The sequence below is a fragment of the Oreochromis niloticus genome, linkage group LG16 (assembly GCF_001858045.2).
Source record: "Oreochromis niloticus isolate F11D_XX linkage group LG16, O_niloticus_UMD_NMBU, whole genome shotgun sequence".
NCBI lineage: Eukaryota > Metazoa > Chordata > Actinopteri > Cichliformes > Cichlidae > Oreochromis > Oreochromis niloticus.
In genome coordinates this window covers 35,034,499-35,178,677 of record NC_031987.2, presented here as the reverse complement: position 1 = coordinate 35,178,677, position 144,179 = coordinate 35,034,499, and the positions used below count along the sequence as shown (strand labels likewise).

Here is a 144,179-nt window from a genome sequence, read left to right as displayed (position 1 = left end):
AACTGGTCTCTGGATTTCTCAGATGTTTACAGACTGTTGTTAAAAGAAGACGAAATGCTCCACTGTGGTAAACATAGCCTGCCCTTTTACATTTTACACAGCATGTCATGTTTTGGGAATTGGTTTTCTATCTTATTTTCCATAATCAGAAGCTATAAAACTGTTTTTAAATGACCTGACTAAGGTCATTAATTAAACATTAGCTAATGACTAATTAAACACTAGCTAATGTGTGATGGGATGTGGGCTAGATTGTCAGTGCAAAATCACAAAACTAAACAACAATCATAATATTGATACAATGGAAAATGTAATTGTACAGAACTTGTCTCCAAACACATATCTGTTTGTTTCAGTTTCAACTTCAACTTTTTCGCCACTATTAATAACCACTGAGTTTTACATAACACACAGAGACATGCACACCTACATGCACGCACGCACACACACATTATTATTAAGAGTCTCACCAGGCTCTAAACAGTTTGTGTGTAGCCCTTTAATTGCTGCTAATGACTGTTTGACTCTGTAGGTAATGACTGTTTTCCCACATGCTCTCATTAGTGATCAAATGATGACAGTGCTCAAATTAGAGGTGTTAAATGTTAATGTCAGTCAAAGCAAGGTGGGATATCAAAGGATGATGCAACTCTTGCTAAGTTGTCCAATGAAGTTAAGAGTATTTAAGTTTTAAGGTTTTTTTGTTTTTTTGTTTGGGGGGGTTTGTGTCTGTGACCCAGCATTTGTGTTGGAATTTTTCAAATGTTGTTAATTTATGACTGTTTTGGTTTTTAGGAATGGTTAATTAGTTCCCTTGAGTGTTGCCTTCCTGTTCCTCCAGTTTTGTCTCTGGTTTCCCTAGTGTCTTCCATGTTCTCTAAGTCACATCTTTATGTCTGTTTAGTTTTGGTTTTTGTTTTTTTTTTGTAAAATTCATCTGTTTGAGTCCTTTTTTTTAGTGTGTTGGTGATTTCCTGTTTTCATTTTGGACTAAGCACTTGTCCAGTGCTTAGTCCGCAAGGATATTTGGTATGTCCACATGCCAAATATCCTTGGGCAAGATATAACGCTAGTCTCTACATGCATCCACTGAATTATGAAAGTGTGTGATTGGTACATTGAAGGGTTGCTGAATGAGGCATGTAGTATAAAGTGCTTCAAGTGCCCTGGGAGAGTAGAAAAGTGCTATATACAAATCAGTCCCGTTACATTTTTAATTCTTTAACACACATGGAATCACAGCTTAAGAAACTGAAATCTCAGCTCCCTTATTCCTGCAGGACTTCACCCAGTTGACTGCAGCCTGTAATCTTAAGTGTTAAGGCTGCTGCTTTATTCCAATTACTGTCATCACTGGCTTGTATTTAAGCATATTTGTGTAAGCTGTGAGTCAGGAGGTAGAGCACATCATTTACAAATCAAAAGGTTTGTGGTTCAATCCTTGGCTTCTCTAGAAAACTTATGTTGAAGTATTACAGATAAAGCCACTTAAAATGACCATGATGGATCCCTTTTGGAATCCTAACCGATTCTCAGGCTGATGGGTGGCCATAACGATATCCTCTGCCCATGATGTGGATGATGCAACCATGAGTAATAACTCCCCTAAGCGGCATTAAGGAAAACCTGTCTTGTTTACTCCAGGGGAAGCAGTGTGGAGGCGCATTCATTTACACGCTTGCTACACTATATATTTATACCTTTTAAATTTGTTCAGGGATTTTATAATTATGATACAATCCGCATTTCTATTAAATATTGATATAGATATATGTTTGCAGCAAATAAAATACAGATTGTGTACACCGAACAAACCATACAGAAAGTGATGTGTGCATTCTGTGGTTATTGCTGACTTGTGTTCCTGAACAAAAAAGCATAAAAAATAATTTCATTGCACTGCAATGTTCCTATGTAAAATGCAAAATTCATATTTAAACACATTCCCATTGCGCAGTAACACGAATGTGCATGTATTCCTCCTAGCAGGGCTGGACTGGGACAAAAAATCGGCCCGGGCATTTTGACTAGAGACCGGCCCACCAGGTAATAAAGCCATAAAGCCTTTGAATGAAACGCTGTTGTGACAGTGATGTACACTGTCTTGTTGATATATGTATGATTTCGATACATTTTACATCAGATGAAAACTTTGGTTGTAAGATTCAGATAATTACTTATTAAAAGCGAGACATTTTAAATGAGAATAAGAAAGAAAAGTATTTCTTTGTGCCCCCTTTTCCCAGTTAATGCCCTATCTGGCCCCCTGGCAAAACTTTGCTAGATCCGCCCCTGCACAGTTACCAGCTATCAGCTACACAGAAAAGGATCCTGGTGTTATTTGTCTCTCAGAAACAGTTCATAACTTCCCTTCATTCATGTCACCTAAAAGGTAAACCTGTTTCTGCATCACCAGTTCAGCTCTGATGATTCAGTAAGGACATCTCCTGGTTTCATCTTCATGTTTCCCTCTCACCACATATCCAAACCGACATCATGACCAGCAGCTTTACAGCTGTGGCTCCAGCAAACATCAGATGATACTAGAAATTAATATTAAATAAATTCTAACAACAGCTGATCAAGCTTAAACGTGCTGCTGTTGTTTAGCGCGACATCCACTGGTTTCCTCTTTCTGGCGCAAAGTGGGAGATAAACAAACAAGAGAAAAGCCGATCAGCTGATCATTGCTCAGTTTCATGGTTGAAGAGGCAACAGGAGAGGGAGGGGGGAGAGAATGAGAGGAGAAGAGGCAGCTGTGCAGCGTCAAGACGCAGAATAAATCCAGCTTCATGTCTTTTTCCATTCTAGCTGAAGTCCGGGACAAACTGTTCCTTCTCAGCTCAATACGAAACGCGTAATATTTTCTCTGAATACGGGACGATTCCGTCTTTTTACAGGAGGGTTGGCAACTCTAGTAATTAATCTTATGAATAAAATAGAGTTCACTATCAGTAACATCATAGCACCCACCCAGCTGTATAGAAACTCCGTCATGCTAGCTAGCACGCAGTACGAGTTATTGTAACTGACTGTAAAAAGTCAGCATAACGAAAATAAACTCCACCTAAACTTGGTTTATATCTGACCCGGATAGACTGCAGGTCATAACTTCTTACCTGAAGTTCAGTTCACCTGACACTCGGACCGGCGGCCGCCTCGAGTCTCTCCTCCTCCTTCCTCCCCTTTCCCTCATCCACCTGCTGCCTCTGTGGAAGCTCTGTGTCGCGAGATCAATCAAATGCAGACCAGAAAACAAACGACGGAGGCTTCCAGAAAAGTGCAATCAAGCGGTGAGTTTATTAGCACAGGAGAAGAAATATCAGCATATGTCTTCTGACAAAAATACACTGAATGCTGATTTTATAGCATAGAGGATTTACGCCCCCACGTACGTCAATTACAGGTCAAAAATACATTGTTTACAGACAAGGGTACATCTTGTACATCTTTAATAACTATAAACAGACATATAACTTCTCTTTTCTATAACACTTGCCTTTTAAGGTAATAAACTTTAAGCTTCAGGGTCTCTAAGGGCTAATTATTGACCCTCGTCATCAATCACTAAGTAAACTAAAGTGCAGCAGGTCTCAAAGAGAAGCAGAAGACACTTGGGCCTTCGCTCAGGCCTGTTGCTAGATTTATGTGTACTGTAAGCATGTATGCAATCAACCTTCTATGTTCTCATCTTCCCTCAACATGTATCACCTGGACACTCTCACCAGTGAAGCTTAAAACCCTCTTGGATGGAACATCAACTCCTAATCAGCACAAATCTGCAATGTGTATAAAATGATCATACCTAAACCTGTGAATAGAAAGGTCAATGTGATGACAAACATCTTTAATGCAATATGAACCCTGTAAGAAATATTACTGATAAAATAATGCTGTAAAACATGTTATGAATGCATTTATCATAAGGCAGGTTAAATGGCAGCAAGAAAAGAATTTCTGAATCTCCACATCCGCCATAGCCACCACCAAACAACTGAGTTATTTTTACACATTTGCCAGCATCTGGCCAATCCACCACCTCTCATTGTTTATACCATTAAAAAAACAAACAAACAAAAAAAAAAAACATCGCCCCATAAAAACGAAAAATCACCATGGGCCCACCGGGCAAATGCCTGGTATGCCTGATGGCCAGTCCAGCTATGCCTGCTAGTAATATGTAGCGTTTTGTTCTAAATATTTCTGATGAATAATAACATCAGGGAAATGCTACTATAGGAGTTATCCAGAAAGGTCTGGCACCGCACTTAAAACCCTTGTGTTGTCCTCAGGTCAAAAATTACCTCTAGGTAAATGGCAAACAAGTTTATGGGAATCCCGAGGACAACACAAGGGTTAAAACTATCAGTAAATTTTGCCATTTAAAAGTCCCAAAATAAATTAACAGTCCTGGCGGGAATGATCACAGTCACACTTGCTCAAGTTGTCTGCCACTAATCTTAGTATATGACATCTGCAATTTATTTTAAAACTCAGGTTAAAAAAATTTGCACTGTGAAGCAACACTCCAAATCCAACAACACTGAGCCCTCAGTTCCCCTGATTCATCAGTGAAAAAGAAAGTACTTATGTAAATGGGCAAAGTAGGCTTGTATTAATAAAGTGCTTTAAGTGCTCAAATAGAGTAGGAACAAGTATACTAATGTGTGTCAGTCACAGGGTGGAATAAATAGGTTCCTTAACTGAGGTCCTTGTGATGCGTTCTTACGCCAGCTTCCTGCTGTGAGAGATTTAGGTTTAGTATTCTGTGAACCTGGACGATAAGCAATAGAGAAGTTAAAGCGTGGGAAAAACGGGGCCCCGTCTGACAGGAATTGAGATGCTTAACGATTTGAAAATAAGTCAAGTTCTTATGGTCGATCCAAATCCCAAACATGTGTGCAGCTTCCCTTGAGCCAGTGCCTCCACTCCTGCAGCATTAGTTTAATTGCAAGTAGCTCAACATCATAGTTGTGCTCTGTTGGTGATAGGCAATGATACAAAAAGCACAAGTATGCATTTTGTTATCTTTATTCTGTGAGAGGGATGCTTCTACCCCTGAAACACTAAAATCAATGATAAAGGGAAGAGATCAGTCGGGCTGTGATGAACAACTGTTCGGACTTCACTGGAAGATGGCGGGGGCATCAATGAGCCCAAAGGGCTTAACCAGATCCAAATGGTCCTGGTGGTTGTTTAACGCTGTCTTACACTCAACCTTGTTTGGATCTGGGACAGTGTTATTTACATTATGGAGATCTACTTTTGAGAATATGGTTCTTCGCTGCAACCAGGCATCCAGGTAATTACCATGACCTGGATGACAGAGAACCTACTCAGAGATAAAATAACAATGCATTTTTCCCTGTTGTTTATATTTTGTCAAATTTATGGGTAAAAATCATTTATTGCAGCGTGACGTGACATGCTTTTGACTGTATACAGTTGATGTGATGTGTAGATTATTTGATTCACATATTGGAGATTATGTATCGGAATTTCAGGAGCGGGACAACGCCTCCAAACACGCTCCTTCCGGTGGAGATCTATATAGGTTCCCCCCAGTTCTGCAAACTGTTCATTCTCATTTACGTGCCCCTCCCTCCTTGTTCTCAATTCTTTAACTTCTTCACTCCTATCTAGTACACGGGGATCTGCCCGGCCCGGGAGCCATCGCCAGTCCCCTTCGAGGACTTCCCCAAACCGCAGCTCAATTCATGTCAAAGCCATCCACCTTTACCTACTACTGCTGTCAAACCTAAAGTGAGGACGTGGGCCCAGCTAGTGAATTCAGTGTGTTGTGCATGCAATGAATAAAGACAACCATGACTTCCTTGCGTAAAATAACAGTAGTGTAACTCATTGAAAATAACTCCTTTAAAGTCATATTCAGATATATAGGGATTTGTTTCTTAAACAGTGACAGCACATTGCCAGGGAATTAAAACCTGCAGCCTTTATCATCACATTTCTCTCTAAGCCATTCCCCAATCAAGGTGTCCACTTATTTTACCTACAAGTAATATAAGACTAAAACTGGCCTCTGCAATATGGCAAGAACCTAAATCTACTTCTGAACAAATTATATTTTGTGTGAACCAAAGTCACTGATCAATTGTTACAGAAAAAAAATTGTCAAACGTTTTGTATATTAGTATTGTTTTTAAGTAATATAATTTTTATAATAATTTTTATAATACACTGTGTTAAGGTTCATTTTGAGGAGAGAGAGGTGGAGGAGATCGGAATAACACACTGACCCTGTCAGTTGGAGTCAAACAATGATTTTAATGAAACACACGCAGCGTGGGAGATGGACACTGTACGCAGACAGCATCAAAATCTCATCTCCAAAACTTCAGAACACAGTTTTATACATCGGGGTATTAGAACGCTCCCTCTTGCGTAAATTACATGGATATGTCAACTCAAAACCACAAATGTTCTATTTGACAACTTGTGACACAATTAAAAGAACATTCGCTTCCCTCTTTTTCCAGGTGCAGTCCCCGCAACCACAGCCCTAACATAGCTGTTAGACATCCTGTACTTGCATCAAACCGTCACGTACACCAACATAAAAACTGCAACCCTAGCAAAACATGCTTAAACTTTCACCTGTGGTCGCAAATTTTGAAGCCATTCTGATAACCTTCTTCCACCAACGATGTGGAGATCCAAATCCAATTAAACTCAAGACACTCAAAAAGATGCTCTGTAAAAGAGTAGAATTCTTGGAACAGAGTTTAATACACTGAACCATATGAACAGCAGGAAAAATACATACAGACATTTAGCAAGAAAATTACAGAGCAGAAAACAAGCAAAGCAAAACCCCGGGGTGTACAGCCTTAAGCACAGACAGCAGAGCAACACGGAGACGGACGGGTAGCAGCAGCAGGAGGAAAAGAGCCCTGGGGGCGTCCTCTGGTCCCCTAATATAGGGACCAGTATCGCCGCCCCCTGCTGCTGGGTAACTTTCCCACACGCCCCGCACAGCTGCTGGGGTCAGATAGCGGCCAAGGTCTTGGCCAAAGGCCAGTCAGGACTCTGAGTACCCCTGCTCTGGCTTATCACAATAGGTCATGACACGGTCAAAGGTCAGATATTAATCCTAATTATTAAATCTTATTCAGCAAGTGGCACAATCTTATAACATATAATACATAGGTTACATGCTTAAAAACACTTCAGTTTGGGTTCAAAGTGTGTGTGTGTGTGTGTGTGTGTGTGTGTACTTTGTATGATATTTTATCGTTATGTGTTCAGGATCTCTGTTACAATGTTACTGTTTTGGTTGTGCTGCATTAAAGATGTTAAATTAATTAATTATTAAGTAAATTATTCAAGAGAACTCTCCCCCTACATTAACTGCCCTGTTACAGTACCAACTTAATAAACCTCGGTGAAGCAAAAATGTCTTGTGCTTAAGACTCTACATGAACGTTAAATATATATGTTCAGTGCGCATAGATATATAGTGTATATAGTTACATAGTTATACATATCAAACAAAAATCCACCACACACCTACAAAAATGAACTCACTGCTGTATGTGTGTGTCTGTGCTAACCAAATAGGGTGCTAACCACAGTTGCACCCTATTTCACCTCGCTGACTAGCTCCTGACCTCTCAACAGACAGAGAGACATAAGCCACTCTCATATATGTAATAACCGAACTGAAACTATGTATATGTAATCTACTGAATAAATGTTTTAATCAAGAACCTCTACTAAAAGCTTAATCAAAAGATATAGATACATAAAAGATACTAAAGAATAACCTGACTGTTCATAACCTGCTCAAAATACTTGCACTCAGACTCTGCTTTCGGTTTCACTTTTGCAAAGCATGGCGTTTCCTGTCAGCCTGCAACTCAGTCTTTCACAAGAGTATAAAAACATTCAAAAGCATTTGGGATTATAGATTCAACTCAAAGCTGATATGATACCAGTATGTTTGAACATCTGAATGCAATATCAAAACTGTTATTAATGAAATGGTAATGATGATTATAAAAAATAGCAGCAAATAATAGCAGCAAAATATCTTTCTACTCTTCACAATTCCCTCTCTCGACCTCTGGCAAACCAGAGGTCGCCATACATTGTGTGGGGTCACTCCTTGGCCCATTCAGCTGCTCCCATGTCCATCCATGGCATCATGGACATCCGGGTCACTGTTCCCGCTCTGACCCTCTCAAGCCGCCCTCGGGCTCAGCAAATCAGACAACAACCTCATGTCATCTAACTGGTCCAGTAATAAAACGCCAGCTCCCCCCTAAGAACACTCATGTTTAAGTGGTTGGTCCTCCTCTTCTAGGGTCCCTCTCTTGTGGAAATCTCCTGTAAAGGATAGAAAACACTTCCTCCCTACTACGCTCCCCCAACTTATGTCCATCAATTTTCTCTTTATTCAAACCTGGGTCAAGCTATCATTTTTAGAACTCTCTACTCACAAGCATGAACCTAATTATGTTTTTGACTTTCTGACTTTTATTTATATATATATCTATATATATCTATATAGATATATATAGATATATATATATATATATTTCAACGTTACTCATCTCAATACACATCATTTTAACAGTCTTAAATCGCTGCTTTCACGCCCCTGCACACGTTTCCTGTCACCCGCTCTATTCTCCCTTATCTGATCATCAACATCCTGTGCTGTCGCTGCTGCAAGTGCCTCCACTCTGACCTAAAAGTCACCTTTCACAATAGATCACAAACAAATCATTATACGTGCCTATTCTACTAAAGGATCAAAGAGAAAACAACCATTTTAATCAACTAAGTTTAAGCATATAATCAATCACTCCTGAATAAATTTTATCATAGCTAAATAGTGTGGAATTACAGGGATTATTTTACATAACCATCATCTTTATCGTTGCATTAATTATCATTTCATCCAAGCATTTATTGAAGTTGCTGGCATTATGTTATAATTTGTATTACAGGGGTTATCATAATCACATATTAACATGTTTAGTCTGAGCAAAGGCCTGAATGTATTCAGCTTCTTGTTGCATTTGAGTTTGCCTAGTAACAGGTGACAGAAGGAGAGGTCCAGTCCATGGTGACCTCAAAGGCCTGAGCTCATCACCATATTCGGAAGAGGATGCCAGAAAGAGGAACCTCTGTGTTTGCATTTAATTCTTAAAATACATGAATGTGCTGTACATGCAAATTATGTGCTTGTAAACGCATGAGGGGGCGTCATAATACCCTGATGTTATAAAAGCAAATTGAAATGTATTTTTGGGTGGAGATCCACGCCAATTGTGTGCAGTAATGGTCTCCCCGCACGTGTGTTCATTAAAATCAACTGTTTGACCAACTCACTTATACTATGGTTGTTTTGTTCTCACCCTCAATATTCTGATCACGCGACAATAGCTACCTCTAAACAACTCCTGTGTGTTGAAACTAACTTCATTTTAAAACTCACATTTCCTGTGTTATAACCTGTTTTGGTATAGCATTTTATTTAATTTTGCTGCTCTTAATGTAATGGTACATTCTAATTTATACTTCATCAGACTTAACCAAAATATATAAGCTTTCCCCCCTTTGCTCCTGGTTTAAAGCAAGAAACCTTGGTCACTTCGACAAGCGTTCGTTATTCTGTAACTGGATTTTATATAATAAGACTCATGTGGAGCTGCATGTGTTATCTCAATGTCTGTGAAGGTTCTCAGTCATCCAGGTCATCGTAGTCAAAGGAGTTTGCAAAGAAAAGCGTCTGGACTTCTTTAAGTTGCTTGAAGACGTTTCACCTCTCATCCGAGAAGCTTCTTCAGTTCTAAGGTCAAATGGCCGAGAGTCCCAGATTTAAACCCAGTGTTATCTCAATATTTTACATGTCACACAGTTTAGTTACAAGCGAAACTCCTATTCGGCTACAAGCTAAATGATTTTCAGGCCTTTGGCCTGGAATCAATATTATCATGTATGTTTATGAACTCTATATGTCTGTAAGCACGTACGGCCTTCCATGCTCTGTCATCTTGCACAATAAATTGCCTGGACATAGCGCCAAAAAATGCAATGTGTATGAAATCATTTCTATGTGTGTAATCTTGAATGCTATTCATTTGGGTCAGCGGCACTTTTAGCATTCTCATAACAAGCTCTCCTTTACCCTAGAAATAAATCTATTTAATACCTGATTTTTAAAGCCTACATTATAACAACGTATTCTAAAAATCAAAAAGAAATCAAAAATGTTCTTGTCGTAAAATCTTGACTGGGGAAATATGCTTTTCTCCCCAAAGCATGTCTTCTATTCAAAGTGTCCCGCAATTCCCTTTAAGTTTGGTGTACAGCTTCTTATGAACACAGCATTTTATCTTCTAAACCGAATTCAGTTCATTTTACTTTAAAAATAACTTTATTTAAAAATAACAATTTCTGCCTCAGTACTGCCATATCTAAATTATCAAAAAAAAACAAAATAAATGTCATTAAATGATCCTAAAACTTATTTCAATCCCCCTTTTTTTATTTGGACTTCACATGTGTGTCCAAATAAAACTCAAAATGCGTCACCCGGGCTTAAGAAATTAAAGGGAAAAACAACAAAAGGTTAGTCATCTCATCTGTCCAAGCACCTCAGCAATCCTCCTCTCAGGTATATTTGCTCCGGCCCTGAAAACCTGTGTTTAAGGAATAAAATCAATTTAATCATCATTCCACATCTCCTCGAACTCCTTGCTCCATTCAAAGTCTGGATCCTTGGAATTTCCTGGAAACAAAACCTGTACTTTACATTTCATACTCAACTCTCCCCCTTTATGATCCAATCTGTGTCATAACAAAAATCTTAAAACAGAACAGTTATCAATCATGTGTTTCTTCAGTTAATGGTAACATAAGTTATATCAAAAAATGTTTCCCCTTTAGCATCAAGCATTCACCCAACAATATAATGTAATCTAACCCCAGTGAATAAAACAGAAATTCCCTCAAAGCAACTCAAACATCAGCATCCCCAGAATTAAGTCTTCCACTCGTCCTGCTTATGACAAAAGCAAAACAAAGCATCCCATTTTCTTCCTGGCATGGTAAATTGTTTGTCCACATTTATTCATCCCCACCTTGGTGCAGTCACACACATTCACTCCCATGCGATCGTGGCTCAAGAGTTGGGAGTTCGCCTTGTAATCGGAAGGTTACCGGTTCGAGCCCCGGCTCGGACAGTCTCGGTCGTTGTGTCCTTGGGCAAGACACTTCACCCGTTGCCTACTGGTGGTGGTCAGAGGGCCCGGTGGCGCCAGTGTCCGGCAGCCTCGCCTCTGTCAGTGCGCCCCAGGGTGGCTGTGGCTACAACGTAGCTTGCCATCACCAGTGTGTGAATGTGTGTGTGAATGGGTGAATGACTGGATATGTAAAGCGCTTTGGGGGTCCTTAGGGACCAGAAAAGCGCTATATATAAATACAGGCCATTTACCATTTACCATGCATTCACACAAGATATTTTGCTGATAGTGGAGCCTCTTGTGCAAAATCAGATGCTCCACAATAGCAAATTGAGCTCATTCATTTGTTTTATTTTGTTTTCCTTTTTAGGAAAATAGTTCTTTATGCTTTTGACTGGATTGAATCACTACAATCCTTTTAAACAGAGACTCACAGCCAATCAGGTCTCCTCCTCAGCCAATTATAATCTGTAAAGCCCACCTTATGTTTGTTCTCCCAAGAATTTTGTCAGCGCTGTTAGTTCACTCTCTTCCAGGCCTGCTTAGAACAAAAATGAGAAAAAAGAGAGCTGATTATTAGCTCATCAAAACAAAGTCACCTGACAGGTTTTTTCTAAGTGCACTGTTACAAAACTAATGGGCCCTCTTAGACATGTCCATGTTTATTAAAACTCCCTCTATTAAAATGAGAAAACTACCCAAACCTAACTGACAAAATCAACCCATCTCTACAACATCTTAAATTTCACCCGTTCAATACACCGAAAACCTCGTCAAAAGCTGCACAGTTTCCACACAACAATGGTCCCCTTAGACACTTCACCTTACTTAGATTCAGCCTAGGATATAAACACGTTATAACAATGTGTCAACACTAAATTGTAAATTTCTGGTCCAAATCTGCACCTCTGAACAATCTACTTTGCTTCCTTTCTTTAAGGCCTCCACCACACACAGGAAGCTCCTCTGTCATCACTCACTCGAGCTAATTTGCATACTAAGTCACATCTCAACATCAGATTTTAAGTGTACTTTTATTAAACCATTCACACCATTATATCAATCATGAAATTAGCAATCTGATTTAATTGCATATGTTTGTGTACTTTAGCCAAGTTTAATCACTATCTATGCATCAATCTTCATGAGCTTGTCTTTGTAAGGTTAGTGCATTTTCTGTTTATATGTGTGATTTTGTAAATGTTTCTTTTCTTTTTTTTCAAACTCCTTCACAATTCTCCACTTAAACAACCAGTTTTCTTTTTCCCCAATTTGCTAACCCAAATTTTGATTCCCCACCTTAAATAACAGCATCCCTTGTCTTCAGCCAGGAGTCATGGCTTGCTTTTCAGGACACATGACGCTGTAAACAATTTGACCAGAAACTTGCCTAAGCGTTTCTAATGATGTTAACCTATAACTTTCTTCCGACCGCTCCATGTGGAAATTGATCCAGGTCTGCTCCTGAAAATAACACAACTGACACATTTTCATTATTATCATCAGTGTTTAAACAACCCATTTCTCTCTCTCTGATCAGAAATACCTACTTATGTCATGCATGTAAGCATGTTCTTCCTTGCGTCATGTGGTCATGTTAATGGAGTGTAAGCTGCTTTCATCGTTGCAAGTGTTCATCACAATAAGGTTTAATTCATGCATCTTTTCACTTAGCTCTGGATTCAGACTATCTCACTTCTGATTCTTTCCAAAAAATAATTTCACATGTAACAATTTGTGTATGTGTGCTTTCTATTCTTTAAGGTAATGGCAGTTATTTTCTTTCATTATATTTACCTTTTCTAATGTTTACCTCTTTGTTGTGATGTGGTGGACATCCCTAAACCATCATGAGTTCAGCCTTCAATTTCAATCCAATTATATCCTGTACTCTCGCACTCGAACTTGTCCTGGCTTCACCTGACACCGGTCCTTGTCCCTTTTTTCACAGTGTCCTGTGTGGCCTTCAAAGCTCCAATAAACACAGCCTGTTTCTTCTCTGTTTTGATCTTTCCAGTATTCTTCTTTTAAGTTAGGTTCCAGCCTGGCAACATATCACATTCAGTGCCTTTGAATCAGTGCCCCCCAGTCATGTCACACTGTTTTTTACCAGCCTCCAGTTTCCCCATGCATGTTTTATCACGTGGTTTCCTTCATTCTGCTTCTGGAGTCATTAGTCAGTCTTATTTTTATTTGCTCTGTTTTTCTTCTCCATTCAACTTTTCAGTCTTCTCTTTCAAGATTACTTCAAGCATGGCAAATATGAAACTCAATGCCCAGTGCTTTTCCACAGTTCTTTATCCCAGTGTTCAACTGCCCAGCCTGTAATTCACAGTACATGTCGTCAATCTTCGTCAGTCTTAATGGTTCGGTTCCACTGGCTTTTGCCTGCTGTTAATTCTTCAAGTCCACGATGTTCTGTCGGTCTTCATCATGAAATTAACTGCCCTTTAAGTTTCTTCTCAGGGTCCGGACAGAGTGACAGGTGAAGCTATAAACTTTTAGCCAAAAACTGGCTTGTTTTTCCCAATTGTGTTAATCTATGCTTTTGCCGCTGTACTCAGGGTTCCAGATTGAGAGAAGTCCACCTGTATTAACACACTAAAGCATACAATTAATATTCTTTTCATTTCTTTTCTTTTCTTCGCTTCCTCTACCTAGAGTTTAACTCCTCTTTTCTCTCTCGGTTCTCCCTTCACACAGTCAGTTCCTTTTATGGGCATGCAGTTCCTGTCACACACACACTTCCTGTCACCCGCACATCAGGCACACGGAGCCATATTTCCTGTTTCTTCAGACTAATCGAACTATTCTAGTTTTTATTTTAAGGTCTACAAACCCTCTGTAATTCTACTAACTCTAGATCTAAAATGTAGCATCATTCACACAATAATTTCATAATCGTCTCACACACAATACCTTTTAAATATACTAAATTCTTTGCATTTCTACTCACAGCATTCACACACTTGAACTGCGACAAGAGTTCAGGAATATAACTCAAAATACGCTTTCCTAAGAGTATTTTAGACATGCCTTTCATATTCAGAAAGAGCAAGTCAAAGAAAAACAATTTAAACCTCTACTAATTCTCACAGCACACACATAAAATGGAAAGAAAAAAATTAAATAAATAAACACACCAGCATATATTGCTTAAGAAATGTTACTATTGAAAGTAATATGTTAGTCTTAAGTATATACAATGCACTCCATATATATATATATCAAAACTCAGTCAATCACTATACATCCACAGTAATGAATTCAAACTCTATTTATACAATTGTAGTGAGCAAAACCAGCATCTCAGTCACAGGCATTTAGCAACATTTGCAAACAATAGTTATAAAGCTCAATAAGACTCTAAACCAAAAGCAACAATCTCCATGCGCATCACCGCTCCTCATTTGCATTCACACACACCATCTAAAAATAGAAGTCAGCAGGCAGTGCACTGTTGACCCAGAAACTCCTTTCACACAAAGATCTCTTATTTTATATTACACAGACGTCTTATAATTACAACTGCACAGATTTTAGGCCTTTTACCACCTACACAGTTTCGACAAATTTAATAATAACCGCCCAGCGGATAAACTCCCAGAGTTTTTTGCGACCAATTTAGCCATTATCCCGTCCCCAACGGTGGCCCAATTGCTAGTGCCCTAACTGAATTTAAAAGCGTTAACCAACCCAAACTTTGCCTGAAACTCTATCTTTGGCATTTCACAGCCAAGGCTTTCTCGAAGTGTTAAGTTAAAGTTTCACACCCGAAACCGGGTTTCTCTAACCAAAAAAGCGCAATGTACTGTCCCGGACAGTAAAAAGTGACCCGGTCACTTAGCGTATTCTGGGATGCCCCAATTCCCACAGTTTGCCAAACTGACTATCCCTCATAAATGACGGAGCCTGAGCGTCCCCGGCCCCGGCAAGCGTTACCTCTGAGCGATGTGCTTCCTAGGACTATCCCATAGTCCCGTCCTAAGAAAATTTAATTAATTTGAAAACACCACATAAAATCACACACGCAATTCTATTGATGTCCAAGCCCGGCTTTATGTTCAATTGAGACTTAACTGTCACAAACTCTCACCAATTACCGATCATACTAAATTCACTCTGCAGTCCAACTGCTTTAAATACACTTATTCTCTTTACCCAGTTCTATCATTTTCAACGTTTCATTATTTTTACTTCAACTTCAACTTTAGTTCTCATGAGATTTTCACCAAAATCAAAACAGACATCTACCAGTAATTTCAGTGAGTAGACTTCTAATTTTGTAATATCCAATCTGGCACACTTTGAAATTCAACAGGTGGTGCCTACCTTTTGATGTATGCCGGCTTGTCACTCACTTTCGACCACTGACCAATGCCTGCCCGTCCGACTCCGTCTACACCTCCAAACACACTCTCTCTCTCCAACACCGGACGAAGCCCCCAAATGTTAAGGTTCATTTTAAGGAGAGAGAGAGATGGTGGAGATCGGAATAACACACTGACCCTGTCAGGTGGAGTCAACGAAGATTTTAATGAAACACACGCAGCGTGGGAGATGGACACTGTATACAAACAGCATCAGATCTCATCTCCAAAACTTCAGAACACAGTTTTATACATCGGGGTATTAGAACGCTCCCTCTTGCGTAAATTACATGGATACGTCAACTCAAAATCACAAATGTTCTATTTGACAACTTGTGACACAATTAAAAGAACATTCGCTTCCCTCTTTTTCCAGGTGCAGTCCCCGCAACCACAGCCCTAACATAGCTGTTAGACATCCTGTACTTGCATCAAACGGTCACGTACACCAACATAAAAACTGCAACCCTAGCAAAACATGCTTAAACTTTCACCTACAAAAATGAACTCACTGCTGTATGTGTGTGTCTGTGCTAACCAAATAGGGTGCTAACCACAGTTGCACCCTATTTCACCTCGTCGACTAGCTCCTGACCTCTCAACAGACAGAGAGACATAAGCCACTCTCATATATGTAATAACCGAACTGAAACTATGTATATGTAATCTACTGAATAAATGTTTTAATCAAGAACCTCTACTAAAAGCTTAATCAAAAGATATAGATACATAAAAGATACTAAAGAATAACCTGACTGTTCATAACCTGCTCAAAATACTTGCACTCAGACTCTGCTTTCGGTTTCACTTTTGCAAAGCATGGCGTTTCCTGTCAGCCTGCAACTCAGTCTTTCACAAGAGTATAAAAACATTCAAAAGCATTTGGGATTATAGATTCAACTCAAAGCTGATATGATACCAGTATGTTTGAACATCTGAATGCAATATCAAAACTGTTATTAATGAAATGGTAATGATGATTATAAAAAATAGCAGCAAATAATAGCAGCAAAATATCTTTCTACTCTTCACAACTGTAACAGTGGCAACATAAATCGTGGCATCAGAAAAACCACTACACCTTTACAATGTTTTATGTTATGGTCTGTCTTAACCCAATTCCCTTTGTTGCTCATTTTAATGAGGGACAGTGGATGATTTTCACTTCTTGCATGGCAGTCAAAGAGTGTCAAGAGCGTTGTATGCAGTGCACTGGCAGGTGAAACACTGGCCATGTCATATAGCATTGACAATGCCATTTTCCTATCTTTTGTGTTGCACCAAAGGACTCACTCCACCTTTTGAGTTTGGATAAGTTCTTTGATGCTACTTATCTCAAGATGCAGTCTTTTCTCAGTGACGGATTTTGTAGACTTGAGTGAATCAACCAGTGAGTGATTATTGGTGACACAGGTTATAGAAGTAGGATGTTTTTCATCACCAGTGGTGAGTTCAGAGCGTAGCGTGGATAGGAAAATGGCATTGTCAATGCTATATGACATGGCCAGTGTTTCACCTGCCAGTGTACTGCATACAATGCTTTTGACACTCTTTGACTTCCATGCAAGAAGTGAGAATCATCCACTGTCCCTCATTAAGATGATGAGAAGTCCTCCCTGTGTGCCTAGACATTTTTCCTCTAGCTGTGATCCTCGTTTCTGTTAGTCTTTTATACCACTATAGAAAGGCATCAGCCAGACCATACACACACACTTAATTATTTATTTATATAGCACCTTTCAAGACAGAATCACAAAGTGCTGCACATAAGATTACAAGTCCTAAAAAGACTTAAAAAGAGAAAATAAAACAGGCAAAAAATTAACCAGAAGCAGTTTTAAAAGGTGAGTTTTGAGTTGTTTTTTTAAAAACAGCTACTGAGTCCACAGTTCTTAATATTTGGGGGAGAGAGCTCCACAGTCTAGGGGCCACAGTGGCAAAAGCTCTATCACCCTTAGTCCTCCTCTTAGTATTTTTTAAAGCAAGTAAGCCCTGATCAGATGACCTCAAAGACCTACTAGGGACATAGGGCTGTAGCAGATCAAAGATGTAGGCTGGTGCCAGTCCGTGCACAGCTCTGTAGGTCAAGACCAGGATCTTAAAATCGACTCTAAATTTAACAGGAAGCCAGTGTAACTGAGATAACAACGGTGTCACATGTGAGTACTTGGAGGATTTTGTCAAAAGCCTAGCTGCAGCGTTTTGCACAACCTGCAGATGATCCAGAGAACCTTTGCTTAGACACATAAACAGCGAATTACAATAATCCAAGCGTGACTAAATAAATGCATGTATAGTGTTATGGTTCAAAAATATAGGGAAGGAAACACAGGAGGAATGCAAGTAACCACACTGGTCCAAAGGGTAAAGACAATGATTTTAATGAAATGACACGCGTGGGAGAATGAGCGGACTCCGTAAGCAGACAGCCCCACAATCTCATCCTCCTAACATCAAAATACAGTTTTATATGCATCAGAGTATATTTAGTGACGCCCCCTCATTGCGTCATCACATACATCAGCTTCAAAACCACAAATGTTCTATTCGACAACTTAAGGCACAATTAAAAGTACACTGGCTTCCATCTTCTCCCCGGTGGTTTCCCGTAAGCCAGCTCAGCTCTCGCATCGTGCATCTACTGCTTCATCAGTCAACTTTCACCTACACCCTAACAGTGTGTGTGTATGTGTGTCTGTGCGTACACGTGCGAGGGCGCGTGCATGCTGTGTACTGCGTACGTGTCTGGATGTGTATGTCTCGGCCTTAAATGCTCTCTTTGCTTTCAGTTTCACTTCTGCAAAAACATGCTCTGCAGACGCGTTTCGTTTCCTGTCTCATTTTGGCACAGAGTGTATTTTCCTGTCTCTGCCCTCTACACAGAGATCATAAAAGCATTAATAACATTTAAATTATAGATTCAACTCAACCATTTAAAATGGTTCTTCTTTGGACCTGTAATAAAGGCTATAACCATATATTTGAACATCTGAATGCATCTAAATGCAACATCACTATTAATACAGAAATGTTAATGATGATTATAAAAATAGCAGCAACTAATAGCAGGAAAATATTTCTATTCCTCTCAATAGCAATCTCCAGTTCAGAATGAGATAAAATCGGGCTTAGCTTAGCCACATTTCTTGAATGATAAAAACAAGACCGAACCAGAGATTTCACATGCCCATCCAATGTGAGACTCGAGTCAAAGGTGACACCTAAATTCCTGATAGAGGATTTAACATAGAGTGAGAGAGGACCAAGGGCTTTCACTATCTGCGATAAAAATCTATCAGGGGCGCATGCGAGGACTTCGGTTTTCCCCTCGTTGAGTGGGAGGAAATTTGCAGCCATCCAACGTTTGATTGAATCTAAGCAATCATTCAGACGCTGAAGCTTAGATAAATCCTCGGGCATAAAAGAAACGTACAACTGAATATCATCAGCATAACAGTGATAAGAAATGTCCTCAAAAGAGCCCATTATATGCTGGAGGGGAAGAAGCTAAATTAAAAACAATAAAGGCCCCAAAACTGACCCTTGAGGGACACCATAAGTAAGGGAGGTAGAGGATGACCTAAAATCAGAGACTGCCACAGAAAAGGATCGGTGATGGAGATAAGAGGAGAACCACTCTAATGCAGTTCCAGATACACCAACCCAATTTTTCAGCCTTTCAATGAGGATGTGATCATAGCTGGACTGGCCATTGGGCATACCGGGCATTTGCCCGGTGGGCCGCTCGTGATTTTTCGTTTTTATGGGCCGATGGGGTTTTATTTCTTTTATTTTTTCAACGGTATAAATGAATAGTGGTGTATTGGCCAGTTGGTCATGATCGACTCTGGGCTGGACCAATTACAGCCGAGGAGGTCGAACTTAAAGTTGAGGTGAAAAGCAACGCGATTTGTCCCGATCAGCTGATCAATGATCAATGATCAGCTGATCGGCTTTTCTCTCTGCGTCAGAAAGAGCAAACCAGCGGAGGTCGCGTTAAACAACAGAAGCACCTTTTAAACTTGATGAGCTGTTGTTAGAATTTATTTAATATTAATTTCTAGTATCAGCTGATTTTTGCTGGAGGGATGAAGGGTTGAAGGGAAGTTATAGCTGTTTCTGAGAGACAAATAACACCAGGATCCTTTTCGAAGTAGCTGACAGCTGGTAACTGTGCAGGGGCGGGTCTAGCAAAGTTTTGCCAGGAGGCCAGGTAGGGCATTAACAGGGAAAGGGGGGAACAAAAAAAAAAAAAAAAATACGTTTCTTTCTTATTCTCATTTAAAATTTCTAGCTTTTAACAAATAATTATCTGAATCATACAGCCAAAGTTTTCATCTGATGTCAAATGTATAGAAATCCATTATTGTACATAATAATTTTTTTCAGGGTCCCAACATAATTTCTTCAGAAGCAAGTACTGTATATGATGCCAGTATTTTCCCACATTTTAAAGATACTGTACCAGTACTGTGCGTAAAATACCATCAAAAGTAAGTTTTGATGGTAAGTTTTGAGTGAGGAAGTTTTATTCTTTCTCACCTTTCTGTCTCCTTTCACTTTTTAAAGGTTGCCATGTTAGAAAAAATATTTTGCCCTGCCATGCTGTTTATTGATGTGGTAAATAAATAGTTTATGAAAATATCACTAAATCTGTCATTTATTATTTTTAATATTCAGTAATGGTCATGTCTCACCTCTAGTCTTCTCGTCTTAATTTCAGGTTTCCTCCATGTGTTGTAGAAAGTTCAGGAGGTAAACCAAGCAGTCTTTGGGTTTCGGCTAAGTACCGTTTAGAATACCAGAATAGGGAGGATGGTGTAGGTTTAAGTTAAGTTCTAGATTGATACATATATATACCAACAAGACAGTGTACATCACTGTCACAACGACGTTTGTTTTCATTCAAAGGCTTTATGGTTTTTACCATAATACCTGGTGGGCCGGTCTCTAGTCAAAATGCCCAGGCCGATTTTTTGTCCCAGTCCAGCCCTGGATGTGATGGTCAACTGTGTCGAAAGCTGATGTGAGGTCCAACATGAGTAGAACCGAGCATTTTCCTGCATCATTGTTCATCAAGATATCACTTGAGACCCTGAGAAGAGCTGTCTCCATGGAGTGAAATCGACGAAAACCGGACTGAAACTTATCGTAAATGCCATGTTTATCTAGAGCTGCCATAAGTTGCTTAGCCACAACCTTTTCTAGAAGCTTAGCAATTAACAGTAATTTAGAGATAGGTCTGTAGCTGCTCCAAAGAGAAGGGTCAAGCTGAGGTTTTTTCTGTATTTTCCTGTAATTTTACCTGCACGTTCTAAGACTTTAGCGGTGTGTGAGATACCGCTGTCTCTATTCTTATACTTCACAATCTGCCCTGTTTTAGACTGACATTTATTTTCTGCTCTGTTTCAATCCATGCCTCTTCATCATGGCTGGGGAGACATCCAGTTTCATTCTCCCCCCTTGTGGTCATTGCTTGGTGCTCTGTCTCCTTCAGCTCTTGTTGTACCTCAGTTGTAATGTTTTCTATTTCCCAGTGTTTTCATCAGCTTGACGTTATTCATTGTGTGTGCTGTTTGCATGGTACCATTGATGTCAAGTTCTGGTTTGTCTGAGTTGACTTTTCTGAGTCTTATGTGATGTACTACATGTTCCTCCATGTCTGACGAACAGTACTGCTCCGTCTTGACCAGTAACAACTCCCTTCCACTTAGGGCAGTCCACTCGCTTGTAATACACCTTGTCTGTGGCAAGAATGATGGACCCAACCACATTCTCGCACTTTCAAGACTTGATTACAAATCCTCCCCAACATCAGACACTTTCAAAACCTGTTTGAAAACCCATTTTTATTCCTTGGCTTTTAAATCAGAATGAGTATTAACTACTTTTATTTGTCCTTAGACTACGATGACCTGGATGACTAAGAACCTTCACAGACATTTCATTTGTCTCATTTCTTACTCAACATCTTCTCATTTTATGCTTCTTTTGCTTAATTTTTATCATGTCTTCCTATGTTTTTCTCTCTTTTGATTATCTTAAATGTACAGCACCTTTGTCAACAGTTGTTTTTTTAAATGTGCTATATAAATAAATTTGACTTTGACTTTATTACGGTTGCTGTTCTCACACTCTGCTGAAGCTCTCCAGCTGTCAGCCACACATACACAACAACAACAGCTCAGGACTGAGTTCATTCTTTTTAAGCAGATGAGGCATGATTGCTGATGGCGCTCCAGTGTGTCGGTTTCCCCTGCAGCTGCACACACCACGCCTGCCACATACCCACATCGCCCAACTGAGACCCGCAAGCAGGAGAGGGAATCAGCCACAACCGTCGGCATCCCCAGGTCATGGACCAGCAGCAGGGATGAATGGGATCTGGGGGCCGCCCATGGAGCTGGACCGGAGGCCGCTGTGTGGCAGAGCCAGGGTTCACAGGCTGCAAGGGGTTAGAGGGGTTAGCGCAGGACAACACAGGGCACTGACCTCTGGCAGAACCGTGGGAGGTCCAGATTGCGTGCTGGCGTCTGGTGAGGATGGCACAGCGACCTCCGACTCAGGCAGAGCAGGTCCTCCTCTTCACATGCTAACCACCGGCCCAGCCTGGGCAGGTCCCTCCGGAAAGATGCGGGGGTCTCCTCCCTCCCCCATGTGGTTAAAAGACGCCGGTGGTGCCGGCAGGAGTGTTGGCAAGGAACGGAACTGACCGAGCCGGACTCGCTATCAGCTGCTTGGACCGGTCCTGCAGCTGTTCCATCTGTCGGCAAGACACCGCCGCCTACTCCCTCCATGTGGGTGCTAGCTCAGCCACCATTCGGGCTAACACCTCCGCTGGCTGGCCCGGTCGTGGTTCCGCCATGCTGCCTCCTGGGTTTCAGTACCAATGTGGCAAGAATGACGGACCCAACCACATTCTAGCTCTTTTGACACTTTATTACAGTTGCTGTTCTCACACTCGGCTGCAGCTTTCCAGCCACAATAACAACTCAGGACCCAGTTCATTCTTTTTAGGCAGGTGAGGCATGATTGCTGATGGGGCTCTGGTGTGTTGGTCTCCCCTGCAGCTGCACCACAAACCACGCCGACCACACAGTCCATTACTCCATGGGCTGTATGCAGTTGCTGTCTTTATCTCGTTTTTGAAAATTTCTGCGGTGTCTCTCACTTCATCTTTGGTAAACTCTCCCCTGTTGTCACTAAATAGTTTTCGAGGCGGCCCAAGCATACTTATCCAGTCATGGTGTGTTTGACTATTTCAGAATATGTTTTTGAGTTTAGAATGCTGCATGCGCTAAACCATGTAAACTGGTCGATGATGTGGAGATACCACAGTCCTGGTTCAAGTTCATTCAGGTCCTCAGCCACAGGCTCATTGTATTTGTAGCGCATTTTGTGTTGTTGTGTACTGAGTTTATTAAAAGTCTCTGTAACCTGTCAGCAGAAACATGACCAAATTGCTTGTGCAGCTTCAGTAAGACTTTTTGTTTTGATGCTGGGCTCATTCTTTCATCATCGTTCAGTTTTCTTCATGCTCATTTTGTTTTTCTTTTAAAGTGCCTTCTTCAGTAGTTGCCAGATATAACACGCAGTGAAATGTGACCTGACACCCTCCTCGACTGTGCAAAAAAGAGAGACAGAAGCCTACAAACAGTGAATGATTATGGTAAATGGCCTGTATTTGTATAGCGCTTTACTTAGTCCCTAAGGACCCCAAAGCACTTTACACGTTCAGTCATCCACCCATTCACACACACATTCACACACACATTCACACACTGGTGATGGCAAGTTACATTGTAGCCACAGCCGCCCTGGGGTGCACTGACAATATATACATTATATACAAAGAGGACATCATGTCCAGCAAGTGGGTGAGTTATATACATTATATAAATAAAGATAAAATTTAAATAAAACAATCTGGAAATTTACAGGTTGTGTACATTGCGTGGGCTGGGTGTTAAAGTATCTTGTGCCGTAGTGAAGCCAGAGGATCAGGGTGATAGGAAAATGTGGTAATGAGTCCTGTCTCAGTCACTTATGGATGATTGGGGGGGCATGATTCAACACACGAATGGCCTGAGGATAAAAACTCCTCTTGAGCCTCTCTGTTCTTGTTTGGATGGTGCAGAACCTCCTGCCTGATTGTAGAAGCTGGAACAGTTCGTTGCTGGGATGGAACGGGTCCTTCAAAATCTGAGCTGCTCTGGACCAGCATCTCCTGGTGTAAATGTCCTGTAGGGAGGGGAGAGCAGTCCTGTGGCAGCGTTCTGCCATACAGATCACTCTCTGAAGAGCTTATCTAAGCCTCGCCGCGTAGAATCTCAGTTGTAGTATCCAGTGTTGGCAATAAATGAATTTGTTAGTTAGTTTACCTGTGAGCCCTCACTATGAACCACTGTCTACTTGCATCAAAGCTTCACTCCCTGTACTCCTTGCTGTTATTTCCCCACACTCATCCTGCTCCCCAATCCACCTGCTGCCCTTCAGTTCCCTCCAGAGGCCTAGTTATAAAATAAAAATACATATAAAAATAAATTTAAACCTATCCCTTTGTTTTATTTGGTTTCACTCATTGCCATAATATCACAAGATATACTTATGAATGATTATTTATGAGTTTCATCTCCCTCTATACTTTTTTTTTTTTTTTGCCATTTCAGCTTTAATGTCTCAAATCAGAGGGAAGTCATTTTTTCAGATCAAAGTATCACTCTTAGTGCAGGGGTTTGTGTTTTTCACTGGATAGTACTGCCCTAAACACAACATGGGAGACACTGTAGAAGAAAATTTACTTCCCATAATTATGTTTTGGTTATGAATATAAATAACTGAAGAACATTCACATGTAAATATATCTATTGTAATTTTCAGAGATGCATTAAATGTCTTTAACCCTCTCAGGCTCAAATTAAGTTTTTTGTTGCTAATGCACAACCAAGTCCTGCAGTGGTACTTCTGAGTAAAAAAACCTCATAAAATATGTATGTGGGGTAATCAGGTTGTTAGTTTTTAACTGTTGCAAATCTGCAACGCCTGCCCTGAGAGGGCTAACAGTGCATTTCAAGGCTCTGATGACAATGGAGATGGACCCATCAGAAACACTGTGCTGGTTTCTACATTAATGTCCTGTGACTAACAAAAAAACAGAAATAATTATTTTCCTGCCTGTAATAAGACAAATAATAGAATATAATTACTAACAAGCTTACAAAAAAGAATAAACCTCTGGTAGTAGTCAAAGTTTAAATAAACGAGCAGTTAATGTCTGTCAGATGTGTTCCTAAAATGAGCCTGGCTGATCTCAACAAGCAGCTCATTACACATTTTAGGAGTCAAAGCTGCAAAGGTTCCGTCTCTTCGGTATTTATAAAATGTATTGTAATGTAAAAAAGCAGCTGGTTAGCTGATCTAAGACACATGACGGCAAGAGTGAAGCAGCTCAGCCAAATAGGAAGGGGCAAGAGCATTAAGAGGCTTTAAGAAACAAATAAAAGTATTTTGAAAAAAATGTGCTCTTGTTTCCTTGTACCAGTTAAAAATCACGCAGCAGAGTCCAAACAGGGACAGTTCTGGTGGGCAGCCACGCAGCCAGAGGCTGAGGTGACTGAGCGGGTCCAGTAGCCGACCACGCAGAAGACGGTGACTGAGCGGGTCCGGAGGCCGACCACGCTGGCGACAAAGTCCAGTCAGTGGCCTGAAAGGTTGCCGCTGATGCTGAATCCGACGTGGACGAGGAGATGGCGGAGGAGAAGCAGCTGCAAGTGATGACGTGGGAGCCAGCAGAGGCGGAGGAGCGGCTGCGGGCAACGGCATAGGAGCCATCGGTGACGGAGGAGCAGCTGTAGGGCCAGCAGGTGCGGAAACCCCTGGCTGAGGAGCGGAAAGCTGGATCAGGAGGTGGATGAAGTGGAAGACTGACAGGTGAACAGGCTAGCTCTTCCGAGCCTCTAGAGCATGAGGACATTAGCTGGAGAGCCTCAGCTGAGCCACTAGGGGGGTCAGGTTGGATTCTGGCTGCACCCACCAGGGGTGCTGGGACAGGCACGGGAGGTGGCTGGACACCAGTCACCCCCACCCGAAGAACAGAACCAGGTATGGGGGTAGACTGGGTCACAGCTGCCCTCGTCCTAGGAACTGGCACAGGAGGAGGTGGTACAGGGACAGGATAAGTCTTAGCTGCCTTCACCTGAGAAGGTGAAACAAGTGAAGGGGAAGGCCCAATCTGAGCCGCCGGAAATGGCTGAGTAATGGGTGAGGAAATAACGAGTGAATGGGAGAAATAATCAGGTTTAGAGGTGATAATGTCTTTAGCAGTGGCCTGTGATGCTGGAACAGTCTCTTCGGAGGCAGGATGGTGAGTATTAATAGAGTAGTCCAGTCCCCTCCATTGAGCTGAGGTGGGAGGCGGAGCCGCTGTGCCATGGCGAGGTGGAAAAGCTGGTGAGTGAAGTGGCTGGCGGGCGAGGGAGGAGGGGAGCAGCGAGAAAGCGAGTGGCCGAAGCTTGGACAATGATGCCCACTCTCCGCGGTGAATGCTCTGATGCAGGTGAGGCAGCAGGTGGAGGACCGCGGCGTCTCCGAGGCCCGCCCAGAGCCAGACGAGTCCCCTTGAAAACATGCTCCCTCTCCAAGAAGAGCCGCCGTTTCCACCTGAGCTTCTCCGCCCAAATGGAGAGTGCTGCCACCTGCTGCTCTAAAAGGTTGAAGTCCGCTGGGTCATACGTGTGTCTTCATGGCACGGGTTGTGGTATTCTGTCAGGGCTTCGTGTGAAATGAGAAGAGGTGACCCAAACACTGGACTCGTGGTGAGGATTAAGGGTGTTTATTGCAATGGACAAATGAAGAGAACAGGAAATGGCTGACTGAACTGATCACACGGCAAAGACAAAACAACATCAATGACACGACAAAGGAAGAAACTGAGGACTTAAATACACCGGCTGAATAATGACTGATGGGAGACAGATGAGTGAACACAATTGAACTAATGATACATGGAATGAACTGGAACACAATACACTGGTAGACAGGCTGACACAGGAAACCGGAAGTGAAAAACATGGATGTGAAAAATAAACTGAACATGACAAATCTGAAAACACTGGGTCAACGACCCATGAACCCTGACACTAGGCAGGTTACTGAGGATCATGTGTCAAGTTTGTTACTTATTATAATAAGATACATCAGTGTTTTTAAGTGATCTTTATGTGTTTTAACACATTTCTGTTTATTTAGATATAAACATATTTGTTTATGTATTTTGGCTTATACCTACAGTAGTACTTCATTCATCCACTGTGTAAATCTCAGATAGACATGAATAGCCTGTCACTGTTTCACAACTGTTGTCCTTGTATGCGGATTATAAATGTACAGTCCTCCTGTCAGGAGAAAAACAGCTACACTAACTACACTAACAGCAAATATGTCAATGAATCAAATTCAATTACACTCCATACAAAGACCAGAACACTGGGAAGCTTAATATCTGAATTTTTAAAAACAAGATGGTAATCCTTGAATGCAGGAGGAATTTACATTTTATTTATGTGTGCTGATAACATACAGTCTTATCTGTTTCTGTCTTACTTTTAAAAATGCACATCAAACTTCTACGTTGCTGTATCTCATACCTTCATAATAAGTCACTGCTGTTAAAAACAAGCAAACAAACAAACAAAAACACTCTGGAGTGAATGAAGATGAGTCACAACTCTTCATAGTGACTCTGGAGCATGCATGTGCATTTTTCATGAAGAAGTTAAAGGATCTTGATGAATTCTTGATTATTATATTGTTTATTACAGCTGGTAATAATCATATCCAATTACAATATTAATACATTATTACAAATAATTGATGCAATTTTTCATTAACAGCAGAAAAAGATGTCAGATATCAATTTATTTTTTCACATTTTGTCCTTTGGTCTTTACAGTGTATTTGACTAACTGAGGAGTGATATGATTTTAATTCTACAGTATGTTGGCATCACAAGAGTCAGGCTGCAAAATCTGCAATGTAACTATCAGTTTAACAGTTTTCCTAAACCAGGGATAGAAAAAAGCATAAATAAGTGGATTCAGACAGGAATTACAATAAAGTAACCAGACCCCAAAAACTGAAAATTCCACACTGGTTGATGTGTCCTGCCCTGCGAGAGAGGGATAAAAATAAGGACAGAAACACATCAGAAACACAGCCACAACAACACCAATAGTTGTAGCTGCTTTTCTCTCAGACTTCTTAATGGCAACATGAACTGAACCCTTTGGAGTAACAAAGGCAACATGAGATCTCATAGCCTGAGCCTGAGACACAGCCACCAGAAATACTCTCATGTACAGAAATATAATCACAGCAGTGGGGCCGATGAAGGTAACTACGACATCAAAAGCACCAGTTATGAAATTAATTACAACTATGCATTCCCCGTCACAAGAATTATATCTGTCTGGCTGCTTCAGAAAGTTGTTCAGTATTGTGCCGTTATAGAGCAGTGAACAGGCCCAACACAGGCAGATACTGATTTGGACTTTTCTTTCAGTAACTTTGGTGGGGTAGGACAAGGGGTCACAAATAGCTACATACCGGTCAAATGAAATAAGCACCATGTTTCCTACTGAGGCAGATGTGAGGACAAAAGAGGCATAGTAAAACAGTCCACACGTGAAGGTGCCCAAAAACCAGCAGCCCCCTAAAAGGAGGATTCGAGGCGGCATCAGCAGGAGGCCAACAAGGAAGTCTGAGACAGCGAGAGAGAGGAGGAAGAGGTTGGTTTGGTTGTGAAGCTGCCTGAGAAGAAAGAAAAAAAAAGAAAGATGTAACATAATATTAATAAACCTGCACCAGGTGGAATGCTACAGTAATGTACCAGTTCTGAAAGTAAAACAATATACAATAAACACTCCAGTGCAACAAAGTAGGGCAAATCTCTAGTTTCCACATCATTCTGAGAGGACGAGGTCAGAATATAAAATCACTTCAGTTAAATAGTACAAACATTTATCACATCAGCTGTTCCTTTCTAAAAGAGAGCTATTACAGTTTAGTAAAGGCCAAATGTGAAGAGTACTCTGTAGTTAATCCAAGTATGCTCAAATCAAACACATATATTACAGTAAAGTTTACTTTAACACCTGAAGTGGGAGATAGAGACGATGACCAGGACGTTGAGAGTCACTGTGAGCAGAGAGATGCAGGAAAGCAGAATGTACAGAAAAATGGTCTGATTGTGATGTTGCAGCAGCTTCCTACAGGAGGTGTTGAGGAGCTGTGGAAAGCAGAATTGTTGTCCATACAGGTTCTCCATAAGCAGAAAGGGAAAAGAAGATGAAAGCTGCTGAACACTGGCACCTTTCTGACTAAAGCTATCCGTGTAATGTGGCTTACCTTACTCCTCCTACTCCTTTTCTCCATCCACCACACCCCAGAAAATCTCTTGTGCGATATTCTCTAACGCCTTCACTGGAAATGCACATGATAGCACGTCCTGAGATTTACTTATGTTTCACAGCTTGACAAAAATAAAAATAAAAACACACCCATTCCACCGATACATCATTTCATTTCCTGCTGTTTCTCCTGGATTTCAGCAGCACGAGTCTAAGAAGGGATGCCTATGCCTCTTGTCCAGCCACCTATCTGGGCTCCAAAGACATAATGTCACCAGCATGTCAAGGGTCTACCACAGGGTCTTGTGATAAACATTCCCCAAACACCTCAAGTGTCCAAGAAGCATCATATCCAGATGTCTGACCCATTTCACCGGGTTCCTTTTGATGTGAAGGAGTAACAGTTCTCTTCTCAATCAGAATCAAAATCAGAAAACTTTATTAAACTTTATTAATTAATATTAAGTAAATAATGTTGTTACAGTTGCTCCAAGAGAAAAAGAACAGCAACAGGCTGAACTAATTAAATAATACGATATATAATAGGTCTAATATATACATATAGCTCAATTACAAATATAAATACCAAAAGTACTGCACAAAGTTCTTTTTTAGTGTCTTTTCACTAGAAAACTAAAATATCGTTGATATCAGCAGTAGCTACCACTCGATCCTTGCAAAACCACACAAGGACACCCAGAAGGCTGTTGTTGATATACCTTGCATAAACTGTTGTCTCATTCCAGGTCAATTCTTCAGCATTCGACTGAGTGAAGCAAGAGGGTGATCGGCTTGCTTTCTGTTGTTGGGGAGTCGTGGTCTTGGAGAATGTTAAGGTTCATTTTAAGGAGAGAGAGATGGTGGGAGATCGGAATAACACACTGACCCTGTCAGGTGGAGTCAACGAAGATTTTTAATGAAACACACGCAGCGTGGGAGATGGACACTGTACACAGACAGCATCAGATCTCATCTCCAAAACTTCAGAACACCGTTTTTATACATCGGGGTATTAGAACGCCCCCTCTTCCGTAAATTACATGGATACGTCAACTCAAAACCACAAATGTTCTATTTGACAACTTGTGACACAATTAAAAGGACACTGGCTTCCATCTTCTCCCCGGTGGTTTCCCGCAAGCCAGCTCAGCTCTCGCATCGTGCACCTGCTTCTTCATCAAACAGTCACGTACACACAGAAACACAGTCACAGCAAGCATGCTCAAACTTTCACCTACAAATAAAACTCCCTAACTGTATGTGTGTGTATGTGTGACCCTCGCTCTGCACTTTACTTGACCTCAACTTAGGCAACCAGGCTGAGGCCATCCTGTGTGTAATGATCTTGACTTATATGTAAAATGTATTAAACAACTGTTTCAATCTAATACAACTAATTAAAACTTAATCAAAGCTTAATCAAAGATATAAATGCATAATAAAATAACCTGCTCAAAATAACTTGCTCTCAGACTCTGCTTTCAGTTTCACTTCTGCAGAAGCAAGCCCTACACACATGCAGTTTCCTGTCTCCTTTTGGCACAGAGTATACTTCCTGTCACAATGCAGTCTGCATAGAAACATTTAAGATCATAAACGCCTTCAAAAGCCTTTAGAATTATAGATTCAACTCAACAGTTTAAAGTGGTTCTTACTGGACCTGTAATAAAGGCTGATATGATACCAATATGTTTAAACCTCTGAATGCAATATCAATACTTCAATAAATGTGTCAATGCAAATGCTTGCTATATGATTATGATGCAACAGTAATAACAAAATAATAAAAATAGAATTAATAAAAATAATAAATGGAAATAATAAAAATAACAAAAAATAATACTTCCTTCCTTACAAGAATCAAAAGGTAGTGGAGCTAACCAACTATTTGTTTCATCCTGGTAGAAATGCTTTTCAGCTATTTTGAGGAACGCCAGCTTTTTTATGGAGTAAAAAGCTTTTTCATCTGTTTGTGTTGTCTGAAAGACAGTGTCTCCCACTTCATCAAAAAAACTTATATGTTCCAGACTTGGAAGAGTTTGTCACTGAGCAACCTTGGGAGCTGAAGCTTTCCTTTACTGGGATGCTGTTTTGACATGGTAAGAAATAGCTCGATTTGCTGTTTCTTTTGAAAATAAACATACTGGACAACTCGACCCATCAGTGTTGGATTTGTGGGCTCCCATCTGGAACACTTGCCTTGGGGGTGTCAGGGCTCGGTAGCCAGCAGTGAGAAATGAAACCAAAAGCAGATGTAAAAGAAAGCCTCAGAGTTGAGTGATTAGAAGACTTTATTTACAGAAACAAAGTACAACACAATGACCAAGAATTAAGGCTGTGAACCCGGATTCCAGCAAATGAACTATGAATGTGCAACTAGAGTATTAAACACATCTAACATGGACTATGAAACTCCAGACCAGGCAGACATGAGCTTAAACTGGCTGGGTGAGCAGGAAAACTGTGGTTCAAGAATCAGCGTTCTAGGGCACTGAAACAGAGGGAAAGGAGAGTCAGGGTGGTTGTAGGAAGTCGTGAGCAAAGTTCAGTTGAAAACGTCTAAGCCTTAGCTGCCTCAGAAAATAGAGATGTCTCTGGCCCTTCCTGTAAAGTGCAGTGGTGTTTTTAACCAGTCCAGTTTATTATCAGTGTGTACTCCGAAGTATTTATATCCCTCCACAATGTCCACATCGACCCGCTGGATTGAAACAGGGGTCACAGTTTTCCTGTTCTTCCTAAAGTCCATAATCAATTCTTTGGTCTTTGCCACGTTGAGCTGCAGATGATTCTGCTCGCACCACGTGACAAACGAGTCGACCACAGCCTGGTACTCTGACTCATCGCTCTCACTGATGCATCCAACCACCACAAAATCATCAGAAAACCTCTGAAGATGGCAGGACTCTGTGCAGTGGTCTGTGGTGTAGAGGGTGAAGAGGAAGGGCTGACCCTGTGTTGTTGATCACCTTATTAGACACACAATAAAGAAGACGCACATACTGTGACTTTCCTGTCAAATACTCAACAATCCAGGACACAAGAGAAGCATCCACGTTCATTGCTGTTAGCTTATCACCCAGGAGAGTTGGCATGATTTTATTGAAGGCATCGGAAAAGTCGAAAAACAAGACGCTCACAGTGCTTCTGATCCAGTCTTCTCATGAGCCTGGACATGAGTGAAAGTGACAGGTGGGGGGAGGGGTGTCAGGACTCACAGGAGGCTATGGCCATGTCCACACTAATACGTTTTCGTTTGAAAACGTATCTTTTTGTCTCCGTTTTAGCCTTCTCTCCACACTGGGACGGCGTTTTCGTTCAAGGAAAACGGAGCTTTTTGAAAACCCTCTCTAAAGCAGAAACAATTGAAAACGCTGTTTTCGCGTGGCAGTGTGGACAGCGTAACCGCAGACTTTTGGAAAGATGACGCATTTTAGTTATATGACGCAGTCATGTGACCAATTAAACCAAGACAGCGGAGCAGCAGTTGCTCTGTTTGCTCTCAGTTTTGACAGCCCTATTAAAAATTTATATCAGTCTGTACATGCTCCAGATGCTTTTCTTCAAATTCTTTAATTCTCACTCGCTTTTGCAACCTTGTACTTTTGTGTTCCTCGCAGCAACAACTCCACCTCATTGTTAGTCCATTTAAAAAACTCGGTGCTTTTCCTCGACATTTTGCCACAATGTTTCAAAGAGCTGGAAAGTAAATAAACGGCAGACAGAAATGAGGTGGGTCAAATCTTCTTACTTTACATGCATGTGCACGACTGGAACGTAAGCAGCTTAGGTCGTTTCAGTGTGGATGCACAACTCTTTGAAAATGATTGAAAATGATAGTGTGGACGCGGAGTGTTTTAGACGAAAACGCTGTTTTCAAATTTATCCGGATTAGTGTAGACGTAGCTTGAGGTGCAAAGTGGAGAGAGAGTGGCATGGACTGAAGGCTGACTACAGGTAAATCAGTAGGGAGGTGAGCATTTCAATCTGTTGAAAAACACATTCAACTCATTGCCTCTGTTCTCAGCACAGATGGGATGGCCTCAATATAGTGATTGTTTTCATGCCAGTCAACACCTCTCTCACCCCTTCCTAAATGACTGGGCTCCTTACTATAACCATCTTGGTGTCAGCCAGATGTGATAGCGTGGTGAACCTAAGACAATCACTTCATCTTCAAAAAGCAGTGATAAGATCCTGAGACCCTCAAACCTGGCACCCTTTGCATGTCTTCAATTTCTTCAGCCTCCCTTAGCATACAACTTAACACGGCAGAAGCTGGAAAAGGCAGGAAGGTAAAGCACTGGCACAAACAGGTCATAGAGTAGCAATTTATTAACAACAACCCTTGTTACATGTAAATAAGTATCAAGTCACTGACTGACTATAAAGTCACGTTACAATGTGCATCTGAGGACACAAACCTGGTTGATGCCCGTAACCAGTTTTTTGGCCCCTTTGACACCCAGGGAGGAGGGGAGACTCCTACATTCTGCTACCCAATCACTGGAGAGTCAACATTGGTCCTCCAGCATCAGAGGTATTTACCAAGCTGTTCAACCTCTCATATGTCATGCCTGAGACCCTCCACCATTATCCCAGTACACAAAACAAGAAGTGTGAATGACTGTCAGCCAGTGCCACCAACACCAACATCTATGAAGTGTTTTAAAAAAACTTATATTGTGTTATGCAATTAAAAAAAAAAACTTGTGTCTAAAATTAAGTACATTTTACCACCTGACCTGGATTAAACACCAGTTTGTTTTTCGGGCAATCTACACAGATGACAAAACAACTGCTCTATGTACGGGAAATGCTCCGTGTAAATGGCCTGTATTTGTAACATTTGAGAAATTAGATTACAGCAGAGGACATTTGAGATTATCCATACATGTATAAACACACAGAGTACAAAATTCTTCTTAAAAGGCAAAGGAATACATGCATATTCATCTACAACCATATCTAAAGTTACTGTAATCCCCTCTGAAAGGCTGCACGGTGTCCACAGCATCTTCTCACTGGACCAGTACTGGGGCCGTTGTCCTCTGTAGATCCAGACCACAGAGAGGCGAGAAGGGAGGGAGGCTTTCATAACCCAGTAGCTGACGGGTGGCGGACTCCCAGCTCAAACCAAACTCTAGCCGACTATAGACACAGGGATACTGTCGGTCAGCCCAGCAAACCCAGTCCACCGCCTTCTTCACCTGCTCCCATCGTTCCGGCCTGAATGAAAAAGACAGCCACAGTAGTGACCTTGCTAAAACTGTCATTGTGCAAACATTTCCAGACCTAACTGCATTTCTAAAGTCATGCAAGGCATAGTGAAATAAGCTTCATTAATATATCAAATCACATTTTGTGCAAAATGTTTTTCAAGCTTAATTTCAGCTGATATATTTGTAACAACTGCAGAGAGATTTTACTCTACGCTGTTGTGCATCCTGTGTTGGACAGACCTGGACTGAGAAGCTTCTTCCAGACAGAACAGGGTGCGGAGCAGTTTGCCTTCTTCCAATTTGTTCGCTTTCATCAGCTGCAGAACCAGAAGAGTCGCCACCAGCCTCAGGATATCTGCGTGGGCTGTCACGCCTTCGAACACACATGCAAAAACAATCTCAAAGTAAATCACAAAATGGTACTTTTATAACCAAAGTTTTCTTGCCAGACCGGACACAACATCCAGACGAACAGAATCAACATAATGAATCAATTTCAAACAACAGCTGCCCATTTAAATGTCGCACTAGGGAATAATCTACAGGTTTACCATGTGCCTGATTTTTTTTAAAGAAATAATGAAAAATAAGGTTAATTAACATCTGAGCTCCTAGAAAACTGCATATAAACAGCCCGTTCTCACTTCCGAGTCGTAATATATGATTTGTCACGTCCCAGACGTTCCTGAGGAATGTGACAGGTGACCTTCAGTGTTCTTATGCTATGCGTCAGGTTATGGATGAAATCCAATAGAATGACGCTTCTGCTGTAACACACGTTCAAGCCATGTATTCCAGCCCTAACCCTAACCTTACCCCAAACCATAACCAGCACTTTAATGACGTTGGATCGTGTTTTCCAAAGCGATTGAAGTAAAATAAACGTGTAGATTCATTCCAAATGGTTCTCATGTTTCCTCATTTTTCCGATCTCGTAATATAGGGACGTGTTGAGTGATCGGAAGCGTAATATATCGACGATTTGTCACTTACCGCAAAATGTTGCGCTTTGGGAGTGAGAACGTGTTATAAACGTGGTATAAAATGGCTTCATTTTCTCAATGGTTATTTTTGTTACAGACATCAAAGTAAAGTGTTAAGTGTGAGTTCATAATAATTATAAAACTAAGTAAATGAATGTTTTTAGTGAACTTATAATAACTTAAAAAAACTCAGAGCACAAATCTGTCCAACCACAGCTCAGTCTCTGGGCTTTATTTAAAGGAACAGCCTTGGCTTTTGTTTGGAACACTTTGTTTTCTGTTCTTTGTAAACTTACTTTAAGAAGTGCCGTAAAAACTAATGCAAAGAATTAGGTTTTATTTATGTGGATATACTGGATATGTATCATTTCTTTTTACTGTTTAGTAAAATGAATTTAGATATTTAGTAACAAATATTAAGTATTTAAGTAGTTTTTGATTACAAGTTTATTTTGCTTTCATAAAAAACCTGATTCAGGAACATTGTACATGCATGTGAACAGTCATGTATTTAAATGGTTATAAAGGTAAGAGGACCCAAAAAGCAGGATCTATCATTCCCTGGCATGATGTTGTCAATATATAAACAACAGCAGTAAGAAACATAGTTTATTTCCACCCCAGAACAGAATTGAACGAGCTCTCACCGAGAGAATGGATGCCTTTGTCCTTCAGGAACACGTTGGCAAACAGGTCCACGTTGACATTAATTAGTTCCCCCAGTTCTGTGGTTAGTTCCCAGTACCCTTCCTGCAACACGCATAAAAATAACGCCATTATATCAAAGTTACAGTTACATTTTTTCCAGTTACATGCACTCAGAGTACAAAGGTGTGGGTTACAGTTTTGTCCTTGGTAATTTTAATAATTCTGTCCAGCTTTTTTGAGCCTTACTAACTCTACCAAAGTACAGGAGCTAACCACATGAAATTTTCATTACGATAAAACACTTTTAACTCTGTGCTATGACCGACTTTGAGCATCACTATCATGACATATATTACCAGTTTAATATCTGTGATGTAGATTGACAGAAACGTGGATGTTTCATCTGTTTTCTGATAATTAACTGGATAAAATGTGAAAAACTGCATTCTGGGTAAACTCAACTCACCATGAGAAAGGCAGCTGGTCAAAACACGTGATAGCAAGGTCTTGTTTTTATCCCCATTATGATCCCAGACTCATTAGCTGCGATTCTTTCTGCATCAAAATAATTTTTACCCCTCAGCTGTAAAAGTGTGTCGAGGTATCGTCTCCACCCTGCTGGGCAGGTGGGCAGCATGGACACTTAAGTTTGTGAAAACAGTAACTCAAAAACAGGTGCAGCCACTACAAATCTCAAACCAGTTTGAATACCAGTGGCCTTTAGTATAAGGTAAAGGTTGGAGGTCACATTTTCTGGAAATCTTGTGAATGTGACGAGTTGAGAACAAGGTGAGGTAAAATATTCAAATTGATACGACAGGTGTGTCTACTAGGAGCCTGAGGGGTACCACTGGAAGCTTTCTTTATATATTCCTATCATAAAACTCTGAAATGTAGCTTAAAGCTTTAAAACAACAGATGTTTGCATGCTCTGTACAACATTGTTAATATATCACATAGACTAAATCCTAGTCTGAGCCTAACCTGACAGTTATGTTTAACCTCGTAAGACCCGAACTCTTACATGGCATTTTTAATTTCTCTTTGCTATTCGGGCTGATTGGGACCTGATGAATGTCAAAACAAAGAATTATGTGATTCCTTGTTTTTACCAAAATTTTGTATTTTGTTCTAGACAACCCAAAACATGATGTCCACATATTTGGACGCCAGGTCCTAGGAGGTTAAATTCTCTGTGTTATCCTTGCAATAGACTAGCAGTCTCTGCAGGGTGTACTCCGCCTTTCGCCCCATGACAGCTGGAATAGACTCCACCCCCCATGACCCTAACAATGATAAGAACAAGTCCCATAGAAATAAAACAGATGTTAACAAGTGATTGATGAAAAAAATTAAGCTTCCTTCACAGTTTTAACCTGTCAGAGAGCCAAAGGAAGCTGTTGCTTTGTCCGAGTGATAAACAGCTATGTTTGCTTAAGTGAACCCAAGACTATAAAACCACAAAAAGCTCACTGAATGTTGCATCTGGAAGATCTTCATCCATTTGAGCTTCAGCACTTCAGGAGATTCTGCTGCATTCAGTCTAGTTAACATACAGTCATTTCCATCTGTTAGACAAACACTTCTCATAGTTAACAAAGAATGTGTGTAGAAACTGAATCACTGTTTAAGAACTCACACAGCTGACTGATGATGCAGGAAAGGGTTAGTTGGGAGATTCTGATGGCCAGCGGAGAAAGATGCTGGGACAGGCCTTCTTTGTAGAACACTTGCTCTTACAGGAAGTTGTGGTGCACTGCTCGGACCTTCAGGTTCATGGTGAGGTTGTGATGCACTGCAAATTTCAACTTTGGGTAAACCATAAGAGGGAGTAAATCCTCTGTAATGAAACTGAGCGGCCATCTCAGGAGCCATTCTAGGGCCTACAGGAACATCATTGTTGGAAAGGGTGGGAGGTAAATAACAAGAGGTTCCCCTTATCCGCCTTAATGATTTTAAGCACAAGCCAGGTTTTGGTTGGTGCTCTAAATCTGATGGAGCTGACGTCACAGGAACCACTGTAGAACCCAGAGCACCATCATAGGTGGAGCTTGAGCTACCTAATTTAGAGTGAACGCCACTGGAAGTAAACTTAGCTGACCCAAAAGACGGCCCTATGGGAGTCCGCGCAACAGACAGAGAAGTTGCTTCATGTGTGTCATCAGATTCAACAACCAACTGAGACGGTACTGCTGCAGGAGCAGTGTCAGGAAGACTCCCATCTGTGCTGAGGTGGTACAATTTGGGAGGTAAATAGGACTTCACAGGAAAGACTCCACTCTTTAACTCGATTGTTTTCCCTGCCTGACCAAATAATGGCATTTGGAGGTGAGGTTCTGGTTGGTGCTCTAAATCTGATGGAGCTGACGTCTCAGGAAGTTGTTCTCTAACTTTAAAGTCAAAACTACAAGAAACTGGGCTGAAAGACGAATGTCTTGCTGTTCTTCTGTATTTGTATTTTAAAGACATAAAGTCTCCTCTCTCAAGCTCAGAGCCATAGTTTTCTATAGCAGGTGGAACCATGTAAGAAACGCCTTCAACACACTCAGATGAACTCTGTTCTGGCTCATCAGACACAGAATCAAGTGCACTGTGCAATTGATTTTCCATTGCTGAAGAGTAACCATGAATTGGGAGTGATGATCTGCTGCTGTCCAGTGTGAGACTGTTACGTGAAATGGGCCCCATCTGAGCCCTATAGATCTCTGGAAGTGGAATATTGATGTGCCCCACTGCCTGACTGTCTGATGAAAACGAATCTATGGAAGTATTACAAGGATAATCACGACGAAATGAAGAAAGGCTGGACGAGAGGGTTTGAGGGGGTTGTGGAACAACCTCTGAAACACGCTCCATAAGGGAACCAGAAGAGGGACCCATGGGTGTAGAAATTAAACACTGTGGAACATCCGCTAAAGCGTGGTGCATAGAAAAAGGATGGGGAGGGGGAGCTGGGGGTGCAGAAAAAGAAAGGTGGGGAACATCGTCTGAAGCACGCTTCATAGAAGGAGGAGGTGGAGGGGGAGCCGAGTGTCCAGAAATTGAATATAGTGAAGCATGCTCCTTAAAATAAGTTGTATGTGGAGCTGGAGGAGAGAAGTCGGGAGTCTATGAAAGGAGAGAAATGAGCAGAAATTTAAACTCCGACTCTACAAACCTCCACATGTGTAAGTGTTAAGATGAATTCTATCAGAAATACTGTTGGCAATGTCATTTGACAGGTTTCACAATATAAGAAAAGTTCTACATCAACATTAACTCAACAAAAGAATCACATAGTTTGTTGCACTGTAGGACATCTGCTACATGCCAATTTAGATATTTCTAAAATTGAACTGAATTGATTATTGTTACATATATTTGTTACATTTCCTGAATTTGTTTTACTGAATGTGCAGCATCAGCATCTTAGTGTAAACTAAAGGGACTAACCGTGAATGAATCACAAGAGTCAAACAAACCAAAGCCGCAATCAGCATCCTCCTCCTACAGCAGGAAGACAAAAGCATGAAATCATAAATGTCAGCATTTGTGAAGATTGCAGCAGCAATACAGTCAGTACGATCAATAACATGATGATCACATGTTATTGAAGAAAATCTTTAGCAAAACTACAGCTCCAGTTTATGCGCATGAGGACTAATCATGTATGAACAACAGTTAAAAAAATTCATACCGAAGACTCTTCCTCTATTAGGTCTTCATCATCCTCGGGAGAAATCCAGTTAATGTAGGGAAGGAAGTCCACATCTTCCTCTGCAATCAACTTGGGGATGTCTGTAAAACCAGGCTGTGGTTGCTCTGAGTCCTAAAAATAAGATCGATTAAATAAATATTTGATAAAAAAGCTAAAAGAATGAAAGACAAACTGTAAATTTGAAAAAGGCTGATTTGACAAACCCGTTCCTCAATGGCCACAAAGCTGGTAAACTGAGACAGGATGGAAAATTCTTTGCTTAACTCGATGATGAAGGACTTCAACTCTGCTTTCTTACCCTGTAAAAGTAGAAAATGTCAGTTTCCACAGTTTGTCGCTCACAGCCCACCCAGGTATGCTAACAACGAGCCTGTAGTGAAGACATCCATGATGAATGTGTTGTTAAACAATCCCAGCACTCTTGTACTCAAAGTCACTGTTAACTAGAGAGCCCTTTCCGCATTGAGATTAACTAGCTCACTGCTCAAGTTGCTGCTGTGGTGGTCCTTCAGCTGCATCACTACAGAAAATCTCATCCCAACTTCTGTCAGTTTGGACAGCAATGGGAATGAATGGGATCATTGTCCTGCTGCTTGACATCGTTTAGGCCAGAGATAAGCTGCTGTACAGATACAGCAACTTATAATGGCTGCTTTATTCCTGACAGGACCATAACAGGCACCTGGTGGGTTCAGCTGATCCGTCATGTAATAATATCCCCCAAATGCTAAGGTGGGAAGTAAGTAAGTAAGTACAAATACTTTGTTACTGTACTTAAGTACGATTTTTAGGTATCAGTACTAGTAGGGCTGGGCCATATCATACCGTTCACGGTAACACCGGTATAATGTTGGGCAATGATAAGAAAATGAAATATGGCGATAGAATATGGGTAAAACGTGCATGCACAATGCCTTTGTTTACATACGCACATGGCGGCGATGCAGAATGAGAAGGGCGAAAGCGGATCGTTGAATGAAACAGATGAACCAGAACTGGTTTGTAAAAATGCTGCAACTTCAGTGGTGTGGAACTGGTTTAGCTTTCATCCATCAGATACACAACAAAGCACTATTTTTGGTAGAGCATGCTAGCGGGCCGTCGTTATTACCGTGTTGTTTGGAAAATACGGCACACTTAAAATCAATCCTTTGATTTTTCTGAAAATCGACAGTGTCCCTTATAATCCCGTGGGCCTTATGTATGAATTCTGGTTGTGTTTACTGACCTCGAAACGATTTTATGTGGTACACGGCGCTCGAAAATCTGTCAAATGTTTTAGTACGATTTTGCTAAGCTACGAAGCCGCACCGCTTGATGGATTGTTGGACCAGTGCTGCCAACTCCTCAGTAAGGAAAATCGCTATTGGCTGTCCTAAAAGTCGCTAGAAGTCGCCAAATGACGTCATTGCCTAATTTGCATAATGCTAATGTAATTGTAACCTACGTTCTTGGAGAGAGAAATAACATCGTGGACATAAAGTGAGTGAAAAATGTCCTTCTAAAAATGTATTTAGAACTACAAATTAAATTTCTTTTAGCAATTATTGTTTTTTTTTAATGTCACAATTCCAACCCTGCTCCTTCACCCGGGCTTGGACCGGCAAAAGTGACACGAAATAGGCACTCTGGTGGAGTTACTTTGTGTGTGTGTGTTTATAAGTAGTTTTAAACCTTGTGGTCCACAAAACAGCATAAGAGTAAAAGAAGACCTGACTGCGTTACAGTCAGTGTGGGAGCAGCGGCTTCGCTCATGCGCGATTCATTTGCAGTTTGGACGCATAGGTGTGAACATGTCCTGCCCTGATAGCAGCTGGGGGAGGACTGTCCTCCGCCTGTGAGCGCTTTGGTACGGGCAAGGTGCCCCCGGCAGCACCGCTGCTTGTTGAGAAGAGCGAAACGCGCTTTCATGTCAAAAAGTCGTCATTAGTGATGTGAGATGCCACTGATTTCCTTTCCGATCCGATACCAAGTAAAATTCAGGGTGGTATCAACGATACTGATCTGATACCGATACAAAAACTCATTTTATTTATTGTATCTCAAATTATAGCATCATGATTACAGGACATCAGATTTCTTGTTCTTATCACTTAATGCAGAATTCATCATATAGAAATAAACAAACTGAAGTTGTGCGCTATTTGAACACGCTGCCTGCCTGCAGCACTAAAGGACTCTGTGAGAGACGTTTGTCTCACCCAGCAGCACCTTCACTCTCCTCCTCTTCAGTTCGCCTCAACATAAGCTCATCATATTCTGTGATATGATTTACTCTGAGGTGTTTGACGAGGTCAGTGGTGTTGCCACAACACTTCACTTTCTTGCCACATGTATCGCAAACCGCGTCTCGGCTGTTTGTGGATGTAAAATACGTCCACACATGACTTCAATTACGCTCAGCCATTGTTGTGAGTGCGCATGCCACGCTGGACACATTTATACAGCCGTATTTCGCACATGACTATGAAAGGCAGAAGAGGAAGTAATTCCTTCCAATGTAGACAATCCAAATGTTGTAGTTTCTTTCCACTGTGTTCCTGTTAATGATCAACTACAAATTTACCCTAAATTACTAAAATATTGATATTTTAATATGAGAATCGATTCTAGAACATAAACGACTGGTATCGGAGGAATCGATATTTCAGTATCGATCTGCACATCACCTGTCGTCATAAATAACTCTCCAATAACAACAGAAAAAGTCGCCAGATTTGTCGCTAGTCACTTTTTAGAAAACAAAGTCGCTAAGGCGGTCTGAAAACTCGCTAAATATTGTGACAAAGTCGCTAAGTTGGCAACACTGGTTGGAGCATTACGGCTACCGCAGGCAGGAGCCTCGCGGAGTGATACGTACTGTGCTTCAACATAATATTACCGTATTGTGTGTGTATAAGCTCTTTTTAAGTTTCGTGGATATTATACATGGTTATGCTGAGGACATGTTGGCCAGTTTCCACTGGAAATGGCTTTTGGTTAAACTATCAGCAAAGAATTTGCATTTGAACTGTAAAATTTTTATATAACTTTGATGCACATAAAAAACAGCTGCTTGTTTAAGTGAAAATGGATTGATGGGTTTTTTTGCACTAATAAAGTTGAGGAGTTGTAAAGTATTTTGTCGTGTCAATTATATCGTCAGATATATTGTTATCGCAAATTTTCAAATATATATCGTGATAAATATTTTTGGTCATATCGCCCTGCTCTAAGTACTAGTTTATCAGTAATTTATTTTCTGACTGCTTTTTACTTTAACTCTCTACATTTCTAAACAAATACCGTAGTTTTCGGGTCATAAGCCGCTACTTTTTCCCACACTGTGAACACTGCGGCTTATACGGACGTGCGGCTAATGCATATTTTTTTTCATGCGGCCAAAAACATTTTGCCTGGTAACAGTAGACCAATCAAAATGATAAGTAGTGTATATACGGTATATATTTGTACCCGTTGTTAAGAGACGTTGTAATGTTGTTTGTGCACTGTTCCGTAAAAAAACCATAAGCAACGTAATTTGTGTGTTACCGATACGTACGTATACTTAAAGGTAGCCGTGTTACAGGCGCTGTTCGAGGAAAAAAAGCATTTGCAGTATGTATTTTTGTATGTTACCATAACGTTTATGTTACCATGTTTATGTTACCTTACGGATTAAATTAAACATTAAAAATCCTCACGTGTAATATTTCTGTGTAAATATCTCAAATTACAAGTGAAACGCATACGGCTTAAAATCCGGTGCGGCCTGTACAAGTACAGAATTGATTTTCTTTCTACAATTAGAGCATGCGGCTTTTAATCAGGTGCGCTCTGTAGTCCGGGATTCACGGTATATGTACATTCTACTAGGGACCAATCGTATACACAGTATCGGTCCAATCCTGACCTAAATTACTGAATCGGGGAGGGAAAAAAAAGGAATCCGATCCATTAAATATCACAAAAGCACCTCACAAAACTTGTGACATGATGTAACCCAGGTAGTGACTTTATCAGTCTGTGTCACATGACAGAGCGACGATGGCGTAAGAGACCTGTTGGCGTCTCTTAAATGGACTGATTCTTATATAGCACTTTTATACTCTTTCAAAGTACTTAAAGTGCTCTATACAACATGCCATTCACCCAGTTTCTCTATAGTTAGTGCTGTCTAACTACATTCACATGCATCGGTATCAGTCTTGCCCAAGGATACTTGACATGCAGACTGGAGGAGCCTGGGTTCGAACCACCAACCTTCCGATCAGTAGGCGACCTGCTCTACCTGAGCTACATCAAGGTAAGTATCAAGAAAAACCCGCTCCCCCCGCTGGCCAGTTTACTCCGCCTCCATGACAGACAATTAGACGTGGAAGTAGTGATGTTTTAGTTTAGTGTAAAATGAGTGTTGTTACATTACCATTCAGTTTGAAGGTTAAGGCTATATTTATTGTTCTCACGTGGTATCAGACGGGATTACTCTAACAAATGAAGGACATTTTGCCTGATAATTATGTTTATCCTCCTGTAATTTGCCACGGCTGTGTTCAGCTGTAATACCTGCCAAAGGTGCTACTCTGATGAGTCAGAAGGTTAGAAAACATTTTGGTCTATAAACTGATTCCATGGTTTCTTTTTTTAGCTCTAATGACTTATTTGTACCATGCTTTCATTTTAGAGTGCAATTAGACATTAAACTGGATAATATTCAATAAAAAACTGGAAACACTGGGGTGTTCCAAACCTTTGGTAGTGTAGTCTCGTGGTTTTGTCTTGCACGCTGTCTTGTTCAGATTTTGTTATTTAGAAAGTTTTAAAGTCAACTGACACAAAAATAGGAATGAGAGATATTTTGTAGTTCAAACCCAACTAAACTAAAAGTTACATAGAATTTTTTATTTAGTTTTAATCTTTGCCAGTGTGACCAAATTTGTCACCACAATTAACAGAGGGTAATGGCACATATTTGAATTGAGCCCAAGCTGCGGACAGCGACTCTGGTTTTCAAGTCATTTCCAGTTTATGGCAGGCTTGAGCTCTGTTGGGTTGTTCCTGAACATCCGTACAAACTTCCTCTCATCTGAGGGGTTGTCTCTTCTTCCAGACCTTGGCAGAGTGGTGACACATCTGAATAATAATGTTCACCTGAACTGATGATGTTGGAATCTGCAGTTGTTTAGAAATGGCTGCAAGTGACCTTCCCAATGTGTCTAAATCCACAATTCTTCTTCACCTAGTTCTTTGTACTTTTCTATTCTTCTACTGGTCAATCTAATCAGTGCTATCAAACAAAACTTTATAGGCTGGCAAAGATAAGCATAACATCATTTTACAGCATCACTAAAATATGCTATAAGAAATGATTAACAGTTCACAATGTAGTACGAAATAGTATGAAAATAATGTCCCTGATGAGTGTAAGTAAACCTTTGACCACAGCAGTATTTATTGTATTAAGGATTTTGAAACTAAACTGAACTATAAAGAAAAATGTAAAGAACAATAAAATATATATATATCACTAAAACAACAACAACTACTGGGATGTGAATTTCAATCTTTGGTCTCACTTATCTGCAAAATACCTCGTGTTCAGCTTCACTGGTGTCCAGGTTCCCGTCTTCATAATCCCTGATGAGGGCCCTCGCGGTGAGCTTGTGAAGAAACTAAACACATGACATAACGATACACTGTCCTCATGATCATGTGATGACAATCAGCCTGCGTGAGGATTGTAGGCTTAACAAGTGAGATGTATGCACATACAGCAGGTACTGTTGAGTGTCAGTGTGCGAGTTCTTACTGTGCCCTTTGTTTTCTGCAGCTCGCTGGTTGACACCATTGTTTTGAGCTCCTGACCTCTCAGATTTCCCAGGAGAGTAGCCTGTATTAAAACAACGGCATTATCATTATTGTCTAACGGTGTTGTACTGTAACTCTTTAATGAGGTCAAAAAGCCAGAGACTGCAAAATAAAGTTCAAATATTTTTGCTCTTCACAGTTTCTAAGTCAGCAGGCACACTGATGCAGATTAGTGTTGACTCATTTGTTGTTCCCCTCAGGCCACTCGCAGTTACTGTTCAGCTGGTAGGAATATAACCATGCCTGAAGTTTCAAGCAAGTTTTCAAGCTCTGCCTGTCTCTGTCACCCAGTACTGTACTGTGTATTTATATTTATATTAAGAGTATAGTTCAATTATTGTATAGTTTTTATAATGTGCTAAAGCACATGTGCACTTTTATAGAGCTGTTACTAATCTCGTTATACTATGTATAATGACAATAAAGGCTTTCAATTCAAAGTATTACTAACTATAGAATAGAATCTTCTTTACTTCTTAGTGACTGCAGTCCTTCCTCCCTTAGTTATCTTAGGCTGTGTTTAGTCTCTGTTCCCATGTCTACTCTATGCTTTTCCTGTATCCCATGTTTCCTGTCTAGTCACCCTTGTCTCCCCAGTTACTGTGTTAAGCTTGTGCAGTGTTGGGAAGGTTACCTTTAAAATGTATTCCACAATACATGCCCCAAAATGTATTTTGTAACATATTCTGTTACATGACTCAATGAGAGTAACGTATTCTGAATACTTTGGATTACTTAATATATTATCATGCTGTTTACAACTACATGAATGTACTATTGCTGTGTGATTTATTACTATTACCGAAGGCTACTCGCCATACCAATACCAACTAGATGTTTAAATCTTAATATAAATGAGTAACAGTAGGTGGACATTAGGTAAGGCTGCACTTTTTGCAGCGATCTCGTATAGAAAACTATTCCGCGCGTATATAAAACAGGTCCGCAGCTCCGAACCGTAGTAAAGGGACCTCTGGCTAATACGTCGGGTTCGTGTCGGGCTCGTAGCTGAAAACTTCTTGGCTGCAGTGGTTATTATTATATTTACATGCTTCCAGCTCCCGTTTCTGCTCGGTGACAACTCGGACTTTTCTTTTTTCTCCCTCCCTCGCTCACAGACATATAACGGGGATGGCAGTCCATTCTCCCTGCAGCACAGACTACACTGCCCATCAGGCTACATGCTTCAGGCCTATGCTGTAACACTCTGCCTATTGCCTTCATATTAAATCATTTTTTGAATAATAATTTTTAAAAATATTTCGTCACGTCATTATGCGGCCGCAAGTAGGGGTGACATGAGCGTGAGATTGAGACTCAGACATTAGAGCCTCTTAATGTGTGTTTTGTTTGTGTTTCCACCGGTGTGGAATTACCAAAAACATATGAACATATGAAACAGGAAAAGACCGCCATGTAATCCATCTATTTCAACAAAGTAACTGTATTCTGAGTACCACCTTTTTAACAACTAACAGTAACGTAATACAGTTACTCATATTTTGTATTTTAAATACGTAACGCCGGTACATGTACTCCCTGTTACTCCCCAACACTGAGCTTGCATGTCCTGAGTCTGAGTTTCGCTCTGTTTCCTGTTTTATTTTGATAGTCCTTGTCCGACGTCAGCGTATCTACTTTTGCTTCCCCTCGTCTCATCATGTCTGATTAGTCCCAGCTGTGTTTCCTCGTGTTCCTGTCTGTGTATTTTAGTTCTCAGTCTTGCCCTGCATGTTGTCGCGTCGTACCCTCACTGTGCTGTGTGTTTTCTCCTACGAGCTCCCTGTTATCTTCATCCCTAGTTTCCAGGTTTCTACAGGGTGGGCCATTTATATGGATCCACCGTAATAACATGGGAATGGTTGGTGATATTAAAGTCCTGTTTGTGGCACATTAGTATATGTGAGGGGGCAAACTCCTCAAGATGGGTGGTGACCATGGTGGCCATTTAGAAGTCGGCCATCTTGGATACAACTTTTGTTTTTTCAATAGGAAGAGGGCCATGTGACACATCAAACTTATTGGTAATGTCACAAGAAAAACAATGGTGTGCTTGGTTTCAACGTAACTTTATTCTTTCATGAGTTATTTACAAGTTTCTCTTTGTTCACAGCCATTGACATGTCGAAGAGGTTAACACGTGAGGAGCGGATCGAAATCGTGTTGATATTTGGTGAACGCAGTAACCGGGTCATTGCAGCAGATTTCAATGCAAGACACCCTACGAGACCACCCATCTCCCATGCTACAGTCAGCAAACTGCTTGCTAAGTTTCGTGAAACTGGTTCAGTGTTGGATTTGCCAAAATGTGGAGGCAAGAAAACTGTCACTAATGAAGAAACATCAGTGGCTGTCCTAGCTTCATTCAGCAAGAGCCCACAGCGTAGCACTTGCCACATGTCACTGGAGAGTGGCATTAGTCGAACATCCCTTCGGCGGATATTAGCTACTCACAAATGGCACCCTTACAAACTCCAGCTACTGCAGCATCTCAACGAGGATGACCCAGATCGGCGCACAGAATTTGCAGAATGGGCAAAACAAAAATTGGATCAGGACCCTCAGTTCACGCAGAAGAGTTTGTTCAGTGATGAGGCAAACTTTTATGTGAATGGTGAAGTTAACAAACAAAACCACTGCTATTGGTCTGACACTAACCCACATTGGATGGATCCCTCCAAGACTGTTGGAACAACAAAAGTGATGGTTTGGTGTGGTATATGGGGTACAACGATAGTGGGTCCATTCTTCATCAATGGAAACCTCAAGGCCACTGGATATTTGAAATTGCTACATGATGATGTGTTTCCCTCTTTATGCACTGAAGCTGGCACGTTCCCTGAGTTTTTCCAGCAAGATGGTGCACCACCACATTATGGGTGCCAGGTCCCAGCATTCCTAGATGAACAGTTTCCTGGAAAGTGGATTGGTCGTCATGGGCCAATTGAATGGCCCCCAAGGTCTCCCGATCCGACCCCCTTAGGCTTTTATCTTTGGGGTCATCTGAAGGCAATTGTCTATGGTGTGAAGATACGAGATGTGCAGCACCTGAAACTACAGATACTGGATGCCTGTGCTGGCATTTCTCCTGCGGTGTTGCTATCAGTGTGTGAAGAGTGGGAGAAGAGGGTTGCATTGACAATCCAACACAATGGGCAGCACATTGAACACATTTTATAAGTGGTCAGAAACTTGTAAATAACTCATGAAAGAATAAAGTTACGTTGAAACCAAGCACACCATTGTTTTTCTTGTGACATTACCAATAAGTCTGATGTATCACATGGCCCTCTTCCTATTGAAAAAACAAAAGTTGTATCCAAGATGGCCGACTTCTAAATGGCCACCATGGTCACCACCCATCTTGAGGAGTTTGCCCCCTCACATATACTAATGTGCCACAAACAGGACTTTAATATCACCAACCATTCCCATGTTATTACGGTGGATCCATATAAATGGCCCACCCTGTAGTTTATTTCATGGAGTGTTTTACAGCCAAGATAAAGCTGCCTCTTTTAGTTCACCCTGGTGTCTGTGAGTCCTGCGTTTGGGTCCAATCCTGTCTGCCACACAGCCAATCACAACACTGGCGATCATATTCTCACCTGTTACATGGACATTTTTAGCAGCAGCAAAACGTTGTTTGTACATTTCTAAAAGGCAGAAAACAAGGAAAAGGCAGGGCTGTGTTCAGCTCAGTAGAGAAGCAGCTTACCTGAGTACAGTGTGGCACAAAGCCATAAACCAGAGTGTGACAGTCATTGAACAGAGCATGCAGCTGCTTGGGAGCCTGCAGAGGTGGACTTGTTGGGCTGAACTGCTGCCACTTGACAGACACTGAACTGCAGCCAGAAGATGCCATACGCTTCAGCTGACAGGCCACCTGTAAACAAAATAGACAAAGAAAATTTTGGATTTTATTTAACATATTTACAATCTTCTTGTAACGAGTCAACAACTGAATAACAACAATTAACAGCTGCTTATGTATGACATGAGCGCTCACCTTCTCTGCCCAGTTGTGTTTGGTTTTTGTGTCGAAGAACTCATAGGCTCCGCCCCCTGCTTGAGCCAAGGCCCTCAGCATGTGTCGGTTGGCCATCGGGCTAAAATCATCAGACACATAAATATACTTTATACATATTTAAAAGATCAAATCAAGAAGAAGCTCAGAGTGCAGAGCATCACAGAGTCCATTATAATGATCCGTGTTGTTAATGTTGTTATTCAGGCCTTCTGCTTTGTAAATTCACGTCTCTTACTGGTGACTGTACAGTTTAAACAGCACGACACACTTTAATACGACAGTATACAGCTGTGGGCAAAAGTTTACAAAACTGTGCAGCCACTTCTTGTTTTTTCAGCTCATTAAAGATGTAAACTGTATAATAATCTTGGAAAAAGAGCAGTTCAGAGAAATCATGAAAGCCTACTGTTACCGTGACGATCATGTTCATGATAAGTGGATGTAAACTTGTGACCACAGCTGTAGGACGACACACATTTTCCCACTCGAAACCCTTTTCAGACCTGAGGCCACAGGTGAAGAGGCGACTGTGCTGAGCATTGTCTCTGAGCAGCTTCAAGGTGAGCTCGGTGTTCTGGATGTGGCCGTCCGACAGCAGCAGCAGGTTCCTGATGCCGCGCGATGGAGGCAGCAGGCTGAGCGCTCGCAGGGGACGCCACATCTCAGTGCCTCCCCCTAATGGAGCCGAGTGCTAACAGGAAAGAGAAGAATCGAGCTTTTGTGAAACTCTCTGTTGAGTTTGGCTTTAAACACAACATTACCAGTGCCATTAACATCAAAAGATATTCACTAATACAACACAGTCACATTTTTATAGAAGCTATACATAGAAAATCTGTGGAGGGAGCTGAAGGTTTTAGTTCATCAGCCACGAAACATTTCTGACTTGGAGAGGATCTGAAAACAGGAGTGGGACAAACTGAGATGTGTGTAAAACTTGTGACCAACTGCACGACATGCCTGACCTCTGTGATTACCAACAGAGGATCAAATACTTTTTTCCTTCATGAAAATGCAAATTAATGTGTAACGTTTTTAAAATGCATTTTTCTAGATGTTTTTCTTATTGCTCTGTCTTTCACTGTTCAAATAAACCCACCATAGAAACTGATCATTTCTTTGTTTGTGGGCAAGTTGCAAAATCTTTTGATGTGTTACTGGGGTCATAAAAGCAAATACATGTAACAAATTGTAATAAAGGCCAATCTCCAACATTAGTTTCAGTCAGGTTTCAGAGCTCATCACAGCACAGAAACAGCTTTAGTGAAGGTTACAAATGATCTTCTTATGGCCTCTGACAGTGGACTCATCTCTGTGCTTGTCCTGCTAGACCTCAGTGCTGCATTCGATACTGTTGACCATAATATCCTATTAGAGCGATTAGAACATGCTGTAGGTATTACAGGTACTGCACTGCAGTGGTTTGTATCATATCTATCTAATAGACTCCAATTTGTTCATGTAAATGGAGAGTCGTCTTCACACACTAAGGTCAATTATGGTGTTCCACAGGGTTCGGTGCTAGGACCAATTCTGTTTACATTATACATGCTTCCCCTAGGCAGCATCATTAGAAGACATAGCATAAATTTTCACTGCTATGCAGATGACACGCAGCTCTATCTGTCCATGAAGCCAGGTAACACACACCAATTAGTTAAACTGCAGGAATGTCTTAAAGACATAAAGACCTGGATGGCCGCTAACTTTCTGCTTCTTAATTCAGATCAAACTGAGGTTATTGTACTCGGCCCTGAAAATCTTAGAAATATGGTATCTAAGCAGATTCTTACTCTGGATGGCATTACCTTGGCCTCCAGTAATGCTGTGAGGAACCTTGGAGTCATTTTTGACCAGGACATGTCCTTCAATGCACATATTAAACAAATATGTAAGACTGCTTTCTTCCATTTGTGCAACATCTCTAAAATTAGAAATATCCTGGGGGGGGTCACGTGATGCGTCGAGCTGAGCAGACGTGAGCTTATGAGCTCTGCACTGGACAGCTGTAAAATATTGGTATTTTAGCTCATTTTTGCCAACAAGTTGCCTCGAATATTTATATAATGTCTTTAGACGAGTTTTTTGCACACCCTGGATCAAGCAAAAAAGAGAGAAATGGGCAAACGAGGAGTCAAAGCGAAAGCTAGCAGTGACATGGTAGCTAGCAATTGCCCCAAAAAGGAGACCATGTGCGACGCTGAGGATGCACTAAGTACACTGCGGGATGACATGATTGTGGACAAGGTGACTTCTAACATATCAAAAGTATTGGATAGCAAGATATCCGAAGTCATAAAGCCAATAAACGAGCTCACTGAGAAATTCGACAATCTGATAGAAAGAATGGAAACAGTGGAGCAGCGGGTCTCGGACTTGGAAGATGTCACGGCTACAAATGAGCCACGTATTGCCGCTCTCGAGACCCAGCTTAAGAAGGCCATGGAGCGTCTGGAAAGCTTTGAGAATCAGAGCCGGCGGCAGAGCGTGAGGATTGTCGGGCTAAAAGAAGGCGCGGAGGGTAGAGCACCAGTGGACTTTTTTAAAAAGTGGATACCAGAAGTCCTGGGCCTTCAGCAGGGTGCCATTACAGTCGATAGAGCCCATCGCACTATGAGGCTTACCGGCACGGAGGGACCGCGTGCAGTACTGGTCCGGCTTCATTACTACACCGATACACAGAAGATTCTCCAGGCTGCCAGGGCTAAAGGTACCGTAAACACAGAGGCAGGAAAAGTGTCCTTCTATCAGGATTTCTCCGCCGAGGTGGCACGAAAGAGAAAGGAGTCTGTGAATGCGCGTAAAGCGCTCAGAGAGGCGGGGATCAAGTACTCCTTCCTTTATCCAGCCATCATTAAAATATTTAACCCCGATGGCACTAGTATCTCCCTCGCGACCATCCAGGACGTCAAGGACTATGTGAGCAAATTGCCAAGACCTAAATAAACTGTTGGTACACGACAGTGTCATTGTAACGTAAGTTACAAACTCGAGGCTTACAGCATTACAGTACTGTTAATGAGCTAATGTATAGAGCATACTTTGATTTTTGACATACACTCCAGTGCGGGGATGGTACGCGTCTGTATCCCCCTACAGCTGTACTTTAGAGCAGGGTACATCTAGATGTGTAATTTATTTTATTTTACTTTGTGTTATTTCTGTTGGGGAGGGTTGAGGTTTCCAGGCTTTGTGTTCAGGTTTTGCTGGGAACCAGTGTTCTTGTTTTATGCTCAATTATTTTGGTTAATAGGTTCAGACTGGTCAAATGTAGATTTGGTTAAATATGTAAACAGCACAATATATATATATATATTACTTTTCCTATATGTCAGTTAAGATAAGTACTTGGAATGTTAAAGGGTCCAACAATGTGGTGAAAAAAAATGTCCATTCTAAATTCTCTGAAGAAAGATTTGATTCACATTGCTTTTTTGCAAGAAACCCATCTGACAGATGATGAACACAGAAAATACTGTAGAGAATGGGTTGGTCAAATTTTTTTCTCATCCTACTCCACAAATAAAAGGGGGGTTATTACTCTTATACACAAAAATCTTCCCTTCAATGTTACAGCCACTCACAAGGACAATGAAGGAAGATATATATTGGTTAAAGGGATGTTGCATGGGGAAACTGTTCTCCTAGGTAATATATATGCGCCGAATGCACAGGATGACGAGTTTTACACGGTATTATTTAGCCAATTAGTGGACATGGACTGTGCTAATATAATATTAGCGGGTGACTTTAACTGTGTTTTATGCCCCAAAATGGATAAACTTCCCCCACAATCTACTTTGACAAAAAATTCCAAAGCCCTTTGGCAAATTATAAATGAGCTTGACCTTATAGATGTCTGGCGACACTATAATCCACTATCTAAGGAGTACACTTTCCGCTCTAACCCTCACTTGTCAGCATCTCGTATAGATTATATTTTTATGTCCAAGTGTATTAGTCAGTTAGTTCAGCAGGTAAATATTGGTCATATAGGTCTCTCTGACCATGCTCCTGTGGTCCTAACCATTCAACCCATGAGACATATTGAGCGCTCCATGTCTTGGAAGATGAGTACACTGTCTCTTTTGGATGAGAAATTTATACATTTCATAACAGAGCAAACAACATTATTTTTTAGAAATAAATGATAAAGAGGAGATAGACACGGGAACTTTATGGGATAGCTATAAGGCTTACATGAGAGGGATGATTATTTCATACACAAGTCATAAAAGAAAACAACGATTAACAAGGCAGTTAGAGATCGAGAATAATATGAAAAAGCTGGAGAAACAATATTATGTAACAAAATCAGCTGAAACATTAAGTGAGCTTAATATTGCCAGGACATCTTTGCGTGATTTGATAATGCGAAAGGCTGGAAGAGATGTCCTTCTTGCCAGACGATGGCTTTTTGAATCAGCTAATAAGCCTAACCGCTTTTTGGCTCGTCTTGCAAGGAATACTCCATCAAGTTCTTTTATCACAGCTATTGTGGATGTGAATGGTGAAAGGCAAGTAGGAAACCGTCAGATTAATGAGTGCTTTAGAGAATTCTATACAAACTTATATCAGTCTGAGATGGACATAACAACACTTAATTCAGGCTTTTTTCTAAACGACTTAGCATTCCCTCCGCTTTCTGAAGATCAGGTTAGCCTGCTGGAGTCACCCATAACATTGATGGAGGTGGATAAAGCTATATCTGCACTCCAGTCAGGGAAATGTCCTGGGGCAGATGGCTTCCCAGTAGAATTTTTTAAGGTAATGAAAGTGAAGTTAAATAGTTTATTATTAAGGGTTTTTAATAAAGCATTTGAAGAATCGAAACTCCCAGAATCTATGTACCAGGCTAATATAACATTGATAGCTAAAAAAGGTAAAAATCCGGAGTCATGCTCATCTTACAGGCCTATTAGCCTTCTTGGTGTTGATAATAAGATACTTTCAAAGATACTGGCTCTTAGGCTAGAAAAAGTAATGTGCTCTATTGTGCATGCTGACCAGACAGGCTTTATTAAGGGGAGGAATTCTTATAATAATACTCGACGCCTATTTAATATTATTCATTTTTTAAATTTTCATCAGATCCCTGGGGTTGTTGTTTCTATGGATACCGAAAAGGCATTTGATAGAATTGAATGGGAATATATGTTTGAAATAATGAGAAGATTTGGGTTTGGGAAAAACTTTCTGGGGTGGATCAAAATTATATACAAATCACCAATAGCATCTGTGTTAACTAACGGCTTGTTATCCTCCCCAATTACATTGAGTAGAGGTACAGCACAAGGTAGCCCATTGTCACCACTATTATTTGCTTTGGCCATTGAGCCTTTGGCCATGGCCATTAGACAAAATCCAAGTGTTCCTGGAGTTAAAATTGGGGATAGACAACATAAAATTCTGCTCTATGCAGACGATATTCTTCTGACACTGACTGACCCTGCTAACTCTCTACCTGTTCTTACTGGGTGTATCAAGGACTTTGGTCTTATATCTGGATACAAAGTAAATTTTGATAAATCTGTTATAATGACTCTGTGTAGTGGAGGGGACATTGAACCTTTATATGTTAAACCTTTTCACTGGGCACCATCAGGTTTTGTATATTTGGGAGTTAAAGTTACACCAAATGTTGGTCACTTATATAGAGAAAATATTAATGGATTGGTTCAAGATCTTCGAGAGATGCTGACAAGATGGAGGTCGCTTCTGATATCATTTTTGGGAAGAATAAATCTCATTAAGATGGTAATCCTACCGAAAATATTATATCCCACAGGCATGTTGTTTGCAATTTTGAAATCAGAAGATATTAAAGCAATTAATAAGGCTATGGTGGATTTCATTTGGGCAGGAAGAAAACCCAAAATTAAATTGGAGACACTACAGTTACCGAAAGATCTGGGCGGATGGGGAGTGCCAAACATAGAAAATTATGTTCTCTCAATACAAGCGAGGATTCTTTCTTCCTGGATACATGAACATTCTGATCTGCCATGGCTAAATATTGAGGAAGTATTATGTAAACCATCCTCACCTGTTAACTTTCTAGGGAAACATCTAAATGACTTACCTCACGTAATAAAGCAAAACTCACTGATATATAATGCTATGTGGACGTGGGGAAAACTGAGAAAACTTTTTAACAGTAGTCTTCCGCTTAATATTTTGTCAACGCTTATAAATAATCCAGACCTTCTGCCGCAAAACATAGGGTCGAGCTTTGTGGGATGGCATAAAGTAGGTGTAAAGAGGTTTTATGACCTCTTTAAACATGGTGAGTTTAAATCATTTGAATCCTTGAAGTCCCAGTATTCTATGTCAAAGACTGAGTTTTATAAGTATTTGCAATTGAGAAATTATGTGTTAAAAAATGCTAAATCATTACAAATCTCAACAGCCTCTTTTCGGTTGGAGAAATTCTTTCTGGATAATAGGGAGCATAAACATTTTGTATCAAAGTTTTATTCAGAGATTTATGCCCTAATTGTGGATGAATTGGCATGGTTGAGAAAATCTTGGGGGACGCTGCTTAAATGTGAAATAGATATACAGGCATGGGACAAAATTCTGCTCCTTCCATCTAAAATCTCTGTTTGTAACCGATTTAAAGAACTGCAGTACAAAATTTTGCACAATGTGTATATTTCTCCGTATATTTATAGTAAGTATAATATGGGAACATCTCCAAATTGTCTCAAGTGTAAGGTCAGAGTGGGCACTAGATTCCATTGGTTGTGGGAATGTGCTAGTATTCAATCATTTTGGAAAGAGGTCTGTGCCAATATTAGTACAGCCATTGGTCATCAGGTGACAGAAAACCCATTAATGTGTATATTGGGATATATTCCCGTCTCACTGGTACAACATGAGCATGTAATTCAGTCAGGCCTACTTCAAGATTCAAGACTCTTTATTTGTTATATGCAGAGTCATACAAGTGCAACACACAGTGAAATGTGTCCTGAACTCTCCTTTGACTGTGCAAAAAAAAGACATTATATACAATAAATCTGTTGTGAATAGAATGTTAAAGTGTTTTGTGCCATATTAGCATCCCAACGTATTGACAGAGCAGTGCAACTAAGGTGGTGAGGGCAGCAGAGCGGGCAATCGGCACTTCACTAACTCCCCTCAGAGACATCTATACTGGCAGACTTCAGCAGAAAGCCAGCATCATCATCAGAGACCCCCCGCACCCTGGACACTCACTTTTTTCCCCCCTTCCCTCTGGTAAACGCTACAGGTCCATCAGGTCAAAGACACACAGACTCAACAGAAGTTTTTACCCACAGGCTGTCAAACATGCCCTACCTCCACCCTGATTGGAGGATAACTGCACTGCCAACACTCATGGACATTACACCTTATTTATAAATCGTATTTCTGTTTATACTTCAATGCAAACAACACCCTTACCACTTTAAACTGTATTTATTATAACATTATTTAGTATAGTTCCAACAGCACCCCCCCACTCAATGTGCAATATCATCCCCCCCCCCCCACACACTCAATGTGCAATATCACTGATCACACTGCACCTCTCAATGCACCTGCTAGTTAGATGGCATGTATGTGTATGTATATAGATGTAAGCGTGTATGTGGAAATATGTGTGTGTATACATGTACGGATGCAGATATGTATATATACATATATGTATGTATGTATGTGCGTGTATGTTTGCAGGTGTATGTATAACTTGTACATATCTTTCTTGTGTAAATGTAAATTTGTCATTGTGTAAATACTTACGCTATTGTGTAGTCCACACACATGGAGAGATGCCAAACTGCCTTTCACTGTTCTTGTAACAGTGACAATAAAAAGCTATTCTATTCTAGCTATTCTATTCTAAACAAGTGAGCAGAGTTGTGTAAATGTACAAAGTAATATGTGCAGTAGTGTAGCAGCTTAATGAATCAGGCATGATATGAAATATGACCGTGAAAGAATGTGATATAAGTCCTGTTTCAGTCACTTATGGATGCTGTGAGGGGACATGTCTGATGGAGGACCTGCCAGCTGATCACAGCCAGCACAGAGAATCTGGAGCTCACAGCAGAAACTCTGCTCATTTATTTCTAAGTGATTCTTTTCCCCACACTGCCCATCTCAGAGTTACCACACAAACCAAATCCTACTTTAATCCCTGACTATATTAATTTTCCTTTTTAAGTTTGGAGACAAAGTCACCCATCCACACTGCAGCCAGACTGCAGATGTTTCCTTTTCTCTGATTTTGCTCCAGAACAGACACTCAAGCTGAGTAAGAGAATTTGAATTTATGTTGAAATAAAGTTTGCATTCCCGTGAATTTATATTATTTTATTAGATTAATATCACATGCTTCAGTTTTCAGAGTATTTTCCTTCTAGTTTCTGCTTCTTGTGCCATCTAGTGTTGAACATAGTTTCCACCTTACAACCAAATTTCCTCAAGTTTCATTAGAAAACTAATTCTGGTGGAGACAAGTGGGACCTCCAGTCTCCTGGTAGATGCACCCATAGTATGAATTTGAATTTGCATTCACGAGATTTTCAGAAAAGTTGACCTCTGACCTTGAGATCATGGTCACTAAGATTCAAACATGTCTGACACTGTTGGTAGATACACCTGTAGTAAGAATTTGAAAATCCTACATGGCTTTGTTCTCAAGTTATCACATTCACAAACTTGGGAGACGGCGTGGCCCACTCGGCAGGGTGGTGACAAAACCCCATCAGCCTTTTAGGGCTGAGGTGAAAGAAGGGCTTTTTCTGGATCATGTTAGCTAGTGTTAGCATACCTGCTAAGATAAGAATAGAACAAATAGAGCAGAATGTCGTCAGCATGCAGCCATGCTACTCAGTACCAGGAGCTATAAGAGCACAACAGATTTATAACTGACCTTGATGAATCTCTGGGCTTCTTCATAAACTTCACCAAGTGGCATCACTGTTAGGAAAGCTTCTGTGTGATCTGAAAGGCAAACGCAGTAAAAGTTAAGAAAGCTACCACTGGCTACAGCAAGAATTTGTGGGGTTTTCTCAGTAATATGTGATTAACAGCTTCATCCAAGTATTATGTGGGAAAAATGCAAATATGACAAACTGTAAATGAAACTCTTGTGAATGACACACGTTGTCTCACAGAAAGACGTGCTGTTCCAGTTATTCACGTGCTTCAGGTTGACTTTGGTATTTGTTTTAATTTGAGCTAACACTTTTTAAATGTTAACCTAAAAGCTGCCTCAGGCTGCAAGTACAAACTGACCTGTTCCAAACAAAACGACATTGAGTCTCAGGCTGCGATCCAGGCTTTTGAGAATCTGCAGGGCAATTCTGCGGGCCGAGCGGAGAGACTCTCCCTTCATGGACTCGGATGTGTCCAACAGCAGGATGACTTCATCTGCATCTGAACTGGAGCTGACCTCAAAGTCTGGATAGAAAACCAACATGCAGGCCTAAAGGGACGAAAACCAGATGGCTGAACAAAAAAGCAGCATTTTTAGAGTGAGAGAAGGAGAAGACAAAGAGACCGACAGACAAACCTGGCTGTCCTTGTCAGGGTGTTTCTCCACCCACATCCTGGGCAGGTGGACGTCAGACAGCATGATGGACAGCTGAAATCCATCTGGACCCATGATCTGTCCCGGCAGCACACTCACCACTGCCTTACAGTCGGTTTTCTACATGACCACAAACATTAAACAGCAAAAAATTATTGGTTTGCACAATAAATCCATATTTGTAAACAGCAGTTTGGTTTAAACTTTGAGGTAAAACAGCAAAATAACACAAACAACTGTGAATTAGTGGTATAGTCCACCCAGCCTTCTTTTGACTGGATAAACACAAACAACAGGTCAAATAGAAATGATTTTCAACTAAAATAGAGTTACATTAAACAAATATTAACAATCGAAATCTATAAATAGAATGAATGACTGTGGTTTGGAATGCTTTAAATAATGACCAAAAGGCATCAAGTATAATAATGATTGTGATTATTATTGTTATTACTAGGAGCAGTATTCATTTTAACGACTTTTGATTAAATCCCACATGCAGCCAGGTTGTCATTTGTTCATATGCTCGATCAGAGGGACTTCTAAATCCGAAAAGATTTAGATCATACTTAACCAATAATAATCTGTATGAACAGTTCCAGTCTGGTTTTCGCCCCTTCCATACCACTGAAACTGCACTAATAAAAACAACCAATGATCTTCTCACGGCTGCTGACTCTGGTTTACTCTCCATTCTTATTCTTCTTGATCTGACTGCTGCTTTGGACACTATCTCTCACTCAATTCTCCTCAGTAGGCTAGCCTCCATCAGTCTCTCCCATATCCCACTAGCCTGGTTTAAATCATACTTGTCTGATCGCACTCGGTTTATTCAACTTAAATCCTTCACTTCTCAGCCCTTTCCTCTGGTTGCAGGCGTGCCCCAGGGATCTGTCCTGGGGCCCCTTCATTTCATTATCTACCTACTTCCGCTTGGACACATTTTTCGTAAGTACAATATTCAGTTTCACTGTTATGCTGAGGACACCCAGCTTTATTTATCCACTAAACCTGATTCTGCTCTCCTCCCTCACCCTCTGATTAGCTGAACTAAATTCATGGTTCTCTTCCAATTTTCTCAAACTCAACAGTAACAAATCTGAGCTTCTCCTGGTCGGCACTAAACAAACACTATCAATAACTAATAGCTTTTCTATTACAATCAATAACTCGCCGTTCTCCGTTTCCCCATGTGTGAAAAGTCTGGGTGTCATCCTTGATGGTACTCTATCTTTTAACTCACACATCAATAACATCACTCGGTCTGCATATTTCCAACTCCGTAACATTAATCGTCTCCATCCTTTTCTCTCCCCACATGCCACTGCCACTGTTCATAGCCTGGTCACTTCACGGATTGATTACTGCAACTCTCTTCTTTTTGGTCTTAGTCAAAAATCTATCCATCAGCTCCAACGTGTCCAGAACTCTGCTGCTCGTATCATCACCAGGACCCCTTCTATGCACCACATCACCCCTGCTCTGCAGCAGCTTCACTGGCTTCCGGTTAAATACTGCATCAATTTCAAGATACTTTTGTACACATTCAAGGCTACCCATCATCTCTCGCCTTCATACCTCTCTGACCTGGTTCAGATCACCGTTCCTTCTCGGTGTCTGAGATCCTCCTCCTCTCTTTCTCTTTCCATCCCTCCCCCCGGCTGGTCACCGTGGGGCGCAGGGCTTTCTGCTGCTCTGCCCCCGTCTTTGGAACTCCCTTCCTCCTGAGATAAGAAACATCACTTCCCTCCCTCTTTTTAAGTCCAGACTCAAAACTCACCTGTTCACATTAACCTATTCCACAGAAACTTTTCCATCCTGCTACTTTAATTTATTTATTTGTTCAACATTTTATCCTCATTATTTTGTAAATTGTTATGTTTGTTGTTCTTATTGCTTGTGTACAGTGTCCTTGAGTGTTTTGAAAGGCGCTTTATTAAATAAAATGTATTATTAAATTTGATACTAAGAAACAAACTATTTCAGGTCCAAAAATATCGATAAATCACAGATTTGTGCAGAGACTTGTGTGCACGCACTGTTAGTACATGAGGCCCAGTGTTACTTTACATGTTCAATTTAATGACTTTATATTCTGCAAGCTTTAACTATAAGAGTGCAGCACAGTGTATATATCTGTTATGTAAATATTGATTAAAAGAGAGAGGTGTGTTGCTGTCAGCCTTTATGAAAAGAAATCAGTCAGTTCTTCCTGATTATTTGTCACTGAGTAAAACAAAGCATGTAAAAAACATCACCTTTTATTCTTACCCTTAAATCATTGACACAGGACCTTATTGGTATTTTAATGTGAAAATATGTGTGAAATAAAATCTACTGATTAGTGCTTCACAGGTGACTCGATTAATAGAAGCACCATCATTGGCCCAAAGAGACCCAATCAACATGCTCAGTGTACATTATTACCATCCCCACCATCAGGCAGCTTGTTATGTTGACGTTTGGATTATAATCTTATGAAGCTCAGGTTCTAAAAACAACAAACAGATGAAACTTTAATGATACTGATGTTGTTGACTTCTCTAATCTCTGGCTACTTGAATTTTCTCGCATGCGTTTCCAAAAGTCTTGGTAGCTGGGGATTGGTCCGCCAGGGTCTCCGCTCCGCCGCCCGGCACACAGTGCACCCGCCCCCTACGGTGCCTCCTGCAGGAGAATGGGCCCATGTCCCCTTTTCGGGTTGTGTGCGGTCGGGTCACATGGATTAAGGCCCAGCCACCAGACGCTCGCTCTCGGGCACCCTCCCCAGGCCTGGCCCCGGTAACCCTATCCTGGGCAGGGTGATCTGTTCCCTAAATGGATTTCTCATAATGGTCTTCTGAATCGCTCTTTGTCTGGTTCCTCACCGAGGACCAATTTGCCATGGGAGACCCTACCAGGAGGCAGAAGCCCACAGACAACATAGCCCTGGGATCCCTGGGACACACAAACCCATCATGATAAGGTAGCGATTCACGGAGACGAGTTTAAGTATCTCGGGGTCTTGTTCACGAGTGACGGGAGGAAGATCAATGATCCCGGAGATTGACAGACGGATTGGTGCTGCGGCTACAGTAATGTGGACTCTGTACCGGTCCGTCGTGGTGAAGAGAGAGCTGAGTGTAAAAGCAAAGCTCTCTATTTAATGGTCGATCTACGTCCCTACCCTCACCTATGGTCTCGAGCTGTGGGTAGTGACAGAAAGAACGAGATCGCGGATACAAGCGGCAGAAATGAGTTTCCTCCGAGGGGTGACTGGCCTCTATCTTAGAGATAGGGTGAGGAGTTCAGCCATCCTGGAGGGGCTTCGAGTAGAGCCGCTGCTCCTCCACATCGAAAGGAGGCAGTTGAGGTGGTTCAGACATCTGACAAGGATGCCTCCTGGGCGCCTCCAGGGGGGGGGCACAGGACAGACCCAGGACACGCTGGAGAGATTATCTCCCGGCTGGCCTGGGAACACCTTGGTGTTCCTTCAGACGGAGGTCTGGGCTTCTCTGGGCTTCTCTGCTTGGGCTGCTGGCCCCACAGATAAGCGGAAGAAGATGGATGGATGGTGTTTCCAGAAGCTGGTTCTGTGGATCCGTCTGATCCTTGGGAAACAAGCCAGCAGCTGAAAGTTGGAAATGTAACTTTTACGTTACTTTTTTGTTTACACAACACGAGCGTCTATCCCAAAAAGCTGATTCTGTTCATGTGGACGAAGGGTTCAGTGGGAGAAAGGTTTCATCCACGTGACTTCTTCAGTCTTCACTCAGAGCATCTTGTTTGGGTTTTTTGGAGGAAGAAATATTTGTCAATTAAGCCTGAATTTTATTGTTAACCTCAAAGAAAGATGAACAGAAAATTCAAGTTGCTTGTGTCAGTCTTAGTAACGTCAACAACAGTCCCAAGCTGAAGACATTTCCAGAGGCTTTGAATCACGCTGCAGACTAAAGCATTCAAGCCTGTAGCAGTTTCTAATCTGCACTCACATAAAACACAGCCCTTACTTATTCACTGATAAATATCATGACTAACATGTAAAATAAAAAGCCAAGTGACCTTCATCTTGATTTGATGAGTGATACATTGCAGGCTGGAGATCTCATAGGGCATTTCAGCTGACAGGTCCAAGGTGAACTCTCTGAGAGAAAAGGAACAGTGATTGAAAAACCCCAAACCAAAAACATGACATGATACACGAAATAATAAAGCTGTAAATACTGCAAAGCTATTGTTCAGTTCTTAACAGTTTGGAGTTGGATATGAGCAGAAGAGGTTCACGCTGACTGGTTAACAGAAATGCTTCATTTAGCTCACCTGACACTCGCAGCTTCATCAGTTACGCACACCTTCTCCACAGTGACCTGTTGAGTGCCGTTTAAAGTCAGATTTCTCATCAAAGCAAACTCTGATTCAATTATAAGCTGAACAGGACCTCTGTTACCTGTGTGGTCTGGTTGAGGGCTGCACTCTCCTGCCATGGAGCCACGCTGCCGGGCAGGGAGAAGAGAATTGTGCCGTCCCTGACAATCAGCTCAGAGACAAAGGTCACTTTGATGAGGACAGTTGCACCAGGGGGCAGGTTACCCACACTGATGGTGAACACATCCTGCAGTGAGGATAAAGACCATGTCACAACCAGTGGCTGCTAAAAAGGCCTACATAACACCAGGAGACACTAAACAGCTCTAAGCTTGGACCCGCATGATGACCGTGTGTGTGTGCTTAGACGTACAGGTGCATCCTGGTCCATGAGATAAGCTCCATGTCCTTTCTCAATAGCCTGTTTGTACTCCTTGCGAGCTTTTTCTTTCTCCTTCACCTGAGAAACAAACATCCATTGGTTTGCTCACTTTGTGTTAAACGGCACAGCATAACACCACAGGCTTTATATACAAGATAGACACAGTCCCTCAAACTGAGCAGTTTTACTATTCATCGTTCCTCTTTTGAATCCAAATGTCACGAGCACAGGCCTGTGACTGTGAAATGAGAGAACCCACGTGCTTATTGGTCAACAAATTGTGAATCACAAATCATTAGCCAATGAGCTCATGAGAACTTTAATGTCCAAAATAAACCTAAATGTTGCATTTGATAGACCATCTAGCAAAAGAGCGAGTGAGCTGAAGGGTGATGTAGTCACAGCCTGAAGTCTTTTACAAACCCCGGCTGCTTTAAGGCTCTGTGATGTTGGCAGAACTTTTTTACAGTCTGTGGAAAACACTAAAGAACGCTTTTCTATTCCCTCCAACGTCAGAGTACGAGGTATTATCAACAAACTGCTGGGCTTTGACAGAAACAAGAGGAATAAAAAAAGATCCTGTTATGCTTTGGTCAGATTTTCATGAATATGTACAGAGATATATATATGTGTATATAAACAGAGAGAGATACAGGTGTTTGTATTGTAATTCACAGAAACAGGAAATGAAAACTTTCAGATGGTGAACTAGTATTTAAAAAGTGGATGCTAGTTACCTGTCCCACGACATGCTTCCCGTTGATGAAAGCTTCGAACCCACACACTGCAGCTGAATCATCTAGAGGGAAAACATACTTTGCCTCAATGGGCACTGAGCTCAGATTTGTGTATTTCTGGAAGATGATGACCTAACAAGGAGACAGACGATCACATCAAATGTCAAATCGTATGTCAGCAAACTAACAATGAAAAAAACTGAAAAGACTCGATGTGCCACTTTTACCTGCGAAAGCAGATCCATCAGTTTACACTTCACATGAACGGCCTGCAGAGGGAGCTGCTGACCAGTGCTGTCCAACAGTCCGGCGGTCACCTCTTCCAGAGGGTTTTTACTGCTTTCAAACATATCATCGCCTAAACTGAGCTCTACACACAGAAACATGGGGAAAAATCAAGAGACAAAACAGTGCAAAATCACTTGGTTAACTTCATTTCTATTTTTCAGCTTCATAATTATAAGTGACACATAGCAGACCGTGCTGAAAAAGGATTTCCCACTGATCTCATAACTGTTCAGTGCTTAGAGACTGTCAGTCCCATCTTGACCAATAAACACAGTCCTCTCATTTAGACGAGGAAGAAGCCACTGGAACAGGATTTTGACACTTCTTTAGACTCAACCTGCATGGCAACAAACCTGTAGCTGAGGGCCACAACCAACATCCTGGAGGTACAAACCAACACTTTGAAAAGCATTTCTAGAGCTTGACAAAAAACTGTTGTTGTGTAGTTTCACCAACTCTACATGCAAAGGTTTTGTGTCTTTCTACGATAAACTAAAAAGTGCTTTGCGTAAAAGAGTCCACCTGTAAATTATAAGCTACATCTAATGAATATAGTTACTTTTTACCTTTAAAGAAAGCTGTGGAGCAGTGCTTGCTACACTATATGTTATATCTGGTGGTTTTACTGGTTAATCCCACTTGGGATCAGTCTGGGCTTAATGTGAGTAGATGCAAGTATGGAATAAATGTCATAATCCTGGGTGGCTTCCTTTTTGAGTTTTCAGACCTATGAACTTGATCTTGAGGTCAAGGTCACTGATGATTTTTAGCACTTGAGGTTCAAATTTCTACGTTGCTTCATTCTCAGCTTATTGGAATTATAAACTTGGCTGTCCAGGCTGCCAGCCCAGCCAGGTGACGATACTACCACATGAGCCTTTTACAGCTGAGGGGTAAAAACGTATGAAAGCTCAAGTTCAACCACTAAGCTGAGTGCACTGTACTCTTACGTTCATCACCATAAATAAGAGCTGATCAAAGGCGCAGGTGTCCAGTGCTCACCTTCAGCAGAACAAGGAAGACAGAGCTCAGGTGACATGTTCATGGAAGGAGTGAAGTCCTTTAGCTGGTCTCCTTGGATGCTGAACTGAACCACATACTTGAGTTTCACCTGATCAGGACTGTATACCACATACTCATCATCCTGGAGGACACAAGAGTGGATGTATGTTTGTGTGCGTTAGTGTCAAATATGAGCCATCATAGTGTGACAACAGTTAAATATTCAGCAAAGAACAATAATTCAGCTTATGGGCAGTAACTGTTTTATTCTGTCTGTTTATCTCTCCATGTACATTTAAACTCTCACACAGTCCTACTGTACCTCAAACTCAGAGGGAGTGTTTGGAGTGCGGCGGACTCCGCGCACGCTGTCGTATCCATCGGGAGCCTGCTTCAGCAGGATGTCCGTCTTGTAGACCTCCCTGCAACGTCCCAACGCAACATCACACACCAACAACAACCGGGAGCCGTCTGTCACGCTGGGCTTGGAGTATTTCAGACTGGTGCTGTGGATGGAAAACGTGACTGTGTTGCTGCCATCTTGGTTCAAAGATATCAAAACTCCAATAATAACAAGTGAAATCGTTTAGCTTTTATTACTGCTGTGCAGTGTTTCCTTAACATTCAGAGGAAACTCTACAACCAGAGGACTGAAAACACTCCACAGCATATGAACCTTACAGTCCATTCATCCCCAAGCCATTCTTAGGCAGAAAGAATCAGGGAGAAAATGCTGAGGTGTGCCAGATTACACAAGATAAAGTTAACATAAGTGGCAACAAGTCTCATGAACGTATTCAAATTTGAACGTTTTGGTTCAAAGCGTTGCCGATACGCACGGTAGTCGGGGGAGAGGTGCAACACTGAGTGTCGGCAGGCATTGGCATTTTCAGCCAGTGGTGTTGGGAATCGAAATCAATGTAATCATTAGATTTGCATCCAGATTGTAACACCAACTGGAACACGTCTCTTCTCCTTGAATTAGTTATTTATATTTGCCTTATATGTCGTATTCTCACCAACGTTTGCACACTTTTCACTCAATGGCAAAATTTCAATGAATGAGGCTCAAGACTTTTGCACAGCAAATGTGTGTCAGACAAACAAGCAAACTGGTCAGATTGAGATTTTCGACTAACCTCAGGGAATCACTAAAGTAGATTCCACCACCCAGTTTCCCGAAATCCGTTCTTTCTATCCCGTGGTGCTCGACTCCCACATGGGGCAACAGCAGGCCACTAAAGAGGAGAACACAAAGACAGCTCAGCTGCTGTTTCACTACATACATTAAAGACACACAATTCATATGAAAGTAAAGATATCAGGATCGTTATGTTAATAAAGGAAGTCTGCTCAAATCGAGCTAAATGATTGGACGGCGTTTCCTAATACAGATGGACACAAGACGTACAGCCAGAGCACCCCAGGAGTTTATTCAAGCAAAGAAGTGGAATATTCTTGAAAGGCCAAGTCAGTCAGCTGATCTTAACCCAACTGAGCGTTTCACTGGCTGAAGACTAAACTTTGGCTCACAAACAAACAGTGATTGAAAGCTGCTGCAGTAAAGGCACAGCATGACAAATTTGTCCTGTGATTTCTAGTCCTTAAGTTTTGTTTTTGTGTTTCCCTTGTTCAGTGTCAAGTCCATGCCTTTGTGTTTGTTGTGTGTTTCCTGTTTTATTTTGATGTAAGCCGTGTTATGATCCCCAGTCTAGTTAGTTTTCTGTTCTTTTTCCTGTCCAGCAAATAAAGCTGAGTTCTGAGTTTAATTTTGGCATCTTCAGTCCTGCACTCGGGTCCTCCATTCCTGCCTGCTGCACACACACCATGACAGCAAGCTGTTGTTTCCAAAAAGCAACAAATGCCTTTGTTGCTCTTCTTAGAATCCAAGTACACAGGATTATGTCTCATTAAGTTTCCATTTATTATTCCCACACACCATCAGATCTGAATATAAGGAGCTTGCAGCAGTACACAGGCAGAGATGTCCTGTTAGATTATCGGTTAAACTAGATGTAAATACCAAGGATAGAGTATTTATTGAAATACAATACAGAAAATCTTTGTTTTTTCCTTCAGTCTTTGGTCTGATTGGTCGACACATAAACCAAACGTGTTCATGCAAATGGACTAAGACGTCCACATGGTTGTGTTTTATCCCCAAAAGTTGAATAAAATTAAATACTGACGGCCACAAGTCGCCCCCTCCCTAAAGACGCATTAATGCTCCTCATTAATTTTCAGGTGACCTCTGACCTTCAGGTCAAGGTCACTACTAAATGCAGCTATGGTATCAATTAAAATTGTCTTTCTCAATTTATCATGAAGTTTCCAAACAACTTTCACCTCTTACTTTGACCTTGAGGTCGACGTCACTGAGATCCAGACTCATCGAGATATTTGGTAGCTGCAGCTAAAGTCTTTAAATTCCCCACAGCGCCTGGTTCTTGACTTGTTGTCCACTCCACCCGCCTGCCTGCTCACCTGCCCACGGCGGGTAACTACAACACCTTGACGACATTCAGACTTTGTTTCATTGTATATGAGAGTGTCAACCACAGCTTGATGCGATGAGATGAGCTAAATCTCTGAATGGACTGCTTTACAAAAGAGTTTTGTCGATGTGGGTTTCAGCTTGAAGTCTGTCCGTTTTGTTACAGTATATCAGGTATGAGACAAACGACGGGATCAGTTAACATGTTCTCACCGAGACAGGATTCCCACAAAGTTGTTGGGACTGGAGGAATGGAGGAGTGGCTTAACATTCTCCAGCTCGCTCTTAAAGGTCTGAAGCTCCACCCCTCGGCCGACACGCACAATCTGCTGGATCTGCACCCTGCTGCGAAACACAGATTAACGCGAGGGAACATCTGTGAAAGAGATCTTTGTGTCGTTGCATACAGAAGACATACGCCAGAAAACTGAAGACAGATCATTGTGAACACGTTGGCTCATTTACCTCTGCAACTACCGACTTCTTACAGCTGGGATAATAATACATTTTATTTAAAAGCGCCTTTCAAAACACCCAAAGACACTGTACAGCAAATACAACAGGTATAAAAACATGAAATATACACAATAACAAGAGTAGCAGATAGAAAGTTTAAGTTCATGCATGAGTTATATGGAGTAGACAAATTTAAACAGGTGGGTTTTGAGGTTGGACTTAAAAAGAGGGAATGAAGTGGTGTTTCTGAGGTCAGGGGAACTCCACAGTGGAGGGGCAGAGCGCCTAAAAGCCCCGCCCCCCCACAGAAACCAGACGAGAGGAAGAGAAAGGGAAGAGGAGGACCTGAGGCACTGGGATGGGATGGCGATCTGAACCAATCAGAAAGGTGTGGAGCAGGAAGCCACCCCCATGTTACATCAGAGGCCAATAAAGCCCACTTTGATCTGATCTGGGTGGGACCAGTGAAACTCTGACACATTTAATCAGTTGTATGTAAAAGACAGAGGAGCAGAATTTCAACAGCATGTCTGAGTCTTTGTACATGATAAAGAAATGCTGCTGTAATGAAAGAGCTGTTTTTAGAAGTAAACGTGTAAAATGACAGAAACCTATAATGTGATCATCTTGATGTAGTATGAACGGCCACGAGGGAGATCTTTATCAGGAGGACAAGCTGTCTGTTCATATTTTCCAAAGCCATCCAAAATGCTGGATTGGAGTCTTTGGCCCCCAGTTTGACACCCCTGTGTTAGGACAACATCTATATTAAAATGGCAGGGGTGTGGTCTGTGGCCTGCTGCAGTGGAGGGGCGGCACAGAGGGCAGGTGTGAGTGCTCAACGTAATGATCTTCTTCTTCTCTGCGTATATATAGTGACGGCGGAGATGGAGGAGGGTGTGTGGAATGGAGCAGCTATTCCTGAGTGACCGAAAAACATCCAAACAACATGAAATCCTGTGTGTGTGTTGGGTCCTTGTCACAATATATCAGCATGAATTTGAATGTGGTGTCACTGTTACTTAATCCTCGTTTGGAAAGTAGACATGAAACTACCTGTCCTGCAGGAGATCGGTCACAGCCTGAAACTCGGAGCTACTGGGGGGAACCGTCTCAACGCTGCACCTCAGAGCTCGATACTTCCCCACAGTGGAAGGGGCGGGGCTCCTCAGAGTCATCTCGCTTGCATTCAGAACATCTCGGATTAACTAGAGGAAATCAAATCGTTGTGTTTTGTGTTAGTCTAAAGATACAAAGAGAACACAGAGGCTGAGCTGATCGATATCATGGACTTGTGCACTGGAGTGGGGGAATTTGTGTCGTTGTCCAATCATCATCCTCCTCTGGCCCTTCAAACAGCTGACAGACTTTTAACCTTTGAAGTCATTGTGTATTTTTTCCTTTAATGTTTCCTACAAATGTGTAATGAAGCATTCAGCTTACAGCAGTGCTGCAGCGCTAGCTTAGTTAGCATTTTACTATGTTAATATGTTTTAGTAGCAAAACAGGAAAAACCTGAAATGTTCTTGAGAGGAACAGTGAACCGGAGCTGAAGCCCAAACAAGACCAAACATCTCTGGATAAATGAAGAAATGCATGCTGGGATTGTTTTGGGTAGTCTGTAGTGTATGTTGCAGTGCACAGGACGGTCAGGTTGACTCTGTCGTTTATCCACCTGTTTGACATTTTTATATTTCAGCATGAAAGCGATCAAAAAATTGTGAAATGTTTTTGTGAAAAAGCGCCATCTCCTGATGGAGCCGAGTTAAAGGGTCATAGTTCATAGTGCAACGTTCCTCCTTCAGGAACACTCCCAGCAGCTGGGAGAGGCGTTATGTGTACTTTACATCACGTGCATGCCTTTGTTTCCCTCCTTTCACATTGACCTCTAAGTTTTATGGAGCTGTTTCAGACATGGTGCCAAAGCAGTGGAACCAGTCGCTGCTCTCTGTCTTATTGCAAGTTGTATTCTGATAGTTTTGTTGGTTTTTCTGTCCTGGCTCAGTCACACTGCATCTCTGACACAAATCACTCTGCAGGATATTTTTCTCAGTACGTGTGATGTCAGTGGGCGTGTCTCAGAGCCTTCTGCGTATGAACGTGTACATGTTACCTGACAGAGGTCCAGTTTCTGAGAGATGAGCTTGGTGCTGGGAAACATGGAGGATTGTCTGTGTGGCAGCAGAGTGTAGAACTCCTGCAGGAGACTGATCGGCTCAGCGTGGTTTCCCTCTGTCAGCTTCTTCTGAGCCTGAAGCAACAAGCCTTCTGCCCTGCTCACCTGCACACACACACACACACACACACACACACACACACACACACACACGGTCCTATCAAAATCGTTTCTGGGATGTGAAACAAAGGTCAGGCTGATGGGAAAGCTGCAGTTTCTGTCAGTGGTCACCGTCAGCAGCTCCACGTTTTACAAACAATCCACAGAGAAACTCTTACATCATTCAGGCTGAGCTTGTCAACTGAAACTCTGAGGATGTTGTCGAGGCAGCCCAGCGCCTCAGTCCACAGCAGCTCCACAAATACACCCACTTCTTGTGATAAGCTTCCTGTGTTGAGCTTCTCTTCCAGGAGCAGCTGTCAATCAAACAGAGCACGTATCATCCAACTGATGAGCAGCACAGATGGAGGTCTCAGACGTCATATGTGCTACTAAGAAACAGGATTTCCCACATGTTCTCTCAGTAGTCCAGCTCCAAATTTGGTCCAGAAACATGAATTCAGTCATTTTTAGTTTGAAACCAGATTTTGACACATTTCCAAAATGCTTGTGTTTTCCTTCTATATTACTTTTAGAAAACTTTCATCTGTGCACAAATATAAAATGTGACACGAACACATAAAGCATCTGATGTGACATTCTTAATAAATCTGTACTGAACTTTCATGTTATTATTCATGCTGTGAGACCCGACCCACCCACAGCTTTGTACTGGAAACTGCTGCAATACAACTTAACAGAGAGAAAGACAGCTGTATTAAAGGTTGATGATTTAGCCCACAGTGGTTGGTGGGAGTGTACTTTGTAATACTGTGTCCTCTTAATATGTCAAAAATTATAACCAGTGTTTTGGTCAGTGTTGATATTCAACAATATTCCTCATTGGAAAAACTGATGATTCATTAAACCTCAGAAAGAAAGTGGGAAACATTTTTATTAAACTTTAATTCTTCAAATAAAAAACGAGTGAAGTAAATGAAGGTGAGTCTAAAAGCTGAGAGCAAAGAGGAAAGATGTGATGAAATATTGAAACTGGTTCTTTCATCAGTGAGTGTGTCAGACCTGCTGGAGGGGCGCAGAGCCCATCTCACGGGCAGAAGGAGGAAACCTGCTCTGCTTCCGGAGACCTGAAGCCTCCAGGCTGTCTCTCAGGGCCTGGAACACCTCCAGAGCTTCCTCTGAGGTGGACAAAAACACCAGCTTGTCCCTCACGGCCTTCTTCTGTGAAACACAAGTATGTGTGCAAAAAAAGACCAAAAAATCAAAGGTCTAAGCAACCAGTGACGTGTGATTGTGCTGACAGTGCACTGTGGAACATGTCTTCCTATTTCAGCGTCCTGTTTCGCAACTCGGAGGACATCTGAAGAATTGCACACGTCTCAAAGCTGCTCTCCATCTGAAGGACCCGGACTACGATAGTCGTCCTGACTCTCCTGCTGAGGTTATCAGTCTGTCAGCTGTTTGAGGTCACACTGAGTAAAAAGTCTATTTTGTAAATATTTGGTAGTTGAAACCATCTTTTATACTGTCTATGCACACACTCCTTCAGCTATGAGCAGTGACAGATGGGCTGCTATTGTATGGTGTGTGGGGTGAGCAGATGTCATTTCCTGGAGTAACAGGAAGTCACCAGGAGTTGGTCGTAACCCTTCTAGGTTTGGCACAGGACTCGTTTAAGCACTGCTGATGATTTCGAGCTCACGGTTTAAAGTACAGATGAAACTGAAACAAATACTTGGAGTTCCTCAACTCTTACAAAGGGGTGGCTGTGGCTCAGGTGGTAGAGCAGATCAACTACTGATTGGAAGGTTGGTGGTTCGATTCCTGGCTGCCCCAGTCTGCATGCCAAATATCCTTGGGCAAGATACTAACCCCAAGTTGCCCTCCGATGCGTTCATTGAAGTGTGAATGCTTATTAGTTGCACTTGAGTTTAGAAGTGCTTGTATGAGTGGGTGAATGAGGCATGTTGTATAGAGCGCTTTGAGTACTCCGGGAGAAAAGCGCTATATAAGAATCAGTCCATTTACAAAATCATATTAGAATAGCAGACTGTGTATTTTCAGCGCTAAAGTCACAGTGTCATCAGGTCACAAAGCCAGCTCAACAGAAGGTCTAACAGTGATCCTTTGAAAGTGTTCCAGTCAAAGATTTTGGCTTTAATGGGACGTGAGGTTAAATGGTAAGTGGCCTGCGTTTGTAGAGCGCTTTACTTGGTCCCTATGGACCCCAAAGCACTTTACACTACATTCAGTCATCCACACATTCACACACTGGTGATGGCAACATTGTAGCCACACCCTGGGGCGCACTGACAGAGTGTGCACATGACCCAAAGTATTTCCCCAGCACTGCGTGACACTGACAATAAATCTGTCACCGATTCTCAGCAGATTTCATCTCACTAATATTTGTAGGACCTGAAGACGAGCAGCTAAACGGCAGATGTATAGAAGAAACACTACGTTCTCTGCAGGGATCCAGCTCAGCTCTCATTTTAAAGACAAATGTACATTCATAGAGTTTCACACCAAGACAGAAAACATGAACCAGAGTGGAGTCGAGTCAATCTCACACATGTATACACATATATATACACGTCTATTGTTTGTGAATATAAAGCCACTTCTTACCTCACAGAGTACATCATCCTTCCAGTATCTGACCACACGGTACTGCCGCCCCTCCTCCCCTTTGAAGCTCTGCAGCTCCAGCACACACCAACTGTTGCTGTTTACCTACAGTGCATATGTTTAATACCAGTAAGAGTCATTACAGTAATTATTGCTGTGGGAATATCATTAGTGGTAAGCTACAAAAATGTTCTTTTACCTTTTCAAAGATTGAATACTTTGCCACTTGAAAGTCACTTTGGTCTGACGGAAGATCCGAATCAGTTTCTCTATAAATTCTGTCAAAATGAACATTTCAAACATCAGTTGTCTTCTGAGGCGCCATGACTGGAGAAAACTTACCAGAGCAGTTATCTGCACTATTAAACCAATCTAATAACTACAGCAGCTTAGAGAACAAACAGTTCAAGTTTTTAAGCAGGCCAATCTTTCCAGATCTGAATCCAATCTGCTAAATGAGCCAACGTGGGCGGGGCTGACAGAGAAAGCTGAAACTATGACCATCTGTCTATGCTGCAGTTCAATGCAGTACCAGCAGATGGAGACACCTTATTTCAAGCCAACATGACAATAATCACAATCTGTGTATTACTGTAGGCTCTACCAGCAGCCCAGCTTTATCATTTCTGCCACAGAAGGACGCTGGGTTGTACTTCGTGCCTTTACTAGTGACTCTTGGCTTTAAATATATTGTCTCCTCCTGCTGGTAAAGCAACTTCTGCTTGTGTGTCCACTTCACACTTGGCACAGGCAAAGTGTGAAACGCACACGGTGCACCTATTACACGCCTGTTACACGCCTATTACACGCTTTGCCGCGTAATCGCTCACATGACCCCAGTTTGTGTGTAAATCAGAGCAGAATGAACTTGGCCCACTGTTAACCATATACCACATCCAGGTTCTTGAACCAGAATCAGACACATATTTGATCCAAAATATTAGATCAGTGCATCCCTGGTACTTTGTCCTGTACCGTGACAGGTCAGAGGTGTCTTCATAACTCAGGGTGTCGACATTAACAGGCAGATGGTCCTAATGTAACTCACTAATAGACAGATTCCCTCTAACTGCTGATGGCGTCTCTCACCTGAACCTGTCCAGCACATTCCCACTCCTCTCAAGACTCTCTGCCCTCTGAGTCCCACTGACACACTCCATAGGTTGGGCCTGGCCTTTTGACCCTGCAGTATGGACACACACACACACACACACACACACACACACACACACACACACAGTTTAATAATTAACTCCATATCATATCATGTTGTGCACAGATCTTTGCACTGAGTAGCAAACAGGTTCTTATGAATTTGCACAACAGTGCTGCATCAGCTTTAAACACAACGTGAATGTGTAACGCTGCACACACCCATGTTCATCTGACCTCAGCCAGCAGGTTGAACTAGTTTTATGAGTCTCCTGAACATTTTTAATGTGAATGTGTTTAAATCAGTGTGGGGGGACGATGTTACTGAACAGTAACAGTAAAGGAAATATCAGTCATTGTGCTGCATGTGGGTAGAATTAGCAGCTTGTCTGTGTCTGTAACACAAATTCATGAAAAAAAGAAATAGAGAAATAAATGAAACTGTAAACATCTGCTTAGTGGTGCTTTCTATGCAGACCTATCTGCTGAGGTGCGAGTGAAGCCAGTGGAGCCATCTTGAAGGAAGAGCGATGAAGAGGACCTGATGAGGCAGAGGACGTGTCCAGCTTGTATTCATCTACCTGCAGGAGAACTCCTCTCTCCACACACCTGTACACATAATCCACCCCGACCACAGGTGTGTGGTATTTCTGAATGCTACGCAGCCTGTTGGAGCTTAGGTTGGATACATCGGTTGTCACTACCAAAGAGCACTGTGGGAAATGTAGGAAGAAATGAGAGAGAAGTCTAAGATTTTTAAATGTATTTATTGGTTTTTGGTCTCTGAACATAAAGCTGCAGAATGCACACACTGTAGGTTTGTAAGCAGAAAACAATCCAAAAGGCATTTTGCACTGCTGGCCTGTGTTGGTCAGTCAGTGTGCAAATATATACTTTTACAAAAACAATAAATTGCTGAAGCGTCCCATCAGAAGAGAACGTAGTTCTGTCAGGTCAGACTTCAGCATCTGCATCAGCAAACTGCACCACAGTCACTAACACAGAGGGACATTCTTCTGCACAATAAGCACTTTTGCTCACTTGTGTGCTTTTGTTGGTAACAGACTGTCCTGTGAGACTGCAGGCTCTATGGAAGTGCAGCCGATTCTTAGTTGATCAGAACCAACTATTAACTACATGTTTCTATAAATATGTGGGAGGATTCTAGTTTTGAATCACTTCCATCATTCGTGGTGCAGTGCAGCTTTGCCATGGTTTCAAAATCTGAGAATATGTTGTGAACATTATACGGAAATAGTCACGAGCTGCAGCTCGATATGGACGCAGCAGTTACCAAAGAAAAAAGTTGTTTTTAAGTAAAGTTTTTTAGTAAAGTTTCATTTGAGTATTCAGTCTCCCCCCCCGCGCGCGCGCTGACAGCTCTCTGACCTGTTTGTTGACCACAAACGAAAGGTTGCCTCCATGATCTGTGACTGCTGATTTCACTTTCTTCTTCTCCTTGAACGACAAACCTTTGAGTTCGAACAGCACCGAGCAGCTGTCGAACACCGCCATGTCTGGAAGCAGAGGGAGACGTGGATCACACAGCTGTGCTGAGAAAAACCCTGCTGGCGCTTCCGCCAACTCCTGTTAAAATGCGGAAGTAACTCAAAGCAGCAAAAAGTATCCAATGTAACAGATTAGTTAGAGAACAGCCACACGGGAATCATGCTCGTTAGTAACGACAAATACAACAAAGCATCGACACGATCAGAAACAGCAAAGGTACTGACGAAATACCCGAAGCACGCACTCGTCCAGTAACTAACTTAAAGCGAGCAGCAACATTTAACTTCCTGTCTGGTTCGGTTTTCAAAATAAAGGTCGTGACGTTTACAGACTCGAACACGTCCACGACAAATCAGTGTCGAGTCAGACTGAAACGTCACAGATATTCAGACATTAACACATTTCATCAGATATGACAGAAGCAACATGTTGTCAACTTGATCGTGTGGAGCCATCCGTGTGCTAATAATGAATGTGTCAAATATCCGTATTTTTGCACTGTGAACTGTGATAACCTGTTTATATGTCACATCTCTGTCCTTGCAGTTTTAAGCATGTACAGAGTTTCTGACTGTTGTCTATGGTTGCTTTATTATACAATGAACTGGCTTATACTGAGATTGCTTCCTCTCATATTGTTGTTTAAAAAAATGTGAACTGTTTTTTGTAACTTTTGACTCTTTTTCCTGAGGTAGTTGTGGCACAGCTTGGACCTCTTTTTGGTATCATTATCCTGCTGTAGGATGAAGCCCTGACAGACTAGGTGCATACCAGAGGGTACTGCATGGCGCTGCAGAATGCGGCGGTAGCCATTTTGGCTCAGGGTGCCTCTCACTCCGTACAAGTCACCGAAAACAGCCCCAGACCATCACACTCCCTCCTCCACTTACTACGACCACCATTAAGCTGTGCTTGAAGCTGTTGTCCTGTGAGCCGCTTATCACGCAAGCTGTTAACTACAGTGTGTCCCAAGGGCGTAGATTTGGTTTTGGCATTGGTGGGGACGGATGATTCAACCACTGAACCCCGCCCTGTTTCTTTTTTTCCCTTTTTGTCTTTGCTTCTTGATAAAAAAGGAGAAATATACTTGCCTACATGTGCTATTCTACATGCTTTTAAACCATTTAAAATCACAATTCATAGTTTTATATGTGAATTATATAATGTTAAATTACTATTAAACAAATGACTGACTAAGTATTTTAGACTTTAGTTTACTTCAGCCATATTCCATATAAATCAGGTATCATACAAAAATAAAAATAGCTTCAAATACAGTCATGACAATAAAAGAATATGACTTTAAGGACTTAACAACATTAGTTCAGTTATAGTGCACCAACATCTGTTATACATTAGCACTAAGGGAACACTGACTGACCTGCTGGTTTTTGTCCATAAAACTACTCATCTAAGATTAGCACAAAGTAAAAGATCTCTCAGCAACATTATGCAACATTTTAGGCACTGTTGCCCCGATCAACTCAGTGAGCTGGGATTTTTTATTCTAAACATGAACTACTGTTACAGCAACAGACATGGACTACTGGTGCCCCACACAACAACTCAGTGTCCAATATGACATGGCAAGACGTTATTCATGGTTACATACAATTTTAGACTGGTGTGGGCCAAAGCCTCGCACATACTTGCCAACCTTGAGACCTCAGAATTAGGGAGACATTCAAAAGGGCTGTTGGGCATTGTAAAACTTGAATTTTACAATGTTTATTTATCGGATAAAATAAGTTAAATGTCACTGTTATTATTGTCCGGCCAGAAACAGGCCGGGGGTGTCCAAATTCAGAGGCTGCGTCCACCTGAGGACCAGGTGTTGTCCCAAAAACTGATTGCTTGTATTTAAACTGCTATAAATAACTTGTTGGTCTATAATATGTGTCTAATATATCCCTCATGAATTATGTCAAGTCATCTTGAGCAACAAACAACATTCCTGTAACAAGGTAGAAGCCGCAATCAGTTTTTGGCAGTGACTTTTATGTATCCTTTATTTATGCAGTTAAAAAAATTCTTGTTTACTTTAAAAATGTTTCTCTTAAGAGTAGTATGGCCAAGAGGACAGCTGAAATTGCAACAAATGCAAAAATAGTTCTGTAAATATATTTTAGGTGGACAAAAGGGAGTTGATTGATTATAATGTAAGTACAATAACACAGATATTTGAAGTTTACACAGCTACATTCTCGCCTGAAAGTATGTTAAAAGTTTATTTTGCGACCCAGAAAGAGTAATAAGAGTAATATTAAAACTAAGTAGCTGCAGTAGTAGTAGCCATTGTTGGAAACTGGAATTGGCTGAGCCAATCTGGGATATGGTTTTTCAATTTTGTTGTCCGGGTGGAAAATCAGGAGAAATTCGGGAGAATGGTGGCTCCGGAAGATTGTCGGGAGAAGCACTGAAATTCGGGATTCTCCCGGAAAAATCGGGAGTGTTGGCATGTATGGCGTAGCATAGCCTGTAACGTTATTATGACGGACACATTTTATGAGTGAACTTGACTTTAAGTGACTTACAGGTTCCTTTTAAAAATACTTTCTTATATCCAGGTTCTTCCTTTTTCCTCGTCTCCTCCTTGCAGGTCCTCGCAGCGCAGGATTGTCACTGCTAAAACTAAACAGAGCTCCCTGAAAGGCACAGCCAATCACATTGGCCGTATTTGTCACATGAGGCAGGACTCCAGTAGAGAACGTAATTTAACTCTTTCTGCACCGCTGGGTGAATGAGACGTTGACAGATCGTTTTTTTTTTTCTTTTTATCGGTTTTGTTTTCCTTTACTCGAAGAGATCAAATTATTGGTGGGGACAATTCAATAATCGCTGGATATTGGTGGGGACATGTCCCTTCCGTCCATGCCAAATCTACGCCCTTGGTGTGTCCAACCCTGCAGAGGGGGTTGGAACAGAAAAGTTGGAACAGCTGTAGGAGTTAGTAGCAGCAGCTTTCAAGGCCTCATCCACCTCCATTACTGCAGAACAGCTTTACACTGTTAACCAACATTGTGTTCCCTGAAAAAGGCCTTTTTGTATAATTCTGAAATGTACATTATTTTACAGTTTTGGGTAACCTTACCCTTTTTTTAACTTCTTGTAGTTTGCCACTTTTGTACCATTTCAAACTATTCATTGGAAAATATAACTGGCAGAATTGGGCTGTTCTGAAATTTTTGACCAGTTGTGTATATTCTTTAAAGTTTTCATACAAAAAATCAGGATGGATGACTTTTGCTCCTAAAGTATTTCTTAATAATAATAATGATGATTTTTATAAGTATTGTAACGATTGTTGAGGTTATTTTACTTTGACAGGTTCACTGTCTCTGCACTGTTGCTGCTTCTTTAAGAGACGTGTTTTGGTTGCAGGAAAAGTCATTGAGCGTGTGTGGGAAGGGGAGGGGGCTCTTGTTGTTGTTCGGGAGCTGGGGAGTGAGTTGCCTCTCCTCGGGATTTTCCTGTGCCCCCTTTCCTGTACCTCCTCAATAAACCGTGTTGAGAACAAAAGTTTGGTGCTTGAGAGCTTATGCAAACGTTACAATAGATTAAGAAAAAATAAATCTTTTTAATCCTATTGGGCCAACAAAATCATTTTTAAAGGACAAATGAGCGATTATCACTGTTGACATTGGAAATACAGGATACTGGACTGAGTGAATTGAGTTGGTGCGTGTGATCCACAGCTGTCAGCTGGCTTTCTGCTTGGAAATGAAAACAGTCTCCAGTTCTTAAACTGGGCTGCGTCGTTACACAGAGTCATGCTGCCCTCCTCTGGATGAAGATATGTAGTACAAAAAATGTTCACTTTGCATTGTTGTGTTTGCTCAGTAGGCCCCAGTTTGTTTTGCCACGTCTCAAATTAAACCAAAGACATTTTTTTTCTATAAAGGCATCGTATTTGTAAGTACAATCACAGTAAAAACTGAATGCAATGATCTGCAAATCTCATAGGCACATATTTTACTCACAATATCAAATATTTAAAGTTTAAACTGAGAAAGTCTGCCACTTTAAGAAAAAGATCAGGTCGTTTTGAATTTGACGGCAACAATAAATCTTAATAAAATTTGGACAGGGCCATCTTTACCACTGTCACATCCCGTCTTCTTTTAACAGCACTACATAAATGTCATAAAAGTCTGGGGAGTGAGGAGACCAGGTGCTGGACTTTTAAGAGAGGAAGATTGTGCTTTCTTGACTGATATAGAATTATATAGAACTGCCTCTGTTCAAAGATGGTCACTCACAGATGGTCGCGACCATCTTTGAACAGAGGCGGTGGTTTACGACACCAACTGTCGGCCATCTATAATCCAGTTTTGAGTTCCCTCCCCAGACGCCTTAACGCCCACTCACATCCTGGGCCATCTGACCTCAGGAATTCACATGACAAGGTGGGGCCAGGTTTCACAATGAGCTCACCCGAAACCCTGGCTGATTAGGTCCCACACCCGCTTTCACACCTTGGCTCATGTGATTAGAGGATCACCAGGGGGTCCTTTGTCCCTCTTTGGGGGGATACTCCCACTGGGTTTAAATCTGGGACTCTCCACCATTTGACCTTAGAACTGAAGAAGCTTCTCGGATGAGAGTTGAAATGTTTTCAAGCAACTTAAAGAAGTCCAGACGCTTTTCTTTTGCAAACTCCTTTGACTACGATGACCTGGATGACTGAGAACCTTCACAGACATTTTACCGTTGATGGAGCCTTTCTACATGTGTAGGTGCCAATTCCACTGCACTGATGCAACCACATGCTATCAGAGATGCAGACTTTTGGACTGTGTGCAGAAAACACGCTGGATGGTCCGACTCTTCTTTAGTCTGGAGGACACAGCATCCATGTTTCTCAAAAATAATTGACATGTACAACAGATGATATTCAAAGTATTTGTAATTCTATGCTGAGGAACGTTATTCTGACATTGTTCTGCAGTATGTGTTTTTTAAACCTTTAAACCTCTATTCGTCTTTACTGCTGAGAAACTAAGATGCCCTTTTTTTTAACCCAGTCATGTTACTGACCCACTGTCAATTAACTCTGTTAGTCGGAAAACGTTCCTTCAGCAGTTCTTTGAATTGTTTTGTTGCCCTCGTACCAACTTTTGAATTTGCTGCCATCAAATTCAAAATGAGCTACTAGTTTTCATTAAATCGTAAAATGTCTCTGAATAAAATATGGGTTTACAAGGTTTTCAAATAATTGCATTTTGTTGTTATTTATAGTTCAAATGGCGTCCCAACTGTTACTGCACTGTAAACCCGAAAAGTAATTAAATAGATTAAGTAGTGTATACTCAAAGTCTTTAAAAAGTTCTGTTAACTTAAATATGTCAAGTTCGTGTAACATGTTCTTCCTTTTTGAGTAAATGAAACTAATAATTTTTGATTGAATTGAACTATTTCTATATTAAGTAAGCATCACTTAAAATCATAACTTAAGCACAACATAACACAGTTAAGTTAGGACATATAAGAATGGTAAAGTCCTGTTATTTTTGTTGTTTCAAGTAGGTAGGATTAATTTATGTAGCACATGCTAAAATACAATAAAATCTCAAAGTGTTTCACCAAATAAGTAAAATCAAATTGTCTTAAATGCATTAGTGGAAGACAAAATGTATTTATTTTAATATTCATTGTCTTATCGATGTATCCTATATATTTTTTTTTTTTAATTTTTTCCGTAAGTGTTGAGCAGCTGCAGGAATCAATTTTTATTCCGAGTTAATCTCTGATTCACCCTCCGAAGCGGAAGACGGCGCTAATGAGCATTATACACTGATCGTTTACCGCTATTTGGAAAAAAATACGAAACACAGAAGAAGTAAAGGTATATGGGCGGGAACCACGGACGACTGGAGAAAGTTGGACCTACACTGAAAAAAAGGGATTGGCCAACTCTTGGATTTACGTAAACATCTTGCGTGTATTTAACATAAGTGCCTCATGCTTTAAAGTTAAGTGTAACTATATAGTGTAGAAACTACATGATATGCAGAGAGGCTAGATTAAATTGTTCATATCATGTTCGAGTGAAGTAAGTCAATAACTTTCAGTCTCGTACGCTTTGGATCGTGGTTTCAGGAAGGCATCCATCTCAGTCAAATCGAGCAAATTGGGTGGTTGTTACTAGAGATGGCACGATACCACTTTTTTATGTCCGATACCGATACCGATATCATAAATTTGGATATCTGCCGATACCGATATGAATCCGATATAGTGTGGTTTTTTAATCAATAAAACTGTTTTTTTAATATCTTGCTGCATTTTGTATAAGTTCATACTCAAGTTTAAATAAACAACAACACTAAAGCTATTCTGTTATACCTGTATGTAAAAAATACACTGCACCCAAAATATTTCATAGTTCAGCAACACTGATCAATCTAATAAACTTAAACCTACTCCATCCTCCCTATTCTGGTATTTTAAAGAGTACTTAGCAGAAATATTAAGCAACCTAACTAATAGGGAACCACCCCCCACCCTCCACCTCATGATGCTTAATCGATGTAATCAACTTTAATTTGATGCAGGGCGAAAAAAAATGCACAGAAATAAATTATTTTTCAAGAATAATTAAATAGATTCAACATCTTTCTTCAACAGAATTGCAGACTGCACAGATGGTACCTTCCCAAAGGAAAAGTACTATAGCTTACTAGAGTATATTAGACTTAACAGTTACTATATACAGTAATGGACTTCTATACATTTTACATCAGATTAAAACTTTGGGTGTAAGATTCAGATAATTATTTATTAAAAGCTAGACATTTTAAATGAGAATAAGAAAGAAAAGTATGTCTTTGTGCCCCCCTTTTCCCTGTTCATGCCCTATCGGCCCCCCTGGCTGCACTTTGCTAGATCCGCCCCTGCACAGTTACCAGCCGTCAGCTACATAGAAAAGGATCCTGGTGTAGAAAGTAATATTAAATAAATTCTAACAACAGCTTATCAAGCTTAAACGTGCTGCTGTTGTTCAGCCGCTGGTTTCCTCTTTCTGGTGCAAAGTGGGCCAAAAACAAAGAAGAGAGACGGACTCGCGACAAAAAAGCCGATCAGCTGATCGTTAAGCAGTTTCACGATTGAAGTAGCGGCAGGAGAGGGAGGGAGAGAGAGAGGCAGTCGCTCCATATATTGGTTGTTAAGCTTAATGCGGGAATGCTTTACAAACATTCAGAGATGAACTTGCACACTTGCTTTACTTCTCTCTGGGATAACTTCCTCGGAGATTAAATGCTGGTTTGGTAGCGAGGCTACAAATACACACAGCCGCTCTATCACATGACCCATACTGCTGCAACTTGCTACGGTTATGAGCCGAGTTACGCCGTGTCGCAAGTTTTGTGAGCTGCTTTTTTGATATTTAATGGATCGGATTACATTTTTTATTTCTCGCCGATATCCGATCCAGTAATTTAGGTCAGTATCGGACCGATACCGATACGTAATATCGGATCGGTCCATCTCTAGTTGTTACATTAAAAAAGTCTAACTTGTAATTTAAACACAATAATATCATGTTTCTATAAACGTAATTAAATCATGAAGGATCTGTACGAAATTCAACAACTTAATTTGTTCTTGTTGAGATGACCTGATACAATCTAGTCAGAGTGGTTAGTTGCTGAACTCATGAAATTCACAAGATCGCACGAGATGTCAAACTGCAGGAAAATCACTGGAGTTATAAGAGGCAGACAATTATACACACACCACGTGTATGCTATTGCTATTTATTGTGGTTTAACCTGTCAAGGACAAAAACGTACAAAACAATTCTGCATCAAGCCTTGAAATCATAGCTTTCCTGCTTTTGTTAAGTCTGGATTGGTGGCATGGTGGTTGGTGCTGTTGCTTCACAGTAAGAAGATCCTGGGTTCAAATCCACAGTCTGGCTAGTTTGCACTGGTTTCTCTCTGGGTATTCTGGTTTCTTCCCACAGTTAAAAGTCATGCAGTTGTTAGAGTTAGGTTAATTGGTGATTCTAAATTACCTGTCAATGTAAGTGCAAATGGTTGTTTGTGATAGACTTATGAGTTGTACAGGGTGTACCCTGCCTTGTAACCTATCACTTCAGGGTTATTTCCCTGCAACCAGGATAAAGATAGGAGGATGGTAGTTGTTGTACATCCATTCAATTTTTATGGTAACCAGGATCTAGACTTTGTTGAACATTACATAATATGAAGAGAACATGTTGTATTTAAGTGAAATAAAATGACAAAATTGTGAAGGATTAAAATATTCCAAGAGCTCAACTTACTTCATCTAAACATGTTTCAATCGCGTTTTATGAACACAAAATGCACAGGTTTATTGAATATGAAAAAGTTGTGTTGATTGAACTCAACTGTTTAAGTTTCTGCCAAAGCAAAACATTTGTGTGCAACCGATGTCCACTATTGAATCAAGTAAATCCAACATGGCCTTTTTTTCAGTGTAACGGCAGCAACTAGCATCACTGGACTTACACTGTAAAAAGAAAATAGGTGAACCAACTTAATTGAATTGTTTCAATTGGTAACACCTAATTTAATTAAGTTCTTTGAAATGAAGTTAATACATTAGATAAATCAGTTGTGCACTCTAATGTATTAACTTCATTTCAAAGAACTTAATTAAATTAGGTGTTACCAATTGAAACAATTCAATTAAGTTGGTTCTTTTTTCAGTGTACAGTAAGTTTTCAATGTTGATATTAGTTTATTGTTAAAATACGAATATTTAGTTGTATTTTGGGTGCGTGTCGAAAAGAATAGCAGAAATGTCGGGTCCGTGTTTTTTATGTGCTTTGCTGCTCTCCCTGAAGGAAACTTTGCGCTTGCAGAGTTAGCATTAAGTTGTTGTAATGAGGGTCGCAGGCAGTGTTGGTCAAGTTACTTGAAAAAAGTAATCAGTTACTAATTACTGATTACTTCCCCCAAAAAGTAATCCCGTTACTTTACTGATTACTTATTTTCAAAAGTAATTAATTACTTAGTTACTTAGTTACTTTTTAAAAACACGATTTACAACCTGAATAGGTGATAAAGCGATAGATCTTTCAGCCCAATTCTACTTTTTCTGCATAATTCATCATACAAAATGTAATCAAATGGAAACGTCTCTTTTTAAAACTTGTTTTATTAGTTTTAATCTTTTAACTTTATGCATCAAGCAAAACTTTAATTATATGCAACATTCTCTGACTGGAAGAAATTTGTTTAACATTTAAACCTATTTTCTGCACATTCCAGCACATAAAATAAAATATTTTTTTGTGTTTACACTCACTCTTTCAAATAGATGCAAGTAAAACACAGCAGAAAATAAATAAAATCAAAGACTAGCGGTCCTGTTGCTCTATTTTCACCTGTAAAGCAGAACTGGGGTAGGCGGAGGTTTACCCTGGTGCAGGTGTGCTGCAGCGGTCAGTGGAAGAATCCGCGAGTTTCTCTGTGAGTTTCACATTACGTCATAGTACACTCGGTGCTTGCTTGGAAGTTTAGGGGTTTTTTCGCTGTAAAAAGAAGTTTTCTTCCCACGCATAACGGACACTAATGTTTTTGTCACTTTTTATGGAATCAAACTCAAAATAAGGTCAGTACTTCCACGCTTTAAACGCTGCACGCTACACTCTGTCCCGCACGATCTGCAAACAGCTGTTGTCACGAACGTCGCACTCGCTTACGTCACTGTCATGAGACGTTCTCGCAAAAAATCACGGTTTTAGTAACGCAGTGTTCCTACGTGAAAGTAATGGTAATCTAATTACCGTTTTTACAATAGTAATCCCTTACATTACTCGTTACTTGAAAAAAGTAATCAGATTACAGTAACGCGTTACAAGTAACGCGTTACTGCCCATCTCTGGTCGCAGGCTGTTTAAAAAGTTAGATACGACTTGTTCTAGAGGTGGCGCCCGGTCGCCTAGTATGAAACAAAGTGTTTTAATCTCTCTAAATTTTGGAACCCCCTCTCATGACTCAGAATAGTTGGGTCCAAACAAGCCCGTTGTCTCTGCAGTTACACAGCGGAGATACCTGTCTGCAGTGAGAGTGCTTTCAAGCCGTTTTCTTGTTAGAAACGCTATATTTTAAACTATATGTGCGAATAAGTGGTGCAGGTGTATTAGACGTTTGAGCGACGGTCTCGATAGGTGTTTTTTATATATATCAGTCACTTTATGCCGTAGAATGATCGGGAAACTCATCCTTCTAATACACCTGCTCTGACGAGCCACGTTGTTCACAAGCCAGAGTTAGAGGGCCAATGGCGCACGCATCGTCTCCTCTCACTTTGCCTAATTAGTGGTATCACGTCAATCAACTTCTGCCAACCAATTGGCACTCTTGGATCACTAAAGTCCTAAAAAACAAACCTGTCAATCAAAACAACCAGAATCGTTCGGAGAGAGAAGCAGTGATGAGGAGCCTGACATTTTTGACATTAACTGTGTATGCACATTAAATAATTTCAAATAACATATGTTTGGGGGAACCTCTCATCAGTAAGGCTTTAGTTTGTAGAAATGGTGTTGTTGTTTATTTAACCATGCCGTTAAAGTTCAAGTGCTGCTGCTTTTCTTCAGTATTGTAATATTTGCTCGATGGCTTTAGTATCTTGACTAGAGATGCATTCACACTTTGGGGATTAAATGAAAAGATCATTAACAGGGAAAAATTATAAATGGAAGTATTTATAATTTGTCACCGTTTGGATGCTTTTTAATTGTTCATCAGTTTATGCCTTTGGATCTCTCTGTTCCAGCTTCAAGAATTAAGACAGAGTCAAGGAAGAGAACTGGGGATGTGATAAAGATACCAGGTAATTCATTTTGTTTGTGAATTCTTCTACCAAATCACCTCTCTCGCTCTCGCTCTCTCTCTCTCTCTCTCTCTCTCTCATTGTCTTAAAAATATGTTAAACTAACTACTAAACCAACTTTACTTATGCTATTTTCCACCTATAGATTCTTATATAAAACAAGTTGTTTTTAGGAAAACAGGTTGCCATTTTAAAGCAGTGTTAGCTGTAGTCCATGACCATGTCTTTGTGAGCTAATAGTAATTCATTTATTGTTATTATTTATCACTTATTAATATAACTTAACTGTTATATTAAGTTGTAAGTATAGGGAGTTCTGTTTTGTTTCCAACATGATCTGGCAGTGTAAGTTGTGCGCAGCTTCCTTCACCTCCAGAATACAGTTATTTAGACACTACAGGCTGCAGCACAGCCACTATTCCTGAATCAGCCCTCTTCCATGCCTCTACACTGATTGCATTTGTACATTTCAGACACTTAATGCACTGAGTACTCATTTGTCAAGATATCATACAGCACAACTTAGCAGTTGTGCAGAGCAGAGTCAGAGGCCTGTGTTATTTAAATGCCCTTTATGCACATTTCAGCAACCCTTTTCTGAAACAGGCCTTTTCAGTCATCTCAGAAAGCATTTGAAAAATCATGAAACAGTGACATGCCCATATAAGGATTGTAGGTATAGCACAAATGTGTACTCTTCATTCAATTCCCATAAAAGTAGAGCACACCAAGCAAGTCTTGCAACAGACTTTAAAAGTGATATTGTCAGTGAGGATCCCCATAATCTCCAAGCCAGTATTTCTGAAGTAGCTAGTGACTTGCATGAAGAATGCCCAGACCAGAGCACGGAAGTGGGGAATGATGATCAGTGTGACACTGACAGTCTAAGAAATCAACTTAAAAAAAATGTGTCTTCCTTATTCCTACAGATGCAGGCTATCCTCCATGTCTCAAACACGGCTACTCAAGAAATAGTAGAACACTTGAATCAGACCTTCTCCTTATCTGAGCCGTTGATCAAAGAGGCAGTTAGTGACATATTGCAGAGAAACGGTCACAGTATTGCAGAACCTACACTGAGTGAAGTTGTTGCCACTGTCATGGACTGCAATGTTCTGTCTACATCAACCTCTAAAGGTGCTGAGTTGAGTTCAACCAAGCGCAGAAAAACCTTTATTGAGTGCAACTACCCTTGTGTAATGCCAGTGGAGTATCAGCTGGATCAACCTGGACATACCAGCATGTATGTTCCTATCCTTTCAATGATTCAAGAGTTGTTTAAAAACACAGACATTCTTAAGAAGATTACTGAACCAAATACTGCATCTGGTGAATATGCATCATGCTCTGATGGCTCTCATTTCCTTGAAAATGACTTACTGTCAACAGGGGATTTCATCCTACCACTCCAGCTATATATTGATGAGCTTGAAATTGCCAATCCACTTGGCACATCACGCAAAATTCACAAACTTTGCGCTGTATATTGGGTCCTCGCTAATGTACCACCAAAATACCGAACAGCATTACATGCTATACAGCTAGCAATACTGGTAAAAGTGACAGACATGTATGGATATGCAACTGTACTTGCTCCATTGCTGCGTGATGTTCGTACTCTGGAACAAGACGGTGTCTTCATTGAAAGAGTTGGCCAGAATGTCAGAGGCACCATCTTTTGTGTTTCTGCTGACAATTTGGCTGCTCATGGATTAGGTGGCTTTGTAGAGTCATTTAGAGCAGGCCATGTTTGCAGATTCTGTATGGGCTCAATTGAACAGTTTTAAGTAATTGAAGTCAGAGAGAGAAGGTTTCCTCAGAGAACCGAAGCCAGCCATGACCTACATGTACAAACCGTTCAAGAAAGTGACACTTTGAGCAGCCACTTTGGTGTTAAAGGTGGCTGTGTTTTGCGTGAGTCCCTGAATTACTTCCACACAATGACGGGGTTTCCTCCAGATATACTCCATGATCTTCTGGAAGGTATTGTTCCCATGGAGCTTTCTCTTTGTGTTAAAGAGATGATCCGGCTGAAGTACTTCACTTTGGAGTATTTGAATCACAAGATTACATCATTCCCATATCAGCACACCGATAAAGTGGATAGACCTCAGCCCCTTCCCAAAATGTTTCTTTCTCGAGGAACGATTGGAGGTAATGGACATGAAAATGCCACTCTGCTCCGACTTCTTCCATTGCTTGTTGGCAGTGTAGTACCAGAGGATGATAAGGTATGGGCAGTTTTGATGGAGCTGAAAGAGGTGGTAGAGTTAGCATTGTGCCCATCATTTACTGATGAAACCTTAGACTACTTTGTGTGCAAAATCAGTGATCATAGAGAGGCACTGCTAGAGGTTTTCCCTGAGGTTAGGCTCTGTCCTAAACATCACTACGTGGAGCATTATCCTGCTCTAGTTAAGTGCTTTGGGCCCCTGCTGCACGTTTGGACCATGCGGTTTGAGTCCAAGCACCGCTTTTTCAAAAGAGTGGTGCGTGACACTCAAAACTTCAAAAATATTTTGAAGACAATGGCAATCAGACACCAACACATGATGACATATCATCTTGCTGCGCCATCATTTTTCAAGCCAAAAACTCAGGCATCCAGGGTTGACTCTGTTCTGGTTTCAGCTCTACCAGAGGTTGCTCAAGCACACATTAGAGAACAAACAACTAGTGACACAATCTACAAGACATCAAAGGTGACCATTGATGGCAAAGACTATAGCTGTGTCCAAATTCATGGGCTGCATCCTCCTGAGGACGCATTTGTAGACCGATTACGTCACAGCGACGCGCCGAAGGCTGTCCAAATTCGTAGACTCCTCCAAATGCAGCCGACGAATGCGTCCTCCTTTTCCCCGAATTTGAAGGATGGGTCGGGTGTGTCCTTCGTGGCCCACCATATCGCAGAATTCATAGCGCGGCCCGGCCAAAATCCAGTTTCCGGCAATGGCGGCCGCTACTAAGTTTTAAAATTACTGTTATTAATCCTTCTGGGTCACAAAATAAACTTTTAACATATTTTCAGGCGAGAATGTGGGTGTGTAAACTTGAAATATCTGCTCGGTTTATCAAGGTATCGCATATTTGCAAAAGTGCTTCGACGTTTTCGGAGACGTCTGTTACCCACCAGCTCGATAGCTAGCCGATAGCTCGAGGGTCACTGAAGCCGCCGAGAACGGCACAACTCCCGGCACATCATTTTCAGATCACCGCCGACTTTCGCTACTCGGGTTAAACGTAATATATAAGTCACTTAGACAACCTAAAAATGTTATTGTTTGACTTTTTTCAGTGTTTTATTTGTTCGTGAGTAAATCGGTTTGGCTGAGATTAAAGTTATTAGATTAGATTAGATAAAATAAAACTTTATTAATCCCCCGGGTGGGTTCCTCCTTGGTTTTTACACCACTGAATAAACGTCAAACAGAAAACTGATTAAACAGAAGTATGAGACGGTCAAGAATTTACGCCAGTGTCCTGTTATATTTTAAATAGCAAGGAGCAGACGGCCAAGTTTATTAAACTCCACCGAGACAGCGGTGACGTTAATCAGAAGGCTAGACCGTCCAATTTCACAGCCGTTTACTTCCAGCCTACCCGACCTTCTGAGGACCCGGCCCACGTAGACCGCGAAGGCCGGGTCCTCAGGAGGATGCAGCCCATGAATTTGGACACAGCTTATGTCTGTGGAATGTTTCTGTCTGTAGGAGTCAGTGGTGGACTGTCTAAATTTAGCAAAATAAAACAGATCTACCTTGTGAATCACAATGTATCTTTTCTGTGTTGTGACTATGAGTCCTGGTATGTTGAACATCTGCGGTCCTATGAGCTGTCAACTGCTGACACAAGCCTGTCAATCCACCTGCAGTCTGATCTCAATGATACAGTCCCTCTCTCGGCATACAAGATAGACGACTCGCTGCTGCTGACCCCCAAGCAGTTCATTCAAGTGAGACAGAACTGAGTTCAGGTAATAATGAATTTTTCTTTTATTTATCAGTTATTGTGTTTGTATTCACTCTCTGTATAATTGAGCAATTAATATATTCTATATCGTACCTTTTAACATCCTGATTTTGTCTTTTCATTAGTACAATGGCAGCTGCACCTCCCCAACAACCAATGCTTATTCGTGTTGTTGAGACAGACCGGGCTAGAAAATTAAAACTCAGCTCACGACCAGCCTCTGTTGATGCACTGATCAAGATTATAAAAGAACAGCTGGAAATCGACCTTGACTTCAGTTTGCTTTATGAAGATCCAGACTTTGACAGGAAACTTACTTCCCTTGCAGACATTGAGGAATTGCCAGAAAAAGCTGTTGTGCACATCTCACTTTCAGAAGACTCCAGCTCTACTGCATCTACTGATCTACTTTCAGATGTGTCATCTCCAGAACGTCTCAGTAGGTGGCCTCAAGGTCCTTTTCCAGTTCCCACATTTGCATTTGATGTTGAACTGAAACTTCAACATGGAAATGCTGAATATGAGAGGAGCAACAGACACCTTAAGCTGACTAGAGACCTGAAGCACGACATTTTAGAAAAGCTTGCATCTACTATGTATAGTTTTAAGGCTTACCCAAGTGATAAAGAGATTGCAAAAGCTGCTGAGGCTCTTGTAGCCAAACATCCCTGCTTGAAGGAAGCAGGATCTGAGACTGGCTGGAATGGATGGAAAAATAGCATCAAGTTTAAGATGGGCAATTATAGGACCAAGATGAGACGGGCTGGATGTCAGGAGGTCACTGTTAATGCTGGAAAAAGAAGTAGAAGTAATCCTGATAATGAACCTTCACATTCCAACATTAAAAGACCCAAGCGAGCAGAAGTCAACTTCCTACCAAACTTTCCCCAAGGAAAGGATCCTTCAAGCCTTGACCAGTTGAGGCAAGCAATTGTTGAAGAAGTCAAGAAGGCTGAGAAGAACCTGCCCCTCATTAGAAAGTTGATGGAGACCACATTTCCCCTGCGCAGACAAACCATAGTGATGTCCTGCCCACCAGTGAAGGAGCTCTTGGACCTCTGGCCTGCTCTAAAAATGGAGTCTGAGGTAATATGGATCAGCTCTCTTCAAAATGAAAATTGTAATTCTTACTCATGTGGCAGCTTTTTGCTGCTTTATAAAGGTGTGCGAGATTCTTCAAATTGAACTGTATTGTCCTTCTGCTGTAGTTGTATGCAGAGTTTGAGCGGATTACAAATCAGAACCTGCCCAATACATTCTACGCTGAACTTGACCGCCATCTTCCTCGACTGATGACCTTATTCAGACAGAAGGCATCAAAAACTGGGAAGACAGCAGATGCCCTGGCTGAAATTCTAAGAATTCAGGATGAACAGGTAATAATAGATTGTTACACATTTCATAGGTTGAACCAGGGGAACATTGGACAGGTTCAATGATTTAAATGAGCTTTTTGAATTTTACTATTAGTCCACTTTGTGTTTGCTATTTGTCTGACTGTATTAAAGATGTGAACAGGTTATTTGTGGACATATGTTCTGATTTGACTGTTGTTGTTGTTCAGTAAACTCACCAGTATATACAATTCTGTTTTTATCTGGCAATAGGAAATCCATGATATCCACACCAAGCGCACTACCGTTCTCCACGCCCTTCCTGTCTATCTGCGTGAGGATGTCTCTGGATTTTTCAGAACCTGCACTGTGAGTGTCCTTAAGTATCTAACAGATACTACTGTGTATATAAACAGTGCATCAAAGTACAAACATGTATTTTGATGCACTGTTTGGACTTACCTTTGTTTAGTCTACCCATACGGTTTCCATGTATGGTCTTTTCTGTCTCCTCACTACGAATGAACTGAATTGGTGTTTTGTTGAAAGTGATAAGATGTTTAGTAAAACATTTTCCTGTGTATTTCCTTTAGCTTAGTTTCAGTCTATCTCACACCACTTGATTCTCTGGTGAATTAGCTGATTTATGTGTGCAGAACATGGACCTTCTGTTTTTCACCTCTTACAGTGAGACCCAGGTCTCCCTTGTAAAAGAGGTATTGGATCTCAATGGGAGTTGGTAAAATTAGAAATTATATGTCGTCTGTTGTATTTCTTGGGTTAGATTGTGATTAGTATCTCTTTTTCATTCATTCAGGACGAATCTGATGAGTTGGAGCTTGATGGTGTTGAAGTGGCCCTCTTCACTGTCATGAGTGACCATGACACCACAAGTCCAGTTCACTACCAACCTGTGAAAATCTCTGTCGTCACTGAAAGTGATGCCGTGGTCAGTCTCCCCAGATTTGGTGAAGCCTTCCTGGTAATGTTTGGACTGATCTATGCACTTCACCTCAGCTACCCCAAAGCCCTGACCAACACTTTAGAATTTACTCAAAAGATTTTACTTGGTCTAGAAAGTGGTAAACTGTCACCCAGGTTACAGACCCTCAAGAATGACTTGGTTATGTAGGAACTCATCTGAAAGAAGGATGCAGGGTAAAGCATTATAAAAGGCTAGTTCAAAGTTCTCTCCTTTTATCTAAATAATGCCTCAAAACGTTATTGCATTACTCTACAGGTGTTCAGCCAATAGGTCCAAACCATTGACTGTAGAAAACAGTCAATGGTCCAAACTATACAACGTGCCTTTGTTCTCATTAACATAATGCAAAGCAACACTAATGTTTTGTATGTTTTAATGTTTTTCGTAATACTATTTCTAAAACATTGTGGGCTGTGCAAGATGACCTAAATTTCACTGTTTGATACTGGTTAATGTAAAACAAATAGCATTGTAATTCACTCAAATTGCTGCCCTGTTGCCTTATTCAGATATTAGCCAGAGAGCCAAAAGCACATTTTGATATTATTTATTATTATTTGGCATCATTTTTTATTACTCAGTTTTCCTGACTAAACAATTTTTGGTCTACTTATTTTAATTTATAAATGTTTTTGTTAATTATTTTTAATTTATTTAATTTAAAAAAAAAATGTATTTAATTTCAACATAATGTGCTAAAAGGGAGCAGGCAAGATACTGTTCAATGGCAGATGTTTATGACTTTTGCATATTAAGTTACCAATACTCAGTGTAATTGAGGCAATCAATTGCCTCAAAAATTTTAAGTTTTGAGTCACATGTTTTTAAGTATCAAGTAGTCAACATATTTGACTAACGTGTACTTAAAATAATGACAACACAAACTAATAAACATTTGAGTTTTGTTAACATAAAAATGTTGTGGTTGTGTACTTATTTTTTATCAGTTCTGTGAACTTATTCCTTTGAAATTTGTAAACTTGAAACTTTAAGTCATATTAACTGCAAATATTTGAGTTGACCGTTCTCAAAAAATACAAGTACCATGTAATCCAAACTTTTATGTTCTGGAAAAATTTGACTTTTAAGTTGATCAACTTTAAAAAATTGAGGCAATCGATTGCCTCAATTTTTTTGAGTTCTTGTAACTTATTCGGGTTTACAGTGTGTGTTAGAATATTGTTATAAATTCACACAGAACATGACTTTTTCTTCTAGATCTGCCGGATGTAAAAAAGTGCGGTACCCTTATCTTTACTGAGCGTTGTCAGGGACAAAGGTACCATATCGACATATAAGCAGTTTCATGACTAGGTGAAGTCACAAATTAATTAAAGATATGGACTTGATTTCAAGTGTTGAAATTGCATTTGTTAGCTTTTTACTGGACCTGTTAATAAAAAGTCCAAAGAGATATTGCAGGTAAAGGAGTCTGAAAGCTTTGTGTTTATTCTGTATAAAAGAAAGAGCGTATTCGCTAGCTGGGGGAAAAAAGGAAACCAAAGAACCAAATGATCATGTAGTGATTCCGTAAAAGGACTAGATGTTACAGTCCCTGATAATGCATTGCTTTAAATGGAGAGAAACTTGAGGGATGGCTGTTATGAGGAAAAGCAGCCCAGAAACTTTACCAGCGGCACACATCGTTGTGTGCCTCAACTTTCGTTCTTTTACTCAAGCTAATCTGCCATTTTTCCTTGGTTAGGTTTAGGGATTAGAGATCTGATCTACATTATCATATTAAAATTTGGAGCACATCGTCAGTAGTGGACGTTGGATTCATTGGGTGCTTCGGCCATTATCACTAGACACCCTCATTCAAGGAGGCCCTGCCAGGGTTGATCAGGCCCTGGAGTGTGTCACTGGTTTGTGTTAAATTGTTATTTCTCTTCTTTCTGCTGTTTAGTTTTCTACAGTTTATTTTCTCCTATCTATTCACTGCAACTGAAAAGTAATACTTACCTCTTTAACATTTATGGAGCGTAACTTCTTCAAAGGGATAGAAAAGGTGATGGAGAGAAGTAAGACAAATGGGACAAGATAGGAGAGAGCAGAGAGGAGAGCCGGAAGGGGGGCGCCCGATCTGGCTTCCCACATCTCCCCGCCGGATCGGGCTGTACAGAGTATAACAAATTCCAGTCAAGAGACACATTCATTAATGTTAATACATTAATGAATGTATTAACATTAATGAATGTTAGAGGTGCAAACCACTGGCTATACATGCAAGAACAGGAGAGACAAATTAGCCTGAAAACAGAGACTGTCCAATTTTAAAGGCTTTAAGTGAGCAGTAAGAATAGAAAAGTGCTATGTGATACAGTCCAAAAAGTAACTATAATTAGAGTACTTTTCAGTAAAACTCATTCTGGTATTAAACTGAACAGCCATTGAAAATGTGCACTCTAACCTCTATCACCATTTTAAAGGAACTGATCCAAAGATAGATCACAATCTGCATTTCGTTGCCTTGTACTTCTGACATGTGCAATGACAATAAAGTTGGATTCTATTCAATTCAATTCTAGTCTATTCTATTCTATTCTATTCTACAATCGAACCAGTGTTTGGTTTGCTTGTGCTCAATGTCTCTTCTAAGTTTAATAAACTGTGAAGCTTCATAAAGCAACTTTGAATATTTTTTAATATTTAAAAAAATAATAAATGTAAACACTGTCATTACAACCAACATGTGGCCTTATGGCCTGAGTCTGTACAGCCATTCATATTCTTCTCTTTGGAGTGAAATAACTACATAATCAAAGCTTCTGCTGCTTTTTCAACTGTGATAATGTAGTAATGAACCAAATCACACTATCTGCAGTTTTTCTATATATGTATGATATTCTGGACTGTTGTTGCTATGGCTGCATATTCCCTTTGCTTTGTTATACTGTTTTGTAGAAACAGCTGTCAATTGTTTATAACTGAGTAAAACGTGCATCAAAGAAAAAAGAAAAATAAACATTGTCATAAGAAAAGATGAAAACAAAAAATGTGATGCAAAAATTTTATAATGTTTAATGTTTCAAAAACAATCATTCCTTGTTGAGTCGTACTGATATTTCATCTGTTTTGTCTATGTAGGTTTGTCCATTTGACTCAGTAGATGGTACGTTCACAAGGTCAGAAAGCTGAATGTTGGACACTTCACACTAGGTTGCTCTGTTGGGTAAGCAGAAAGCCAATGTTTAGCTGACGAAACATTTTCAGACAGTGACAGAAGAACATGTCCATCACCATGTGTCCATCTCCACGTCTCCATCACCATCCATCATCACGTCTCCATCACCATGTGTCCATCACCACGCGTCCATCACCACATGTCCATCATCACGTGTCCATCACCATGTGTCCATCTCCACGCGTCCATCACCACATGTCCATCATCACGTCTCCATCACCATCCATCATCACGTCTCCATCACCATGTGTCCATCTCCACGCGTCCATCACCACATGTCCATCATCACGTGTCCATCACTATGTGTCCATCTCCACGCGTCCATCATCACATCTCCATCACCACATGTCCATCATCACGTCTCCATCACCATCCATCATCATGCGTCCATCATCACATCTCCATCACCACATGTCCACCACCACGTGTCCATCACCATGCGTCCATCATCATGCGTCAATCACCACGTCTCCATCACCATCCATCATCACGAGTTCATCACCATACGTCCATCACCACCCATCATCACGAGTTCGTCACCATACGTCCATCATCACCATCCATCATCGCGTGGGCTAAATTGTAGCAGAACTGAGTTATATGTAAAGGCTGAAGATGTTGCCTGTATTCTCATATGATAACCACAGTTAAACTTTGCAACCCTTCCAGTAAGCGTGCCACTCACTGTGTTTAATTTGAGACAACAGTGGTAGTGTCCAGAATCACGCGTCCATGGTAAATGGACTGATTCTTATATAGCACTTTTCTATGTGGCATGTTGTATAGAGTGCTTTGAGTACTCTGGGAGTACTCAAAGCACTCTATACAACATGCCACATTCACACAAGCACTTTCTCTGTACTTAGTGCATTCTAACCACATTCACACTCCGATGGATGCATCGAAGAGCAACTTGGGGTTAGTATCAAGAATACTTGACATGCAGACTGGAAGAGCCAAGAATTGAACCACCAACCTTCCGATCAGTAGGTGACCTGCTCTACCTCGTGAGCTACAGCCACCCCCGTGTCCATCATCACGTGACCATCATCATGTGTCCATCACCACACGTCCATCATCACATGACCATCATCATGTGTCCATCACCACACGTCCATCATTACGTTTCCATTACCACGTGTCCATCACCATGCGTCCATCTTCATGTGGGCTAAATTATAGCAGAACTGAATTATATGTAAAGGCTGAAGATGTTGCCTGTATTCTCACGTGAAATCACAGTTAAACCTTGCTTCCCTTCCAGTAAGCGTGCCACTCACTGTGTTTAATTTGAGACAAACGTGGTAGTGTCCAGAAACAGGACACACTGTGTTCGTAACATGCTGATGTGTGCATCATTGCCAACATGACACGGTAAGACTGGAGGACATTTTTTGGCCGAGGAATTTTAAACAACAAGCTATGAAACTGATGCTGTGAGTAAGAATGAGCATGTGTAGATGTACGGGTTGCTGTGTCCAAGAACATTTTTGTATGACAAATTGGATGATAAGCATTCTGCTGGAAAGGAAAACCAGCAATGGATTCACACAGAGAACGGCAGGAGGCACCTCTTCCACACACACTTTCCTGAAAATTATCATCTTTCCATCGCTTCGGAAGACATTACATCACTTATTCCTTTGTGCAATCTTTCTATTAAAATATTAGTAATAGTTTAATATTTCATAATATGTAAAAGGGCATTTCTAGTCTCCAGCACAGAGGTGAGGTCCCACTTACCAGCAGCCTGTAACCTTTGTTATGTTGCAATTATCTGATCAGCCCATCATGAGAGCAGCAATGAAATGCATTAACTTTTGCAGATGCAGGTCAGAACCTGCAGTTCCAAATCAAACACCACAGTGGGAGAAACGTGGTGTTAGAGAGATTACCTGTGCTTTAATTTGCATACCTCCATGCTTAAATGAGCTATTTCTAATGCTTAATCTGTGCTGACACTATGAAGTGCATTACAAGTACCCACACAGTGTACTCACAGGAGTGAAAAAAGATGAGCACACTGCACACTCAGGGATTGTTGTCCTGGCTACATAGCAGAAAGTAGGAGGCCACAAAATACTTTCCTTCTTCTCAAATTTTGTGGCACATGTATGATACCAGCTAATGACAGCAGAGAGGCTCATTGTCTAGTTTCAACATTATGTTAATTTAGTCACCAGAGCAGATGGATCCAGATATTTGATTTACACAGATTTTTACGCTAGATGCCCTTCCTGATCACCTTCACACTGGGCATTTTTCATGTGTTAGGGAATTATGGTAACCAGTTTATAACCAGAACACTCTGAAGCCAATCAGACTGAGAGAGAAAATTACATCTGCAGAAATGATGCTATGAATCATGCCAACACCAAGCACAGCTTTATGGGGTCTATGACATGTCCTCGCAATATAGGAAATGGAACACACACACACACACACACACACACCTCCCAGTGGGGATTCTTACAGCTGCCGTTCCTGCCTGCCAGGACTTGCATCATCAGACACCAGAATCCTCCAAAGCTTAGAAAAAAGCTGCTGAGATGAGAGCGTGTCGAAATGTGAAAAAAGTGTGAAATCATTGTATTCTCAGTATTGTATCATTCTTAGAGATGTCTTTATAAACCAAAGGAAATTTCTTTTCCTTAGACAACCTGTGGGTATTTTCACACATAGTTATAGTCCATTTAACCATTTTCATACATTATGGCAACCAGACATGTTCTTTTTAAGAAATATTCCATTGAAAGAACAGTGTATTTTACTATTTAAAACATTACTTTTATTGTTATGCCTGAAATTATTTTTAAAAATATTACAGCCTGACAGGGGATTTCTTTAAATCACCCTGCCGTTCTCTCTTCAGCCAAGACTCCTGAGTTAGAAAACACAAAACACTGCAGTTCTTTCACTCGCGAGGACGGTCACAGAGCACTCGCACAGGAGACACTCATGGACTCGCACTTTGTCACCGTCCGCGTTTCTTTATTTATACAAGATGTTTCTGTGTGTGTGTGTGTGTGTGTGTGTGTGTAAAGATAACAGAGTTATTCTCAGAACTCAGAGCTGAGGTTCCCCTTTTCTAAGTCTGTATGTTCCAAAACAGAAAGAGGAAGCTGTAAGTTGTTTATCACAGAAGAGTTCATGTCAAAAGTTATTAGGTGAAAAGTCACGTAGACATGTGCTTAATGATCAATAAAGAATACATTTCATGTTAGCTGATCACAAAATACACGATTTTCCTTTGACATTCCCTCCTGTTGATCACGAAATGAAATGTACAGTTCATCAGTGAGTAACTACTTGTCTTTCACATTCTCAGTTACTACATCATTAGTTACACTTCATCTTCATCTGTCAAATAGGAAAAGAAGTCTTCATGATCTTCATTGATTTCAGTACATCTGCGTATGCTGTGAATGATAAACTTATCATCTGTGAAATTACAGCTTTTAAACAAGGAATAACTCAAATAAAGAAAACAAAATAAAATCAGGAAAAGTCCAACGACAATCAACGGTCTCTTTAAAATCTGAAGTCATGTCTGAAGAATGTACATTATCTGGTATGTAAGTGCAGCATGTGGTGTTGAATAAGACACACAATCCTCCTTTCTCAGCCAGGATCATGTGCAGTGCTACACGATGTTGCATCACAGCAACTCTGAGAGCGTCTATTTCTTGGTTTTGTCCCTCGTTGACCTTCCAGGATGCTTTGAGAAACAAGCCAAATCTATAGTCCAGTATCTCACTTCTGAGAGCACGTTTTCCCAACTCCTGCCCACAGGAAGAGTGAGTTGAGTACATTTTGTCCAGTTGTCCAGAGTTTGAATTCTTCCTTCTTCCTGGGTGGATAGTGTGATGAGCAGAGCCGTTGCCAGTAGTGAGACGCCAGTTACCACCTGAGAACACTACATTTTTACTTAAGGCATTTAGGTCATTTCTATTTTTTCAAAGAACTCACACATCTTACATATTTCAAACTTTTAAGTTAGGAAAAAAACTTTGCATTGCTTACAGCTCATAGCTCACCGCTCTAAAACCAGACATTAGTAAATCATATGCCTAATCATTATGTGTCATTGTGATCCACAAGTATGATCACAAATTTGTTTTTCAAGGCAACAAAACAAACAAACTTAAACAAAAACAAATTGCCTATGGCATCAAGGCTTTACACACGAGTCAGGACACAAAAAGAAAAACTGCTGCCAGAAACAAAGCAGAAGTGTGAGGGAAAAAAAACTGAGTTCTAAATTCAAACTATCTCACTTCTGACTCTTTCCAAAAATAATTTCACATATAACAATTTGTGTATGTGTTGTCTATTCATTAATATAGTTGTCAGTTATTTCTGTCATTATTTTTACCTTCTTTTGTTTGTGATGTGGTGGACATCTCTAAACAATCGTGAGTTCAGCCTTCAATTTCAATCCAATCATATCCTGTATTCTTGCACTCGAACTTGTCCTGTTTCACCTCCCATCAGTCCTCGTCCCTTTTTTACAGTGTCCTTGTGTGGCCTTCAAAGCTCCAACAAACACAGTCTGTTTCTTCTCTGTTTTGATCTTTCAGTATTCTTCTTTTAAGTTAAGTTCCAGCCTGGCAAAATATCATGTTCAGTGCCTTCGAACAGTCATGTGACACTGTTCTTTACCAGCCTGCAGTTTCCTTGTGCATGTTTTCATCACGTGGTTTCTTTCATTCTGCTGTTGCAGTTGTCAGTCAGACTTGTTTCATTTGCACTGTCTTTTGCCTGCTGTTAATTCTTCAAGTCCACGATGTTCTGTCGGTCTTCATCAGGAGATTAACTGTCCTTTGAGCTTCTTCTCAGGGTCGGGACAAAGTGAGAGGTCAAGCTGTAAAATTTTAGCCAAAAAGTGGCTTGTTTTCCCAATTAATCTATGCTTTTGCCGCTGTACTCAAGGTTCCAGGTTGAGAGAAATCCACCTGTATTGACACACTAAAGCATACAATTAAAACCATTTTCATCACTTTTCTTAAAACATTCATTCACTTCATCTTCTTAGAGTTTAACTCGTCTGTTTCTCTCTGTGAGCTGTCTTGACACAGTCAGCTCCTTTTATGGGCATGTAGTTCCTGTTACACACACGATTTCCTGTCACAGACACACCACAGGCACACATATTTCCTGTTCCTGTAGACTAATCGAACTCTTTGTTTTTTTCTTTGTATTTATAGTCTCCACACCCTCTTTAATTCTACTAAATCTTGATCTAAAAACAATACACCTTTATGTCACGCTCACCCTCAGTCGTCTTTTGCTGGTTGTTCAGGTCATCTGGATCCCAATGTCGTGGACCAGAACTAAATCACCGGCCTGGACCCGAATTCAACGTTCCAGGACTCTCACCTCTACCTGGAGAGGGCTGTCGACAGACTTCGGTGCTGGTTTACCCACGACGTCAGGATGCAGCAGTCAGACCTTATTGGAGTCACAGAAACGTGTCTGTTGTTTCCATCGCTAGGCTCGAAGGACCAATTTAAATGACAGGGGATTTCTTTAAATCACCCTGCTGTTCTCTCTTCAGCCAAGACTCCTGAGTTAGAAAACACAAAACACTGCAGTTCTTTCACTCGCAAGGACGGTCACAGAGCACTCGCACAGGAGACACTCATGGACTCGCACTTTGTCACCGTCCGCGTTTCTTTATTTATACAAGATGTTTCTGTGTGTGTGTGTGTGTGTGTGTGTGTGTACAAAGATAACAGAGTTATTCTCAGAAGTCAGAGCTGAGGTTCCCCTTTTCTAAGTCTGTATGTTCCAAAACAGAAAGAGGAAGCTGTAAGTTGTTTATCACAGAAGAGTTCATGTCAAAAGTTATTAGGTGAAAAGTCACGTAGACATGTGCTTAATGATCAATAAAAGAATACATTTCATGTTAGCTGATCACAAAATACACGATTTTCCTTTGACACAGCCAAAAATGAATAATACAAAAAAGCAGGTAGTGACTGAAAAAACAGGCAGATACCAGCTTCCTCTGAAATGTGCCCAAGCTCACCGTTAGATAGTGTGAGGAGCTCGGTAATCCCAAAGGGGCTCAGAGTAGAGCTGCTGCTGCTCCAACACACTGAAAGAAGCTACTGATGTGCTTCTGTCATTTGATTAGGCTGCCTTCTGACACGTCTTCTTCACGGTTTCTGAGCATGTGAATTCAGTTAAATTTTATTTCAACAGCTCCAGTTGACCACAACCGTCATCTTAAGGTGTTTTATATTGTAAGCTAATAAGCCTACAATATTAGAGAGAGAATCCCAATGATCTCATGATCCCATGAGCAAACACGGAGCAGAACTGGGCTCATGGAGAGGCACACATCTACCCAATAGGTTTTGGGGTCAAGTAAAAGAGAAAAACAGAAAGAAAATAAACAGGACAAAAAAAAGAAAGAAAAGAAAGGAGACAAAAGACAAAAGTTAGCTAAAATCAATACTGCCATTTAAATGCACGACAAGTTAAAAAAGGGAGTGCTCAGTCCTTCACAGGATGTCCCCCAGCAGCTGAGCCTATAGCTGTTTAAATGAAGGGACTGATCTGGTCCTCACCAGTTTTTATGTCTTCAGCCTGGAGGAGAACCAGGACCAAGATTACATCTCTCAGCTGGAGCTTGAGACTCAGGAGGTGGCCAGAGGGAATGAGGTCTGGGCTTCTCTGCTTAGACAGCTGGAGCTGGACAATTGGAAGAAAATGGATGGACTGGTAACATGTATGTCTCTTAACCATGGAAAATAGGACAGTCTTTTGTACTGCATAGTGCAATAAGAGACAAAGAAGTGATTCCTTTGACACAAACAAAGTAATACCACACCAAAGCTCTTAGTATTATGATGCATTGCAATTATCTCCTTGTATGAAACCAAAAGTTTTCCTGATCTCTAAAGTCTCTTTATCAGCAAAAGACCTTCCTGAGGTGCTCGACATACTGATGTTACATCAGCCGTCCTGGATGCCGTCATCTTTCCTGCTCTTAAACACTGGCTTGTAACAAGGCGACTGCCTGATGTTACGAGGTGCTGTCTATTCAAGTGGCTGATGCGTAGCCACACTCCATCTTTGGCACATCTGTCCTCTGCAGTGACCACTATGCATGACAGAGCTGCTAACAGTTCTGTCTCTTATCATTTTTGTTACTGCAGAAAAATGACAATGATTTTGTTTCTTTCACTCTTTCCAACTCATCATCCACACATCCATGTGTAGTAGACAGAAGTGGGTTTGTTTTTCCGCTTCTGTTCCTCCTTTTTCTTTTAATTTCCTCAGGTGTAGTTGTTGGTCTTGTAGGTCTCTGGGGTGTTTTGTCGTGGGCCAACCTATCTTCAGCTGTCGGTAGTTCATTTACCAGACTTCAGGTATAAGCAGGACAGGTGGTGCAAGGGTTCCTACAAGGCCATTCGTATCAATATGGTAACTTTAGAGCCTGATCTCTGCGTAACTCACTGGTTGGTTAGCTGTTCGAACTCTTGTTTGTCCCTTTTCTTCCTGTGTTCCTCCTGGCTGTCCACTTGAGATTCCCATTTGAACCCTGCTGGCTCAAGATTCAACTCACCTATGATCTGGTAACCTTGAACACTGTTTGTTCCTCCTCCTCACCACCAAGTGAACCTCTGGATGCCATGACCCACGGTCAGTCTGCCTCCTCCTCTCCACCCGTTTTCTGAGGAAACTCACCTGCCAACCCAGTACTCCCCCCATACTTACCACCTCAGAAACTCAAGTAAGATTAGCTCTGGTTCAGTTCACACGTAACCTGTAATATTCTCTTCCCGGGCAGCCATTAACTCTCATTCTCTCCTCCTCAGAACTCTCCCTCCCTCAGCCACAGTCCTTTCCTCACTCTCCTCTATTATAACTAAATTCACTTAAGTAAACATTTCTGTTTGCCGACTCTGCTTTATGGGTCCAGCCAGCCTGACATTATGACAGGTGACACAATGAGTGAGCTGAAGGCTTATTCACAGCTGAGTGGTAGTAGTTATGGATTGCAGGTTTTGGTGTATTTAAATAATAACTACATATGTATATATATATATATATATATATATATATATATATATATATATATATATATATATATATATATATGTACTAGTGCCTTGTATAATAAACCATACTGAGAAGTTCTGATCAGAGGTTAGAGGGGCTGCCTAGTAACCTACAGGTTGCTGGTTTGAAGCAGTCTTCAGTTGCTTGTATCTGAAGTAAAATGTGCATATGCAATAGCTCGACTAAATTAACCAATCTGTCCAAATTTGTTAGGATGCCTGGGTCGTTGACTCAGGGTTTTTGGGTTTATTATATTATTTATAATTTCTAGTCTTTGGGTTTTTGTTACAGTCATGTCTTATGGTTTATGTCTCTGTGTAATCCTTAGTTGCTGTCTGCTATATCCCCGTGTCCAGTCAGTGTCTGTGTCTGCCCTGGTCCCACGTCTCTGTTCCCTCTGTTGCAGTGCCTGCCTGTGAGTCTGTGTCTTTAAGTTCAGTCTGTGTTATGTTTCCTGTTTTACTTTGAAGGTCCGGGTCTTATGTGAATGTGTCCTGCTTTGCTTCCTTGTCTCGTTAGTTCTGATTTCTCCCAGCTGTGCCCTCCTTCTGTGTCTCATTCCCCTCGTTATTTCCCAGTGTACTAAAACCCTGTGTTTCTTTGAGTCAGTGTCACGTTGTCCCTCATGCTGTGTGGATCTCCCTGTGTTTCCTGTGAGTTTATGTTGTTTCCCAGTTTAGTTTGCTTTGCTTTGTATGCTCGTTTTCCCGTGCCAGCAAATAAAGCTGAGTATTTTGAGTTCATCCCTTGAGTCTGAGTCCGGGATTTTGGGTCCACCACTCCTCCTTGCCTGCCTGCCACACAGCCAACACCTAACAGAACGACACAACCAGAACATGGACCCAGCAGCACTCGCCCCGTCTAATGAGCTCAGGGAGGATATAATTTATTCAGTGGAAAAATTATGTGACCTGTGGCTGAATCATCCAGGGGAGGAATTTCAGCGTGCTGTAGCGAACCGGCTACAGCGACTGGTTTCTGGTCTCCGTTGGCTTTTGGACTCACTTCACCCACTCATACAGGAGTTTTTCCTTAATGAGCTTCATCTGCATCCCCCTGTTGCTACCGCTCACCTACCCAACTCGGAGAAAGATGTGCTGCCCAGCCCGCCGATCTTGGAGTTGCCTGGCCCATTGGAGCCATCACCGAGGAGGAAGCAGCGGCCGCGCCACCGGCGTGTCACCCCACAGCCGGACTACGGGATGTCAAAACAGCCGGCTGTGGTGAGTGAAAAGGACACTTTTTCTGTTTCTTTGGGCCATGGGACTATTTATTCTAGGGCTATATTTTTTGCATCAGCTGCCCAGCCTTCTGTTCCCGCTGGGGGTTCTGGAGAACCGCACCAGCCTTTGTTCGTCTCCGCTGGAGGGTCCGAGGGGCCCGTCCAGCCTTCTGTTCCCGCTGGGGGTTCTGGAGAACCGAACCAGCCTTTGTTCGTCTCCGCTGGAGGGTCCGAGGGGCCCGTCCAGCCACAGCCACCTGCCTCCGCTGGAGGGTCCAAGGGGCCCGTTCAGCCTTCTGTTCCCGCTGGGGGTTCTGGAGAACTGCGCCAGCCCTTGTTCGTCTCCACTGGAGGGTCCGAGGGGCCCGTCCAGCCACAGCCACCTGCCTCCGCTGGAGGGTCCGAGGGGCCCGTCCAGCCGTCTGTTCCTGCTGGGGGGTCCGAGGAGCCCGTCCAGCCCGCCCCTCCTTCTGTGTCTCATTCCCCTCGTTACTTCCCAGTGTACTTAAACCCTGTGTTTCTTTGAGTCAGTGTCACGTCATCCCTCATGCTGTGTGGATCTCCCTGTGTTTCCCGTGAGTTTGTTGTTTCCCAGTTTAGTTTAGTTTGCTTTGCTTTGTATGCTCGTTTTCCCGTGCCAGCAAATAAAGCTGAGTATTTTGAGTTCATCCCTTGAGTCTGAGTCCTGCATTTTGGGTCCACCACTCCTCCTTGCCTGCCTGCCACACAGCCAACCTTAACAAAATTGGATGTGTGATAGTTTCTACAGGCTGAAGAACGATAGTCACTGCAGGAATAAACACCTGCACCTTCTACTGCATAGCCCCAGAGCAGCTACTACACAGGGTTTCAAAACCAAAGCTTTTTCACATATATTCAATGTCCTTAATTACAGTGCTGTGCAACATGAAAATAAAGTTCAAATGAATCCAAAATGACTCACTACAAACTAAATGTCACCCGCTAGTTCAAATAAAAATCGAAAAATAAAAATCGAAAAATAAAACCATGCGCCAAATAAAGTGCTTATTTTCATGTTGTTAGGCTTCTCATTCAATGCAGTCCTTCCATGAAAGTATCTTATACATAACATTTCCACAAGATAAAATGCATCTAAATGAAATCTTGATCTTGAATTAAAGAGTTTTTTTTCACAAACACTGTTAAAAAAAAAATCCTAGAAAAACAGTAATATTCTGGCAGCTGGGGCGCCAAAATAATACCAGAAAATAACTTTCTCATAAAAATACGGTTATTTTCAGTAATGACAATACAGTTTGTTGCCCTAATTTTACATGGCATTTTGCCTTTTTCAAGTGCTTTTAAACATTAAATTAGGAACATTTTAATGTGATTAAACAATGAAATTACCTATAAACAAGATCAATGAATGTGGCAATATGAATAATAATACTTAAATGTACAGAAATATACAGTTAACAGTTGGTTTAAATAATAATGGATTGCATGCTCTGGGACAGACTGACAGAGGCGAGGCTGCCATATCGCACCATCGGCCCCTCTGGCCATCACCAGTAGGCGGTAGGTAAAGTGTCTTGACCAACGACACAACGACCGAGAGTGTCCGAGCCGGGACTCAAACCGGCAATCTTCTGATTACAAGGCGAACTGCCAACTCTTGAGCCATGATCGCCCTAAATAGCAATAATAGTAATAATTATTTGATGTTAAAGTTTATACGAATCATTTCATATATTCTTAGCATAACATTCGAATTTAACAATTCAATCTTTCAAATAACAGACACATATTTGTGAAATCATGATACATTTGTGAATGTATTTTAACAATCTAAATGTGCATATGTACAGACAAATACATTTAAAAAACAAGAAAATTATGTTTTATTACATTACAGTGATTTTACGTTAATTTACATTTGAAATGTGAAATCACAGTCTATTTATGTAAATTTAATGATATTCTAGAAGAACAGAACAAAACTGTAAAATACACAGTAAAATACTTTTATATTAGGACTTTTTCTTACAGTCAAGCTGATTACCAGCTCCGGTTCAAAGGCCACCTCTGAGTACTAATGGTGTCTTAGATTTGAGTGTTGCGAATGTGTATGATTGGCTCAGTACTGGGATGTAGCCTGGGATGTGTTAACATTAATGAAAGAGGAAATGATCTCCTCCAAACTGTACGTTGTATTTTTGCACATTTGGTGAAATAGGCTCCCCGCAGGACTTCTCTCACAAGTTGTTCTAAATTCATGATGAAAACATTTGATGGAGCAAATTTCAGTTTTCATGCTGCGAGACATTAGAACAGCTTGAGAAGCTGAAAGCTTGGTTGGATTCTTTATGGATTTTTTTATTTCTTTTCTTTTTAAAGGTGATAATTGTTTTTTTAATTCCTCTAAAACACTGAGTAGTTTTTTCCCATAAGTTCTGTATTTTTTCAGCAGCTCACCTTGAGGAGCTGCAGGCCTGAAATAAGCTTTAATAAGTTTTATATAATACGTTTTAGATTCTGTCTCTCAATTTATGCCAGTTTGATTCTGACTGTCTGTCCCACGTTGGACAGCAGAGCTGTGGCTGTGACCACATCAGGAATATCTCTATCTGTGATGTCACAGGCCAAGAGTAGGACAAAAATGGAAGAGAGTGTTTAGAGCAAACTGAAGCCTGGAGAGATTTTGGCACATAGAGATGAATTGCTCATTAATCACTAATCTAACAGTAATGTTGCATTTGCATTCATGTTTGAACATCGACCACTGAATGACTCTAAAGAAAATGAGAGAACAGCATCTTTACTGTGTTTGTCCTGCTGCATGTTATTGAGTTATTCTTCTCATAGAAATCTTTCCTTGATTCATGAGACTGCGGGAGGAGTGGGAGGAAGCTGAAGCACCCAGAGAAAACCCATGCAGGCATGGGGAGAATATGCAAATCGGCACATCTTCAGTATATTCATTGCACATACTATGCTTACTTGTGATATAGTCTTCAAAATTTTACAGTCTGTGTGTTTTATAGGTATAATGGTTTAGCCCTTTTCTCTTCACCAGAAAGATGAAGAAAGCTGGACTTTGCGGTTGAAATGTGAGTGCCTTGTTAGTCCTCTCCTCAATCATGTCTTTGTTTCTTTGCTGCCGTTCCTGTTTTGAATCTGTTGCCCTGACCACTGCAGTACTCAAAGATGTCCATTAGGAGGAGCCCTGGCTCTAGTTGTCCATACCCACATGGCTTGAGCAGTAACCCGGTAAAGGGTTGTTGATGTGAGGACCCTTCATAGTAAAATTTCCCTTAATACGAGATATCACCTCAAATGCTAGATTTATGTCTAGACTGGCTTATTCTCAAAAACCTCACCCCCCCACCCCCTCCAGTAAATTTAAACTCCTCCTTTCTCAGCATTTCTTTTATCTCCTGCATCCTTCTCTGTCAGCCTTTTGTACATATTGTACTGTAGCCCATGTCACATCAGCTGTCACATGAATTCCTTCATTCTCATATCTTTGTGAATCTCATCCTCACATGAGGAGAGAGAGGCTGTTGGTGGTGGTTATACAGCGGCAGTATGAGGTTATTTTCATACAGAGTTTCTGGATGACAGCAGCTGCCTTAACATCAATGCAACACAAACAGAAATACATGTAGCATGCAAGGGATAAGATTTATACTTGGTTTGAGGGTTTCAGATATATAAAAAAATGAATAGAAAATGATGCAATGTCCCTGAAAGTGTACAAGTTGTCTCTGTTTTTAGACATTAACAAACATAACAGGCAGAAACATGTTGTTGTGTGTTAATGATAACCAAAGTTGACCTATAATATGATCATTAACATGCAGACATGCCATAACTGAACCACCCTGTGGAGCTACAGTGTTTTTTAGTCTCACCTCAGATGATTAGTGTTTATCAGCTACAGCATGAAATGTTTTTTTAACATAAATGCTGAAAATCTGTGGGATGTTTACAGCTTTTGGCTGATCGTAATGGCATGAATCTCACCCTTGCAGCCGAAGGACATCAGCATTCATTCATCTTCCTGCATTGTGTTTGGGCTGCTAGTCTATTCTTTACATCATTTCAGCTTTCCCACATTGTCACATTTCATTCTGTTATCATCATTTTCCTCTGCCCAATTTCTACGATCCAATCAGCTTCTGTCCTGTGTGCTTTAAATCTCAGCGCTCTTCTGTCATTTTGTCTTTCGGGCTCTTATTCATGCAATCATGTTAATCATGTTTGTGCTTATTAGTTGTATTTTCAGTCACGTTGAATACTGGCAGCAGCATCTTCAGTCTTCAGTCATGATTCCTGATAAAGTGAATCCAAAGTCCTAATGCCTCTCCTGTGCAGGGGAGCGAGCTTACACATTGTATTGTGTCAGGTCCATGACCAATCCTCCTCACTGCAAATTCTCCCTGTCAACAAAGTCATCCAATCTTAGTGCTGCGCAATTGCAAGAGCTCAGCTAAGCTACTGTGCTGTGCTAGCCTTTGACACCTGTGTGCAAGCTCTGCAGAGCAAAATCAGAACACTCCTGTACAAACTCCCCCGTTCAGCCAGAAGTCATCCCTGGCTTCAGCTTCCATATCCTCGCCCAAGATTTTTTGGCCTAGTCAAAGTTTGGACTTCTTTGGTATGACCGTTCATGCTCAAAACTTAAATTCATCTCTGTAGATGAATTTAAAACAATTATGCAAAGAACAATGGACCAAAATTCCTTAAGAGTTATGTATAAGACTCATTGCTAGTTATTGTAAATGCTAGATGGGAGTTCTGCTGCCAAGGGTGGCAGGTATTAGGTTTTGTCTGCAACTACTTTTTCATAGGATAGCTTTATTCCCTTAATAAATTAAATCATCATTTCAAAAGTTCATCTTGTATTAACTCTGGTTATTTGTGTCTAATATTAAAATTATTATTAATCTGAGTCATGCAAGTCTGATAAATATGCAAAAAAGTAATAAATCAGTAAGGGGCAAATTGGTTATTCATATATATATATATATATATATATATATATATATGATATAAGGAGAAGCCCAGAGATGTAGATGTATAATCTCGGCCTGGGTGATGTACTGATGCTGTGATGGGCATCAAATAACTTTTTTACATAAAGTAAAATAAGACATTACTTTTAATGTTTAATAATACCAACATTATTCATCTGTATTTGTCAGGCTATTATATAAGGCTACAATTCATCTTTATTCATTTTGTTACTGTAACCGACTTTGCTAATATGACTGGCTAAGGGTGCTAGCTTGTCAGCTGCACTATTGAATGTACAGGTAGATGTATCAGAGGCAGAACACCACAGAGCCAGATTGGTGAGATAAGCCATTAGTCAGTGTTGCGTTGACGTCTGGTTTTAAGGCCAAATTATCACTTTGTTTATGTTTATTTTTATTGAGCTTAAATGAGGCATAAGTAATGCAAAACACTATCCTTGATCATTATTCATCACAAATGATTGTTATGGCATATGTTTGGTCTGTGACATATCAGAGTCACCATACTGCAGTCAGCTGTGCTACTTTACTGTGCTAAGCACACACTGTACAGAGTGCAGCTCTACCACCTGCTGCAAATTTTAGTCCAGAACAGATTTATTTTGCCATCATCCCCACAGATAAACAGAAGATAAACAGCCCCTTTGTTTATATTTACTTCCTGCAGTCCTGTTGTAAAATACAGTGATTCTAATGTTGCCATATGGTGCAGACACTTTGTGGCAGAACTTAATTAAAAAAAAAAACAACAAGTCAGGTAGAGTATGAAGTCAATGGAAATCAACTTTTAAGAAGAAAGCAAATAAAGCACAGCAAACAGTGAAAATGTGGGGATGATGTGACTGTATACACAAATAAGGATGATTGGGACAGAGTGAAGACACAATTTTGGGGCCGGCTTGGATACCAATGACTTAAATGGAACAGTTCTGAGGGTTGCCTGCAGTGAAGGACGATTCCAGACACTGGATCCCTCTGGAGGCTTGGGAAGAGGCCCACGATGACGAGTGGAAGCAGAAACTGTCCGGAGGCTTGGCAGGAGGCCGGCAACAAATTTGGAGCAAAAGCATGGAAAAAAATGGATACCAAAATAGCTTTGGAGCACTGATGATCTGACAACAAGGTTGAAAAACTAGACACAGCTAAACTAATATAAAAGACTTGGGGAAGGAACATAAACATGGCACGAGAGACAAATGACTCTCAACAAGAAACAAGAAGTACCATGGCAAACAGATATGAGAGACGTCATGAAGGCCAGACTAAACTGATGAACCTAGTATGAATAACTAAACCAACAGAAACCAGAATGTAAATGGTAACTGGACTGATTCTTACATAGCGCTTTTCTACTCTCCCAGAGTACTCAAAGCGCTCTATACAACATGTCACATTCACCCAATCCTCACAAGCACTTTCTCTATACATTCTGCTTTCTAAGTACATTCACACTCCGATAGATGCATTGGAGAGCAACTTGGGGTTAGTATCTTGCCCAAGGATACTTGACATGCAGACTGGAGGAGCCAAGAATTAAACCACCAACCTTCCGATCAGTAGGTGACCTGCTCTACCTCCTGAGCTACAGCCACCGCCGTGTCCATCATCACGTGTCCATCATCACGTGTCCATTACCAACTGACACAACATAAAGATACAGAATACCCCCAAACTGTAAATCAATATTTTGCAGTATTTTATTTCTATAGCACATTTAAAAAGTGTCCATCAAAGTGCTTCACACAAGGTAGCAAAGCAGATTACAACAAAGGCAACAAAAACAGTTAAAAACAATATAAACAGTTATAGTTACAGTTACATAGCACAACTGCAGACCAGGTGGAAGTCCAAACTAATTTGCTTCAAAAGCTAGATGGAACAGGTGAGGTTTTAAGCGTGATTTAAACGATTGAATGGAATCTGACATGCAGAGGTCGATAGGAAGATTATTCCAGAGTTTGGGTGCAACAACTGCAAAAGCTCGGTCCTCTCTAGTCCCCCCCGTTATCCTACAGGGTGCAAGATGTCCTGTCAACTCTTTTAGCACCTGCTCGCGCTTGTTTAAGTCTCATTTTAGTTATTTAGTGTCAGTTTATTACTCATTTGATCACTTTTTTGTTGTTTTGAAACAGTTTCTGGTTGCTTTGTGTCTCATTGGTCATTTTTGCTTCTCTTAGTTTTCATTTATTATATATTACTTTAATATATATTTATTATATATTACTCTGCCAAATTTGTAAAAAATGTAGCTAAGTAATATGATAGACCAAGTTCATAGAGATCAAATTCAGTCCGACTTGAGCAGTCTTCATTAATCGAGTGACACAGAAAATGAGGGATTCTTCATTCTCAGGTTGACTTATCATTCAGACACTTTGAAAATAAAACTGGTCTTGTGTGGGTCCAGTGTGGCTGTTTGTGTGTATGTGCATGTGAACATTAGACAGAACTGCTTAGACATAGTGCAGCCAAGTGCAGTATGAATGTGTGTGTGGTAGATGAATGAGACTTGTAATAAAAGCTTTGAGTGCTCAACTTCAGTAGAATGGGGCCATATTAGTACCAGTCCATTTACCATCATTTTAAAGGGACAAATCAGCTCCATGGATGTGTGTAAAAGTTTAGGATGGTTAAGATTTCAAAAAGAGTATCGTGCATTTGCACATCATTTTAAATTAGATTAAAAAAAGAGTGTGTATATACACTTGTGTCTCTGTGAACTCAGTTTTATGCATCTGGCCACAAATCTCTCAGAGCTGAAATACAAAATGACTGTTCACCATAAATAACAAAATGGAGCATCAGAACTACATTTCATGAAATATTTTTATTTAAATGACCTTCTTCCACCTTCAGCTCATAATGTAATGTAATGTTCACTGGATGTGAGTACCGAGCTAAAAACAAGGTTGCTGTTTAGAGTCAAGCTTGGAAAAGAACATGCTAGGAGACAATAAGCTTCCTTGTCAGGGGAAAGAAAATTATCCAACCCAGTTGGCAGTTCTGCATCATGAAGCACTAATAGAAGCTCTGCAGATAAAGTTCAGGCACAGGTGCTAACACTTCCAGAGAATAAGGTGGAATAGATTTATTTTGGAGATTCCCAGTCAGACAAAATGCAGCTACAAGTGAAACGTGACGCCTGCTGGATACGGCATTAAATTAGCCCATTTTGTTTTTGCTCTTGCTCGCTTGCCAGGTTTCTGATAACATATCCAATATAGAGCTGGCAGCAAATTAATGGCTCCTGACATAATAAACAGAACTTGATACTGTTTGTGTAGCTTGTGGGTGTGAAAGCTATTCACTTCATAGATGTTGGCAACAGGCTTGCAATTAATTTATGGACCATCGATATCTGCAGTAAACAGCGAAGACAACTGGAGTAAATATTTGCACATTTCTAATGTTTGACCATAAATATTATCATTTGAAACAGATGAACAATTACAGTTTGCTCTAGCATGTACACTTAATTATTATGCTAGTATGCTGAATATTAAATAGATTCACTCTTGATTCTTACCAGCTGTTTTCTGCCTGCTTCCTATCCTCTCCTTATCTTGTGTGTATATATTGTCTGCATTTCCCTCAGGTCTGTGTCACATTCTCCCTTTTCTCTCACTGCTGTGTGTGTCACTGTGTTTTTTCCCAATATTTCAGTCTGTTTTGCTCCTGCCTTGCTTGATACCGTCTTGTTTCATGAGCTGGCTGCAAATGAAACTAACTTTGAGTTAGTTAAGTTACTTCTGCCTCCCGAGTCCTGCTTGTCTGTAATGATAGCCACATGAAGCCTCGTGAAGCCTTGAAGCTTTCCATCCAAATACAATTGGTTAAAAAAAAAGTTAATTTCTCAAGGCTTTATGTGCACACAAATCCCCCTACCGGACAAAATCTTTTTCATCATTTCAGCTAATAAATGATAGTCTCTTGGCTGTCTTGCAACAGTGTCAGCATGGAAACAGGCACTGCCGGAAAATAAATAAATGGTTCATTTGTCCATTTAATCAGCCTTTAAAACCATTTCAAATGATACTGAGGAGGCAGGGGTGCACAAGTTACCCATAGCAAATCTGTATACTTTTGGATATATACACCTCTGCCTAGATCAGGTGCTGTTGTACCTCAGTTGCTTGGCACATAACAAACACTTCAAATTAATATGAATAAAAGAGACGTGAGTATTATGGAAGATTATGAACATTTCATTATTTACAGGCTTATTATGTGTAAAACGTAATTGGGAGAGAGCAGCTAAAAATGTTGCTATACAGAAGGAAAACCTTCTCCTTTTAGCAGACCCCGTGAAAACAAGCTCCTCCGTGTCACAGGCAGTGTTGCCACAGTTACTTTGAAAAAGTAATATATTACTGACTACTGATTACTCCTTCCTTCTCCTGACATTTGAAGTTGAACTTAAAACTTTTTTCCTGACAGAAATACTTGTTTGTATGAAAATAAAGACAGTCTTGTTACTTCACTTAACATAAATACTTTTTTATAAAAAAAAAAAGTCGACTTCATTTCACATAAATGCTTTTTATAAAAAAAACAGTGCTTCTTGGCTTCACTTAACATAAATATTTCTTATTAAAAAAAGATAGTCTGTCTCGACTTCATTTCACATAAATGTTTTTTTTAAATAAAAAATAAGAGTCCTTTTTGACTTCATTTAACATATATACTTTTTATAAAAAAAAACAAAAAACAAAGAGTCTTTCTTGACTTCCTTTAAGATACTTTTTATACCATCCACATGTAAGCACTATTGTCCACTTTTGTAACTTTGGACTAATCTTATGAAAAAAAGAGACTGCAGGTCCAACTTAAATAAATTGCTTTACTTCCTTGCAAGTCATTGATTTGAGTTATTTAACTTCACAACTTTAATAATTTTATTAAGTAACTTTGATAAACTTAATTCAATTACTTGTAAAGTAAAATGTAGTTATTTAAGTTGGATTCCCTATTCTCTTTTTTTTTCAGTATATGTTGTCATCGCATGTTATGGGGGAAACAGTAGAGTGGAGCGAGTAAACCAGTGGTTGTACCTCATTAACGGAAGCTTCTCAAACTTTTGTCAAAAGTCGATTTCTTTTAGGCGTGAGCACCAAACCTCCCAGACTAAAAGTCGCTCCACAGGATGGGGTTGGAGTGTTATACTTTAAAAAAAATTGTCTTTATGCTTGAAAACGTATGCAGAATCTGAAGGTCGTAGCCTGACCTCAGGTAGTCCATGACTTCTTTTTCTGCAGAATAGGTCTCCTCCTCTGGCTCTGCCTCAAAAGTGAAAAAGTCCATCTCACCTTGGCTGCTAGATGTAGTAGCACTGGGCACACTGGCAGGGTTTTTTCCAACAGGAGCAGTGGTGCAACACAGAAGCTGTTTTACTCGCTCCCTTCTTCCTGCATCTCTCAGCCATCGGAGTTTGAATTTTGGACAACTGGCAGCTGCAAGAAGGGCATCTTTGTCGTCCAGCACACCGACGAAACGAGTCTGAGTAGCCTAAAAAACATAATCGATATTTTTATGCCTACAATTTATTATTTTATTGAATTACTTGCAAACCATGCCTAATATGAGATCAATATTATGGATTTAATTTTGTTTTAGGTTACTTATAAACATTTTAATTGTTTTAATCTTATTTTGCAATGATAATTAATATTCTGTTCCATGTTTGTGAATGGTATGAAGCAAAAAATTTGACTAATTTCAAGATGGAGCATACCTGTACTATGGCATCTGGAAGGCCTGCAATCATCCTGGAGAGGTCATCTTTCACAGCCTGGGTCTTCTGCATCAGAACTTCAAGTGTTGGTAGTAAAGTTCCATATGGACAGTCACCTTGTAAAATGTCCAGTGCTGCAGTCAGAGGTTTCATGGCTATGCAGTACTCATGCAGGAACTGGTATAAAGCACTTCAGTCCTAGCTTTGTGCACAGAGTATTCAGTTCACTCATGGGGATTTCTGCAATTCTCTTTACAGCATCAAAAAAGTAATTCCACCTTGTGGATGTTGGTATTAGGAGCTTTCTTTTGCTGATTTCTTCCACTGTTTCTGATGCAAGTGTAGATCTACTCGATTTGGTCCAAAGAACTGTGCATTTTGCTGTGTTGCTCCGATACACAGCCCTGCTCTCTGTAAATGTTTCTCCACATCACGTGTGCAAATTATGTTGATAGTGTGCGAAGCACACCTGCGGTGCGGGGGAAGAGACAGCTGACCATCACTTTCATTCTCAGCCGAGAGGATTTCTGACAGATCTGAAAAAGCGACATCATCGTCTTTGGGGGTGGACTCTTCTTCCTCCGTCTCATCATCGGACTCCGTGACAGGATGATAAACTTGAAACGCCTTAACAAAGTTGGATCCATTATTAGTAACTGTTGAAACTACTTTGTTGAGTAATCCATAAGAGGAGTGAATGTTTTCAATTTCTGTACCAATGACATCATACGTGTGTCTACTACGAATTCGCCTACATGCTAATGGAACCTTGTGGTGCTCTAATGTGGTTCTACTGATCCAGTGGAGCGTTACTCCCATATAGCTTCTGTTGTTAGCAGTCCAAATATCCGCAGTAGTAGAAACAAAGTCAATCTCACTCAGTGCGGCCTTCAGATTTCTCTCCATTTCTCTCCAGGTAAGAAGTAAAAGTCGTTCGGTGAGGCAGCTCGACATTAACAGAAGGAGGGATCTTTTTTATTATGGCACGAAATGAGGGCGAGTCAACAGTGTTTATGGGTAGCATTTCTTCTACAATATATTGCGTGACCAACTTCTTCAATTCTTCATCACTTACTGGTTTTGCACCGAAGTCCAACTTTTGTTGTTTGGGTGGTGCAGGACCTTCTGTGGAAGTCACGGCTCTCTGCTTCGGACCACTTGGTGGGACTCTGTGAGTTTGACTGTGCCGTGGTGCGACTCCAAATGTTTCTTTAAGTTTGACGTAGTGTTTTTGAAGGTAGATAACACTTTTTCGCCAACACAAAGTGTACAACGAACCTTAATAATGAAATCTTTAGTTGACAGAAACTCAAAATAGTGACTATATTTCCAGCCAAAGAACAAACATCTCTCTCCCTCCATTGTTGTTTACACCTTTTTACATCGCTGGCTGTTTGTGAGGGGGAAACATGACCTGTCGCTTATGTGACGTTTCACGACATGTATGCGTTTGTCATCCGCCGAGACGAAAAGAAGAAACCAAATCTTTTTGCTTAAATTTTTTTTAAAAAAATAGTAACGCACAGTGGTTTGGACAAGTAACTTTAATCTGACTAGTGTTATGGAAATAGTAACGCGTTAGATTAGTCGTTACTGAAAAAGTGGTCAAAGTAACACGTTACCGGCATCACTGGTCACAGGCATATTGGTTAAACATAAAGACTTACATGTAAGTTTTGCAGGGATCCCTTTATATATTTGTGGCGCTGTCACTTGGTGTTCGCTCTCTCTGCAGTAGAGTATCACTTCCTGTTCCTGTTCTAACACACAGTGGTGTTTATGTGTAGCTTATCTGCATAGCAATTTCATTAAAAACATTTAGATATCTTCTTGTTTCATACTGTAATCTACACGTTCTTCATCCAAAGCACACTCTCTGTGTACTCACTACCTAATTTATAGCCAAAGTATTCACTCACTGTGTCTTTACTGTTTCGCTAGCTTAGCTTAGCTCGTAGCCGACTCGCTAGCAGCATGGCTTCTTCACCTGTCCCTCCTGCACTTTCCTGCTCATTGTGTCAGATATTTAGTTACTCCTCGGCCTCCTTTAGCAGTAATGATACTTGTAACAAATGTAGCATATTTGCAGACTCTGGAGGCCAGGATTACTGAATTGGAGACTTCTTCTGTAACTTTCTCCTTATTTGGAGACACCACTTCACCCTTCTGCCAGCAATGCTCCTGTTGCCATGACAACCACCTCTTACCCTCCAGTCAGACCTGTATGAAGACGGAGCTAGGGTGCACTCCAGAACGACACCTGACTTATTGCCTTGTTGTCTTGTAGCTACCACAACCCCCATCCACATTCTTGTGAAGGCGTCTTAGTCTGTTAGTATCAGAGTGACTCCTAAAATATTCTACAGTACACTGTGTGCAGTAAAAGACAAAACACAAATACATGATGCTATTTATGAGGTATTAGCCCTAAAAATAAAAATAAATCTTAACAGCACCCTTGAAGAACCCATAGCTAGCCAGGCCCCTGTAGCAGGTGCAGCTGAAGGTAATGTAGGCCCTGCTAGCTGTCCCACAGCAGACTGTCCCGAGCAGCTGAGGAAACAGGGCGGCTGGGTGACGGTGAGGAGTGTTACGGGTTTCAAATATTGAGGAAGAGTACAAAACAACAATGGTCCAGAAGGGTTTTGGTCAAACAATGATTTTATTGAACACACGCGCGGGGAGATAATTACTGCACACAATCAGCATGGATCTCCACCCAAAAATACACAAGCGATTTTTTTTATAACGTCAGGGTTGAACGCCCCTTCACACGTTAGAAGAACATAATTTGTATTTTAAGAACATCATTTGCATGTTTTCTAGACAATGAGCAATTCTAAGAGATAAATGCAGACACAGAAGTTCCCCTTTCTGGCATCTTCTCTCAAATAAAGCGATGATTTCAGGCCCTTGAGGTCCCCATGGACTCGTCCTCTTCTTCTGTCACCTGTTACCAAGCAAACTCAAACGCAGCAGGTTGCTGAATACATTCAGGCCTTTGCTCAGGCCTGTTTCTAGATTATATGTACTATATGTGTTTTGTAAGCGTGTATGCAATCCTTTTATAGCTGTAAGTCACTTACACAATAGATCGTCTGGAAATAGCGCTGAACGAAGCTTATGACCTTCAACTAACTGACTGAGCTTCAGCTCTTTAATAAGCACAAACTGCAAGGTGTGTATAAAATGATTATAACTGCACCTGTAATAAAGGTTAATATGGTGACAGTACGTTTAAACATCTTAATGCCGTCTTAAAGCCATATGTTGTATCATTAATGCAATGTTAATGCTGCAGATTATATTGTAGCAGTCAAATAATTTCTTTAATTCCACAGGAGGAAGCATAGTCTTAAGCCCCAGGTACACCACCAACCTGTTCATATGTCTAACTGTTTTTCCCCACTCGACGACACACCTGCCAGGGATCAAACCCTAGATATTGGTGAATTTGTTCTGAGACGTGACGCTAAAGACACCAGCAAACATAATCAATTGTCTTCCAGGGACCAGAGCAGGTGACACTGAGGGAAATTTAAAACTGCTGGCTAAGGGTAAACGTAAATTCAGTAAAATCATAATTCCCGTCAGCAGTAATGACACCCGGTTACGCCAATCGGAGGTCACTAAAATCAATATTGAATCGGTGTGTAACTTAGCCAAAAACAATGTGGGACTCTGTAGTTTTCTCTGGTCCCCTCCCCAATCAGACCAGGAGTGACATGTTTAGCCGCATGTTCTCCTTAAATTGCTGGCTGTCTGAGTGGTGTCCAAAAAACGATGTGGGCTTCATAGATAATTGGCAAACCTTCTGGAGGAAACCTGGCCCTGTTAGGAGAGACGGCATCCATCCCACTTTGGATGGAGCAGCTCTCATTTCTAGGAATGTTAATAATTTATTAAACCCCCCAAAATGTGACTATCCAAAGTTGGGACCAGGAAGCAGAGTTGCAGTCTTACACGCCTCTCTGCAGCTTCTCTCCTCCTGTTATCCCCCCAAAACCCCATCTCCATAGAGACTGAGCATCCTGAGCGGCTGCATCACTGTCTGGTTTGGGAACTGTGCCATATCGGACCGCAAGACCCTACAGCGGATAGTGGGAACAGCGGAGAAGATCATCGGGGTCTTTCTCCCCTCTATTGAGGACATCTACACCACACGCTGCACTCGCAAAGCCACCAGCATTGTGGCTGATCGGACACACCCCTCTCACACACTCTTCACACTCCTGCCATCTGGAAAAAGGTACCGAAGCATTCGGGCACACACATCCAGACTGTGCAACAGCTTTTTTCCACAAGCCATCCGTCTCCTCAACAAAAAGGGACTAGACTGATAAACACACGCACGCACGCGCACGCGCACACACACACACACACACACACACACACACACAATATCACTCAGCTTAACTCAACTACCTCAAAGCATTGAGACTAACTATCGTACACACCAACCTGTAAATGCTCTTTTGCACAATATGATAACTGGATTTTTTGCACTAACTTCTTTACTTCCCAATTTTTGCTGCTACATTAAGGAATGTTTACTGTTCCTGCACTACCTACCTACCAAGTTTTCCTTAGATAGTTAGATTTTATTAATTTATGTTGTAATTTATGTTAGGTCAGTCTGGCCTCTTAGTTAGCTAGTTTAGTGTTTTCTGTTAATTTATGTTGTAAATTTATGTTGCATGTAGCACCTTGGCCCTGGAGGAACGTTGTTTCGTTTCACCGTGTACTAACTGTATATGGTTGAAGTGACAATAAAACCAACTTGACTTGACTTGACTTGACTTGACTGAGTCAGACAGACCAAACAGACAAAAAACAAACTAAAAACCAGTGAACCAAAGACTAAAACAGTGAAATGTGCATTATTAAACATTAGTGATTACAGCACGCTGTAGGTATTACAGATACTGCACTGCAGTGGTTTGTATCTTATCTATCTAATAGACTCCAATTTGTTCATGTAAATGGAGAGTCTTCTTCACACACTAACGTCAATTATGGTGTTCCACAGGGTTCAGTGCTAGGACCAATTCTGTTTACATTATACATGCTTCCCTTAGGCAGCATCATTAGAAGACATAGCATACATTTTCACTGCTATGCAGATGACACCCAGCTCTATCTGTCCATGAGGCCAGATAACACACAGCAATTAGTTAAACTGCAGGAATGTCTTAAAGACATAAAGACCTGGATGGCCACTAACTTTCTGCTTCTTAATTCAGATAAAAGATAAAACTGAAGTTATTGTACTCGGCCCTGAAAATCTTAGAAATATGGTATCTAACCAGATTCTTACTCTGGATGGCATTACCTTGGCCTCCGGTGACGCTGTGAGGAACCTTGGAGTCATTTTTGACCAGGACATGTCCTTCAATGCACATATTAAACAAATATGTAAGACTGCTTTCTTCCATTTGTGCAACATCTCTAAAATTATAAATAGCCTGTCTCAGAGTGACGCTGAAAAACTAGTTCAAGCATTTATTACTTCCAGGCTGGACTACTGTAATTCTTTATTATCAGGATGTCCTAAAACCCCCCTGAAAAGCCTTCAGTTAATCCAAAATGCTGCAGCAAGAGTCCTGACAGGGACTAGAAAGAGAGAGCAGATTTCTCCTGTATTGGCTTCCCTTCATTGCTCCCTGTTAAATCCAGAATTCAAAATCCTGCTCCTCATATACAAGGTCTTAAATAATCAGGCCCCATCTTATCTTAATGACCTTGTAGTACCATATCACCCTATTAGAGCACTTCGCTCTCACACTGCAGGCCTACTTGTTGTTCCTAGAGTATTTAAAAGTACAGGGTGGGCCATTTATATGGATACACCGTAATAAAATGGGAATGGGTCGTGATATTAAAATCTTGTTTGTGGCACATTAGTATATGTGAGGGGGCAAACTCCTCAAGATGGGTGGTGACCATGGTGGCCATGTAGAAGTCGGCCATCTTGAATACAACTTTTGTTTTTTCAATAGGAAGAGGGCCATGTGACACATCAAACTTATTGGTAATGTCACAAGAAAAGCAATGGTGTGCTTGGTTTCAACGTAACTTTATGCAAACTCGTAGCCTCAAAAAAACTAAGTAAAGCTGACTTAAGATGACTGTTAGGACAACTTATTATTTGCAAGTCTGCAGCATTAACAATAACTTGATATTTCTGACTGTACAATACTAATTGTTTACCTACTGACAAACATTTCAAGTTCAACTAAATGAAAAAACAATTTGTGGTAACCTGAATATGATTAAAAATAATTAACAACACTTTTTGTAATGATGTTAAAATGAGCACAACTTTTATTTTCAAACACAACAAAGTATAACAGCCAACATACTGGACACTGTTCTCTTGAACAACAAATAATTATATTGCCATCACTGTTATAATCTTACAATTAAACAAAGTCTCAGATTTAATTATTCTGAAAATAAGTTTAGGTCTACCACAAGTTTGTTTTGTACTTACATTACTTATATAATCAAAATAAAATATTTATTGTTCTGTCACAAGTGCAGTCTCTAATTTAAACAACACATTTGTTTTCCATTCCAACACATGAGCTGGAATGTTGTATTACTTTAAGGATGGCTTGTTTCCAGTCCAGGCATTACTGCCTGAATGACTGTCATGGATCGAGGTGATCCAAATGTAGGTGCAGAGAAAGTCTTTAACTTCCCTTCAGTACAGTGGCAGTGGATGTGGGTTGGAGATGCAATGAGCTTGAACCTGCAGGCGACCATCTTCACTGACCACACCATCTGTGACGGAGGACTCATCTCTCCTGTTGTCCTGCAAGCAAACAATCATATTTTTTGGAACACGAACTTAATTGCTTTCTTAAAACATTTTTTTTTCTGCATTTGGTATAGAACAGACTCCAATTTAGACAATCTCAGGCTCCCTCCCCACCGGAGAGGTGACATTCAATGTCCCACTTGTCAGTCTGGATAGCCCTGACCACCACCTGACACACAATAATGTCATGAAAGCATCATTTTAAAAAGGGCTATGCAAACATGACCAATAACTTTCATTCTAATGATCTGCAAAATTAATGTTTTATGATTGTGTAAACTCTTTGCTTTTATGATGCTTTTTACTCTACTGTGTACAGTGACCTTGAGTGTTTTGAAAGGCACTTTCAAATAAAATGTAAAAAAAAAATATGTATTATTAAAACAAATTTTGCTGTTAGAAAACTTGCAGACTTCACTATATACAGTGTAGACCCTCAACACTGAGTTTGGGGGATGTGATCTTTCAAGAAATGCAGACAAACTGTTGTTGTTTGTTTACTTACACAGCATGTCTTGTAGAATTAACTGGAGTCACAACAACAGCATAGTGCAGTCATATCTCAAGTCTAATAACAGAAGACAGGAAAAGATCAGTAAAGAAACAACTTCCCCAAACCAAAGCACAAATAAAACAATAAGTAAAACAGGCTGATCTAAAGTATGATTAAAGTTCAGCTTAATTAATATAAATGTTACTGACAATTGCTAATATATTGGAAAACCAAAATACTTACTGATGTCTTTCTGTCCAACAGCAGGAGTGCTGGTCCCGAGCCTCAAAGACAGTAAGAAGCAAGCAGAGGGAGAAAAAACAGAAAATATTTTAGAAGCTGATTTGATCCTTAATGGCTGTGCAATCATTATAACTTACAACACAGAAGGTCAATGTAGACCCCATACAACCAAATTAGACTAACACATATAGTATTAAAAACACCATCTACTACTGTGTCTGTATGTGTGGTATTGGCACTGTCAGTTTTGGCCTGAAGAGATGTGTTTAAAAAAAGACCACCTAATTTAAATATAATCATTACATATAATCATTACATGCTTGTTAAAAGTTAACTTCCAATATATAAAGTTTCTAATAAGCAAAATGACCAGATCTAACATATGGCAGGGTTTATATGTAACATAATGTTTCTTATGATTCAACTGTGGAATTTAACTTAATTCTTTAGGACAACCTATATTATTTTATTCTCAAGTATAAAGCCAACTTAGACTTTAACCATTTAACAGGCCACTAATCTGGATTATAGCTTTCACAACAAAACTTATTTTTAAACACATTTTTTAACAAAATAAATACTATTGTTGTTATTATTGTTATTTAAAATGTAATTAAGCAGAAAAGTCGGTTTAATATAAAAGCAGTTTGCTGATGTTGTTAAAGAAAGGCTAGATTTGACATTAATAGATGCCACAGATGTTCAAAAGCTGCCACAAAGCATTAAAAAAATAGATGTCTCTGAAAACGTCGGAACATTTTTGCAAATATGTGATGACTTGATAAATCGAGCAGATATTTGAACTTTACACAGCTACATTCTCACCTGAAAATATCTTAAAAGTTTATTTTGTGACTCAGAAAAAGTAATATTTAAAAGTTTTTTAGCCGTGCTCCTCCGCCATTGCCGTGTTTACAAGTACACACAAGTACACACAGGATCCGACAACCGCGGCCGACAAATGCGATCCTCCTTTTCCCCAGATTACCCTTTCTGAGTCACAAAATAACCTTTTAAGATATTTTCAGGGGAGAATGTAGCTGTGTAATGCTCAAATATCTACTTAATTTATCAAAATATCACATATTTGCAAAAGTGCTTCCACATTTTCGGAAAGCTCTGTTATCCACCAGAGCGATAGCTGACCGGGAGGTCAAGACTCGATAGAGCCGGCAAGCACAGCTAACTCTTGGCGTATCGTTTTCAACCCCCCTGCGGTCTTTTGCTACTCAGGTTAAACATTATATATATAGTTAGTTAGTTAGGGCTATGGATTGAAAATACCCCCCACACCCCACCCCTAACGGCTGCACCTCCCGAAAAATTTTGTCTGGGCTCTTATCTCACTTTTTTATTTCAAACAATCAACAAAAAATTTCAAAGACATATTTTTATAGAAGGTTTTTAAGGTTGTGGTGTTAATTTTAAGTAACATTTTTGCATAAAATGTACTGGTAACGTATTTAAATTGAGTTCTAATAACAAATTAATAAAAACTGAGTTCAGCCTACTTAATATTTTTAATTAAACACAATATTAGATTTTACAGTGTACCTGACAATATAAAGTGGCTTGACATCACTGCTGTTGTGATTTGGCGCTGTATTAATAAAATTGAATTAAACTGAATTGAATATGTGTTTATAAATCTCAACAGCACGCGAATCATTTCCTGAGTCAGCAGCCAGGAAAATGAGAAAAAGCCTCACAGTACAGGCAAAAGTGCTGGACAGTTTGTGTAGTGTGCAACAGTGTTGTATTAATATTTATATTTTCAGGTCTTTAGTAAGACTGGAAATATATACATGAATAAAGTCCATTTCAAATAATGAAGTAAGGCTGGCAACAGTATTTATTTTATAATTTAATACATTTATCAATGTAACCATTCCATTATTTAAAAACAGAATATCTGATTATAATTGCAATTGCATATTTGTCCATTGGTTAATTTGGTTAAAGTATTCCTTAAGTGTATTCTGATGATATTTAAGACAATGACAGCCTTATTATTGTAGCTGCAACCCTGGCAATCTCAGACAAAGTACATAACAAATATAAAAACAGAGCACAAGAGTGTTGTTGTAGCTGACTTGGTTAAGCAGGTGACCCATATCCTTAAATACTACAGGGGCCTTGGTTTGACTCTGTTCTGGACCTTTTTCCTGTGTGTCTTTATTCCTTCTTCTCTTTGTACTATCCTGGCTGACATAAAAATTCAAACCAGTAAGTAGGCTGCTGTTGGAGTCAAATTGTTAAATGTTGCCATTATTGTACTTAAATTTGTAAGTCTTGGTTCAAACTGTATGATCAAAGACATTCCTTTGTATCTGACCCCCAGCCTGTTGAATGGTAAATGGACTGATTCTTATATAGCACTTTTCTACTCTCCCGAAGTACTCAAAGCGCTCTATACAACATGCCACATTCACACCCACTCATACAAGCACTTCTAAAGTCAAGTGCAACTAATAAACATTCACACTCCGATGAACGCATCGGAAGGCAATTTGGGGTTAGTATCTTGCCCAAGGATATTTCTGTACTTACTGTCTGTGTTGCTTTTCGTTCACGGGAAGAGTCTCTGGATCCCGTCAATCGCCATCCAACCCGAATATTTGGCCAGGAATCTAGGAATCGAACCACCAACCTTCCGATTAGTAGCTGATCTGCTCTACGACCTGAGCCACAGCCACCCCATAAACCATGGTGGGGGAGGCTATAGTGTTTTATTATAGGGACACATCCTATGTGAGGGTTCTGTTTTCTTGTTTAGTAAGCTTCCTGCCTTTATGACCCTGTGGGCAGGAGGTCACATAAACGCACCCCCAAACACAAACACACACACACTCACATGCACCTACATACACACACACATTCTCACACTTGCATACACACACACACACATACAGATGCTCGCACATGCATGCACACACACACGCAGTGTTTTAACCTTTTGTGACCATGGGGGGGGAGGGGTTATAATGCTGCAAGGAAAGCTGTTTATTTGAAGTTGGCTAGGAGGCAGGTGAGGAGCGTTCAGCTCCAAGAGCCTGGTTCCAACCAGCCTCCCTTGCTAGCAAGTAAAATCCGGTTAAAGCTGTTCGTCTTGCTTCCTTGCTTCGTTAATGGGAATAAGTTTCTAAATCAGCGGGGCCTGTGGAAGCACAGACCCAACAGCTGCCTGTTTAAAAAAAATTTAAATAAAGTAAAGTACAAATCTCAGGTTGTTTCAGCTAGACTCCTTTATAAAGGCATGTAGAACAATATAGAAATATACAGAACAATAATTTTTTAAAAATTTATTATTATTTCTTTGTAGATGACAAGAATAAAAGTGGCTAATTAAGTTACTTTTACAAAATTCCTATTGATGCTTGTCTCTACTTACAAATGAGAGGCCTCCAGGATGAAACAGCTATACTAGCATTACCAAGGTGATGTCCCCCAACAATAAGTAAATGACCTTCATAACCCTGGGATTAAACCTAAAATTTCTCCATTAAGCTTCTAAGATGTCTGCGTTGCAGTACAGGCTTCTGTCAAGACCCAGCCTAAATCACACCCTCTTTATCAGAATCAGAATACTTTTTTAATCCCTAAGGGATTTATGCCGTTACAGTTTCTCCAAGAAAGGTAAGTCCTAACAGCAACACACTGAACAAAATTACATAACACAATATATTAAAAAGTTAAAAAAAAATATAAGAAATACCTTAAATATATACAAATCGCTCAATTATAAATATCCAGAATATTACAGAGATTACATATAAGCAATTGACATTTCACTCAAAACAGTAAACTGTAAAACTTTGTCATTTGCTATTTTCACTATAGACCATGTGAAAAATGGTCTATAGTGAGATTTTCACTCTATACTATGCATTAAATGGAGGGGTTGTACAGAGAGACAGCCACAGGTAGGAATGATGATTTCCTGTGTCGTTCAGTGGTGCATTATGGGTAATCTCAGTCTCACTGAACGTGCTCCTGTGACTTGCTGGCATACCATGGAGTGGATGGGAGGTGTTATCCAGCATTATCTTTATTTTGGAAAACATCTGCCTCTCAGACACCACCGTAAAGGAGTCCAGATCCATTTCCACAACAACTGGCATTGCAGATCAGTTTATTGAGTCTGTTAGCATCTGTGACCCTCAACCTGCTGCCCCAGCATGCAACAGCATAGAGGATAGTATTGGCCACAACAGACTCATAGAAAATCCTGAGCATTGTCCGACAGATGTTTAAAAGACATTAGGTGCCTCAGAAAATAGAGACGACTCTGGCCCTTCCTGTAGAGTGCAGTGGTGTTTTTAATCCAGTCCAGTTTATTATACAGGGAGTGCAGAATTATTAGGCAAGTTGTATTTTTGAGGAATAATTTTATTATTGAACAACAACCATGTTCTCAATGAACCCAAAAAACTCATTAATATCAAAGCTGAATGTTTTTGGAAGTAGTTTTTAGTTTGTTTTTAGTTTTAGCTATTTTAGGGGGATATCTGTGTGTGCAGGTGACTATTACTGTGCATAATTATTAGGCAACTTAACAAAAAACAAATATATACCCATTTCAATTATTTATTTTTACCAGTGAAACCAATATAACATCTCCACATTCACAAATATACATTTCTGACATTCAAAAACAAAACAAAAACAAATCAGCGACCAATATAGCCACCTTTCTTTGCAAGGACACTCAAAAGCCTGCCATCCATGGATCCTGTCAGTGTTTTAATCTGTTCACCATCAACATTGCGTGCAGCAGCAACCACAGCCTCCCAGACACTGTTCAGAGAGGTGTACTGTTTTCCCTCCTTGTAAATCTCACATTTGATGATGGACCACAGGTTCTCAATGGGGTTCAGATCAGGTAAACAAGGAGGCCATGTCATTAGTTTTTCTTCTTTTATACCCTTTCTTGCCAGCCATGCTGTGGAGTACTTGGACGCGTGTGATGGAGCATTGTCCTGCATGAAAATCATGTTTTTCTTGAAGGATGCAGACTTCTTCCTGTACCACTGCTTGAAGGTGTCTTCCAGAAACTGGCAGTAGGACTGGGAGTTGAGCTTGACTCCATCCTCAACCCGAAAAGGCCCCACAAGCTCATCTTTGATGATACCAGCCCAACCCAGTACTCCACCTCCACCTTGCTGGTGTCTGAGTAGGACTGGAGCTCTCTGCCCTTTACCAATCCAGCCACGGGCCCATCCATCTGGCCCATCAAGACTCACTCTCATTTCATCAGTCCATAAAACCTTAGAAAAATCAGTCTTGAGATATTTCTTGGCCCAGTCTTGACGTTTCAGCTTGTGTGTCTTGTTCAGTGGTGGTCGTCTTTCAGCCTTTCTTACCTTGGCCATGTCTCTGAGTATTGCACACCTTGTGCTTTTGGGCACTCCAGTGATGCTGCAGCTCTGAAATATGGCCAAACTGGTGGCAAGTGGCATCTTGGCAGCTGCACGCTTGACTTTTCTCAGTTCATGGGCAGTTATTTTGCGCCTTGGTTTTTCCACACGCTTCTTGCGACCCTGTTGACTATTTTGAATGAAACGCTTGATTGTTCGATGATCACGCTTCAGAAGCTTTGCAATTTTAAGACTGCTGCATCCCTCTGCAAGATATCTCACTATTTTTGACTTTTCTGAGCCTGTCAAGTCCTTCTTTTGACCCATTTTGCCAAAGGAAAGGAAGTTGCCTAATAATTATGCACACCTGATATAGGGTGTTGATGTCATTAGACCACACCCCTTCTCATTACAGAGATGCACATCACCTAATATGCTTAATTGGTAGTAGGCTTTCGAGCCTATACAGCTTGGAGTAAGACAACATGCATGAAGAGGATGATGTGGACAAAATACTCATTTGCCTAATAATTCTGCACTCCCTGTATATATGTATTCTAAGGTATTTATAGTTCTCCACAATGGTCACACCATGGATTGAAACAGTGGTCACACGTTTCCTGGTCCTCCTAAAGTCCACAGTTAGTTCTTTGGTCTTTGTCAGCTTGAGCTGCAGATGATTCTGCTCGCACCATGTGACAAAGGAGTCAACCACAGCCCGGTACTCTGTCTCATCACCCTCACTGATGCATCCAACCACCACAGTCATCAGTCATCAGAGTATCAACTTCTGAAGATGGCAGGTCTCTGTGCAGTGGCTGAAGTCTGTGGTCTAGAGCGTGAAGAAGAAAGGGGAGAGGACAACAATGCAGGACACAAGAAAAGCATTCACCTGCATCGCTATCAGCTTATAACCCAGGAGGGTCAGCCTGATGATATTGAATGCACTGGAAAAGTCTAAAAACATGACCCTCACAGTGCTTGCCGGCTGGTCCAGATGGTCATAGTCATGATTGAGCAGGTAGATAATGGCGACCTTACCTCTGAGGTCAGGTTGGTAAGTGAACTGAAGGGCATCCTGATGCAGCTTGACCATACTAGTCAAGGATGAGTCTTTCCAGGGTCTTCATGATATGGGAAGTCAGTGCCACAGGTCCATAATCCTGGGGCCTCACCGCCCCCAACTCCTCTGCTGTGGATGGCCTGAATCCAGTGATGGTCTTCATGCCGCTCCACAGCTTTCTCATGCTATTCTGCTAGAATTTCGACTCCAGGTTTCTCCTGTAATTGTCCTTAGCCTCTATGATCTTGCCCATCAGTAATGCCTGAAGCATTCTCAGCTGCTCTCTATTGCCTACTCTGAAGGCACTCTTCTTGTCATTTGGGTAACAAGCAAAGGGAGAAACATAAAGAGCGACCAAGATTACATGGGTTAATTCCCTAGACAATTTCCTAGAGCTTGTTACTAGTAACGCGTTACTGTAATCCGATTACTTTTTTCAAGTAACGAGTAAAGTAAGGGATTACTATTGCAAAAAAGGTAATTGGATTACTGGTACTTTCCCGTAAGCACGCTGCGTTACTGCATTACTAAACCGTGAATTTATTTGCGATTGTCTCATGACAATGACGTAAGTGAGTGCGACGTAAGTGGTAACAGCTGTGTCCAGATCAACAATGGATAATATGGAGTGATGGAGAGAGTACGGCCGTGCAGCGTTTAAAGCGTGGAAGTACTGACCTTACTTTGAGTTTGATTCCGTAAAAAGTGACAAAAACATTAGCATCCGCTGTTCACTGCATAGGAAGAACACTTCTTTTTACAGCAAAAATCACCCTAAACTTCCGAGCAAGCACCAAGTACGCTGCCATGGTAATGTGAAATTCACAAAGAAACTCCCGGATCCTTCCACTGACATGACCGCTGCGGCACACCTGCACCACGGCAAACCTCCGCCTGCACCATTCCTGCTAAACAGGTGAAAATAGAGCAACAGGACTGCTGAGGCTTTGATTTTATTTATTTTCTGCTGTGTTTTACTTGCATCTATTTGAAAGAGTGAGTGTTAACACAAAAAACTACTTTTTGTAGTTTTTTTCATTTTATATGCTGGAATATGCAGAAAATAGGTTTAAATGTTAAACAAATTTCTTCCAGTCAGAGAATGTTGCATATAATTTAATTTTAACTTGATGCATCAAGTTAAAGATTAAACTAATAAAACTAGTTTTAAAAAGAGACTTTTTTTATTTGATTACATTTTATATGATGGGTTATGCAGAAAAAGTAGAATTGGGCTGAAAGATCTATCGCTTTATTACCTATTTAGGTTGTAAATCATGTTTTTAAAAAGTAACTAAGTAACTACGTAACTAGTTATTTTTGAAAATAAGTAATCAGTAAAGTAATGGGATTACTTTTTTGGGGAAGTAATCAGTAATTAGTTAGTGATTACTTTTTTCAAGTAACTTAACCAAAACTGGTTGCAAATAATATGCAAGTTATAGACAATTGCAGCAATCGATCATAAACGTTTTACAGCATAACAGATGTCAAGCTAAAGAGTGAATTCATGAGTTTAAGGGTTTGTAAAGATGAATTGCCATCAGGTGTTGCTAAAATCGTGGACCCATAGTCCGTGGCGATCATGGTAATGAACCAGAGAATTGTTTCATGTCTTTGTGGGTTAAAAGTACTGGTGGGCGGATCAATCCAAATATCGATAGTATCAATACCAAGTCGTTTGGCTCTCGGCAAAGGCGGTCGCACTTTTCTCCTCTCCTCTCCCTTATCTTCCCTGCTTAGCCTCTTATGTCCTTGTCTAGTCTCGTGTTTTTTATATTACTTTTCCCTGGAACACTCTCTCACAGTCTGTTCTCTAAAACCTAAAAGAGGAATTATGGATTTGATCAACTGGTCCCTGAATGCAATTGACACCCCTTTCTCAACGAGAAGTCTGGGCTCGGGTGAGCCTGAGTGCTGAAGATATCTACCTATTCGGAACCATGATAACAGGGTTCTTGCTGATCGGAGCTGGCTTGGCCCTGGCTTATCGAAGAATTAAGGAAGCGGAACCGGCTGTTCAGACCCCCACCAGGCTGCCCGCTGGGATTGAAATGATGGGACGAGGCGTGAGTTTCTCAAAATGGGCTCATTGAGTGGAGCACGGATAAGATCTTGGAGAAGCTTACGGCTGCTGTTAATACTCAGAACAAGACCTCTGAGTGCAAACTGGATTACATCTTGGAGGGGCTCGCTCGGAATAACACCTTTGAGCGCAAACTGGATCACATCTTGGAGAAGCGCATTGCGGTCGTGAGTTCTCAGAATCGGCTCTTTGAGCACAAGAATGACAACATCACAGAGCGTAAGTTTGATAACATCATGGAGAAGCTCACGCCTCTCCAACGGGAGATTGAGAAACCAGTGTTGGACTGTTAGAACAGCTTTTTTTTTTTTTTTTTTTTTTTTAAATTTGTTCATTTAAAAAAAAAAAAAAAAAAAAAAAAAAAAAAAAAAAGGTGAATATCACCATCAGTCCCTCTTGATGCTTCAGTGAGAAAATTGTGACTTTAAACTGAACGGCGCACCCTGGCGGCAACGCGGTTCACCATGAACAATGAAATGCCTTTTGAGGGGCTTGGAAAGTTTAAAAAGTCTTGAAATTTGGCACACACCTCCAATTTGATGAAGGCTTTCTGGTTATGTGATCACTTTCATTGAATAGCGCAAAATGGCTTGTTAAGGGTTCAGAAATTGAGGAGGAAGACCAAAAATAATGACCACTGATCCTGCCGGGTGCAATTAGACGACATTTTAATGAATACACATGTGGAGTCCAACACTGTGCAGATTCAGTGTTGAACTGTCTTACAATAGTCAAAACCAAGGCTTTATAGGGTTGGGGTGATACTGCTCCCCCCCCCTTCTGTTGCCAGGCAGACTCAATACAGCATACGTCAATCCAAAACCACAACTGTTCAGTTAACTTTTAACACAGTTTAAAGAACATCGTCTTCGGCTCGAACCCAGGTGCTTCCTGTCACCATCCTGCCCAGGCTTATCTGTCTGGAACATCAGGTCCACGTTCTGCACAAACTGTCACTCATGCAGGCACAATTTTGTAGTTGCAAGCAAAACATGATTAAACTCTTACCTATATAAATGAGTCTACAAATGCAGCGCGTGCGTGCTGTGTACTGCGTACGTGTCATGACCTCTCCTGCACCCCGGCTCACCTCACACCTCTCGTCATCGCCAGACACAAGGCCTGCGCACGTACACAACTGAAACTATGTGTGTGTATGTGTGTCTCGTCCTTAAATGCTCTCTCATCTCACCCTTTGCACTTCTGACCTTTCACCAGAACAGAGGCTCATCCTTACATGTAATACCCCAATTGGAACTATATATGTAATATGTTGAGTAAATGTTTTAATCAAGAGCCTCTACTAAAAGCTTAATCCAAAGATATAAATGCATAATAAAATAACCTGCTCTTAGCTTGCACTCAGACTCTGCTTTCAGTTTCACTTTTGCAAAGCATGGCATTTCCTGTCTCCTTTTGCACAGAGTATATTTCCTGTCCCTGCAGTCTGCACAGAAACATTTAAGATTATAGGAGCATTGAAAAGCATTTAGAATTATAGATTCAACTCAACAGTTTAAAGTGGTTCTTCTTGGACCTGTAATAAAGACTAATATGATACCAATATATTTGAACATCTGAATGCATCTGAATGCAACATCACTCTTAATAATGAAATGGTAATGATGATTATAAAAATAGCAGCAAATAATAGCGGTAAAATATTTCTACTCTTCACAGGCTCCACGGCGCCCCCTACAAAATTTCAAAACAACAGCCCCTGCTCTGTGTTTTATATATGAGTCTGAAACCTGGTGAGCTTATAGGAGATGTCAAGATGTTCAAAAAAGTCTCTTGGAGCAATATCCCAAATCCAACAGGAAGTCAGCTATTTTAAAATTAATGTGTAATTTTGGCGAGATTTTCCCCTTTTCAGGCAGCGTACTTTGACGAACTCCTCCAAGGGATTTCGTCAGATTGACGCAATCTTCAGGGTGTGGAATCTAAAGACCTTTGTGATGTTAAATTGCGAAGCTTTTTACGTTCAGGGAAACGGGGTGGTCATGGCGGCACGTGGAGTTTCAATCACTCGCCAAAAAGCAGTAATCTGCTGTCACTCACAAATACAATGTCCAATGTCTCCCAAAGGTCGCAGGCATGATTAGACTCGAGCTCGGAAATGTTTGTTATGCCATTTGTCAGTAATGGTTAGAGCGCCACCTAGTGGGACGACTATAATCATGATTGAATGAGATGAAATGTTAGCTGGTGGTTAAATGCATGAATTCCATCAACGTGACATCAGATCGGACGTGCTGGTTTTAGGTGGTGGGCGTGGCTCGACGTGCCAGGGGTGCGAGGGCCCTCATAACGCTGCTTGCAGCTTTAATTATGATTATGATTATTATTATTACTGAGAGATGCACATGACGCCAGTGAAAGCATGAGGTTATGGCGTAAACCTTTGCTGAACAGAGTCAGTGTGTCATGTCATGAGATGCTTGTGTAAATGGAAATGCTAAACTAAATGTAGAGTCAGGCTAAGCTACCTGCGCTAATCCAGTTATTAGTCTGTAATGTCTGTACAGGTATTTTTGGGTTAAAGCCGCACTATATATTTCCTGGAATTAGAGGAAGTGTAAATTGCTTGTTCATTTTAGTAAGAGCGAATACAATAGAAATATATTAAAAAGCATTTATTTGAAATGAATCTGGTTTGATAAGTACCGTTCATAAGACAGATTGATAAATAGAATAAAACAGCAGTTAAAAACAGAGTTAATTATGGTATTCGTCCATACAGTAAAATACATTTTTGTGATTTATTCGGTTCATGAAAGTGATCTATGTGGATATAACACTGTATAAATACAGACAAGGTAATGTCTTTGGTTATAATAGGAACCATTTCAGCACTACTGTGGTACTGTTTACAGTGCAGTGAGTATGTGATGAGGTAGTGTACAGAGCGTGCACCGAGTAGCTCCTGGTAACCTGCCATTTCTCTGTTTTTGCAGTTTCTATAAAAATAAATGTGTTGCGCGGGAGATGAGTCGGCCCATCATTTTCTACAGTGTACAGTTTCCAAATGTTTTGGAACTACTTAACTTAATTATATAATGTTTTCCAAATATTTTTAAGAACTGTAACTAGCCTTGGTTATTATTAGAGATATATTTTAGTTTTATGGAAGTACAATTGCTGCAAATCTCAAAAGAGTCAACATCTCACAAAATAAAATGGGATAAAAGCTTTAATAAGATGTTCATGATAAATCTTCCTCCCCCTGTCAATTATTCTGACTGAACTCAGTCACTTTCACCGGTGCTGCTTCCCTGAAATTTAATTTCATGCAGCTCTCACCATGCACTATCCTTTGGTTACGCTACTGCCATTTGATTTACATTGTTACAGCTTCAATTTGAAATGATTCAAATCTAATAACTCAACTCACATCCTTATAATATTAATGTGACGGGCCTTTCGGGCTTGATCGCATACCACTGCACAGCACAAATTAGACATTGTCTTGACAGACAGCATGCATGTATCATCTTTAGACAGAATGTGAGGTAAATTTTAGAGGTGGGGTGATTCACACAGGCAGACTCCCACACAGAGCAGATTTAGAACTAGCTCACGCCTGTAGAGCTTGGACAGACACTGAACAGTCATCAGACTGAATTTTTCACAGTGTGTTTTATATGTTGGATTGAGAGAATCAGTAATAACTGAGTAGGAGGCTGACAATGCTGTAACTACATGCAAATATGAACACATACCACCTCCTAATCCTGGATGAATTGAACAGGCTCCCATTTGCACATTGCAAATTGTATTAAGATCGTACCCGGATATAAAAACACACAGTGGAACACTATCAGTCATGGACTGGACTCCCTAGAATCCAGACCCCAACATTAATGGAACAGTGCCTTTTATTTCTTTATTTTGGCAGATAAAAAAAGGCAGTCAACATCCAAAAAAGAGCTTTGAAATGTCCTTCAAGAAGCTTGTAGAAAAATTCATGAAGACTACTTGAAGACATAACAAGTGTGCTACAGACATGACATTTCTTTAACCTTTGCTTTGACATCTAAGGTCACGAAGATCAACTTAAAAAAATCATGTTGGTGTTACATCAGTGTCCATTATCCCTACAGGCACACTGTGTTTAATCATTAGTCCTTCCTATTTAACAAAGGGCGAGCATATAGTGTATGCAGTCGGTGAGTCTGATAAAAAGAAGCCAAAAACTTTAAGCACCATGTCTGAAATAGCTGGTGTTGAGATGCATCATGATGTGTTCCACCTCGCTGATCAATGACAAACCTGTAATGACCTACCAAAGAGAGTGGAACAGTATCTCTGCTGTATCAAGCTTCCACCGCCTGAGTCTCCTGAGGAGTCCGAAGTAGTCGAAGATGGTGCCATCAAGAATGCCACAGGGGAACTTAACTCTGTCATCCAATTCCAGGAAACATATGTGACGACTCTCAGGGGACGGGTTTTATTAGCTCTCGCAGTAGATTCACAGCCAGGGTAGAAGCAGCCATTAAACTCAAAACTAGTCTGCTGTTTGTTTCTCCAATGACAACAAACCCATCCAGAAAATATGGACCCATTTGCTGCTCCGCAGAACTGAAAGGATATCAAATAAAGATGTTTTAGTTCTGAGGTATCCATTCTAGCCACTGAATGGGTGTGTTTGAATATGGTTTTTGTTGACATCTATAGTTGTTGGTACAAAATATTGCTAGTCTTTTGGGCTGGATAAAATTGTTAGAAACATGCTCATGTAGGTGCAAAGTTGATGGCAAAGCAAAGTAGATTGCAGTCTTTTTTTTACAAGAGAGATAACCTTTTTTTCTTCCTATAAATGAACTGTGTAGGGCTTTTTCTAACTTACGTTTTACACGACTTACGTGTCTCTACACTTGAGCACACACTGGACGACAAATTCCAGCTCAGTGTCTTCTATGAGTCATAACTAGACTGCACTAACTGTTCCACTGAGCACTAAAAATACAAGGAGCATATTATCATTGTCATATTGCAATGTGTCGGTGACGTGATTCTGCAAATTCTCACCACTTATTTTTACCTGTAGTATGTCACTGTGTCTAGCCTGTTATTTGACAAGCACACATTTAACATGTCTATTATGCTAACTGTTATTAATAGCAACTAAAACCAGCTGGTGATAATAAATGGTGCAGGAGTAATACTTTTTAAGAATCTGTCTTGAAGAACAAGACACTTTGATATATTTAACATTCTGATTTTCTGGGGTTACATTACAATACAACGGGCAAATTGCTTTTCTCTGCAAAATGTGCTTGGAAAAACAAATTATTATGACATACTGTAACAAGTAGTCTCTAGGACACGAAGTTATTAGGATGTTGATGAAAATATATATGTACAAATGTTAAATGGTCACATTTGAAAGAACTGTTTTGATCTTTAAATTAAAAGTAATTTATAAAGCATGCTACATGGCCAGTAGTGTTGGCTAGTTACAAAAAGTAACATTACTCATTGCTTTTCTTAAAAGCAGCACGTCTCTGCCAGGGCATTCTCTCTGTCATTGTCACGTTGTATCCTCACCAAGCTGTGTGTTCTGCCTGCCTCTCTAATTTATTTTTGTATTCCCCAGTTTAGTTAGTTTTCCCCGGGTCCAGCAATAAAGCTGTTTTTTGAGTTCACCTTCCGCCTCCTGGAGTCTGCATTTGGGTCCTCCATTCCTGCCTGCCGCACACAGCACGTGAGAATTGAATAACAAATTCATTGTTGATCAAAGAGACCAGCACGGCATACCTACAACATATTTCTTAGAAACAGAGTGTGAGGTGAGTTGATAAAAAACACTAACTACATTATACTGATCTGAAATGAAAAAACTATATATAATGTAGGGATGTTTAGCTTATTTTAGAGTTTAGACATGTAGGAATGTTTAGTTTGCTTTAGAGTTTAGAAATGTGTTAAGATAGAATGTAGAATTATTGTAGAGACACTGACACTGCCCTCAATATAATAAAGGCCTGATTGTGTCGTGAGCTTAGAAGTAGATTTGTAACTGGATAACTGTGGTCTGGAGGGGAGATGGTATTTATGGCCCCTAGGAAGAGACATACCCACAGTGCTTAACTGATATACTCCCACACCTATATGCACACTCACTCACGTGCACGCATATATCAGGTATGCACACACCGTCACTCACGAGCACTCACATAGACACGCGGGAACGCGCACATGTAGGCATTCACGTGCTCGCACACACACACAAGTAAAAGTAGGTAAACATAGCACTTAGTTTATGGCACCTCGTAGAGGGATTAGAAGGGGGGTCACTTATACAAAACTGCATGTAACGGACAAAGGGGTTGAGATCTGCAGAGAAGGTCCGGGGTTCTGTACATCTCCCTTCTAGAAGGTATAATCAATAAGTGTGTATGAATAAAGGTATGGTTAATTGACTACTGAGTCCCGGTGTTCTTTCTGGAAGTCTGACGAATATATGAACCGGGGTGAAACTGCTTTTCGTAACAATAAAAACAGGTTTTTCACAAGCAGATGCTCAAAGGGTGACGAGGTGACGAATCCACCTTTAGAGTGCTGTTCAGCATTTACTGATCTTTTCCACTTCAAATGCTTTCAAGAAGTCAAACCTAAAAGAAGACATGCTGCTCAGCTATTCGTGACCCAGCCAACTACAGAGCACACCTCCTCTAAAGATGCTTTGACTGAAAGAAAACAAACAAACAAAAAACTTGTATCCTGCAGCAGTAGATGTAAATCTAATCTTGCTGCACACCTTCGTAGGAAAGCTCACCAGCACTAGGTTGAGCCATTCTCAAACAGCTTCAGGCGTTGGTGTTTGGGGCTGCCTCTGTTGACATTACTGCATCACATGGGTCCTGTTGTTTGTTTACCTATAATCTTTATGAGCAGTAAAACATTTTCAAAATTCTTCTGAAGTGGTATGAAATGTATGGAATGCCAGTGCTGGCAAAATGAATGAATGAATGAGTTAAATACACCATTAAATAATTAATTAAATGTGTCAATAATTAATTAAATACATATTTATGACATATTTAATTAATTAATTATTGACACCAAGAGTTGGAGGTTATTCATTATTTAATGGTGTATTTAATTAATTCATTTTGGCTTTCCTGGCATTCCATAGGAATGCCACTTTTGTGTATCCCCAACGCAAAAATTATAACGTTCTTAGACTACCCACCCCTTTGGGGCGTATTTTTATTTAGCTTCCACTCGAGCTGCATCGGCATAGCTCTGCTTTTTCATCTGTGCTATGTGTAACATAACAGCATTACAGTGCATGGACAGCAATTTCCAGAAAAAATAGAATCTATTTCATGGTTATCATCTCTCCAGAGTCCTTGCCTCAATAGGACTCTGAAGAGACGATAACCTCCGACTCTTGGTGGCGCTGTCACTTGGTGTTCGCTCTCTCTGCGGTAGAGTATCACTTCCTGTTCCTGCTCAAACACAGTGGTGTTTTTGAGTAGCGTATCTCCTTAACAATTTAATTAAAAACCTTCAGATAACTTCTTTTTTCATAGTATAATCTTCACATGCTTCATCCGAAGCACACTTTCTGTGTACTCACTACCTAATTTATAGCCAAAGTATTCACTCACTGTGTCTTTACTGTTTTGCTAGCTTAGCTTAGCTCATAGCCGACTCGTTAGCACCATGGCTACTTCACCTGTCCCTCCTGCACTTTCCTGCTCATTGTGTCAGATGTTTAGCTACTCCTCGGCCTCCTGTAGCAGTTCTGATACTTGTAACAAATGTAGCATATTTGCAGCTCTGGAGGCCATACTGAATTGGAGACTCGGCTTCGCACCCTTCATTCACCCGTAGCTAGCCAGGCCCCTATAGGTGGTGCACCCGAAGATAGCGTAGGCCCCGCTAGCTGTTCCCTGGCAGACCCCAAGCAGCTGGGGAAAGAGGGTGGCTGGGTGATGGTGAGGAGGAAGCATAGTCTTAAACAGAAGCCCCAGGTACACCACCAACCTGTTCATGTGTCTAACCGTTTTTCCCCACTCGGCGACACACCCGCCGGGGGTCAAACTCTGGTAATTGGTGAATCTGTTCTGAGACATGTGAAGCTAGAGACACCGGCAACCATAGTCAATTGTCTTCCAGGGGCCAGAGCAGGCGACATTGAGGGAAATTTAAAACTGCTGGCTAAGAGTAAACGTAAATTCAGTAAAATCATAATTCACGTTACAGTGCAGTACCTGTAATACCTACAGAATGTTCTAATCATTCTAATAGAATATTATGGTCAACAGTATCGAACGCTGCACTGAGGTCTAGCAGGACAAGCACAGAGATGAGTCCACTGTCAGAGGCCATAAGAAGATCATTTGTAACCTTCACTAAAGCTGTTTCTGTGCTGTGATGAGCTCTGAAACCTGACTGAAACTCTTCAAATAAGCCATTCCTCTGCAGATGATCTGTTAGCTGTTTGACAACTACTCTTTCAAGGATTTTTGATATGAAAGGAAGGTTGGAGATTGGCCTATAATTAGCTAAGACTGCTGGGTCTAGAGATGGCTTTTTAAGTAAAGGTTTAACTACAGCCAGCTTGAAGGCCTGTGGTACATAGCTGATTATTAGAGGGTTGGTTGGCTCAACAGTGCTCTGACTTTTTGTCAGCCTGGCTACAGTGCTGAAGAGAAACCTGGGGTTGTTCTTATTTTCCTCAATCAGTGATGAATAGTAAGATGTTCTGGCTTTGCGGAGGGCTTTCTTATAGAGCAGCAAACTATTTATCCAGGATAAATGAAATCTTCTAAATTTGTGACACACCATTTCCTCTCCAGCTTACGAGTCATCTGCTTTAGGCTACATGTTTGAGAATTATACCACGGAGTCAGGTACTTCTGATTTGAGGCCTTAGTTTTCACAGGAGCTACAGTATCCAGAGTCGTACGTAGTGAGGAGGTAAAATTATTAACAAGATAATCGACCTCTGTTGGAGTAGTGTTCAGATAGCTGCTCTGCTCTATGTTGGTACAGGGCATTGAAAATGATAACAGTGGGTGGATTATATTCTTAAACTTAGTTACAGTCAGAAAGACATCTACTGTGATAAAGTCTACTCCCCACTGCTGTGTAATCAATTATTGTAAATGTAAATGTTAGGCTGTCATTTTTAGCATCTACATGGATGTTAAAATCACCCACAATAATTATTTTATCTGAGCTGAGCACTAAATCAGATAAACAGTCTGAGAAATCAGACAGAAACTTTGTGTAAGGCCAAGGTGAACGATAGATGATAACAAGTAAGACTGGTTTCTGAGTTTTACAGCTGGGGTGGACAAGGATCAAACATCTTTGTCCAGGCTAAGCATCAGGCTTTTAAATGAATTAAAAGTCTGTCTTGGTCTTTGGTTGATCAATAGGCTGGTGTGGAAAATTGCTGCCACATCGCCCCTAAGCTAACATCCATCATGGACACCATCTCCCACCCCCTGCATGAGACTGTACGAGGACTGAGCCGCTCGTTCAGCAGTAGACTTTTACAACCACAGTGTAGGAAGGAGTGCTACCGCAGGTCATTCTTACCAGCAGCTGTCAGACTCTATAACACAGTTTAACATCCTTTGGTCATCTTACTCACCAGCTTGTTTGTTTACTGTACATTTATCCATGGCTCTGTAGATTTTATACATAACCGTGTACATTTTATACATATCGCTGTACAATTTTTAATTTTTTCTATACATATTCTGTACATTGTGACCTGTATGTACCTGTATATACCAACTTCGGTTGCTTATGTTTATAGGACCTTTTATATTTTATTTTCCCTTGCTGTAAGAGCTCTGTAACACCGACATTTCTCATCCGTGGGATAATAAAGGTTTATTCTATTCTATCTATCTCTGTTTGGAAATTGCAAACAGTGTAGAAATGCTGACAGTAGATCCAGCATTTACTACTTCCCATAATGTACCCATGACTGCCTGCTTCTAACTGACAACATGAGGTGTTCTGCAGTAAACTGGACTAAAGTAAATTAGGACCTGAGGTATTGGTGCACTTTTCAGAAATCACACATTTAACTTAAAAAGTTAAACGTGTGATTTTTAAGCTCATGAGTAAATCAACGCCATTAGCTAAGATGAGCACTCCGCTATTAGGGGAAAAGCTGGTATTGGATCCGTTTACATAAAAGAATTTACCCAGACTAAAAAAAATCATGCTGTTGTGCTTGAATGTTAATTAAAAGTCAATGCGTACTTCAGACATTAGCTCTGCTGCTCAGAGTGTGTTGAAGTGAAAGATGTTAAAAGCTGCAGTAGTTAGCTGAAGATGAGAAACAGAGTAAATTCTTAGGCCCTGTCCAGTCTCTAACAAACACGACATTTACTGTACTTGATCATTAGTTTTTGTGTGTGTGTTTGTATATGTGTGTGTGTGCGCGAATTTATTCATGAAGAACCGTCTAAACTAAGTTATTTTGTATTAAATAATATTTAAGGCAGCTTTTCTGCTGTGCAGAGCTGAAATGATTATTAATATAGCAGCATCTTTCTGTCTTTCTCCACTCACGTATGGACGGCAACATCAAGTTTTAAAAAGCATGCATTTTAACAATCCCTTAATAACATGGGATTTTACTCAATATTAACCTAAGATGAATTACTGAGATGCCTGAAAATGCTCTCACAGTATTTATTTATTTTGGCTGACAGACAAACACTGCCTGTAATATTTTAGTTTCTGCTGTTAGCTGATAGGACTGTGCTCTTCTGGACAGAGACCTCAGATGTTCTATCTGGAATCTGCTGGAACCCCCCAGTTTGGTGGGTCACTGCCCAGAGTGTTCTGATTAACAGTTGCCGTCACCTTCAAAATCTTCTCTAGCTTTATATATATGTATTTAGATAATAATAAAGCCCTAACTCTGTTTCAGGTGTAGCAGTGAAGTGTGGAGAACAGGATCACTCGTATGTCTCATTTTTTTCTGTGCAGGCTGTGATCAGCTGATCTATGCTGCTGATTCAATATTTACTGCTCATTGTGCTTTTAACCAAATTCAAAAAGATATGAGGATTTGTTATAGGAATTTGTTATATGAATAACATGGCTGATTTTCCAACCCTTAGATGGTATAAAGTTAATATAAAAGGTAGAATTCTGTAAGTGAATCTAACCGACATCATTATAAACTAATGCCTTGATGTAATCTACATGAAGATGTAGCCAGTCCAGCACAATGCATTAATTTATAAAAAAAAAACCCAACAACAACAAACTAAATAGCTTATCCTTCGCTAAACTGCCTGGTACATGCAACAATTCTGAACCTTTGACAATGATCCCTCCTCTTCGTCTCCGTCTTACATTATTCTTTTAATTAGCCAAAGATTCTGAAGTCACTCTCATCTGTAAAAACTACAGTTTACTGCATGCATTAGCTAGTCCTATGTAATATAAAATCAGATCAGTGAAAACAGCTGTTGCTACTGTAGCTCTTGTAGCATAATAATAATATAACAATTTCTTCAGTTATCTCTCTTTAGATAGATTTGTTATCACTGGTTGTGACAAAGTGGATGAGCAGTTGCA

At 40.6% G+C, this 144,179-nt stretch overlaps 3 protein-coding genes and 1 long non-coding RNA gene across 13 annotated transcripts; 1 reads left to right on the top strand and 3 right to left on the bottom strand.

Moving 5' to 3' along the window:
- Nucleotides 1-25,127: 25,127 nt before the first annotated feature.
- LOC100690337 (trace amine-associated receptor 13c) lies at nucleotides 25,128-29,755 on the bottom strand. The gene is made up of 6 exons (XM_019352382.2): nucleotides 29,712-29,755; nucleotides 28,991-29,065; nucleotides 28,738-28,871; nucleotides 27,578-28,393; nucleotides 26,116-26,323; nucleotides 25,128-25,781 (listed from the first exon to the last, which is right to left on the bottom strand). The coding sequence occupies exons 2-6, from the start codon at nucleotides 29,015-29,017 to the stop codon at nucleotides 25,128-25,130; spliced, it is 1,839 nt and encodes a 612-aa protein (XP_019207927.2). The 5' UTR covers nucleotides 29,018-29,065; nucleotides 29,712-29,755.
- A 3,551-nt stretch (nucleotides 29,756-33,306) lies between these two features.
- On the bottom strand, nucleotides 33,307-78,792 carry parp4 (poly (ADP-ribose) polymerase family, member 4). Of its 5 annotated transcripts, none has more exons than XM_013265405.3 (37): nucleotides 78,744-78,792; nucleotides 76,090-76,217; nucleotides 75,179-75,413; nucleotides 74,638-74,731; nucleotides 73,748-73,826; nucleotides 73,549-73,653; nucleotides 71,980-72,138; nucleotides 71,136-71,273; nucleotides 70,795-70,962; nucleotides 69,738-69,889; nucleotides 68,439-68,570; nucleotides 66,871-66,969; nucleotides 66,054-66,237; nucleotides 65,732-65,873; nucleotides 64,669-64,811; nucleotides 64,442-64,573; nucleotides 63,696-63,782; nucleotides 63,405-63,569; nucleotides 63,278-63,324; nucleotides 63,020-63,101; nucleotides 58,961-59,098; nucleotides 58,684-58,873; nucleotides 58,319-58,389; nucleotides 58,217-58,219; nucleotides 49,920-50,107; nucleotides 49,396-49,495; nucleotides 49,105-49,272; nucleotides 45,328-45,408; nucleotides 45,110-45,190; nucleotides 39,743-39,838; nucleotides 39,519-39,650; nucleotides 39,275-39,328; nucleotides 37,482-38,950; nucleotides 37,316-37,385; nucleotides 35,842-35,944; nucleotides 34,452-34,584; nucleotides 33,307-34,218 (listed from the first exon to the last, which is right to left on the bottom strand). In XM_013265405.3, the coding sequence occupies exons 2-37, from the start codon at nucleotides 76,213-76,215 to the stop codon at nucleotides 34,011-34,013; spliced, it is 5,754 nt and encodes a 1,917-aa protein (XP_013120859.1). In that variant the 5' UTR covers nucleotides 76,216-76,217; nucleotides 78,744-78,792; the 3' UTR covers nucleotides 33,307-34,010. The 5 variants fall into 5 exon arrangements, with proteins under 5 accessions (XP_013120859.1, XP_013120857.1, XP_013120858.1 ...); XM_013265403.3 differs by lacking the exon at nucleotides 78,744-78,792 and adding an exon at nucleotides 76,434-76,520; XM_013265404.3 differs by lacking the exon at nucleotides 78,744-78,792 and adding an exon at nucleotides 76,441-76,491.
- Nucleotides 78,793-85,657: 6,865 nt separating this feature from the next.
- Nucleotides 85,658-94,250, top strand: LOC109197343 (uncharacterized). Of its 6 annotated transcripts, none has more exons than XM_019352313.1 (7): nucleotides 85,658-85,670; nucleotides 86,983-87,039; nucleotides 90,842-91,015; nucleotides 91,137-92,097; nucleotides 92,220-92,387; nucleotides 92,619-92,714; nucleotides 93,163-94,250. In XM_019352313.1, exons 4-7 carry the CDS (start codon nucleotides 91,141-91,143, stop codon nucleotides 93,475-93,477), a joined length of 1,536 nt encoding a protein of 511 aa, XP_019207858.1. In that variant the 5' UTR covers nucleotides 85,658-85,670; nucleotides 86,983-87,039; nucleotides 90,842-91,015; nucleotides 91,137-91,140; the 3' UTR covers nucleotides 93,478-94,250. The 6 variants fall into 6 exon arrangements, with proteins under 6 accessions (XP_019207858.1, XP_019207857.1, XP_019207859.1 ...); XM_019352312.2 differs by lacking the exon at nucleotides 85,658-85,670 and adding an exon at nucleotides 86,572-86,669; XM_019352314.1 differs by lacking the exon at nucleotides 85,658-85,670 and adding an exon at nucleotides 86,704-86,722.
- Nucleotides 94,251-99,808: 5,558 nt separating this feature from the next.
- On the bottom strand, nucleotides 99,809-102,197 carry LOC109197508 (uncharacterized). The gene is made up of 3 exons (XR_002058561.2): nucleotides 101,789-102,197; nucleotides 100,890-101,482; nucleotides 99,809-100,421 (listed from the first exon to the last, which is right to left on the bottom strand). It is a non-coding gene; the product is annotated as an uncharacterized LOC109197508 (long non-coding RNA).
- Between the last annotated feature and the right edge of the window lie 41,982 nt (nucleotides 102,198-144,179).

Excerpts from the sequence above, each read along its gene's own strand:
- LOC109197343 (XM_019352313.1), top strand. The coding sequence starts at position 91,141 with ATGGCAGCTGCACCTCCCCAACAACCAATGCTTATTCGTGTTGTTGAG. Across the intron at positions 92,388-92,618 it reads TAAGAATTCAGGATGAACAG|GAAATCCATGATATCCACAC; the intron begins GTAATAATAGAT and ends ATCTGGCAATAG. Across the intron at positions 92,715-93,162 it reads GATTTTTCAGAACCTGCACT|GACGAATCTGATGAGTTGGA; the intron begins GTGAGTGTCCTT and ends TCATTCATTCAG.
- LOC100690337 (XM_019352382.2), bottom strand. The coding sequence starts at position 29,017 with ATGGAGAAAAGGAGTAGGAGGAGTAAG. Across the intron at positions 28,394-28,737 it reads GTCTCTATCTCCCACTTCAG|GCAGCTTCACAACCAAACCA; the intron begins GTGTTAAAGTAA and ends CTTTCTTCTCAG. Across the intron at positions 26,324-27,577 it reads TCTTGTGATGCCAACATACT|ACACACGTATGACCCAGCGG; the intron begins GTAGAATTAAAA and ends CGTGCCATGAAG.
- parp4 (XM_013265405.3), bottom strand. The coding sequence starts at position 76,215 with ATGGCGGTGTTCGACAGCTGCTCGGTGCTGTTCGAACTCAAAGGTTTG. Across the intron at positions 58,874-58,960 it reads ACCCTGACAAGGACAGCCAG|GCCTGCATGTTGGTTTTCTA; the intron begins GTTTGTCTGTCG and ends TCGTCCCTTTAG. Across the intron at positions 34,219-34,451 it reads GAAGAAGCTTCTCAGTCCAG|GCCGGAACGATGGGAGCAGG; the intron begins GTCTGTCCAACA and ends TTTTTCATTCAG.